This window comes from Calliopsis andreniformis, unplaced genomic scaffold (genome assembly GCF_051401765.1).
Source record: "Calliopsis andreniformis isolate RMS-2024a unplaced genomic scaffold, iyCalAndr_principal scaffold0027, whole genome shotgun sequence".
NCBI classification, from domain to species: domain Eukaryota; kingdom Metazoa; phylum Arthropoda; class Insecta; order Hymenoptera; family Andrenidae; genus Calliopsis; species Calliopsis andreniformis.
The window spans coordinates 5996936-6141114 of NW_027480436.1; positions in this window are offsets into that span (position 1 = coordinate 5996936).

Consider the following 144179-nt stretch of genomic DNA (forward strand, 5'->3'; position numbering starts at 1 on the left):
GCCCGAAGCATAAAATACAATTTAAATATAACAGTTTTTCCATCGTATAAAACGAATAATAGCAGCCTGTGTGAAAGTTATGGTCATTTTTACATTCCGAGCAACCTAGACTTCACTCTAGGGCGTTGATACACCAGATAGAATAGTTAGGGCCTTAGAAGCCTACGCCTGAAGCACAAAATACAATAAAAATACAACAGTCTTTTCATGGTATAACAGGAATAATTGCAACAAGCGTGAAAGTAATGATCATTTCGACGTTGCGGGCATCCTAGACTTAACTCTGAGGGATTGCTCCACCAGATCGAATAGTTAGGGCCTTAGAAGTAAACGCCCGAAGCATAACATACGATACAAAATACAACAGCTTTTCCATCGTATAAAACGAATAATTGGGACCAGTGTGAAAGTTAAAGTCATTTCAACGTTCCGAGCAGCCTATGTTTCACTCTAGGGCGTTGCTCCACCAGATCGAATAGCTAGGGACTTGGAATTCAACGCCAGAAGAATAAAACACAATATAAGTACAACAGTTTTTCCATTGTATAAAATGAATAATTGCAAACATTGTGAAATTAATGGTCATTTCTACGTTCCGGGCAACCTAGGCATCACTGTAGCGGGCTGTTCCACCAGATCGTACAGTTAGGGCCTAAGATCTTAACGCCAGAAGCAAAAAATGCAATATAAATATAACAGTTTTTCCATCGTATAAAACGAATAATAGCAACCAGCGTGAAAGTTATGGTCATTTCTACGTTCCGGGCAACCTAGGCTTCACCCCAGGGCGTTGTTCCACCAGATCAAATAGTTAGGGCCTAAGAAGTGAACGCCAGCAGCACAAAATACAATATAAATACAACAGTTCTTCCATCATATAAAACGAATAATTGCAACCAGTATGAAGGTTATGGTCATTTCAACGTTCCGGGCAACCTAGGCTTCACTCTATGGCGTTCTTCCACCACATCGTATAGCTACGGCCTCAGAAGTCAACGCCTGAAGCACAAAATACAATAAAAATACAACAGTCTTTCCATCCTATAACAGGAATTATTGCAACCCGTGTGAAAGTGATGGTCATTTGTACGTCCCAGGCAACCTAGGCTTCACTCTGGGGCGTTGTTCCACCAGATCGAATTGTTAGGGCCTAAGAAGTCAACGCCCGAAGCATAAAATACAATTTAAATATAACAGTTTTTCCATCGTATAAAACGAATAATAGCAGCCTGTGTGAAAGTTATGGTCATTTTTACATTCCGAGCAACCTAGACTTCACTCTAGGGCGTTGATACACCAGATAGAATAGTTAGGGCCTTAGAAGCCTACGCCTGAAGCACAAAATACAATAAAAATACAACAGTCTTTTCATGGTATAACAGGAATAATTGCAACAAGCGTGAAAGTAATGATCATTTCGACGTTGCGGGCATCCTAGACTTAACTCTGAGGTATTGCTCCACCAGATCGAATAGTTAGGGCCTTAGAAGTAAACGCCCGAAGCATAACATACGATACAAAATACAACAGCTTTTCCATCGTATAAAACGAATAATTGGGACCAGTGTGAAAGTTAAAGTCATTTCAACGTTCCGAGCAGCCTATGTTTCACTCTAGGGCGTTGCACCACCAGATCGAATAGTTAGGGGCTTAGAAGTCAACGCCCGAATCGTAAAATACAAAATAAATAGAACAGCTTTTCCATCGTATAAAATGAATAATTGCAAACAGTGTGAAAGTAATGGTCATTTCTACGTTTCGAGCACCCTAGGCGTCACTCTAGGGCGATGCTCCACCACATCTAATAGCTACGGCCTTAGAAGTCAACGCCAGATGGATAAAATACAATATAAGTACAACAGTTTCTCCATCGTATAAAATGAATAATTGCAAACATTTTGAAAGTAATGGTCATTTCTACGTTTCCGGCAACCTAGGCTTCACTCTAGGGCGTTGCTCCACCAGATCGAATAGTTAGGTCCTTAGAAGTGAACGCCAGGAGCATAAAATACGATATAAATACAACAGCTTTTCCATCGTATAAAAGTAATAATTGCAAACAGTGTGAAAGTAATGGTCATTTCTACGATCCGGGCAACCTAGGCTTCACTCTACGGCGTTGTCCCACCAGATCGAATAGTTACGGCCTAAGAAGTCAACGCCAGAAGTATAAAATACGATATAAATACAACAGCTTTTCCATCGTATAAAACAAATAATTGCAACCAGTGTGAAAGTAATGTTCATTTCTACGTTACAGTTACGCTAGGCGTCACTCTAGGGCGTTGCTCCACCACATCTAATAGCTACAGTCTTAGAAGTCAACGCCAGAGGCATAAAATACAATATAAATACAACAGCTCTTCCATCGTATAAAACGACTAATTGCAACCAGTGTGAAAGTTATGGTCATTTCTACGTTCCGGGCAACCTAGGCTTCACCCAAGGGCGTTGCTCCAACAGATTGAATAGTTCGGGCCTTAGAAGTCAATGCCCGAAGCATAAAATGCAATAAATATACAACAGTTTTTCCATCGTATAGCAGGAATAATTTGCAACCAGTGTGATAGTAGTGGTCATTTCTACGTTTCGGGCTACCTAGGTTTCTCTCCAGGGCGTTGCTCCACCAGATCGAATAGTTACAGCCTATGGAGTCAACGCCAGAAGCATAAAATACGATAAAGATGCAACAGTTTTTCCATCGTATAAAACGAATAATTGCAACCAGTGTGAAAGTTATGGTCATTTCTACATTCCGAGCAACCTAGGCTTCACTCTAGGGCGGTGCTCCACCATATCGAATAGCTACGGACTTAGAAGCCTACGCCTGAAGCACAAAATACAATAAAAATACAACAGGCTTTTCATGGTATAACAGGAATAATTACAACAAGCGTGAAAGTAATGATCATTTCGGCGTGTCGCGCATCCTAGATTTAGCTCTGCGGCATTGCTCCACCAGATCCAATAGTTAGGGCCTAAGAAGTCAACGCCAGAAGCATAAAATACAATATAAATGTAACAGTTTTTCCATCGTATAAAACGAATAATAGCAACCAGCGTGAAAGTTATGGTCATTTCTACGTTCCGGGCAACCTAGGCTTCACCCCAGGGCGTTGTTCCACCAGATCAAATAGTTAGGGCCTAAGAAGTGAACGCCAGCAGCACAAAATACAATATAAATACAACAGTTCTTCCATCATATAAAACGAATAATTGCAACCAGTATGAAGGTTATGGTCATTTCAACGTTCCGGGCAACCTAGGCTTCACTCTATGGCGTTCTTCCACCACATCGTATAGCTACGGCCTCAGAAGTCAACGCCTGAAGCACAAAATACAATAAAAATACAACAGTCTTTCCATCCTATAACAGGAATTATTGCAACCCGTGTGAAAGTGATGGTCATTTGTACGTCCCAGGCAACCTAGGCTTCACTCTGGGGCGTTGTTCCACCAGATCGAATTGTTAGGGCCTAAGAAGTCAACGCCCGAAGCATAAAATACAATTTAAATATAACAGTTTTTCCATCGTATAAAACGAATAATAGCAGCCTGTGTGAAAGTTATGGTCATTTTTACATTCCGAGCAACCTAGACTTCACTCTAGGGCGTTGATACACCAGATAGAATAGTTAGGGCCTTAGAAGCCTACGCCTGAAGCACAAAATACAATAAAAATACAACAGTCTTTTCATGGTATAACAGGAATAATTGCAACAAGCGTGAAAGTAATGATCATTTCGACGTTGCGGGCATCCTAGACTTAACTCTGAGGGATTGCTCCACCAGATCGAATAGTTAGGGCCTTAGAAGTAAACGCCCGAAGCATAACATACGATACAAAATACAACAGCTTTTCCATCGTATAAAACGAATAATTGGGACCAGTGTGAAAGTTAAAGTCATTTCAACGTTCCGAGCAGCCTATGTTTCACTCTAGGGCGTTGCTCCACCAGATCGAATAGCTAGGGACTTGGAATTCAACGCCAGAAGAATAAAACACAATATAAGTACAACAGTTTTTCCATTGTATAAAATGAATAATTGCAAACATTGTGAAATTAATGGTCATTTCTACGTTCCGGGCAACCTAGGCATCACTGTAGCGGGCTGTTCCACCAGATCGTACAGTTAGGGCCTAAGATCTTAACGCCAGAAGCAAAAAATGCAATATAAATATAACAGTTTTTCCATCGTATAAAACGAATAATAGCAACCAGCGTGAAAGTTATGGTCATTTCTACGTTCCGGGCAACCTAGGCTTCACCCCAGGGCGTTGTTCCACCAGATCAAATAGTTAGGGCCTAAGAAGTGAACGCCAGCAGCACAAAATACAATATAAATACAACAGTTCTTCCATCATATAAAACGAATAATTGCAACCAGTATGAAGGTTATGGTCATTTCAACGTTCCGGGCAACCTAGGCTTCACTCTATGGCGTTCTTCCACCACATCGTATAGCTACGGCCTCAGAAGTCAACGCCTGAAGCACAAAATACAATAAAAATACAACAGTCTTTCCATCCTATAACAGGAATTATTGCAACCCGTGTGAAAGTGATGGTCATTTGTACGTCCCAGGCAACCTAGGCTTCACTCTGGGGCGTTGTTCCACCAGATCGAATTGTTAGGGCCTAAGAAGTCAACGCCCGAAGCATAAAATACAATTTAAATATAACAGTTTTTCCATCGTATAAAACGAATAATAGCAGCCTGTGTGAAAGTTATGGTCATTTTTACATTCCGAGCAACCTAGACTTCACTCTAGGGCGTTGATACACCAGATAGAATAGTTAGGGCCTTAGAAGCCTACGCCTGAAGCACAAAATACAATAAAAATACAACAGTCTTTTCATGGTATAACAGGAATAATTGCAACAAGCGTGAAAGTAATGATCATTTCGACGTTGCGGGCATCCTAGACTTAACTCTGAGGGATTGCTCCACCAGATCGAATAGTTAGGGCCTTAGAAGTAAACGCCCGAAGCATAACATACGATACAAAATACAACAGCTTTTCCATCGTATAAAACGAATAATTGGGACCAGTGTGAAAGTTAAAGTCATTTCAACGTTCCGAGCAGCCTATGTTTCACTCTAGGGCGTTGCACCACCAGATCGAATAGTTAGGGGCTTAGAAGTCAACGCCCGAATCGTAAAATACAAAATAAATAGAACAGCTTTTCCATCGTATAAAATGAATAATTGCAAACAGTGTGAAAGTAATGGTCATTTCTACGTTTCGAGCACCCTAGGCGTCACTCTAGGGCGATGCTCCACCACATCTAATAGCTACGGCCTTAGAAGTCAACGCCAGATGGATAAAATACAATATAAGTACAACAGTTTCTCCATCGTATAAAATGAATAATTGCAAACATTTTGAAAGTAATGGTCATTTCTACGTTTCCGGCAACCTAGGCTTCACTCTAGGGCGTTGCTCCACCAGATCGAATAGTTAGGTCCTTAGAAGTGAACGCCAGGAGCATAAAATACGATATAAATACAACAGCTTTTCCATCGTATAAAAGTAATAATTGCAAACAGTGTGAAAGTAATGGTCATTTCTACGATCCGGGCAACCTAGGCTTCACTCTACGGCGTTGTCCCACCAGATCGAATAGTTACGGCCTAAGAAGTCAACGCCAGAAGTATAAAATACGATATAAATACAACAGCTTTTCCATCGTATAAAACAAATAATTGCAACCAGTGTGAAAGTAATGTTCATTTCTACGTTACAGTTACGCTAGGCGTCACTCTAGGGCGTTGCTCCACCACATCTAATAGCTACAGTCTTAGAAGTCAACGCCAGAGGCATAAAATACAATATAAATACAACAGCTCTTCCATCGTATAAAACGAATAATTGCTACCAGTGTAAAAGTTATGGTCATTTCTACGTTGCGGGCAACCTAGGCTTCACCCTAGGGCGTTGTTCCACCAGATCGAAAGTTAGGGCCTAAGAAGTGAACGCCAGAAGCATAAAATGCAATATAAATACAACAGTTTTTCCGTCGTATAAAACGAATAATTGCAACCAGTATGAAACTTATGGTCATTTCTACGTTCCGGGCTACCTAGGCTTCACTCCATGGCGTTCTTCCACCACATCGAATAGCTACAGCCTCAGAAGACGACGCCTGAAATATAAAATACCATAAAAATACAACAGTCTTTCCATCCTATAACAGGAATAATGGCAACCCGTGTGAAAGTGATGGTCATTTCTACGTTCCAGGCTACCTAGGCTTCACTCTAGGGCGTTGTTCCACCAGATCGCATAGCTAGGGACTTAGAATTCAACGCCATAAGAATAAAATACAATACAAGTACAACAGTTTCTGCATCGTATAAAATTAATAATTGGAAACATTGTGAAAGTAATGGTCACTTCTACGTTCCGATTACCCTAGGCATCACTCTAGGGCGTTGCTCCATCACATCTAAAAGCTACGGCCTTAGAAGTCAACGCCAGAGGCATAAAATACAATATAAATACAACAGCTCTTCCATCGTATAAAACGAATAATTGCTACCAGTGTAAAAGTTATGGGCATTTCTACGTTCCGGGCAACCTAGGCTTCACCCTAGGGCGTTGTTCCACCAGATCGAAAGTTAGGGCCTAAGAAGTGAACGCCAGAAGCATAAAATGCAATATAAATACAACAGTTTTTACATCGTATAAAACGATGAATTGCAACCAGTATGAAAGTTATGGTCATTTCTACGTTCCGGGCAACCTAGGCTCCACTCTAGGGCGTTGCTCCACCAGATCAAACAGTTAGGGCCTTAGAAGCCAACGCCCGAAGCACTAAATACAAGATAAATAGAACAGTTTTTCCATTGTATAAAACGAATAATGGCTACCAGTGTAAAAGTTATGGTCATTTCTACGTTCCGGGCAACCTAGGCTTCACCCTAGGCCGTTGTTCCACCAGATCGAATAGTTAGGGCCTTAGAAGTCAACGCCCGAAGCATAAAATACAAAATAAATAGAACAACCTTTCCATCCTATAAAATGAATAATTGCAAACAGTGTGAAAGTAATGGTCATTTCTACGTTCCGGGCAACCTAGGCTTCACTCTAGGGCGTTGCTCTACCAGATCGAATAGTTAGGGCCTTAGAAGTCAACGCCCGAAGCAAAAAATACAAAATAAATAGAACAGTATTTCCATAGTATAAAACGAGTAATTGCTACCAGTGTGAAAGTCATGTTCATTTCTACGTTCCTGACAACCTAGGCTTCACTGTAGGGTGTTGCTCCACCAAATCGAATAGGTAGGGCCATAGAAGTCAACGCCCGAAGCATAAAATACAATAAATATACAAGTGTTTTTCCACCGTATAACAGGAATAATTGCAACCAGTGTGAAAGGTATGGTAATTTCTACGTTCCGGGCAACATAGGTTTCACTCTAGGGCGTTGCTCCACCAGATCGCATAGCTAGGGACTTAGAATTCAACGCCATAAGAATAAAATACAATATAAGTACAACAGTTTCTGCATCGTATAAAATGAAAAATTGCAAACAGTGTGAAAGTTATGTTCATTTCTACGTTCCGGTAAACCTAGGCTTCACTGTAGGGTCTTGCTCCACCAGATCGAATAGGTAGGGCCATAGAAGTCAACGCCCGAAGCATAAAATACAATAAATATTCAACAGCTTTTCCATCGTATAACAGGAATAATTGCAACCAGTGTGAAAGTAATGGTCATTCCTACGTTCCGGGCAACCTAGGCTTCACTCTAGGGCGTTGCTCCACCAGATGGAATAGTTAGGGCCTAAGAAGTCAACGCCCGAAGCATAAAATACGATATAAATACAACAGCTTTTCCATCATATTAAATGCATAATTGCAAACAGTGTGAAAGAAGAGGTCATTTCTACGTTCCGAGCAACCTAGGCTTCACTCTAGGGCGGTGCTCCACCATATCGAATAGCTACGGACTTAGAAGCCTACGCCTGGAGCACAAAATACAATAAAAATAAAACAGTCTTTTCATGGTATAACAGGAATAATTGCAACAAGCGTGAAAGTAATGATCATTTCGTGGTTTCGGGCATCCTAGACTTAACTCTGAGGCATTGCTCCACCAGATCGAATAGTTAGGGCCTAAGAAGTCAACGCCAGAAGCATAAAATACAATATAAATATAACAGTTTTTCCATCGTATAAAACGAATAATAGGAACCAGTGTGAAAGTTATGGTCATTTCTACATTCCGGGCAACCTAGGCTTCACTCTAGGGCGTCGCTCCACCAGATCAAACAGTTAGGGCCTTAGATGTCAACGCCAGAAGCATAAAATACAATAAAGGTGCAACAGTTTTTCCATCGTATAACAGGTATAACTGCAACCAGTGTGAAAGTAATGGTCATTTGTACGTTCCGGGCAACCTAGGCTTCACTCTAGGGCGTTGCTCCACCAGATCGAATAGCTCAGGGCCTTAGAAGTCAACGCCAGAAGCATAAAATACGATATAAATACAACAGCTTTTCCATCGCATATAATGTATATTTGCAAACAGTGTGAAAGTAATGGTCATTTCTACGTACCGGGCAACCTAGGCTCCACTCTAGGGCGTTGCTCCACCAAATGGAATAGTTAGGGCCTTAGAAGTCAATGCCAGAAGCATAAAATACAATAAAGATGCAAAAGTTTTTCCATCGTATAACTGGGATAACTGCAAACAGTATGAAAGTACTGGTCGTTTCTACGTTCCGGGTAACCTAGGTTTCACTCTAGGGCGTTGCTCCACCAGATTGAATAGCTAGGGACATAGAATTCAACGCCATAAGAATAAAATACAATATAAGTACAACAGTTTTTCCATCGTATAAAATGAATAATTGCAACCAGTGTGATAGTTATGGTCATTTCTACATTTCGAGCAACCTAGGCTTCACTCTAGGGCGTTGCTTCATCTGATCGAATAGTTAGGGCCTTGGAAGTCAACGCCAGAAGCAAAATATACAATAAAGATGCAACAGTTTTTCCACCGTATAACAGGAATAACTGCAAACAGTGTGAAAGTACTGGTCATTTCTACGTTCCGGGTAACCTAGGTTTCACTCTAGGGCGTTGCTCCACCAGATCGAATAGCTAGGGACTTAGAATTCAACGCCATAAGAACAAAGTACAATATAAATATAACAGTTTTTCCATCGTATAAAACGAATATTAGAAACTAGAGTGAAAGTTATGGTCATTTAAACGTTCCGGGCCATCTAGGCTTCACACTAGGGCGTTGCTCCTCCAGATCAATCAGTTAGGGCCTTAGAAGTCAACGCCAGAGGCATAAAATACAATATAAATACAACAGCTCTTCCATCGTATAAAACGAATAATTGCTACCAGTGTAAAAGTTATGGTCATTTCTACGTTCCGGACAACCTAGGCTTCACTCTAGGGCGTTGCTCCACCAGATCGAAAGTTAGGGCCTAAGAAGTCAACGCCAGAAGCATAAAATACAATATAAATATAACAGTTTTTCCATCGTATAAAACGAATAATAGCAACCAGTGTGAAAGTTATGGTCATTTCTACATTCCGGGCAACCTAGGCTTCACTCTAGGGCGTCGCTCCACCAGATCAAACAGTTAGGGCCTTAGATGTCAACGCCAGAAGCATAAAATACAATAAAGGTGCAACAGTTTTTCCATCGTATAACAGGTATAACTGCAACCAGTGTGAAAGTAATGGTCATTTGTACGTTCCGGGCAACCTAGGTTTCACTCTAGGGCGTTGCTCCACCAGATCGAATAGCTCAGGGCCTTAGAAGTCAACGCCAGAAGCATAAAATACGATATAAATACAACAGCTTTTCCATCGCATATAATGTATATTTGCAAACAGTGTGAAAGTAATGGTCATTTCTACGTACCGGGCAACCTAGGTTTCACTCTAGGGCGTTGCTCCACCAGATTGAATAGCTAGGGACATAGAATTCAACGCCATAAGAATAAAATACAATATAAGTACAACAGTTTTTCCATCGTATAAAATGAATAATTGCAACCAGTGTGATAGTTATGGTCATTTCTACATTTCGAGCAACCTAGGCTTCACTCTAGGGCGTTGCTTCATCTGATCGAATAGTTAGGGCCTTGGAAGTCAACGCCAGAAGCAAAATATACAATAAAGATGCAACAGTTTTTCCACCGTATAACAGGAATAACTGCAAACAGTGTGAAAGTACTGGTCATTTCTACGTTCCGGGTAACCTAGGTTTCACTCTAGGGCGTTGCTCCACCAGATCGAATAGCTAGGGACTTAGAATTCAACGCCATAAGAACAAAGTACAATATAAATATAACAGTTTTTCCATCGTATAAAACGAATATTAGAAACTAGAGTGAAAGTTATGGTCATTTAAACGTTCCGGGCCATCTAGGCTTCACACTAGGGCGTTGCTCCTCCAGATCAATCAGTTAGGGCCTTAGAAGTCAACGCCAGAAGCTTAAAATGCAATATAAATATAACAGGTTTTCCATCGTATAAAACGAATAATAGCAACCAGTGTGAAAGTTATGGTTATTTCTCCGTTCCAGGCAACCTAGGCTTCACTCTAGTGCGTTGCACCACCAGATCGAATAGTTAGGGGCTTGGAAGTCAGCGCCCGAAGCATAAAATACAAAATAAATAGAACAACTTTTCCATCGTATAAAATGAATAATTGCAAACAGTGTGAAAGTAATGGTCATTTCTACGTTCCGGGCAACCTAGGCTTCACTCTAGGGCGTTGCTCTACCAGATCGAATAGTTAGGGCCTTAGAAGTCAACGCCCGAAGCAAAAAATACAAAATAAATAGAACAGTATTTCCATAGTATAAAACGAGTAATTGCTACCAGTGTGAAAGTTATGTTCATTTCTACGTTCCTGACAACCTAGGCTTCACTGTAGGGTGTTGCTCCACCAAATCGAATAGGTAGGGCCATAGAAGTCAACGCCCGAAGCATAAAATACAATAAATATACAAGTGTTTTTCCACCGTATAACAGGAATAATTGCAACCAGTGTGAAAGGTATGGTAATTTCTACGTTCCGGGCAACCTAGGTTTCACTCTAGGGCGTTGCTCCACCAGATCGCATAGCTAGGGACTTAGAATTCAACGCCATAAGAATAAAATACAATATAAGTACAACAGTTTCTGCATCGTATAAAATGAAAAATTGCAAACAGTGTGAAAGTTATGTTCATTTCTACGTTCCGGTAAACCTAGGCTTCACTGTAGGGTCTTGCTCCACCAGATCGAATAGGTAGGGCCATAGAAGTCAACGCCCGAAGCATAAAATACAATAAATATACAACAGCTTTTCCATCGTATAACAGGAATAATTGCAACCAGTGTGAAAGTAATGGTCATTTCTACGTTCCGGGCAACCTAGGCTTCACTCTAGGGCGTTGCTCCAACAGATTCAATGGTTAGGGCCTTAGAAGTCAACGCCCGAAGCATAAAATGCAATAAAAATACACCTGTGTTTCCATCATATAACAGGAATAATTGCAACCAGTTTGAAAGTGATGGCCAATTCTACGTTCCGGGCAACCTAGGCTTCACCCTAGGCCGTTGTTCCACCAGATCGAATAGTTAGTGCCTTAGAAGTCAACGCCAGAAGCATAAAATACAATATAAATACAACAGTTTTTCCATCGTATAAAACGAATAATTGCAACCAGTTTGAAAGTGATGGTCATTTCTACGTACCGGGCAACCTAGGCTTCACTCTAGGGCGTTGCTCCACCTGATCGAATAGTTAGGGCCTTAGAAGTCAACGCCCGAAGCATAAAATACAAAATAAACACAACAGCCTTTACACCGTATAAAACGAATAATTGCAACCTGTGTGAAGGTTATGGTCATATCTACGTTCCGGGCAACATAGGCTTCACTGTAGGGCGTTGCTCCACCAGATCGAATAGTTAGGTCCTTAGAAGTGAACGCCAGGAGCATAAAATACGATATAAATACAACAGCTTTTCCATCGTATAAAAGGAATAATTGCAAACAGTGTGAAAGTAATGGTCATTTCTACGATCCGGGCAACCTAGGCTTCACTCTACGGTGTTGTCCCACCAGATCGAATAGTTACGGCCTAAGAAGTCAACGCCAGAAGTATAAAATACAATATAAATACAACAGCTTTTCCATCGTATAAAACAAATAATTGCAACCAGTGTGAAAGTAATGTTCATTTCTACGTTACAGTTACCCTAGGCGTCACTCTAGGGCGTTGCTCCACCACATCTAATAGCTACGGTCTTAGAAGTCAACGCCAGAGGCATAAAATACAATATAAATACAACAGCTCTTCCATCGTATAAAACGAATAATTGCTACCAGTGTAAAAGTTATGGTCATTTCTACGTTCCGGACAACCTAGGCTTCACCCTAGGACGTTGTTCCACCAGATCGAAAGTTAGGGCCTAAGAAGTGAACGCCAGAAGCATAAAATGCAATATAAATACAACAGTGTTTCCGTCGTATAAAACGAATAATTGCAACCAGTACGAAACTTATGGTCATTTCTACGTTCCGGGCTACCTAGGCTTCACTCTATGGCGTTCTTCCACCACATCGAATAGCTACAGCCTCAGAAGACGACGCCTGAAGTATAAAATACCATAAAAATACAACAGTCTTTCCATCCTATAACAGGAATAATGGCAACCCGTGTGAAAGTGATGGTCATTTCTACGTTCCAGGCTACCTAGGCTTCACTCTAGGGCGTTGTTCCACCCGAAAGAATAGCTAGGGCCTAAGAAGTCAACGCCAGAAGCATAAAATACAATATAAATATAACAGTTTTTCCATCGTATAAAACGATCAATAGCAACCAGTGTGAAAGTTATGGTCATTTCTACGTTCCGGGCAACCTGGGCTTCACTCTAGGGCGTTGCTCCACCAGATCGAATAGTTAGGTCCTAAGAAGTCAACGCCAGAAGCATAAAATACAATATAAATATAACTGATTTTCCATAGTTTATATCGAATAATAGGAACCAGTGCGAAAGTTATGGTCATTTCTACGTTCCGGGCAACCTAAGCTTCACTGTAGGGCGTTGCTCCACCACATCAAGCAGTTAGGGCCTTAGAAACCAACGCCCGAAGCATTAAATAAAAATAAATAGAACAGTTTTTCCATCGTATAAAACGAATAATTGCAACCAGTATGAAAGTTAACGTCATTTCTACTTCCCGGGCAACCTAGGCTTCACCCTATTGCGTTGCTCCAACGGATTGAATAGTTAGGGCCTTAGAAGTCAACGCCCGAAGCATAAAAGGCAATAAAAATACAACAGTTTTTCCATCGTATAACAGGATTAATTGCAACCAGTTTGAAAGTGATGGCCAATTCTACGTTCCGGGCAACCTAGGCTTCACTCTAGGGCGTTGCTCCACCAGATCGAATAGTTAGGGCCTTAGATGTCAACGCCCGTAGCATAAAATATAAAATAAATAGAACAGTTTTTCCATCGCCTAAAACGAATAATTGCTACCAGTGTGAAAGTTAACGTCATTTCTACTTCCCGGGCAACCTACGCTTCACCCTATTGCGTTGCTCCAACAGATTGAATAGTTAGGGCCTTAGAAGTCAACGCCCGAAGCATAAAAGGCAATAAAGATACAACAGTTTTTCCATCGTATAACAGGATTAATTGCAACCAGTTTGAAAGTGATGGCCAATTCTACGTTCCGGGCAACCTAGGCTTCACTCTAGGGCGTTGCTCCACCAGATCGAATAGTTAGGGCCTTAGATGTCAACGCCCGTAGCATAAAATATAAAATAAATAGAACAGTTTTTCCATCGCCTAAAACGAATAATTGCTACCAGTGTGAAAGTTATGGTCATTTCTACTTTCCGGGCAACCTAGGCTTCACCCTAGGGCGTTGCTCCACCAGATGGAATAGTTAGGGCCTAAGAAGTCAACGCCAGAAGCATAAAATACAATAAAGATGCAAAAGTTTTTCCATCGTATAACAGGAATAACTGCAAACAGTGTGGAAGTAATGGTCATTTCCATATTCCGGTCCTCCTAGTCTTCACTCTGGGGCGTTGTTCCACGAGATCGAATAGTTAGGGACCAAGAAGTCAACGCCAGAAGAATAAAATACAATATAAGTACAAAAGTTTTTCCATCGTATAAAACGAATAATTGCAAACAGTGTGAAAGATATGGACATTTCTACGTTCCGGGCTACCTAGGCTTCACTCTCTGGCGTTCTTCCACCACATCGAATAGCAACGGCCTCAGAAGTCAACGTCAGAAGCATATACTACAATATAAATATAACAGTTTTTCCATCGTATAAAACGAATAATTGCAACCAGTGTGAATGTAATGGTCATTTCTACGTTCCGGGCAACCTAGGCTTCACTCTAGGGCGTTGCTGCACCAGATCGAATAATTAGGTAGGGCCTTAGAAATCAACGCCGGAAGCATAAAATACAATAAAGATGCAACAGTTTTTCCATCGTAAAACAGGAATAATTGCAACCAGTGTGAAGGTAACGGTCTTTTCTACGTTCCGGGCAACCTAGGTTTGACTCCAGGGCGTTGCTCCACCTCATCGAATAGTTACGGCCTAAGAAGTCAACGCCAGAAGCATAAAATACAATATAAATACAACAGATTTTCCATCGTATAAAACGAATAATTGCAACCAGTATGAAACTTATGGTCATTTCTACTATCCGAGCAACCTAGGCTTCACCCTAGGGCGTTGCTCCAGAAGGTTGAATAGTCAGGGCCTTAGAAGTCAACGCCCGAACCATCAAATGCAAAAAAAATACAACAGTGTTTCCATCATATAACAGGAATAATTGCAACCAGTTTGAAAGTGATGGCCAATTCTACGTTCCGGGCAACCTACGTTTCACTCCAGGGCGTTGCTCCACCAGACCGAATAGTTACGGCCTAAGGAGTCAACGCCAGAAGCATAAAATACGATATAAATACAACAGCATTTCCATCGTATAAAACAAGTAATTGCAACCAGTGTGAAAGTAATGGTCATTTCTACGTTCCAGGCAACCTAGGCTTCACCCTAGGGCGTTGTTCCACCAGATGGAATAGTTATGGACTAAGAAGTCAACGCCAGAAGCATAAAACACTATATAAATACAACAGTTTTTCCATCATATAAAACGAATAATTGCAACCAGGATGAAAGTTATGGTCATTTCTACTTTCCGGGCAACCTAGGCTGCACTCTAGGGCGTTGCTCCACCAGATCGAACAGTTAGGGCCTTAGAAGTCAACGCCAGAAGCATAAAATACAAAATAAATAAAACAGTTTTTCCATCGTATAAAACGAATAATTGCTACCAGTGTGAAAGTTGTGGTCATTTCTACGTTCCGCGCAACCTAGGTTTCACCCTAGGGCGTTGTTCCACCAGATGGAATAGTTAGGGCCTAAGAAGTCAACCCCAGAAGCATAAAATACGATATAAATACAACAGCTTTTCCATCGTATAAAACGAATAATTGCAACCAGCGTGGAGGTATTGGTCACTTCTACGTTCCGGGCAACCTAGGCTTCACTCTAGGGCGCTGCTCGACCAGATGGAATAGTTAGGGCCTAAGAAGTCAACGCCAGAAGCATAAAATACGATATAAATACAACAGATTTTCCATCGTATAAGACGAATAATTGCAACCAGTGTGAATGTAATGGTCATTTCTACGTTCCGGGCAACCTAGGCTTCTCTCTAGGGCGTTGCTCCACCAGATCGAATAGATAGTGCCTTAGAAGTCAACGCCAGAAGCATAAAATACAATATAAATACAACAGTTTTTCCATCGTATAAAACGAATAATTGCAACCAGTATGAAACTTATGGTCATTTCTACTTTCCGAGCAACCTAGGCTTCACCCTAAGGCGTTTGTCCAACAGATTGAATAGTTAGGGCCTTAGAAGTCAACGCCCGAACCATAAAATGCAAAAAAAATACAACAGAGTTTCCCACATATAACAGGAATAATTGCAACCAGTTTGAAAGTGATGGCCAATTCTACGTTCCGGGCAACCTAGGCTTCTCTCTAGGGCGTTGCTCCACCAGATCGAATAGATAGTGCCTTAGAAGTCAACGCTAGAAGCATAAAATACAATATAAATCAACAGTTTTTCCATCGTATAAAACGAATAATTGCAACCAGTATGAAACTTATAGTCATTTCTACTTTCCGAGCAACCTAGGCTTCACCCTAGGGCCTTGCTCCAACAGATTGAATAGTTAGGGCCTAAGAAGTCAACGCCAGAAGCATAAAATACGATATAAATACAACAGCTTTTCCATCGTATAAAACAAACAATTGCTACCAGTGTGAAAGTTATGGTCATTTCTACATTCCGGGCAACCTAGGTTTCACTCCAGGGCGTTGCTCCACCAGACCGAATAGTTACGGCCTAAGAAGTCAACGCCAGAAGCATAAAATACGATATAAATACAACAGCTTTTCCATCGTATAAAAGGATTAATTGCAACCAGTTTGAACGTGATGGCCATTTCTCCTTTCCGGGCAACCTAGGCTTCACTCTAGGGCGTTGCTCCACTAGATCGAACAGCTAGGGCCTTAGAAGTCAACGTCAGAAGCATAAAACACAATATAAATACAACAGCTTTTCCATCGTATAAAACGAATAATTGCAACCACTATGAAACTTATGGTCACTTCTACTTTCCGTGCAACATAGGCTTCACCCTAGGGCGTTGCTCCAACAGATTGAATAGTTAGGGCCTTAGAAGTCAACGCCCGAAGCATAAAATGCAATAAAAATACAACAGTGTTTCCATAATATAACAGGAATAATTGCATCCAGTTTGAAAGTGGTGGCCAATTATACGTCCCGGGCAACCTAGGCTTCACTCTAGGGCGTTGCTCCACCAGATCGAATAGTTAGTGCCTCAGAAGTCAACGCCAGAAGCATAAAATACAATATAAATACAACAGCTTTTCATCGTAAAAAACGAATAATTGCAACCAGTATGAAACTTATGGTCACTTCTACTTTCCGTGCAACATAGGCTTCACCCTAGGACGCTGCTCCAACAGATTGAATAGTTAGGGCCTTAGAAGTCAACGCCCGAAGCATAAAATGCAATAAAAATACAACAGTGTTTCCATAATATAACAGGAATAATTGCATCCAGTTTGAAAGTGGTGACCAATTATACGTCCCGGGCAACCTAGGCTTCACCCTAGTGCGTTGCTCCAGCAGATTCAATAGTTAGGACCTTAGAAGTGAACGCCCGAACCATAAAACGCAAAAAAAATACAACAGTGTTTCCATCATATAACAGGGACAAGTGCAACCAGTTTGAAAGTGATGGCCAATTCTACGTTCCGGGCAACCTAGGCTTCTCTCTAGGGCGTTGCTCCGCCATATCGAATAGATAGTGCCTTAGAAGTCAACGCCAGAAGCATAAAATACAATATAAATACAACAGTTTTTCCATCGTATAAGACGAATAATTGCAACCAGTATGAAACTTATGGTCATTTCTACTTTCCGAGCAACCTAGGCTTCACCCTAAGGCGTTTGTCCAACAGATTGAATAGTTAGGGCCTTAGAAGTCAACGCCCGAACCATAAAATGCAAAAAAAATACAACAGTGTTACCCACATATAACAGGAATAATTGCAACCAGTTTGATAGTGATGGCCAATTCTACGTTCCGGGCAACCTAGGCTTCTCTCTAGGGTGTTGCTCCACCAGATCGAATAGTTAGTGCCTTAGAAGTCAACGCCGGAAGCATAAAACACAATATAAATACAACAGTTTTTCCATCGTATGAAACAAATAATTGCGTCCTGTATGAAACTTACGGTCATTTCTACTTTCCGAGCAACCTAGGCTTCACCCTAGGGCGTTGCTCCAACGGATTGAATAGTTAGGGCCTTAGAAGTCAACGCCCGAACCATAAAATGCAAAAAAAATACAACAGTGTTTCCATCATATAACAGGAATAATTGCAACCAGTTTGAAAGTGATGGTCATTTCTCCTTTCCGGGCAACCTAGGCTTCACTCTAGGGCGTTGCTGCACCAGATCGAATAATTAGGTAGGGCCTTAGAAATCATCGCCGGAAGCATAAAATACAATAAAGATGCAACAGTTTTTCCATCGTAAAACAGGAATAATTGCAACCAGTGTGAAGGTAACGGTCCTTTCTACGTTCCGGGCAACCTAGGCTTCACTCTAGGGCGGTGCACCACCAGATCAAATAGTTAGGGCCTAAGAAGTCAACGCCAGAAGCATAAAATACAACATAAATACAACAGATTTTCCATCGTATATAATGTATATTTGCGAACAGTGTGAAAGTAATGGTCATTTCTACGTACCGGACAACCTAGGCTCCACTCTCTGGCGTTGCTACACCAAATCGAATAGCTAGGGCCTTAGAAGTCAACGCCAGAAGCATAAAATACAATAAAGATGCAAAAGTTTTTCCATCGTATAACAGGAATAACTGCAAACAGTGTGGAAGTAATGGTCATTTCCATATTCCGGTCCTCCTAGTCTTCACTCTGGGGCGTTGTTCCACCAGATCGAATAGTTAGGGACCAAGAAGTCAACGCCAGAAGAATAAAATACAATATAAGTACAAAAGTTTTTCCATCGTATAAAACGAATAATTGCAAACAGTGTGAAAGATATGGACATTTCTACGTTCCGGGCTACCTAGGCTTCACTCTCTGGCGTTCTTCCACCACATCGAATAGCAACGGCCTCAGAAGTCAACGCCAGAAGCATATACTACAATATAAATATAACAGTTTTTCCATCGTATAAAACGAATAATTGCAACCAGTGTGAATGTAATGGTCATTTCTACGTTCCGGGCAACCTAGGCTTCACTCTAGGGCGTTGCTGCACCAGATCGAATAATTAGGGCCTTAGAAATCAACGCCGGAAGCATAAAATACAATAAAGATGCAACAGTTTTTCCATCGTAAAACAGGAATAATTGCAACCAGTGTGAAGGTAACGGTCTTTTCTACGTTCCGGGCAACCTAGGCTTCACTCTAGGGCGGTGCACCACCAGATCAAATAGTTAGGGCCTAAGAAGTCAACGCCAGAAGCATAAAATACAACATAAATACAACAGATTTTCCATCGTATATAATGTATATTTGCGAACAGTGTGAAAGTAATGGTCATTTCTACGTACCGGACAACCTAGGCTCCACTCTCTGGCGTTGCTACACCAAATCGAATAGCTAGGGCCTTAGAAGTCAACGCCAGAAGCATAAAATACAATAAAGATGCAAAAGTTTTTCCATCGTATAACAGGAATAACTGCAAACAGTGTGGAAGTAATGGTCATTTCCATATTCCGGTCCTCCTAGTCTTCACTCTGGGGCTTTGTTCCACCAGATCGAATAGATAGGGACCAAGAAGTCAACGCCAGAAGAATAAAATACAATATAAGTACAAAAGTTTTTCCATCGTATAAAACGAATAATTGCAAACAGTGTGAAAGATATGGACATTTCTACGTTCCGGGCTACCTAGGCTTCACTCTATGGCGTTCTTCCACCACATCGAATAGCAACGGCCTCAGAAGTCAACGCCAGAAGCATAAACTACAATATAAATATAACAGTTTTTCCATCGTATAAAACGAATAATAGCAACCAGTGTGAAAGTTAGGTCATTTCTACGTTCCGGGCAACCTAGGCTTCACCGTAGGGCGTAGCTCCACCAGATCAAACAGTTAGGGCCTGTGAAGTCAACGCCCGAAGCATAAAACACAAAATAAATAGAACGGTTTTTCCATTGTATAAAACGAATAATTGCTACCAGTGTAAAAGTTATGGTCATTTCTACGTTCCGGGCAACCTAGGCTTCACCCTAGGGCGTTGTTCCACCATATCGAATAGTTAGGGCCTAAGAAGTGAACGCCGGAAGCATAAAATACAATATAAATACAACAGTTTTTCCATCGTATAAAACGAATAATTGCAACCAGTATGAAACTTCTGGTCATTTCTACGTTCCGGGCAGCCTAGGCTTCACTGTATGGCGTTTGTCCAACAGATTGAATAGTTAGGGCCTTAGAAGTCAACGCCCGAACCATAAAATGCAAAAAAAATACAACAGAGTTTCCCACATATAACAGGAATAATTGCAACCAGTTTGAAAGTGATGGCCAATTCTACGTTCCGGGCAACCTAGGCTTCTCTCTAGGGCGTTGCTCCACCAGATCGAATAGATAGTGCCTTAGAAGTCAACGCTAGAAGCATAAAATACAATATAAGTCAACAGTTTTTCCATCGTATAAAACGAATAATTGCAACCAGTATGAAACTTATGGTCATTTCTACATTCCGAGCAACCTAGGCTTCACCCTAAGGCGTTTGTCCAACAGATTGAATAGTTAGGGCCTTAGAAGTCAACGCCCGAACCATAAAATGCAAAAAAAATACAACAGAGTTTCCCACATATAACAGGAATAATTGCAACCAGTTTGAAAGTGATGGCCAATTCTACGTTCCGGGCAACCTAGGCTTCTCTCTAGGGCGTTGCTCCACCAGATCGAATAGATAGTGCCTTAGAAGTCAACGCTAGAAGCATAAAATACAATATAAATCAACAGTTTTTCCATCGTATGAAACGAATAATTGCAACCAGTATGAAACTTATAGTCATTTCTACTTTCCGAGCAACCTAGGCTTCACCCTAGGGCCTTGCTCCAACAGATTGAATAGTTAGGGCCTAAGAAGTCAACGCCAGAAGCATAAAATACGATATAAATACAACAGCTTTTCCATCGTATAAAACAAACAATTGCTACCAGTGTGAAAGTTATGGTCATTTCTACATTCCGGGCAACCTAGGTTTCACTCCAGGGCGTTGCTCCACCAGACCGAATAGTTACGGCCTAAGAAGTCAACGCCAGAAGCATAAAATACGATATAAATACAACAGCTTTTCCATCGTATAAAAGGATTAATTGCAACCAGTTTGAACGTGATGGCCATTTCTCCTTTCCGGGCAACCTAGGCTTCACTCTAGGGCGTTGCTCCACTAGATCGAACAGCTAGGGCCTTAGAAGTCAACGTCAGAAGCATAAAACACAATATAAATACAACAGCTTTTCCATCGTATAAAACGAATAATTGCAACCACTATGAAACTTATGGTCACTTCTACTTTCCGTGCAACATAGGCTTCACCCTAGGGCATTGCTCCAACAGATTGAATAGTTAGGGCCTTAGAAGTCAACGCCCGAAGCATAAAATGCAATGAAAATACAACAGTGTTTCCATAATATAACAGGAATAATTGCATCCAGTTTGAAAGTGGTGGCCAATTATACGTCCCGGGCAACCTAGGCTTCACTCTAGGGCGTTGCTCCACCAGATCGAATAGTTAGTGCCTCAGAAGTCAACGCCAGAAGCATAAAATACAGTATAAATACAACAGCTTTTCATCGTATAAAACGAATAAATGCAACCAGTATGAAACTTATGGCCATTTCTACTTTCCCAGCAACCTAGGCTTCACCCTAGGACGCTGCTCCAACAGATTGAATAGCTAGGGCCTTAGAAGTCAACGCCCAGAGCATAAAATGCAATAAAAATACAACAGTGTTTCCATCATATAAAACGAATAATTGAAACCAGTATGACACTTATGGTCATTTCTACTTTCCGAGCAAGCTAGGCATCACCCTAGTGCGTTGCTCCAGCAGATTCAATAGTTAGGACCTTAGAAGTGAACGCCCGAACCATAAAACGCAAAAAAATACAACAGTGTTTCCATCATATAACAGGGATAAGTGCAACCAGTTTGAAAGTGATGGCCAATTCTACGTTCCGGGCAACCTAGGCTTCTCTCTAGGGCGTTGCTCCACCAGATCGAATAGATAGTGCCTTAGAAGTCAACGCCAGAAGCATAAAATACAATATAAATACAACAGTTTTTCCATCGTATAAGACGAATAATTGCAACCAGTATGAAACTTATGGTCATTTCTACCTTCCGAGCAACCTAGGCTTCACCCTAAGGCGTTTGTCCAACAGATTGAATAGTTAGGGCCTTAGAAGTCAACGCCCGAACCATAAAATGCAAAAAAAATACAACAGTGTTACCCACATATAACAGGAATAATTGCAACCAGTTTGAAAGTGTTGGCCAATTCTACGTTCCGGGCAACCTAGGCTTCTCTCTAGGGTGTTGCTCCACCAGATCGAATAGTTAGTGCCTTAGAAGTCAACGCCGGAAGCATAAAACACAATATAAATACAACAGTTTTTCCATCGTATGAAACAAATAATTGCGTCCTGTATGAAACTTACGGTCATTTCTACTTTCCGAGCAACCTAGGCTTCACCCTAGGGCGTTGCTCCAACGGATTGAATAGTTAGGGCCTTAGAAGTCAACGCCCGAACCATAAAATGCAAAAAAAATACAACAGTGTTTCCATCATATAACAGGAATAATTGCAACCAGTTTGAAAGTGATGGTCATTTCTCCTTTCCGGGCAACCTAGGCTTCACTCTAGGGCGTTGCTCCACCAGATCGAATAGCTAGGGCCTTAGAAGTCAACGCCAGAAGCATAAAACACAATATAAATACAACAGTTTTTCCATCGTATAAAACGAATAATTGCAACCAGTATGAAACTGATGGTCATTTCTACTTTCCGAGCAACCTAGGCTTCACCCTAGGGCGTTGCTCCAACAGATTGAATAGTTAGGGCCTTAGAAGTCAACGCCCGAAGCATAAAATGCAATAAAAATACAACAGTGTTTCCATCATATAAAACGAATAATTGCAACCAGTATGAAACTTATGGTTATTTCTACTTTCCGAGCAAGCTAGGCTCCACCCTAGGGCGTTGCTCCAACAGATTCAATAGTTAGGACCTTCGAAGTGAACGCCCGAACCGTAAAATGCAAAAAAAATACAACAGTGTTTCCATCATATAACAGAAATAATTGCAACCAGTTTGAAAGTGATGGCCAGTTCTACGTTCCGGGCAACCTAGGCTTCTCTCTAGGGCGTTGCTCCACCAGAGCGAATAGATAGTGCCTTAGAAGTCAACGCCAGAAGCATAAAATACAATATAAATACAACAGTTTTTCCATCGTATAAAACGAATAATTGCAACCAGTATGAAACTTATGGTCATTTCTACTTTCCGAGCAACCTAGGCTTCACCCTAAGGCGTTTGTCCAACAGATTGAATAGTTAGGGCCTTAGAAGTCAACGCCCGAACCATAAAATGCAAAAAAAATACAACAGAGTTTCCCACATATAACAGGAATAATTGCAACCAGTTTGAAAGTGATGGCCAATTCTACGTTCCGGTCAACCTAGGCTTCTCTCTAGGGCGTTGCTCCACCAGATCGAATAGATAGTGCCTTAGAAGTCAACGCTAGAAGCATAAAATACAATATAAATCAACAGTTTTTCCATCGTATAAAACGAATAATTGCAACCAGTATGAAACTTATAGTCATTTCTACTTTCCGAGCAACCTAGGCTTCACCCTAGGGCCTTGCTCCAACAGATTGAATAGTTAGGGCCTTAGAAGTCAGCGCCCAAACCATAAAATGCAAAAAAAATACAACAGTGTTTCCATCATATATCAGGAATATTTGCAACCAGTTTGAAAGTGATGGCCAAATCTACGTTCCGGGCAGCCTAGGTTTCACTCCAGGGCATTGCTCGACCAGACCGAATAGTTACGGCCTAAGATGTCAACGCCAGAAGCATAAAACACGATATAAATACAACAGCTCTTCCATCGTATAAAACGAATAATTGCAACCAGTGTGAAAGTTATGGTCATATCTGCTTTCCGAGCAACCTAGACTTCACCCTAGGGCGTTGCTCCAACAGATTGAATAGTTAGGGCCTTAGAAGTCAACGCCCGAAGCATAAAATGCAATAAAAATACAACAGAGTTTCCATGGTATAAAACGAATAATTGCTACCAGTGTGAAAGTTATGGCCATTTCTACGTTCCGGGCAACCTAGGCTTCACCCTAGGGCGTTGCTCCACCGGATCGTATAGTTAGTACCTTAGAAGTCAACGCCAGAAGCATAAAATACAATAAAGATGCAAAAGTTTTTCCATCGTATAACAGGAATAACTGCAAACAGTGTGGAAGTAATGGTCATTTCCATATTCCGGTCCTCCTAGTCTTCACTCTGGGGCGTTGTTCCACCAGATCGAATAGTTAGGGACCAAGAAGTCAACGCCAGAAGAATAAAATACAATATAAGTACAAAAGTTTTTCCATCGTATAAAACGAATAATTGCAAACAGTGTGAAAGATATGGACATTTCTACGTTCCGGGCTACCTAGGCTTCACTCTCTGGCGTTCTTCCACCACATCGAATAGCAACGGCCTCAGAAGTCAACGCCAGAAGCATATACTACAATATAAATATAACAGTTTTTCCATCGTATAAAACGAATAATTGCAACCAGTGTGAATGTAATGGTCATTTCTACGTTCCGGGCAACCTAGGCTTCACTCTAGGGCGTTGCTGCACCAGATCGAATAATTAGGGCCTTAGAAATCAACGCCGGAAGCATAAAATACAATAAAGATGCAACAGTTTTTCCATCGTAAAACAGGAATAATTGCAACCAGTGTGAAGGTAACGGTCTTTTCTACGTTCCGGGCAACCTAGGCTTCACTCTAGGGCGGTGCACCACCAGATCAAATAGTTAGGGCCTAAGAAGTCAACGCCAGAAGCATAAAATACAACATAAATACAACAGATTTTCCATCGTATATAATGTATATTTGCGAACAGTGTGAAAGTAATGGTCATTTCTACGTACCGGACAACCTAGGCTCCACTCTCTGGCGTTGCTACACCAAATCGAATAGCTAGGGCCTTAGAAGTCAACGCCAGAAGCATAAAATACAATAAAGATGCAAAAGTTTTTCCATCGTATAACAGGAATAACTGCAAACAGTGTGGAAGTAATGGTCATTTCCATATTCCGGTCCTCCTAGTCTTCACTCTGGGGCTTTGTTCCACCAGATCGAATAGATAGGGACCAAGAAGTCAACGCCAGAAGAATAAAATACAATATAAGTACAAAAGTTTTTCCATCGTATAAAACGAATAATTGCAAACAGTGTGAAAGATATGGACATTTCTACGTTCCGGGCTACCTAGGCTTCACTCTATGGCGTTCTTCCACCACATCGAATAGCAACGGCCTCAGAAGTCAACGCCAGAAGCATAAACTACAATATAAATATAACAGTTTTTCCATCGTATAAAACGAATAATAGCAACCAGTGTGAAAGTTAGGTCATTTCTACGTTCCGGGCAACCTAGGCTTCACCGTAGGGCGTAGCTCCACCAGATCAAACAGTTAGGGCCTGTGAAGTCAACGCCCGAAGCATAAAACACAAAATAAATAGAACGGTTTTTCCATTGTATAAAACGAATAATTGCTACCAGTGTAAAAGTTATGGTCATTTCTACGTTCCGGGCAACCTAGGCTTCACCCTAGGGCGTTGTTCCACCATATCGAATAGTTAGGGCCTAAGAAGTGAACGCCGGAAGCATAAAATACAATATAAATACAACAGTTTTTCCATCGTATAAAACGAATAATTGCAACCAGTATGAAACTTCTGGTCATTTCTACGTTCCGGGCAGCCTAGGCTTCACTGTATGGCGTTTGTCCAACAGATTGAATAGTTAGGGCCTTAGAAGTCAACGCCCGAACCATAAAATGCAAAAAAAATACAACAGAGTTTCCCACATATAACAGGAATAATTGCAACCAGTTTGAAAGTGATGGCCAATTCTACGTTCCGGGCAACCTAGGCTTCTCTCTAGGGCGTTGCTCCACCAGATCGAATAGATAGTGCCTTAGAAGTCAACGCTAGAAGCATAAAATACAATATAAGTCAACAGTTTTTCCATCGTATAAAACGAATAATTGCAACCAGTATGAAACTTATGGTCATTTCTACATTCCGAGCAACCTAGGCTTCACCCTAAGGCGTTTGTCCAACAGATTGAATAGTTAGGGCCTTAGAAGTCAACGCCCGAACCATAAAATGCAAAAAAAATACAACAGAGTTTCCCACATATAACAGGAATAATTGCAACCAGTTTGAAAGTGATGGCCAATTCTACGTTCCGGGCAACCTAGGCTTCTCTCTAGGGCGTTGCTCCACCAGATCGAATAGATAGTGCCTTAGAAGTCAACGCTAGAAGCATAAAATACAATATAAATCAACAGTTTTTCCATCGTATGAAACGAATAATTGCAACCAGTATGAAACTGATGGTCATTTCTACTTTCCGAGCAACCTAGGCTTCACCCTAGGGCGTTGCTCCAACAGATTGAATAGTTAGGGCCTTAGAAGTCAACGCCCGAAGCATAAAATGCAATAAAAATACAACAGTGTTTCCATCATATAAAACGAATAATTGCAACCAGTATGAAACTTATGGTTATTTCTACTTTCCGAGCAAGCTAGGCTCCACCCTAGGGCGTTGCTCCAACAGATTCAATAGTTAGGACCTTCGAAGTGAACGCCCGAACCATAAAATGCAAAAAAAATACAACAGTGTTTCCATCATATAACAGAAATAATTGCAACCAGTTTGAAAGTGATGGCCAGTTCTACGTTCCGGGCAACCTAGGCTTCTCTCTAGGGCGTTGCTCCACCAGAGCGAATAGATAGTGCCTTAGAAGTCAACGCCAGAAGCATAAAATACAATATAAATACAACAGTTTTTCCATCGTATAAAACGAATAATTGCAACCAGTATGAAACTTATGGTCATTTCTACTTTCCGAGCAACCTAGGCTTCACCCTAAGGCGTTTGTCCAACAGATTGAATAGTTAGGGCCTTAGAAGTCAACGCCCGAACCATAAAATGCAAAAAAAATACAACAGAGTTTCCCACATATAACAGGAATAATTGCAACCAGTTTGAAAGTGATAGCCAATTCTACGTTCCGGTCAACCTAGGCTTCTCTCTAGGGCGTTGCTCCACCAGATCGAATAGATAGCGACTTAGAATTAAACGCCAGAAGCATATAATACAATAAAAATACAACAGTTTTTCCATCGTATAACAGGAATAATTGCAACCAGTGTGAATGGAATTGTCATTTCTACGTTTCGGGCAACCTAGGCTTCACTCTAGGGCGGTGCTCCACCAGATCAAATAGTTAGGGCCTAAGAAGTCAACGCCAGAAGCATAAAATACAGCATAAATACAACAGATTTTCCATCATATATAATGTATATTTGCAAACAGAGTGAAAGTAATGGTCATTTCTAAGTACCGGGCAACCTAGGCCCCACTCTCGGGCGTTGCTCCACCAAATCAAATAGCTAGGGCCTTAGAGGTCAACGCCAGAAGCATAAAATACAATAAAGATGCAAAAGTTTTTCCATCGTGTAACAGGAATAACTGCAAACAGTGCGAAAGTAATGGTCATTTCCATGTTCCGGGCAACCTAGTCTTCACTCTAGGGCGTTGTTCCACCAGATCGAATAATTAGGGTCTAAGAAGTCAACACCAGAAGAATAAAATACAATATAAGTACAAAAGCTTTTCCATCGTATAAAATGCGGAGTTGCAAACATTGTGAAAGTAATGATCATTTCTACGTTCCGGGCAACCTAGGCGTCACTCTAGGGCGTTGCTCCACCACATCTAATAGCTACGGCCTTAGAAGTCAACCCCAGATGAATAAAATACAATAAAGATGCCACAGCTTTTCCATCGTATAAAACGAATAATTGCAACCAGTGTGAAAGTTATGGTCATTTCTACGTTCCGGGCAACCTAGGCTTCACTCTAGGGCGTTGCGCCACCAGATCGAATAGTTAGGGCCTTAGATGTCAACGCCCGAAGCATGAAATACAAAATAAATAAAACAGTTTTTCCATCGTATAAAACGAATAATTGCAACCAGTATGAAAGTTAACGTCATTTCTACTTTCCGGGCAACATGGGCTTCACCCTTGGTCGTTGCACCAACAGATTGAATAGTTAGGGCCTTAGAAGTCAACGGCCGAAGCATAAAATACAAAATAAATAGAACTGTTTTTCCACCGTATAAAACGAATAATTGCAACCAGTATGAAACTTATGGTCATTTCTACTTTCCGAGCAACCTAGGCTTCACCCTAAGGCGTTTGTCCGACAGATTGAATAGTTAGGGCCTTAGAAGTCAACGACCGAACCATAAAATGCAAAAAAAATACAACAGAGTTTCCCACATATAACAGGAATAATTGCAACCAGTTTGAAAGTGATGGCCAATTCTACGTTCCGGGCAACCTAGGCTTCTCTCTAGGGCGTTGCTCCACCAGATCGAATAGATAGTGCCTTAGAAGTCAACGCTAGAAGCATAAAATACAATATAAATCAACAGTTTTTCCATCGTATAAAACGAATAATTGCAACCAGTATGAAACTTATAGTCATTTCTACTTTCCGAGCAACCTAGGCTTCACCCTAGGGCCTTGCTCCAACAGATTGAATAGTTAGGGCCTAAGAAGTCAACGCCAGGAGCATAAAATACGATATAAATACAACAGCTTTTCCATCGTATAAAACAAACAATTGCTACCAGTGTGAAAGTTATGGTCATTTCTACGTTCCGGGCAACCTAGGTTTCACTCCAGGGCGTTGCTCCACCAGAACGAATAGTTACGGCCTAAGAAGTCAACGCCAGAAGCATAAAATACGATATAAATACAGCAGCTTTTCCATCGTATAAAAGGATTAATTGCAACCAGTTTGAACGTGATGGCCATTTCTCCTTTCCGGGCAACGTAGGCTTCACTCTAGGGCGTTGCTCCACCAGATCGAATAGTTAGTGCCTCAGAAGTCAACGCCAGAAGCATAAAATACAATATAAATACAACAGCTTTTCATCGTATAAAACGAATAATTGCAACCAGTATGAAACTTATGGTCATTTCTACTTTCCCAGCAACCTAGGCTTCACCCTAGGACGCTGCTCCAACAGATTGAATAGCTAGGGCCTTAGAAGTCAACGCACAGAGCATAAAATGCAATAAAAATACAACAGTGTTTCCATCATATAAAACGAATAATTGAAACCAGTATGACACTTATGGTCATTTCTACTTTCCGAGCAAGCTAGGCATCACCCTAGTGCGTTGCTCCAGCAGATTCAATAGTTAGGACCTTAGAAGTGAACGCCCGAACCATAAAACGCAAAAAAAATACAACAGTGTTTCCATCATATAACAGGGATAAGTGCAACCAGTTTGAAAGTGATGGCCAATTCTACGTTCCGGGCAACCTAGGCTTCTCTCTAGGGCGTTGCTCCACCAGATCGAATAGATAGTGCCTTAGAAGTCAACGCCAGAAGCATAAAATACAATATAAATACAACAGTTTTTCCATCGTATAAGACGAATAATTGCAACCAGTATGAAACTTATGGTCATTTCTACCTTCCGAGCAACCTAGGCTTCACCCTAAGGCGTTTGTCCAACAGATTGAATAGTTAGGGCCTTAGAAGTCAACGCCCGAACCATAAAATGCAAAAAAAATACAACAGTGTTACCCACATATAACAGAAATAATTGCAACCAGTTTGAAAGTGATGGCCAATTCTACGTTCCGGGCAACCTAGGCTTCTCTCTAGGGTGTAGCTCCACCAGATCGAATAGTTAGTGCCTTAGAAGTCAACGCCGGAAGCATAAAACACAATATAAATACAACAGTTTTTCCATCGTATAAAACAAATAATTGCGTCCTGTATGAAACTTACGGTCATTTCTACTTTCCGAGCAACCTAGGCTTCACCCTAGGGCGTTGCTCCAACGGATTGAATAGTTAGGGCCTTAGAAGTCAACGCCCGAACCATAAAATGCAAAAAAAATACAACAGTGTTTCCATCATATAACAGGAATAATTGCAACCAGTTTGAAAGTGATGGTCATTTCTCCTTTCCGGGCAACCTAGGCTTCACTCTAGGGCGTTGCTCCACCAGATCGAATAGCTAGGGCCTTAGAAGTCAACGCCAGAAGCATAAAACACAATATAAATACAACAGTTTTTCCATCGTATAAAACGAATAATTGCAACCAGTATGAAACTGATGGTCATTTCTACTTTCCGAGCAACCTAGGCTTCACCCTAGGGCGTTGCTCCAACAGATTGAATAGTTAGGGCCTTAGAAGTCGACGCCCGAAGCATAAAATGCAATAAAAATAGAACAGTGTTTCCATCATATAAAACGAATAATTGAAACCAGTATGACACTTATGGTCATTTCTACTTTCCGAGCAAGCTAGGCATCACCCTAGTGCGTTGCTCCAGCAGATTCAATAGTTAGGACCTTAGAAGTGAACGCCCGAACCATAAAACGCAAAAAAAATACAACAGTGTTTCCCTCATATAACAGGGATAAGTGCAACCAGTTTGAAAGTGATGGCCAATTCTACGTTCCGGGCAACCTAGGCTTCTCTCTAGGGCGTTGCTCCACCAGATCGAATAGATAGTGCCTTAGAAGTCAACGCCAGAAGCATAAAATACAATATAAATACAACAGTTTTTCCATCGTATAAGACGAATAATTGCAACCAGTATGAAACTTATGGTCATTTCTACCTTCCGAGCAACCTAGGCTTCACCCTAAGGCGTTTGTCCAACAGATTGAATAGTTAGGGCCTTAGAAGTCAACGCCCGAACCATAAAATGCAAAAAAAATACAACAGTGTTACCCACATATAACAGAAATAATTGCAACCAGTTTGAAAGTGATGGCCAATTCTACGTTCCGGGCAACCTAGGCTTCTCTCTAGGGTGTTGCTCCACCAGATCGAATAGTTAGTGCCTTAGAAGTCAACGCCGGAAGCATAAAACACAATATAAATACAACAGTTTTTCCATCGTATGAAACAAATAATTGCGTCCTGTATGAAACTTACCGTCATTTCTACTTTCCGAGCAACCTAGGCTTCACCCTAGGGCGTTGCTCCAACGGATTGAATAGTTAGGGCCTTAGAAGTCAACGCCCGAACCATAAAATGCAAAAAAAATACAACAGTGTTTCCATCATATAACAGGAATAATTGCAACCAGTTTGAAAGTGATGGTCATTTCTCCTTTCCGGGCAACCTAGGCTTCACTCTAGGGCGTTGCTCCACCAGATCGAATAGCTAGGGCCTTAGAAGTCAACGCCAGAAGCATAAAACACAATATAAATACAACAGTTTTTCCATCGTATAAAACGAATAATTGCAACCAGTATGAAACTGATGGTCATTTCTACTTTCCGAGCAACCTAGGCTTCACCCTAGGGCGTTGCTCCAACAGATTGAATAGTTAGGGCCTTAGAAGTCAACGCCCGAAGCATAAAATGCAATAAAAATACAACAGTGTTTCCATCATATAAAACGAATAATTGCAACCAGTATGAAAGTTAACGTCATTTCTACTTTCCGGGCAACATGGGCTTCACCCTTGGTCGTTGCACCAACAGATTGAATAGTTAGGGCCTTAGAAGTCAACGGCCGAAGCATAAAATACAAAATAAATAGAACTGTTTTTCCACCGTATAAAACGAATAATTGCAACCAGTATGAAACTTATGGTCATTTCTACTTTCCGAGCAACCTAGGCTTCACCCTAAGGCGTTTGTCCGACAGATTGAATAGTTAGGGCCTTAGAAGTCAACGACCGAACCATAAAATGCAAAAAAAATACAACAGAGTTTCCCACATATAACAGGAATAATTGCAACCAGTTTGAAAGTGATGGCCAATTCTACGTTCCGGGCAACCTAGGCTTCTCTCTAGGGCGTTGCTCCACCAGATCGAATAGATAGTGCCTTAGAAGTCAACGCTAGAAGCATAAAATACAATATAAATCAACAGTTTTTCCATCGTATAAAACGAATAATTGCAACCAGTATGAAACTTATAGTCATTTCTACTTTCCGAGCAACCTAGGCTTCACCCTAGGGCCTTGCTCCAACAGATTGAATAGTTAGGGCCTAAGAAGTCAACGCCAGGAGCATAAAATACGATATAAATACAACAGCTTTTCCATCGTATAAAACAAACAATTGCTACCAGTGTGAAAGTTATGGTCATTTCTACGTTCCGGGCAACCTAGGTTTCACTCCAGGGCGTTGCTCCACCAGAACGAATAGTTACGGCCTAAGAAGTCAACGCCAGAAGCATAAAATACGATATAAATACAGCAGCTTTTCCATCGTATAAAAGGATTAATTGCAACCAGTTTGAACGTGATGGCCATTTCTCCTTTCCGGGCAACGTAGGCTTCACTCTAGGGCGTTGCTCCACCAGATCGAATAGTTAGTGCCTCAGAAGTCAACGCCAGAAGCATAAAATACAATATAAATACAACAGCTTTTCATCGTATAAAACGAATAATTGCAACCAGTATGAAACTTATGGTCATTTCTACTTTCCCAGCAACCTAGGCTTCACCCTAGGACGCTGCTCCAACAGATTGAATAGCTAGGGCCTTAGAAGTCAACGCACAGAGCATAAAATGCAATAAAAATACAACAGTGTTTCCATCATATAAAACGAATAATTGAAACCAGTATGACACTTATGGTCATTTCTACTTTCCGAGCAAGCTAGGCATCACCCTAGTGCGTTGCTCCAGCAGATTCAATAGTTAGGACCTTAGAAGTGAACGCCCGAACCATAAAACGCAAAAAAAATACAACAGTGTTTCCATCATATAACAGGGATAAGTGCAACCAGTTTGAAAGTGATGGCCAATTCTACGTTCCGGGCAACCTAGGCTTCTCTCTAGGGCGTTGCTCCACCAGATCGAATAGATAGTGCCTTAGAAGTCAACGCCAGAAGCATAAAATACAATATAAATACAACAGTTTTTCCATCGTATAAGACGAATAATTGCAACCAGTATGAAACTTATGGTCATTTCTACCTTCCGAGCAACCTAGGCTTCACCCTAAGGCGTTTGTCCAACAGATTGAATAGTTAGGGCCTTAGAAGTCAACGCCCGAACCATAAAATGCAAAAAAAATACAACAGTGTTACCCACATATAACAGAAATAATTGCAACCAGTTTGAAAGTGATGGCCAATTCTACGTTCCGGGCAACCTAGGCTTCTCTCTAGGGTGTAGCTCCACCAGATCGAATAGTTAGTGCCTTAGAAGTCAACGCCGGAAGCATAAAACACAATATAAATACAACAGTTTTTCCATCGTATGAAACAAATAATTGCGTCCTGTATGAAACTTACGGTCATTTCTACTTTCCGAGCAACCTAGGCTTCACCCTAGGGCGTTGCTCCAACGGATTGAATAGTTAGGGCCTTAGAAGTCAACGCCCGAACCATAAAATGCAAAAAAAATACAACAGTGTTTCCATCATATAACAGGAATAATTGCAACCAGTTTGAAAGTGATGGTCATTTCTCCTTTCCGGGCAACCTAGGCTTCACTCTAGGGCGTTGCTCCACCAGATCGAATAGCTAGGGCCTTAGAAGTCAACGCCAGAAGCATAAAACACAATATAAATACAACAGTTTTTCCAGCGTATAAAACGAATAATTGCAACCAGTATGAAACTGATGGTCATTTCTACTTTCCGAGCAACCTAGGCTTCACCCTAAGGCGTTTGTCCAACAGATTGAATAGTTAGGGCCTTAGAAGTCAACGCCCGAACCATAAAATGCAAAAAAAATACAACAGAGTTTCCAACATATAACAGGAATAATTGCAACCAGTTTGAAAGTGATGGCCAATTCAAACGTTCCGGGCAACCTAGGCTTCTCTCTAGGGCGTTGCTCCACCAGATCGAATAGATAGTGCCTTAGAAGTCAACGCTAGAAGCATAAAATACAATATAAATCAACAGTTTTTCCATCTAATAAAACGAATAATTGCAACCAGTATGAAACTTATAATCATTTCTACTTTCCGAGCAACCTAGGCTTCACCCTAGGGCCTTGCTCCAACAGATTGGATAGTTAGTGCCACAGAAGTCAACGCCAGAAGCATAAAATACAATATAAATACAACAGCTTTTCATCGTATAAAACGAATAATTGCAACCAGTATGAAACTTATGGTCATTTCTACTTTCCCAGCAACCTAGGCTTCACCCTAGGACGCTGCTCCAACAGATTGAATAGCTAGGGCCTTAGAAGTCAACGCCCAGAGCATAAAATGCAATAAAAATACAACAGTGTTTCCATCATATAAAACGAATAATTGAAACCCGTATGACACTTATGGTCATTTCTACTTTCCGAGCAAGCTAGGCATCACCCTAGTGTGTTGCTCCAGCAGATTCAATAGTTAGGACCTTAGAAGTGAACGCCCGAACCATAAAACGCAAAAAAAATACAACAGTGTTTCCATCATATAACAGGGATAAGTGCAACCAGTTTGAAAGTGATGGCCAATTCTACGTTCCGGGCAACCTAGGCTTCTCTCTAGGGCGTTGCTCCACCAGATCGAATAGATAGTGCCTTAGAAGTCAACGCCAGAAGCATAAAATACAATATAAATACAACAGTTTTTCCATCGTATAAGACGAATAATTGCAACCAGTATGAAACTTATGGTCATTTCTACCTTCCGAGCAACCTAGGCTTCACCCTAAGGCGTTTGTCCAACAGATTGAATAGTTAGGGCCTTAGAAGTCAACGCCCGAACCATAAAATGCAAAAAAAATACAACAGTGTTACCCACATATAACAGAAATAATTGCAACCAGTTTGAAAGTGATGGCCAATTCTACGTTCCGGGCAACCTAGGCTTCTCTCTAGGGTGTTGCTCCACCAGATCGAATAGTTAGTGCCTTAGAAGTCAACGCCGGAAGCATAAAACACAATATAAATACAACAGTTTTTCCATCGTATGAAACAAATAATTGCGTCCTGTATGAAACTTACGGTCATTTCTACTTTCCGAGCAACCTAGGCTTCACCCTAGGGCGTTGCTCCAACGGATTGAATAGTTAGGGCCTTAGAAGTCAACGCCCGAACCATAAAATGCAAAAAAAATACAACAGTGTTTCCATCATATAACAGGAATAATTGCAACCAGTTTGAAAGTGATGGTCATTTCTCCTTTCCGGGCAACCTAGGCTTCACTCTAGGGCGTTGCTCCACCAGATCGAATAGCTAGGGCCTTAGAAGTCAACGCCAGAAGCATAAAACACAATATAAATACAACAGTTTTTCCAGCGTATAAAACGAATAATTGCAACCAGTATGAAACTGATGGTCATTTCTACTTTCCGAGCAACCTAGGCTTCACCCTAGGGCGTTGCTCCAACCGATTGAATAGTTAGGGCCTTAGAAGTCAACGCCCGAAGCATAAAATGCAATAAAAATACAACAGTGTTTCCATCATATAAAACGAATAATTGCAACCAGTATGAAACTTATGGTTATTTCTACTTTCCGAGGAAGCTAGGCTTCACCCTAGGGCGTTGCTCCAACAGATTCAATAGTTAGGACTTTAGAAGTGAACGCCCGAACCATAAAATGCAAAAAAAATACAACAGTGTTTCCATCATATAACAGAAATAATTGCAACCAGTTTGAAAGTGATGGCCAGTTCTACGTTCCGGGCAACCTAGGCTTCTCTCTAGGGCGTTGCTCCACCAGATCGAATAGATAGTGCCTTAGAAGTCAACGCCAGAAGCATAAAATACAATATAAATACAACAGTTTTTCCATCGTATAAAACGAATAATTGCAACCAGTATGAAACTTATGGTCATTTCTACTTTCCGAGCAACCTAGGCTTCACCCTAAGGCGTTTGTCCAACAGATTGAATAGTTAGGGCCTTAGAAGTCAACGCCCGAACCATAAAATGCAAAAAAAATACAACAGAGTTTCCCACATATAACAGGAATAATTGCAACCAGTTTGAAAGTGATGGCCAATTCTACGTTCCGGGCAACCTAGGCTTCTCTCTAGGGCGTTGCTCCACCAGATCGAATAGATAGTGCCTTAGAAGTCAACGCTAGAAGCATAAAATACAATATAAATCAACAGTTTTTCCATCGTATAAAACGAATAATTGCAACCAGTATGAAACTTATAGTCATTTCTACTTTCCGAGCAACCTAGGCTTCACCCTAGGGCCTTGCTCCAACAGATTGAATACTTAGGGCCTTAGAAGTCAGCGCCCAAACCATAAAATGCAAAAAAAATACAACAGTGTTTCCATCATATATCAGGAATATTTGCAACCAGTTTGAAAGTGATGGCCAAATCTACGTTCCGGGCAACCTAGGTTTCACTCCAGGGCGTTGCTCGACCAGACCGAATAGTTACGGCCTAAGATGTCAACGCCAGAAGCATAAAACACGATATAAATACAACAGCTCTTCCATCGTATAAAACGAATAATTGCAACCAGTGTGAAAGTTATGGTCATATCTGCTTTCCGAGCAACCTAGATTTCACCCTAGGGCGTTGCTCCAACAGATTGAATAGTTAGGGCCTTAGAAGTCAACGCCCGAAGCATAAAATGCAATAAAAATACAACAGAGTTTCCATGGTATAAAACGAATAATTGCTACCAGTGTGAAAGTTATGGCCATTTCTACGTTCCGGGCAACCTAGGCTTCACCCTAGGGCGTTGCTCCACCGGATCGTATAGTTAGTACCTTAGAAGTCAACGCCAGAAGCATAAAATACAATATAAATACAACAGCTTTTCCATCGTATATAATGTATATTTGCAAACAGTGTGAAAGTAATGGTCATTTCCATGTTCCGGGCAACCTAGGCTTCACACTAGGGCGTTGTTCCACCAGATCGAATAGTTAGGGCCTAAGAAGTCAACGCCAGAAGCATACAATACGATATAAATGCAAAAGCTTTTCCATCGTATAAAACGAATAATTGCAACCAGTGTGAATGTAATGGTCGTTTCTACGTTCCGGGCAAACTAGGCTTCACTCTAGGGCGTTGGTCCATCAGTCCGAATAGTTAGGGCCTTAGAAATCAACGCCAGAAGCATAAAATACAATAAAGATGCAACAGTTTTTCCATCGTAAAACAGGAATAATTGCAACCATGGTGAAGGTAATGGTCATTTCTACGTTCCGGGCAACGTAGGTTTCACTCTAAGGCGTTGTTCCACCTGATCGAATAGTTAGGGCCTAAGAAGTCAACGCCAGAAGCATAAAATACAATATAAATGTAACAGTTTTTCCATCGTATAAAACGAATAATAGCAACCAGTGTGAAAGTTATGGTCATTTCTACGTTCCAGGCAACCTAGGTTTCACTCTAGGGCGTTGCTCTACCAGATCGAATAGCTAGGGACTTAGAATTCAACGCCAGAAGGATAAAATACAATATAAGTACAACAGTTATTCCATCGTATAAAATGAGTAGTTGCAAACATTGTGAAAGTAATGGTCATTTCTACGTTCCGGGCAACCTAGGCGTCACTCTAGGGCGTTGCTCCACCACATCTAATAGCTACGGCCTTAGAAGTCAACGCCAGATGCATACAATACAATATAAATACAACAGCTTTTCCATCGTACAAAATGAATAATAGCATTGAGTGTGAAAGTAATGGTCATTTCTACGTTCCGGTCAACCTAGGCTTCACTCTAGGTCGTTGCTCCACCAGATCAAATAGCTAGCGACTTAGAATTAAACGCCAGAAGCATATAATACAATAAAAATACAACAGTTTTTCCATCGTATAACAGGAATAATTGCAACCAGTGTGAATGGAATTGTCATTTCTACGTTTCGGGCAACCTAGGCTTCACTCTAGGGCGGTGCTCCACCGGATCAAATAGTTAGGGCCTAAGAAGTCAACGCCAGAAGCATAAAATACAGCATAAACACAACAGATTTTCCATCATATATAATGTATATTTGCAAACAGTGTGAAAGTAATGGTCATTTCTATGTACCGGGCAACCTAGGCCCCACTCTCGGGCGTTGCTCCACCAAATCAAATAGCTAGGGCCTTAGAGGTCAACGCCAGAAACATAAAATACAATAAAGATGCAAAAGTTTTTCCATCGTGTAACAGGAATAACTGCAAACAGTGCGAAAGTAATGGTCATTTCCATGTTCCGGGCAACCTAGTCTTCACTCTAGGGCGTTGTTCCACCAGATCGAATAATTAGGGTCTAAGAAGTCAACACCAGAAGAATAAAATACAATATAAGTACAAAAGCTTTTCCATCGTATAAAATGCGTAGTTGCAAACATTGTGAAAGTAATGGTCATTTCTACGTTCCGGGCAACCTAGGCGTCACTCTAGGGCGTTGCTCCACCACATCTAATAGCTACGGCCTTAGAAGTCAACCCCAGATGAATAAAATACAATAAAGATGCCACAGCTTTTCCATCGTATAAAACGAATAATTGCAACCAGTGTGAAAGTTATGGTCATTTCTACCTTCCGGGCAACCTAGGCTTCACTCTAGGGCGTTGCGCCACCAGATCGAATAGTTAGGGCCTTAGAAGTCAACGCCCGAAGCATGAAATACAAAATAAATAAAACAGTTTTTCCATCGTATAAAACGAATAATTGCAACCAGTATGAAAGTTAACGTCATTTCTACTTTCCGGGCAACATAGGCTTCACCCTTGGTCGTTGCACCAACAGATTGAATAGTTAGGGCCTTAGAAGTCAACGGCCGAAGCATAAAATACAAAATAAATAGAACTGTTTTTCCACCGTATAAAACGAATAATTGCAACCAGTATGAAACTTATGGTCATTTCTACTTTCCGAGCAACCTAGGCTTCACCCTACGGCCTTGCTCCAACAGATTGAATAGATAGGGCCTTAGAAGTCAACGCCCAAACCATAAAATGCAAAAAAAATACAACAGTGTTTCCATCATATATCAGGAATATTTGCAACCAGTTTGAAAGTGATGGCCAAATCTACGTTCCGGGCAACCTAGGTTTCACTCCAGGGCGTTGCTCGACCAGACCGAATAGTTACGGCCTAAGATGTCAACGCCAGAAGCATAAAACACGATATAAATACAACAGCTCTTCCATCGTATAAAACGAATAATTGCAACCAGTGTGAAAGTTATGGTCATATCTACTTTCCGAGCAACCTAGACTTCACCCTAGGGCGTTGCTCCAACAGATTGAATAGTTAGGGCCTTAGAAGTCAACGCCCGAACCATAAAATGCAAAAAAAATACAACAGTCTTTCCATCATATAACAGGAATAATTGCAACCAGTTTGAAAGTGATGGTCATTTCTCCTTTCCGGGCAACCTAGGCTTCACTCTAGGGCGTTGCTCCACCAGATCGAATAGCTAGGGCCTTAGAAGTCAACGCCAGAAGCATAAAACACAATATAAATACAACAGTTTTTCCAGCGTATAAAACGAATAATTGCAACCAGTATGAAACTGATGGTCATTTCTACTTTCCGAGCAACCTAGGCTTCACCCTAGGGCGTTGCTCCAACAGATTGAATAGTTAGGGCCTTAGAAGTCAACGCCCGAAGCATAAAATGCAATAAAAATACAACAGTGTTTCCATCATATAAAACGAATAATTGCAACCAGTATGAAACTTATGGTTATTTCTACTTTCCGAGGAAGCTAGGCTTCACCCTAGGGCGTTGCTCCAACAGATTCAATAGTTAGGACTTTAGAAGTGAACGCCCGAACCATAAAATGCAAAAAAAATACAACAGTGTTTCCATCATATAACAGAAATAATTGCAACCAGTTTGAAAGTGATGGCCAGTTCTACGTTCCGGGCAACCTAGGCTTCTCTCTAGGGCGTTGCTCCACCAGATCGAATAGATAGTGCCTTAGAAGTCAACGCCAGAAGCATAAAATACAATATAAATACAACAGTTTTTCCATCGTATAAAACGAATAATTGCAACCAGTATGAAACTTATGGTCATTTCTACTTTCCGAGCAACCTAGGCTTCACCCTAAGGCGTTTGTCCAACAGATTGAATAGTTAGGGCCTTAGAAGTCAACGCCCGAACCATAAAATGCAAAAAAAATACAACAGAGTTTCCCACATATAACAGGAATAATTGCAACCAGTTTGAAAGTGATGGCCAATTCTACGTTCCGGGCAACCTAGGCTTCTCTCTAGGGCGTTGCTCCACCAGATCGAATAGATAGTGCCTTAGAAGTCAACGCTAGAAGCATAAAATACAATATAAATCAACAGTTTTTCCATCGTATAAAACGAATAATTGCAACCAGTATGAAACTTATAGTCATTTCTACTTTCCGAGCAACCTAGGCTTCACCCTAGGGCCTTGCTCCAACAGATTGAATACTTAGGGCCTTAGAAGTCAGCGCCCAAACCATAAAATGCAAAAAAAATACAACAGTGTTTCCATCATATATCAGGAATATTTGCAACCAGTTTGAAAGTGATGGCCAAATCTACGTTCCGGGCAACCTAGGTTTCACTCCAGGGCGTTGCTCGACCAGACCGAATAGTTACGGCCTAAGATGTCAACGCCAGAAGCATAAAACACGATATAAATACAACAGCTCTTCCATCGTATAAAACGAATAATTGCAACCAGTGTGAAAGTTATGGTCATATCTGCTTTCCGAGCAACCTAGATTTCACCCTAGGGCGTTGCTCCAACAGATTGAATAGTTAGGGCCTTAGAAGTCAACGCCCGAAGCATAAAATGCAATAAAAATACAACAGAGTTTCCATGGTATAAAACGAATAATTGCTACCAGTGTGAAAGTTATGGCCATTTCTACGTTCCGGGCAACCTAGGCTTCACCCTAGGGCGTTGCTCCACCGGATCGTATAGTTAGTACCTTAGAAGTCAACGCCAGAAGCATAAAATACAATATAAATACAACAGCTTTTCCATCGTATATAATGTATATTTGCAAACAGTGTGAAAGTAATGGTCATTTCCATGTTCCGGGCAACCTAGGCTTCACACTAGGGCGTTGTTCCACCAGATCGAATAGTTAGGGCCTAAGAAGTCAACGCCAGAAGCATACAATACGATATAAATGCAAAAGCTTTTCCATCGTATAAAACGAATAATTGCAACCAGTGTGAATGTAATGGTCGTTTCTACGTTCCGGGCAAACTAGGCTTCACTCTAGGGCGTTGGTCCATCAGTCCGAATAGTTAGGGCCTTAGAAATCAACGCCAGAAGCATAAAATACAATAAAGATGCAACAGTTTTTCCATCGTAAAACAGGAATAATTGCAACCATGGTGAAGGTAATGGTCATTTCTACGTTCCGGGCAACGTAGGTTTCACTCTAAGGCGTTGTTCCACCTGATCGAATAGTTAGGGCCTAAGAAGTCAACGCCAGAAGCATAAAATACAATATAAATGTAACAGTTTTTCCATCGTATAAAACGAATAATAGCAACCAGTGTGAAAGTTATGGTCATTTCTACGTTCCAGGCAACCTAGGTTTCACTCTAGGGCGTTGCTCTACCAGATCGAATAGCTAGGGACTTAGAATTCAACGCCAGAAGGATAAAATACAATATAAGTACAACAGTTATTCCATCGTATAAAATGAGTAGTTGCAAACATTGTGAAAGTAATGGTCATTTCTACGTTCCGGGCAACCTAGGCGTCACTCTAGGGCGTTGCTCCACCACATCTAATAGCTACGGCCTTAGAAGTCAACGCCAGATGCATACAATACAATATAAATACAACAGCTTTTCCATCGTACAAAATGAATAATAGCATTGAGTGTGAAAGTAATGGTCATTTCTACGTTCCGGTCAACCTAGGCTTCACTCTAGGTCGTTGCTCCACCAGATCAAATAGCTAGGGCCTAAGAAGTCAACGCCAGAAGCATAAAATACAGCATAAACACAACAGATTTTCCATCATATATAATGTATATTTGCAAACAGTGTGAAAGTAATGGTCATTTCTATGTACCGGGCAACCTAGGCCCCACTCTCGGGCGTTGCTCCACCAAATCAAATAGCTAGGGCCTTAGAGGTCAACGCCAGAAACATAAAATACAATAAAGATGCAAAAGTTTTTCCATCGTGTAACAGGAATAACTGCAAACAGTGCGAAAGTAATGGTCATTTCCATGTTCCGGGCAACCTAGTCTTCACTCTAGGGCGTTGTTCCACCAGATCGAATAATTAGGGTCTAAGAAGTCAACACCAGAAGAATAAAATACAATATAAGTACAAAAGCTTTTCCATCGTATAAAATGCGTAGTTGCAAACATTGTGAAAGTAATGGTCATTTCTACGTTCCGGGCAACCTAGGCGTCACTCTAGGGCGTTGCTCCACCACATCTAATAGCTACGGCCTTAGAAGTCAACCCCAGATGAATAAAATACAATAAAGATGCCACAGCTTTTCCATCGTATAAAACGAATAATTGCAACCAGTGTGAAAGTTATGGTCATTTCTACGTTCCGGGCAACCTAGGCTTCACTCTAGGGCGTTGCGCCACCAGATCGAATAGTTAGGGCCTTAGAAGTCAACGCCCGAAGCATGAAAAACAAAATAAATAAAACAGTTTTTCCATCGTATAAAACGAATAATTGCAACCAGTATGAAAGTTAACGTCATTTCTACTTTCCGGGCAACATAGGCTTCACCCTTGGTCGTTGCACCAACAGATTGAATAGTTAGGGCCTTAGAAGTCAACGGCCGAAGCATAAAATACAAAATAAATAGAACTGTTTTTCCGTCGTATAAAACGAATAATTGCAACCAGTATGAAACTTATGGTCATTTCTACTTTCCGAGCAACCTAGGCTTCACCCTAAGGCGTTTTTCCAACAGATTGAATAGTTAGGGCCTTAGAAGTCAACGACCGAACCATAAAATGCAAAAAAAATACCACAGTATTTCCCACATATAACAGGAATAATTGCAACCAGTTTGAAAGTGATGGCCAATTCTACGTTCCGGGCAACCTAGGCTTCTCTCTAGGGCGTTGCTCCACCAGATCGAATAGATAGTACCTTAGAAGTCAACGCTAGAAGCATAAAATACAATATAAATACAACAGTTTTTCCATCGTATAAAACGAATAATTGCAACCAGTATGAAACTTATGGTCATTTCTACTTTCCGAGCAACCTAGGCTTCACCCTACGGCCTTGCTCCAACAGATTGAATAGATAGGGCCTTAGAAGTCAACGCCCAAACCATAAAATGCAAAAAAAATACAACAGTGTTTCCATCATATATCAGGAATATTTGCAACCAGTTTGAAAGTGATGGCCAAATCTACGTTCCGGGCAACCTAGGTTTCACTCCAGGGCGTTGCTCGACCAGACCGAATAGTTACGGCCTAAGATGTCAACGCCAGAAGCATAAAACACGATATAAATAGAACAGCTCTTCCATCGTATAAAACGAATAATTGCAACCAGTGTGAAAGTTATGGTCATATCTACTTTCCGAGCAACCTAGACTTCACCCTAGGGCGTTGCTCCAACAGATTGAATAGTTAGGGCCTTAGAAGTCAACGCCCGAAGCATAAAATGCAATAAAAATACAACAGAGTTTCCATGGTATAAAACGAATAATTGCTACCAGTGTGAAAGTTATGGCCATTTCTACGTTCCGGGCAACCTAGGCTTCACCCTAGGGCGTTGTTCCTCCAGATCGAATAGTTAGGGCCTAAGAAGTCAACGCCAGAAGCATAAAATACAATATAAATGTAACAGTTTTTCCATCGTATAAAACGAATAATAGCAACCAGTGTGAAAGTTATGGTCATTTCTACTTTCCGGGCAACCTAGGCTTCTCCCTAGGGCGTCGCTCCAACAGACTGAATAGTGAGGGCCTTAGAAGGTAATGCCCGAAGCATAAAATGCAATAGAAGTACAACAGTTTTTCCGTCATATAACTGGAATAATTGCAACCAGTTTGAAAGTGATGGTCATTTCTACGTTCCGGGCAACCTAGGCTTCACTCTCGGGCGTTGCTCCACCGGATCGAATAGTTAGTACCTTAGAAGTCAACGCCAGAAGCATAAAATACAATATAAATACAACAGCTTTTCCATCGTATATAATGTATATTTGCAAACAGTGTGAAAGTAATGGTCATTTCTACGTTCCGGGCAACCTAGGCGTCACTCTAGGGCGTTGCTCCACCACATCTAATAGCTACGGCCTTAGAAGTCAACCCCAGATGAATAAAATACAATAAAGATGCCACAGCTTTTCCATCGTATAAAACGAATAATTGCAACCAGTGTGAAAGTTATGGTCATTTCTACGTTCCAGGCAACCTAGGTTTCACTCTAGGGCGTTGCTCTACCAGATCGAATAGCTAGGGACTTAGAATTCAACGCCAGAAGGATAAAATACAATATAAGTACAACAGTTATTCCATCGTATAAAATGAGTAGTTGCAAACATTGTGAAAGTAATGGTCATTTCTACGTTCCGGGCAACCTAGGCGTCACTCTAGGGCGTTGCTCCACCACATCTAATAGCTACGGCCTTAGAAGTCAACGCCAGATGCATACAATACAATATAAATACAACAGCTTTTCCATCGTACAAAATGAATAATAGCATTGAGTGTGAAAGTAATGGTCATTTCTACGTTCCGGTCAACCTAGGCTTCACTCTAGGTCGTTGCTCCACCAGATCAAATAGCTAGCGACTTAGAATTAAACGCCAGAAGCATATAATACAATAAAAATACAACAGTTTTTTCATCGTATAACAGGAATAATTGCAACCAGTGTGAATGGAATTGTCATTTCTACGTTTCGGGCAACCTAGGCTTCACTCTAGGGCGGTGCTCCACCGGATCAAATAGTTAGGGCCTAAGAAGTCAACGCCAGAAGCATAAAATACAGCATAAACACAACAGATTTTCCATCATATATAATGTATATTTGCAAACAGTGTGAAAGTAATGGTCATTTCTATGTACCGGGCAACCTAGGCCCCACTCTCGGGCGTTGCTCCACCAAATCAAATAGCTAGGGCCTTAGAGGTCAACGCCAGAAACATAAAATACAATAAAGATGCAAAAGTTTTTCCATCGTGTAACAGGAATAACTGCAAACAGTGCGAAAGTAATGGTCATTTCCATGTTCCGGGCAACCTAGTCTTCACTCTAGGGCGTTGTTCCACCAGATCGAATAATTAGGGTCTAAGAAGTCAACACCAGAAGAATAAAATACAATATAAGTACAAAAGCTTTTCCATCGTATAAAATGCGTAGTTGCAAACATTGTGAAAGTAATGGTCATTTCTACGTTCCGGGCAACCTAGGCGTCACTCTAGGGCGTTGCTCCACCACATCTAATAGCTACGGCCTTAGAAGTCAACCCCAGATGAATAAAGTACAATAAAGATGCCACAGCTTTTCCATCGTATAAAACGAATAATTGCAACCAGTGTGAAAGTTATGGTCATTTCTACGTTCCGGGCAACCTAGGCTTCACTCTAGGGCGTTGCGCCACCAGATCGAATAGTTAGGGCCTTAGAAGTCAACGCCCGAAGCATGAAATACAAAATAAATAAAACAGTTTTTCCATCGTATAAAACGAATAATTGCAACCAGTATGAAAGTTAACGTCATTTCTACTTTCCGGGCAACATAGGCTTCACCCTTGGTCGTTGCACCAACAGATTGAATAGTTAGGGCCTTAGAAGTCAACGGCCGAAGCATAAAATACAAAATAAATAGAACTGTTTTTCCACCGTATAAAACGAATAATTGCAACCAGTATGAAACTTATGGTCATTTCTACTTTCCGAGCAACCTAGGCTTCACCCTAAGGCGTTTGTCCAACAGATTGAATAGTTAGGGCCTTAGAAGTCAACGACCGAACCATAAAATGCAAAAAAAATACCACAGTGTTTCCCACATATAACAGGAATAATTGCAACCAGTTTGAAAGTGATGGCCAATTCTACGTTCCGGGCAACCTAGGCTTCTCTCTAGGGCGTTGCTCCACCAGATCGAATAGATAGTACCTTAGAAGTCAACGCTAGAAGCATAAAATACAATATAAATACAACAGTTTTTCCATCGTATAAAACGAATAATTGCAACCAGTATGAAACTTATGGTCGTTTCTACTTTCCGAGCAACCTAGGCTTTACCCTACGGCCTTGCTCCAACAGATTGAATAGATAGGGCCTTAGAAGTCAACGCCCAAACCATAAAATGCAAAAAAAATACAACAGTGTTTCCATCATATATCAGGAATATTTGCAACCAGTTTGAAAGTGATGGCCAAATCTACGTTCCGGGCAACCTAGGTTTCACTCCAGGGCGTTGCTCGACCAGACCGAATAGTTACGGCCTAAGATGTCAACGCCAGAAGCATAAAACACGATATAAATACAACAGCTCTTCCATCGTATAAAACGAATAATTGCAACCAGTGTGAAAGTTATGGTCATATCTACTTTCCGAGCAACCTAGACTTCACCCTAGGGCGTTGCTCCAACAGATTGAATAGTTAGGGCCTTAGAAGTCAACGCCCGAAGCATAAAATGCAATAAAAATACAACAGAGTTTCCATGGTATAAAACGAATAATTGCTACCAGTGTGAAAGTGATGGCCATTTCTACGTTCCGGGCAACCTAGGCTTCACCCTAGGGCGTTGTTCCACCAGATCGAATAGTTAGGGCCTAAGAAGTCAACGCCAGAAGCATAAAATACAATATAAATGTAACAGTTTTTCCATCGTATAAAACGAATAATAGCAACCAGTGTGAAAGTTATGGTCATTTCTACTTTCCGGGCAACCTAGGCTTCTCCCTAGGGCGTCGCTCCAACAGACTGAATAGTGAGGGCCTTAGAAGGTAATGCCCGAAGCATAAAATGCAATAGAAGTACAACAGTTTTTCCGTCATATAACTGGAATAATTGCAACCAGTTTGAAAGTGATGGTCATTTCTACGTTCCGGGCAACCTAGGCTTCACTCTCGGGCGTTGCTCCACCGGATCGAATAGTTAGTACCTTAGAAGTCAACGCCAGAAGCATAAAATACAATATAAATACAACAGCTTTTCCATCGTATATAATGTATATTTGCAAACAGTGTGAAAGTAATGGTCATTTCCATGTTCCGGGCAACCTAGGCTTCACACTAGGGCGTTGTTCCACCAGATCGAATAGTTAGGGCCTAAGAAGTCAACGCCAGAAGCATACAATACGATATAAATGCAAAAGCTTTTCCATCGTATAAAACGAATAATTGCAACCAGTGTGAATGTAATGCTCGTTTCTACGTTCCGGGCAAACTAGGCTTCACTCTACGGCGTTGCTCCATCAGTCCGAATAGTTAGGGCCTTAGAAATCATCGCCAGAAGCATAAAATACAATAAAGATGCAACAGTCTTTCCATCGTAAAACAGGAATAATTGCAACCATGGTGAAGGTAATGGTCATTTCTACGTTCCGGGCAACGTAGGTTTCACTCTAAGGCGTTGTTCCACCTGATCGAATAGTTAGGGCCTAAGAAGTCAACGCCAGAAGCATAAAATACAATAGAAATGTAACAGTTTTTCCATCGTATAAAACGAATAATAGCAACCAGTGTGAAAGTTATGGTCATTTCTACGTTCCAGGCAACCTAGGTTTCACTCTAGGGCGTTGCTCTACCAGATCGAATAGCTAGGGACCTAGAATTCAACGCCAGAAGGATAAAATACAATATAAGTACAACAGTTATTCCATCGTATAAAATGAGTAGTTGCAAACATTGTGAAAGTAATGGTCATTTCTACGTTCCGGGCAACCTAGGCGTCACTCTAGGGCGTTGCTCCACCACATCTAATAGCTACGGCCTTAGAAGTCAACGCCAGATGCATACAATACAATATAAATACAACAGCTTGTCCATCGTACAAAATGAATAATAGCATTGAGTGTGAAAGTAATGGTCATTTCTACGTTCCGTTCAACCTAGGCTTCACTCTAGGTCGTTGCTCCACCAGATCAAATAGCTAGCGACTTAGAATTAAACGCCAGAAGCATATAATACAATAAAAATACAACAGTTTTTCCATCGTATAACAGGAATAATTGCAACCAGTGTGAATGGAATTGTCATTTCTACGTTTCGGGCAACCTAGGCTTCACTCTAGGGCGGTGCTCCACCAGATCAAATAGTTAGGGCCTAAGAAGTCAACGCCAGAAGCATAAAATACAACATAAATACAACAGATTTTCCATCGTATATAATGTATATTTGCAAACAGTGTGAAAGTAATGGTCATTTCTATGTACCGGGCAACCTAGGCCCCACTCTCGGGCGTTGCTCCACCAAATCAAATAGCTAGGGCCTTAGAGGTCAACGCCAGAAACATAAAATACAATAAAGATGCAAAAGTTTTTCCATCGTGTAACAGGAATAACTGCAAACAGTGCGAAAGTAATGGTCATTTCCATGTTCCGGGCAACCTAGTCTTCACTCTAGGGCGTTGTTCCACCAGATCGAATAATTAGGGTCTAAGAAGTCAACACCAGAAGAATAAAATACAATATAAGTACAAAAGCTTTTCCATCGTATAAAATGCGTAGTTGCAAACATTGTGAATGTAATGGTCGTTTCTACGTTCCGGGCAAACTAGGCTTCACTCTAGGGCGTTGGTCCATCAGTCCGAATAGTTAGGGCCTTAGAAATCAACGCCAGAAGCATAAAATACAATAAAGATGCAACAGTTTTTCCATCGTAAAACAGGAATAATTGCAACCATGGTGAAGGTAATGGTCATTTCTACGTTCCGGGCAACGTAGGTTTCACTCTAAGGCGTTGTTCCACCTGATCGAATAGTTAGGGCCTAAGAAGTCAACGCCAGAAGCATAAAATACAATATAAATGTAACAGTTTTTCCATCGTATAAAACGAATAATAGCAACCAGTGTGAAAGTTATGGTCATTTCTACGTTCCAGGCAACCTAGGTTTCACTCTAGGGCGTTGCTCTACCAGATCGAATAGCTAGGGACTTAGAATTCAACGCCAGAAGGATAAAATACAATATAAGTACAACAGTTATTCCATCGTATAAAATGAGTAGTTGCAAACATTGTGAAAGTAATGGTCATTTCTCCTTTCCGGGCAACCTAGGCTTCACTCTAGGGCGTTGCTCCACCAGATCGAATAGCTAGGGCCTTAGAAGTCAACGCCAGAAGCATAAAACACAATATAAATACAACAGTTTTTCCATCGTATAAAACGAATAATTGCAACCAGTATGAAACTGGTGGTCATTTCTACTTTCCGAGCAACCTAGGCTTCGCCCTAGGGCGTTGCTCCAACAGATTGAATAGTTAGGGCCTTAGAAGTCAACGCCCGATGCATAAAATGCAATAAAAATACAACAGTGTTTCCATCATATAAAACGAATAATTGCAACCAGTATGAAACTTATGGTTATTTCTACTTTCCGAGCAAGCTAGGCTTCACCCTAGGGCGTTGCTCCAACAGATTCAATAGTTAGGACCTTAGAAGTGAACGCCCGAACCATAAAATGCAAAAAAAATACAACAGTGTTTCCATCATATAACAGAAATAATTGCAACCAGTTTGAAAGTGATGGCCAGTTCTACGTTCCGGGCAACCTAGGCTTCTCTCTAGGGCGTTGCTCCACCAGATCGAATAGATAGTGCCTTAGAAGTCAACGCCAGAAGCATAAAATACAATATAAATACAACAGTTTTTCCATCGTATAAAACGAATAATTGCAACCAGTATGAAACTTATGGTCATTTCTACTTTCCGAGCAACCTAGGCTTCACCCTAAGGCGTTTGTCCAACAGATTGAATAGTTAGGGCCTTAGAAGTCAACGCCCGAACCATAAAATGCAAAAAAAAGACAACAGAGTTTCCCACATATAACAGGAATAATTGCAACCAGTTTGAAAGTGATGGCCAATTCTACGTTCCGGGCAACCTAGGCTTCTCTCTAGGGCGTTGCTCCACCAGATCGAATAGATAGTGCCTTAGAAGTCAACGCTAGAAGCATAAAATACAATATAAATACAACAGTTTTTCCATCGTATAAAACGAATAATTGCAACCAGTATCAAACTTATGGTCATTTCTACTTTCCGAGCAACCTAGGCTTCACCCTACGGCCTTGCTCCAACAGATTGAATAGATAGGGCCTTAGAAGTCAACGCCAGAAGCATAAGATACAATATAAATATAACAGTTTTTCCATCGTATAGAACGAATAATCGCAACCAGTATGAAAGTTAACGTCATTTCTACCTTCCGGGCAACATAGGCTTCACCCTTGGTCGTTGCACCAACAGATTGAATAGTTAGGGCCTAAGAAGTCAACGCCAGAAGCATAAAATACGATATAAATACAACAGCTTTTCCATCGTATAAAACAAACAATTGCTACCAGTGTGAAAGTTATGGTCATTTCTACGTTCCGGGCAACCTAGGTTTCACTCCAGGGCGTTGCTCCACCAGACCGAATAGTTACGGCCTAAGAAGTCAGCGCCAGAAGCATAAAATACGATATAAATACAACAGCTTTTCCATCGTATAAAAGGATTAATTGCAACCAGTTTGAACGTGATGGCCATTTCTCCTTTCCGGGCAACCTAGGCTTCACTCTAGGGCGTTGCTCCACTAGATCGAACAGATAGGGCCTTAGAAGTCAACGCCAGAAGCATAAAACACAATATAAATACAACAGTTTTTCCATCGTATAAAACGAATAATTGCAACCACTATGAAACTTATGGTCACTTCTACTTTCCGAGCAACATAGGCTTCACCCTAGGGCGTTGCTCCAACAGATTGAATAGTTAGGGCCTTAGAAGTCAACGCCCGAAGCATAAAATGCAATAAAAATACAACTGTGTTTCCATAATATAACAGGAATAATTGCATCCAGTTTGAAAGTGGTGGCCAATTATACGTTCCGGGCAACCTAGGCTTCTCTCTAGGGCGTTGCTCCACCAGATCGAATAGATAGTGCCTTAGAAGTCAACGCCAGATTCATAAAATACAATGAAGATGCAACAGCTTTTCCATCGTATTAAACGAATAATTTCAACCAGTGTGAATGTTATGGTCATTTCTACATTCCGAGCAACCTAGGCTTCGCTCTAGGGCGTTGATCCAACAGATTGAATAGTTAGGGCCTTAGCAGTCAACGCCCGAAGCATAAAATACAATATAAATACAACAGTTTTTCCATCGTATAAAACGAATAATTGCAACCAGTATCAAACTTATGGTCATTTCTACTTTCCGAGCAACCTAGGCTTCACCCTACGGCCTTGCTCCAACAGATTGAATAGATAGGGCCTTAGAAGTCAACGCCAGAAGCATAAGATACAATATAAATATAACAGTTTTTCCATCGTATAGAACGAATAATCGCAACCAGTGTGAAAGTTAATGTCATTTCTACTTTCCGGGCAACCTAGGCTTCACCCTAGGGCGTTGCTCCAACAGATTGAATAGTTAGGGCCTTAGAAGTCAACGCCCGATGCATAAAATACAAAATAAATAGAACAGTTTTTCCATCGTATAGAACGAATAATAGCATGCAGTGTGAAAATTATGGTCATTTCTACGCTCCGGTCAACCCAGGCTTCACCATAAGGCGTTGCTCCACCAGATCGAATAGTTAGGTCCTTAGAAGTCAACGCCAGAATCATAAAATACAATGAGGATGCAACAGCTTTTCCATCGTATTAAACGAATAATTTCAACCAGTGTGAATGTTATGGTCATTTCTACATTCCGAGCAACCTAGGCTTCGCTCTAGGGCGTTGATCCAACAGATTGAATAGTTAGGGCCTTAGCAGTCAACGCCCGAAGCATAAAATACAATAAAAATACAACAGTTTTTCCATCATATAACAGGAATAATTGCAACCAGTTTGAAAGTGATGGTCATTTCTACGTTCCGGGCAACCTAGGATTCACTCTAGGGCGGTGCTCCACCAGATCGAATAGTTAGGGCCTTACAAGTCAACGCCTGAAGCATAAAATACAATAAAAATACAACAGTTTTTCCATCGTATAAAAGGATTAATTGCAACCAGTTTGAATGTGATGGTCATTTCTACGTTCCGGGCAACCTAGGCTTCACCCCAGGTCGTTGTTCCACCAGATCGAATAGTTAGGGCCTAAGAAGTGAACGCCAGCAGCATAAAATACAATATAAATACAACAGTTCTTCCATCACATAAAACGAATAATTGCAACCAGTATGAAAGTTATGGTAATTTCTACGTTCCGGGCAATCCAGGCTTCACTCTATGGCGTTCTTCCACCACATCGAATAGCTACGGCCACAGAAGTCAACGCCCGAAGCATAAAATACAAAATAAATAGAACAGATTTTCCATCGTATAAAACGAATAATTGCTACCGGTGTGAAAGTTATGGTCTCTTCTACGTTCCGGGCAACCTAGTCTTTACCATAGGGCGTTCTTCCACCAGATGGAATAGTTAGGGCATAAGAAGTCAACGCCAGAAGCATAAAATACAGTATAAATACAACAGTGTTTCAATCGTATAAAACGAGTAATTGCAACCAGTACGAAAGTTAACGTCATTTCTACGTTCCGGACAACCTAGGCTTCACCCTAGGGCGTTGCTCCAACAGATTGAATAGTTAGGGCCTTAGAAGTCAACGCCGGAAGCATAAAATGCAAGAAAAATACATCAGTTTTTCCATCGTATAAAAGGATTAATTGCAACCAGTTTGAAAGTGATGGTCACTTCTACGTTCCGGGCAACCTAGGCTTTACTCTAGGGCGTTGCTCCACCAGATCGAATAGTTAGTGCCTTAGAAGTTAACGCCAGAAGCATAAAATACAGTATAAACACAACAGTTTTTCCATCGTATAAAACGAATAATTGCTACCAGTATGGAAGTGATGGTCATTTCTACGTTCCGGGCAACCTAGGCTTCACTCTATGGCATTCTTCCACCACATCGAATAGCTATGGCCTCAGAAGTCAACGCCTGAAGCATAAAATACAATAAAAATACAACAGTTTTTCCATCATACAAAACGAATAATTGCAACCAGTATGAAAGCTAGGGTCATTTCTACTTTACGGGCAACCTAGGCTTCACCCTAGGGCGTTGCTCCAACAGATTGAATAGTTAGGGCCTTAGAAGTCAACGCCCGGTGCATAAAATACAAAATAAATAGAACAGTTTTTCCATCGTGTAAAACGAATAATTGTTACCGGTGTGAAAATTATGGTCATTTCTACGTTCCGGTCAACCCAGGCTTCACCATAGGGCGCTACTCCACCAGATCGAATAGTTAGGGCCTAAGAAGTGAACGCCAGAAGCATAAAATACAATATAAATACAACAGTTTTTCCATCATACAAAACGAATAATTGCAACCAGTATGAAAGCTAGGGTCATTTCTACTTTACGGGCAACCTAGGCTACACCCTAGGGCGTTGCTCTTACAGATTGAATAGTTAGGGCCTTAGAAGTTAATGACCGAAGCATAAAATGCAATAAAAATACAACAGTTTCTCCATCGTATAAAAGGATTAATTGCAACCAGTTTGAAAGTGATGGTCATATCTACGTGCCGGGCAACCTAGGCTTCACTCTAGGGCGTTGCTCCACCAGATCGAATAGTTAGGGCCTTAGAAGTCAACGCCAGAAGCATAAAATACAATATAAGTACAACAGTTTTTCCATCGTATAAAATGAATAATTGCAAACATTGCGAAAGTAATGGTCATTCCACGTTCCGGGCAACCTAGGCGTCACTCTATGGCGTTCTTCCACCACATCGAATAGCTACGGCCTCAGAAGTCAACGCCTGAAGCATAAAATACAATAAAAATACAACAGTTTTTCCATCGTATAAAAGGATTAATTGCAACCAGTTTGAAAGTGATGGTCATTTCTACGTTCCGGGCAACCTAGGCTTCACCCCAGGTCGTTGTTCCACCAGATCGAATAGTTAGGGCCTAAGAAGTGAACACCAGCAGCATAAAATACAATATAAATACAACAGCTCTTCCATCATATAAAACGAATAATAACATCCAGTGTGAAAGTTATGGTCTTTTCTACGTTCCGGGCATCATAGGCTTCACTCTACGGCGTTGCTCCACCAGATCGAATAGTTAGGTCCTTAGAAGTCAACGCCAGAATCATAAAATACAATGAAGATGCAACAGCTTTTCCATCGTATTAAACGAATAATTTCAACCAGTGTGAATGTTATGGTCATTTCTACATTCCGAGCAACCTAGGCTTCGCTCTAGGGCGTTGATCCAACAGATTGAATAGTTAGGGCCTTAGCAGTCAACGCCCGAAGCATAAAATACAATAAAAATACAACAGTTTTTCCATCATATAACAGGAATAATTGCAACCAGTTTGAAAGTGATGGTCATTTCTACGTTCCGGGCAACCTAGGATTCACTCTAGGGCGGTGCTCCACCAGATCGAATAGTTAGGGCCTTACAAGTCAACGCCCGAAGCATAAAATGCAATAAAAATACAACAGTGTTTCCATCATATAACAGGAATAATTGCAACCAGGTTGAAAGTGATGTCCAATTCTCCGTTCCGCGCAACCTAGGTTTTACTCTATGGCATTCTTCCACCACATCGAATAGCTATGGCCTCAGGAGTCAACGCCTGAAGCATAAAATACAATAAAAATACAACAGTCTTTCCATCCTATAACAGGAATAATTGCAACCCGTGTGGAAGTGATGGTCATTTCTACGTTCCGGGCAACCTAGGCTACACCCTAGGGCGTTGCTCTTACAGATTGAATAGTTAGGGCCTTAGAAGTTAATGACCGAAGCATAAAATGCAATGAAAATACAACAGTTTTTTCATCGTATAAAAGGATTAATTGCAACCAGTTTGAAAGTGATGGCCATTTCTACGTGCCGGGCAACCTAGGCTTCACTCTAGGGCGTTGCTCCACCAGATCGAATAGTTAGGGCCTTAGAAGTCAACGCCAGAAGCATAAAATACAATATAAGAACAACAGTTTTTCCATCGTATAAAACGAATAATTGCTACCAGTATGGAAGTGATGGTCATTTCTACGTTCCGGGCAACCTAGGCTTCACTCTATGGCATTCTTCCACCACATCGAATAGCTATGGCCTCAGAAGTCAACGCCTGAAGCATAAAATACAATAAGAATACAACAGTCTTTCCATCCTATAACAGGAATAATTGCAACCCGTGTGGAAGTGATGGTCATTTGTACGTTCCAGGCAACCTAGGCTTCACTCTAGGGCGTTGTTCCACCAGATCGAATTGTTAGGGCCTTAGAAGTCAACGCCCGAAGCATAAAATACAATATAAATATAACAGTTTTTCCATCGTATAGAACGAATAATCGCAACCAGTGTGAAAGTTAACGTCATTTCTACTTTCCGGGCAACCTAGGCTTCACCCTAGGGCGCTGCTCCAACAGATTGAATAGTTAGGGCCTTAGAAGTCAACGCCCGGTGCATAAAATACAAAATAAATAGAACAGTTTTTCCATCGTGTAAAACGAATAATTGTTACCGGTGTGAAAATTATGGTCATTTCTACGTTCCGGTCAACCCAGGCTTCACCATAGGGCGCTACTGCACCAGATCGAATAGTTAGGGCCTAAGAAGTGAACGCCAGAAGCATAAAATACAATATAAATACAACAGCTTTTCCATCGTATAAAAGGATTAATTGCAACCAGTTTGAACGTGATGGTCATTCTCCTTTCCGGGCAACCTAGGCTTCACTCTAGGGCGTTGCTCCACTAGATCGAACAGCTAGGGCCTTAGAAGTCAACGCCAGAAGCATAAAATACAATATAAATACAACAGTTTTTCCATCGTATAAAACGAATAATTGCACCCAGTATGAAACTTATGGTCATTTCTACTTTCCGAGCAACCTAGGCTTCACCCCAGGGCGTTGCTCCAACAGATTGAATAGTTAGGGCCTTAGAAGTCAACGCCCGAAGCATAAAATGCAATAAAAATACAACAGCGTTTCCATAATATAACAGGAATAATTGCAAACCGTTTGAAAGCGATGGCCAATTCTACGTTCCGGGCAACCTAGGCTTCACTCTAGGGCGTTGCTCCAACAGATTGAATAGTTTGGGCCTTAGAAGTGAATGCCCGAAGCATAAAATGCAATAAAAATACAACAGTTTTTCCATCATATAACCGGAATAATTGCAACCAGTTTGAAAGTGATGGTCATTTGTACGTTCCAGGCAACCTAGGATTCACTCCAGGGCGTTGTCCCACCAGATCGAATTGTTAGGGCCTAAGAAGTCAACGCCAGAAGCATAAGGTACAATATAAATATAACAGTTTTTCCATCGTATAGAACGAATAATAGCAACCAGTGTGAAAGTTATGGTCATTTCTACGTTCCGGGCAACCTAGTCTTCACTCTAGGGCGTTGCTCCACCATATCAAACAGTTAGTGCCTTAGAAATCAACGCCCGAAGCATAAAATACAATGAGGATGCAACAGCTTTTCCATCGTATTAAACGAATAATTTCAACCAGTGTGAATGTTATGGTCATTTCTACATTCCGAGCAACCTAGGCTTCGCTCTAGGACGTTGATCCAACAGATTGAATAGTTAGGGCCTTAGCAGTCAACGCCCGAAGCATAAAATCCAATAAAAATACAACAGTTTTTCCATCATATAACAGGAATAATTGCAACCAGTTTGAAAGTGATGGTCATTTCTACGTTCCGGGCAACCTAGGATTCACTCTAGGGCGGTGCTCCACCAGATCGAATAGTTAGGGCCTTACAAGTCAACGCCCGAAGCATAAAATGCAATAAAAATACAACAGTGTTTCCATCATATAACAGGAATAATTGCAACCAGTTTGAAAGTGATGTCCAATTCTCCGTTCCGCGCAACCTAGGTTTTACTCCAGGGCGTTGCTCCACCAGATCGAAAAGTTACGGCCTAAGAAGTCAACGCCAGAAGCATAAAATACGATATAAATACAACAGCTTTTCCATCGTATAAAACGAATAATTGCACCCAGTGTGAAAGTTATTGTCATTTCTACTTTCCGCGCAACCTAGGTTTCACCCTAGGGCGTTGCTCCAACAGATTGAATAGTTAGGACCTTAGAAGTCAATGCCCGAAGCATAAAATGCAATAAAAATAGAACAGTTTTTCCATCATATAACAGGAATAATTGCAACCAGTTTGAAAGTGATGGTCATTTCTACGTTCCGGGCAACCTAGGCTACACCCTAGGGCGTTGCTCTTACAGATTGAATAGTTAGGGCCTTAGAAGTTAATGACCGAAGCATAAAATGCAATGAAAATACAACAGTTTTTCCATCGTATAAAAGGATTAATTGCAACCAGTTTGAAAGTGATGGCCATTTCTACGTGCCGGGCAACCTAGGCTTCACCCCAGGTCGTTGTTCCACCAGATCGAATAGTTAGGGCCTAAGAAGTCAACGCCAGCAGCATAAAATACAATATAAGAACATCAGTTCTTCCATCACATAAAACGAATAATTGCAACCAGTATGAAAGTTATGGTAATTTCTACGTTCCGGGCAAACCAGGCTTCACTCTATGGCGTTCTTCCACCACATCGAATAGCTACGGCCACAGAAGTCAACGCCCGAAGCATAAAATACAAAATAAATAGAACAGATTTTCCATCGTATAAAACGAATAATTGCTACCGGTGTGAAAGTTATGGTCACTTCTACGTTCCGGGCAACCTAGTCTTTACCATGGGGCGTTCTTCCACCAGATGGAATAGTTAGGGCATAAGAAGTCAACGCCAGAAGCATAAAATACAGTATAAATACAACAGTGTTTCAATCGTATAAAACGAGTAATTGCAACCAGTACGAAAGTTAACGTCATTTCTACGTTCCGGACAACCTAGGCTTCACCCTAGGGCGTTGCTCCAACAGATTGAATAGTTAGGGCCTTAGAAGTCAACGCCGGAAGCATAAAATGCAAGAAAAATACATCAGTTTTTCCATCGTATAAAAGGATTAATTGCAACCAGTTTGAAAGTGATGGTCACTTCTACGTTCCGGGAAACCTAGGCTTTACTCTAGGGCGTTGCTCCACCAGATCGAATAGTTAGGGCCTTAGAAGTCAACGCCAGAAGCATAAAATACAATATAAGAACAACAATTTTTCCATCGTATAAAATGAATAATTGCAAACATTGCGAAAGTAATGGTCATTCCACGTTCCGGGCAACCTCGGCGTCACTCTATGGCGTTCTTCCACCACATGGAATAGCTACGGCCTCAGAAGTCAACGCCTGAAGCATAAAATACAATAAAAATACAACAGTTTTTCCATCGTATAAAAGGATTAATTGCAACCAGTTTGAATGTGATGGTCATTTCTACGTTCCGGGCAACCTAGGCTTCACCCCAGGTCGTTGTTCCACCAGATCGAATAGTTAGGGCCTAAGAAGTGAACGCCAGCAGCATAAAATACAATATAAATACAACAGTTCTTCCATCACATAAAACGAATAATTGCAACCAGTATGAAAGTTATGGTAATTTCTACGTTCCGGGCAAACCAGGCTTCACTCTATGGCGTTCTTCCACCACATCGAATAGCTACGGCCACAGAAGTCAACGCCCGAAGCATAAAATACAAAATAAATAGAACAGATTTTCCATCGTATAAAACGAATAATTGCTACCGGTGTGAAAGTTATTGTCTCTTCTACGTTCCGGGCAACCTAGTCTTTACCATAGGGCGTTCTTCCACCAGATGGAATAGTTAGGGCATAAGAAGTCAACGCCAGAAGCATAAAATACAGTATAAATACAACAGTGTTTCAATCGTATAAAACGAATAATTTCAACCAGTGTGAATGTTATGGTCATTTCTACATTCCGAGCAACCTAGGCTTCGCTCTAGGGCGTTGATCCAACAGATTGAATAGTTAGGGCCTTAGCAGTCAACGCCCGAAGCATAAAATACAATAAAAATACAACAGTTTTTCCATCATATAACAGGAATAATTGCAACCAGTTTGAAAGTGATGGTCATTTCTACGTTCCGGGCAACCTAGGATTCACTCTAGGGCGGTGCTCCACCAGATCGAATAGTTAGGGCCTTAGAAGTCAATGCCCGAAGCATAAAATGCAATAAAAATAGAACAGTTTTTCCATCATATAACAGGAATAATTGCAACCAGTTTGAAAGTGATGGTCATTTCTACGTTCCGGGCAACCTAGGCTACACCCTAGGGCGTTGCTCTTACAGATTGAATAGTTAGGGCCTTAGAAGTTAATGACCGAAGCATAAAATGCAATGAAAATACAACAGTTTTTTCATCGTATAAAAGGATTAATTGCAACCAGTTTGAAAGTGATAGCCATTTCTACGTGCCGGGCAACCTAGGCTTCACTCTAGGGCGTTGCTCCACCAGATCGAATAGCTAGGGCCTTAGAAGTCAACGCCAGAAGCATAAAATACAATATAAGAACAACAGTTTTTCCATCGTATAAAACGAATAATTGCTACCAGTATGGAAGTGATGGTCATTTCTACGTTCCGGGCAACCTAGGGTTCACTCTATGGCATTCTTCCACCACATCGAATAGCTATGGCCTCAGAAGTCAACGCCTGAAGCATAAAATACAATAAAAATACAACAGTCTTTCCATCCTATAACAGGAATAATTGCAACCCGTGTGGAAGTGATGGTCATTTGTACGTTCCAGGCAACCTAGGCTTCACTCTAGGGCGTTGTTCCACCAGATCGAATTGTTAGGGCCTTAGAAGTCAACGCCCGAAGCATAAAATACAATATAAATATAACAGTTTTTCCATCGTATAGAACGAATAATCGCAACCAGTGTGAAAGTTAACGTCATTTCTACTTTCCGGGCAACCTAGGCTTCACCCTAGGGCGTTGCTCCAACAGATTGAATAGTTAGGGCCTTAGAAGTCAACGCCCGGTGCATAAAATACAAAATAAATAGAACAGTTTTCCATCGTGTAAAACGAATAATTGTTACCGGTGTGAAAATTATGGTCATTTCTACGTTCCGGTCAACCCAGGCTTCACCATAGGGCGCTACTCCACCAGATCGAATAGTTAGGGCCTAAGAAGTGAACGCCAGAAGCATAAAATACAATATAAATACAACAGTATTTCCATCATACAAAACGAATAATTGCAACCAGTATGAAAGCTAGGGTCATTTCTACTTTACGGGCAACCTAGGCTACACCCTAGGGCGTTGCTCTTACAGATTGAATAGTTAGGGCCTTAGAAGTTAATGACCGAAGCATAAAATGCAATAAAAATACAACAGTTTTTCCATCGTATAAAAGGATTAATTGCAACCAGTTTGAAAGTGATGGTCATTTCTACGTGCCGGGCAACCTAGGCTTCACTCTAGGGCGTTGCTCCACCAGATCGAATAGTTAGGGCCTTAGAAGTCAACGCCAGAAGCATAAAATACAATATAAGTACAACAGTTTTTCCATCGTATAAAATGAATAATTGCAAACATTGCGAAAGTAATGGTCATTCCGCGTTCCGGGCAACCTAGGCGTCACTCTATGGCGTTCTTCCACCACATCGAATAGCTACGGCCTCAGAAGTCAACGCCTGAAGCATAAAATACAATAAAAATACAACAGTTTTTCCATCGTATAAAAGGATTAATTGCAACCAGTTTGAAAGTGATGGTCATTTCTACGTTCCGGGCAACCTAGGCTTCACCCCAGGTCGTTGTTCCACCAGATCGAATAGTTAGGGCCTAAGAAGTGAACACCAGCAGCATAAAATACAATATAAATACAACAGCTCTTCCATCATATAAAACGAATAATAACATCCAGTGTGAAAGTTATGGTCTTTTCTACGTTCCGGGCATCCTAGGCTTCACTCTACGGCGTTGCTCCACCAGATCGAATAGTTAGGTCCTTAGAAGTCAACGCCAGAATCATAAAATACAATGAAGATGCAACAGCTTTTCCATCGTATTAAACGAATAATTTCAACCAGTGTGAATGTTATGGTCATTTCTACATTCCGAGCAACCTAGGCTTCGCTCTAGGGCGTTGATCCAACAGATTGAATAGTTAGGGCCTTAGCAGTCAACGCCCGAAGCATAAAATACAATAAAAATACAACAGTTTTTCCATCATATAACAGGAATAATTGCAACCAGTTTGAAAGTGATGGTCATTTCTACGTTCCGGGCAACCTAGGATTCACTCTAGGGCGGTGCTCCACCAGATCGAATAGTTAGGGCCTTAGAAGTCAATGCCCGAAGCATAAAATGCAATAAAAATAGAACAGTTTTTCCATCATATAACAGGAATAATTGCAACCAGTTTGAAAGTGATGGTCATTTCTACGTTCCGGGCAACCTAGGCTACACCCTAGGGCGTTGCTCTTACAGATTGAATAGTTAGGGCCTTAGAAGTCAACGCCCGAAGCATAAAATACAATATAAATATAACAGTTTTTCCATCGTATAGAACGAATAATCGCAACCAGTGTGAAAGTTAACGTCATTTCTACTTTCCGGGCAACCTAGGCTTCACCCTAGGGCGTTGCTCCAACAGATTGAATAGTTAGGGCCTTAGAAGTCAACGCCCGGTGCATAAAATACAAAATAAATAGAACAGTTTTTCCATCGTGTAAAACGAATAATTGTTACCGGTGTGAAAATTATGGTCATTTCTACGTTCCGGTCAACCCAGGCTTCACCATAGGGCGCTACTCCACCAGATCGAATATTTAGGGCCTAAGAAGTGAACGCCAGAAGCATAAAATACAATATAAATACAACAGTATTTCCATCATACAAAACGAATAATTGCAACCAGTATGAAAGCTAGGGTCATTTCTACTTTACGGGCAACCTAGGCTACACCCTAGGGCGTTGCTCTTACAGATTGAATAGTTAGGGCCTTAGAAGTTAATGACCGAAGCATAAAATGCAATAAAAATACAACAGTTTTTCCATCGTATAAAAGGATTAATTGCAACCAGTTTGAAAGTGATAGCCATTTCTACGTGCCGGGCAACCTAGGCTTCACTCTAGGGCGTTGCTCCACCAGATCGAATAGTTAGGGCCTTAGAAGTCAACGCCAGAAGAATAAAATACAATATAAGAACAACAGTTTTTCCATCGTATAAAACGAATAATTGCTACCAGTATGGAAGTGATGGTCATTTCTACGTTCCGGGCAACCTAGGCTTCACTCTATGGCATTCTTCCACCACATCGAATAGCTATGGCCTCAGAAGTCAACGCCTGAAGCATAAAATACAATAAAAATACAACAGTCTTTCCATCCTATAACAGGAATAATTGCAACCCGTGTGGAAGTGATGGTCATTTGTACGTTCCAGGCAACCTAGGCTTCACTCTAGGGCGTTGTTCCACCAGATCGAATTGTTAGGGCCTTAGAAGTCAACGCCCGAAGCATAAAATACAATATAAATATAACAGTTTTTCCATCGTATAGAACGAATAATCGCAACCAGTGTGAAAGTTAACGTCATTTCTACTTTCCGGGCAACCTAGGCTTCACCCTAGGGCGTTGCTCCAACAGATTGAATAGTTAGGGCCTTAGAAGTCAACGCCCGGTGCATAAAATACAAAATAAATAGAACAGTTTTTCCATCGTGTAAAACGAATAATTGTTACCGGTGTGAAAATTATGGTCATTTCTACGTTCCGGTCAACCCAGGCTTCACCATAGGGCGCTACTCCACCAGATCGAATAGTTAGGGCCTAAGAAGTGAACGCCAGAAGCATAAAATACAATATAAATACAACAGTATTTCCATCATACAAAACGAATAATTGCAACCAGTATGAAAGCTAGGGTCATTTCTACTTTACGGGCAACCTAGGCTACACCCTAGGGCGTTGCTCTTACAGATTGAATAGTTAGGGCCTTAGAAGTTAATGACCGAAGCATAAAATGCAATAAAAATACAACAGTTTTTCCATCGTATAAAAGGATTAATTGCAACCAGTTTGAAAGTGATGGTCATTTCTACGTGCCGGGCAACCTAGGCTTCACTCTAGGGCGTTGCTCCACCAGATCGAATAGTTAGGGCCTTAGAAGTCAACGCCAGAAGCATAAAATACAATATAAGTACAACAGTTTTTCCATCGTATAAAATGAATAATTGCAAACATTGCGAAAGTAATGGTCATTCCACGTTCCGGGCAACCTAGGCGTCACTCTATGGCGTTCTTCCACCACATCGAATAGCTACGGCCTCAGAAGTCAACGCCTGAAGCATAAAATACAATAAAAATACAACAGTTTTTCCATCGTATAAAAGGATTAATTGCAACCAGTTTGAAAGTGATGGTCATTTCTACGTTCCGGGCAACCTAGGATTCACCCCAGGTCGTTGTTCCACCAGATCGAATAGTTAGGGCCTGAGAAGTGAACACCAGCAGCATAAAATACAATATAAATACAACAGTTCTTCCATCATATAAAACGAATAATAACATCCAGTGTGAAAGTTATGGTCTTTTCTACGTTCCGGGCATCCTAGGCTTCACCCTACGGCGTTGCTCCACCAAATCGAATAGTTAGGTCCTTAGAAGTCAACGCCAGAATCATAAAATACAATGAAGATGCAACAGCTTTTCCATCGTATTAAACGAATAATTTCAACCAGTGTGAATGTTATGGTCATTTCTACATTCCGAGCAACCTAGGCTTCGCTCTAGGGCGTTGATCCAACAGATTGAATAGTTAGGGCCTTAGCAGTCAACGCCCGAAGCATAAAATACAATAAAAATACAACAGTTTTTCCATCATATAACAGGAATAATTGCAACCAGTTTGAAAGTGATGGTCATTTCTACGTTCCGGGCAACCTAGGATTCACTCTAGGGCGGTGCTCCACCAGATCGAATAGTTAGGGCCTTACAAGTCAACGCCCGAAGCATAAAATGCAATAAAAATACAACAGTGTTTCCATCATATAACAGGAATAATTGCAACCAGTTTGAAAGTGATGTCCAATTCTCCGTTCCGCGCAACCTAGGTTTTACTCTATGGCATTCTTCCACCACATCGAATAGCTATGGCCTCAGAAGTCAACGCCTGAAGCATAAAATACAATAAAAATACAACAGTCTTTCCATCCTATAACAGGAATAATTGCAACCCGTCTGGAAGTGATGGTCATTTCTACGTTCCGGGCAACCTAGGCGACACCCTAGGGCGTTGCTCTTACAGATTGAATAGTTAGGGCCTTAGAAGTTAATGACCGAAGCATAAAATGCAATGAAAATACAACAGTTTTTTCATCGTATAAAAGGATTAATTGCAACCAGTTTGAAAGTGATGGCCATTTCTACGTGCCGGGCAACCTAGGCTTCACTCTAGGGCGTTGCTCCACCAGATCGAATAGTTAGGGCCTTAGAAGTCAACGCCAGAAACATAAAATACAATATAAGAACAACAGTTTTTCCATCGTATAAAACGAATAATTGCTACCAGTATGGAAGTGATGGTCATTTCTACGTTCCGGGCAACCTAGGCTTCACTCTATGGCATTCTTCCACCACATCGAATAGCTATGGCCTCAGAAGTCAACGCCTGAAGCATAAAATACAATAAAAATACAACAGTCTTTCCATCCTATAACAGGAATAATTGCAACCCGTGTGGAAGTGATGGTCATTTGTACGTTCCAGGCAACCTAGGCTTCACTCTAGGGCGTTGTTCCACCAGATCGAATTGTTAGGGCCTTAGAAGTCAACGCCCGAAGCATAAAATACAATATAAATATAACAGTTTTTCCATCGTATAGAACGAATAATCGCAACCAGTGTGAAAGTTAACGTCATTTCTACTTTCCGGGCAACCTAGGGTTCACCCTAGGGCGTTGCTCCAACAGATTGAATAGTTAGGGCCTTAGAAGTCAACGCCCGGTGCATAAAATACAAAATAAATAGAACAGTTTTTCCATCGTGTAAAACGAATAATTGTTACCGGTGTGAAAATTATGGTCATTTCTACGTTCCGGTCAACCCAGGCTCCACCATAGGGCGCTACTCCACCAGATCGAATAGTTAGGGCCTAAGAAGTGAACGCCAGAAGCATAAAATTCAATATAAATACAACAGTTTTTCCATCATACAAAACGAATAATTGCAACCAGTATGAAAGCTAGGGTCATTTCTACTTTACGGGCAACCTAGGCTACACCCTAGGGCGTTGCTCTTACAGATTGAATAGTTAGGGCCTTAGAAGTTAATGACCGAAGCATAAAATGCAATAAAAATACAACAGTTTTTCCATCGTATAAAAGGATTAATTGCAACCAGTTTGAAAGTGATGGTCATTTCTACGTGCCGGGCAACCTAGGCTTCACTCTAGGGCGTTGCTCCACCAGATCGAATAGTTAGGGCCTTAGAAGTCAACGCCAGAAGCATAAAATACAATATAAGTACAACAGTTTTTCCATCGTATAAAATGAATAATTGCAAACATTGCGAAAGTAATGGTCATTCCACGTTCCGGGCAACCTAGGCGTCACTCTATGGCGTTCTTCCACCACATCGAATAGCTACGGCCTCAGAAGTCAACGCCTGAAGCATAAAATACAATAAAAATACAACAGTTTTTCCATCGTATAAAAGGATTAATTGCAACCAGTTTGAAAGTGATGGTCATTTCTACGTTCCGGGCAACCTAGGCTTCACCCCAGGTCGTTGTTCCACCAGATCGAATAGTTAGGGCCTAAGAAGTGAACACCAGCAGCATAAAATACAATATAAATACAACAGTTCTTCCATCATATAAAACGAATAATAACATCCAGTGTGAAAGTTATGGTCTTTTCTACGTTCCGGGCATCCTAGGCTTCACTCTACGGCGTTGCTCCACCAGATCGAATAGTTAGGTCCTTAGAAGTCAACGCCAGAATCATAAAATACAATGAAGATGCAACAGCTTTTCCATCGTATTAAACGAATAATTTCAACCAGTGTGAATGTTATGGTCATTTCTACATTCCGAGCCACCTAGGCATCGCTCTAGGGCGTTGATCCAACAGATTGAATAGTTAGGGCCTTAGCAGTCAACGCCCGAAGCATAAAATACATTATAAATACAACAGTTTTTCCATCATATAACAGGAATACTTGCAACCAGTTTGAAAGTGATGGTCATTTGTACGTTCCGGGCAACCTAGGATTCACTCTAGGGCAGTGCTCCACCAGATCGAATAGTTAGGGCCTTACAAGTCAACGCCCGAAGCATAAAATGCAATAAAAATAAAACAGTGTTTCCATCATATAACAGGAATAATTGCAACCAGTTTGAAAGTGATGTCCAATTCTACGTTCCGCGCAACCTAGGTTTTACTCCAGGGCGTGGCTTCACCAGATCGAAAAGTTACGGCCTAAGAAGTCAACGCCAGAAGCATAAAATACGATATAAATACAACAGCTTTTCCATCGTATAAAACGAGTAATTGCACCCAGTGTGAAAGTTATTGTCATTTCTACTTTCCGCGCAACCTAGGCTTCACCCTAGGGCGTTGCTCCAACCGATTGAATAGTTAGTACCTTAGAAGTCAATGCCCGAAGCATAAAATGAAATAAAAATAGAACAGTTTTTCCATCATATAACAGGAATAATTGCAACCAGTTTGAAAGTGATGGTCATTTCTACGTTCCAAGCAACCTAGGCTTCACTCTAGGGCGTTGTTCCACCAGATCGAATTGTTAGGGCCTAAGAAGTCAACGCCAGAAGCATAAGATACAATATAAATATAACAGTTTTTCCATCGTATAGAACGAATAATAGCAACCAGTGTGAAAGTTATGGTCACTTCTACGTTCCGGGCAGCCTAGGCTTCACTCTAGGGCGTTGCTCCACCAGATCAAACAGTTAGGGCCTTAGAAGTCAACGACCGATGCATAAAATACAAAATAAATAGAACAGTTTTTCCATCGTATAGAACGAATAATAGCATCCAGTGTGAAAATTATGGTCATTTCTACGTTCCGGTCAACCCAGGCTTCACCATAGGGCGTTACTCCACCAGATCGAATAGTTAGGTCCTTAGAAGTCAACGCCAGAATCATAAAATACAATGAGGATGCAACAGCTTTTCCATCGTATTAAACGAATAATTTCAACCAGTGTGAATGTTATGGTCATTTCGACATTCCGAGCAACCTAGGCTTCGCTCTAGGGCGTTGATCCAACAGATTGAATAGTTAGGGCCTTAGCAGTCAACGCCCGAAGCATAAAATACAATAAAAATACAACAGTTTTTCCATCACATAACAGGAATAATTGCAACCAGTTTGAAAGTGATGGTCATTTCTACGTTCCGGGCAACCTAGGATTCACTCTAGGGCGGTGCTCCACCAGATCGAATAGTTAGGGCCTTACAAGTCAACGCCCGAAGCATAAAATGCAATAAAAATACAACAGTGTTTCCATCATATAACAGGAATAATTGCAACCAGTTTGAAAGTGATGTCCAATTCTCCGTTCCGCGCAACCTAGGTTTTACTCCAGGGCGTTGCTCCACCAGATCGAAAAGTTACGGCCTAAGAAGTCAACGCCAGAAGCATAAGATACAATATAAATATAACAGTTTTTCCATCGTATAGAACGAATAATAGCAACCAGTGTGAAAGTTATGGTCACTCCTACGTTCCGGGCAACCTAGGCTTCACTCTAGGGCGTCGCTCCACCAGATCGAATAGTTAGGGCCTTAGAAGTCAACGCCAGAATCATAAAATACAATGAAGATGCAACAGCTTTTCTATCGTATTAAACGAATAATTTCAACCAGTGTGAATGTTATGGTCATTTCTACGTTCGGGCAACCTGGGCTTCACTCTAGGGCGTTGCTCCACCAGATCCAACAGCTAGGGCCTTAGAAGTCAACGCCCGAAGCATAAAATACAATATACATATAACAGTTTTTCCATCGTATAGAACGAATAATAGCAACCAGTGTGAAAGTTAACGTCACTTCTACTTTCCGGGCAACCTAGGCTTCACCCTAGGGCGTTGCTCCAACAGATTGAATTGTTAGGGCCTTAGAAGTCAACGCCCGATGCATAAAATACAAAATAAATGGAACAGTTTTTCCATCGTGTAAAACGAATAATTGCTACTGGTGTGAAAATTATGGTCATTTCTACGTTCCGGTCAACCTAGGCTTCACCATAGGGCGTTACTCCACCAGATCGAATAGTTAGGGCCTACGAAGTGAACGCCAGAAGCATAAAATACAATATAAATACAACAGTTTTTCCATCATACAAAACGAATAATTGCAACCAGTATGAAAGCTAGGGTCATTTCTACTTTACGGGCAACCTAGGCTACACCCTAGGGCGTTGCTCTTACAGATTGAATAGTTAGGGCCTTAGAAGTCAACGCCGGAAGCATAAAATGCAATAAAAATACATCAGTTTTTCCATCGTATAAAAGGATTAATTGCAACCAGTTTGAAAGTGATGGTCACTTCTACGTTCCGGGCAACCTAGGCTTTACTCTAGGGCGTTGCTCCACCAGATCGAATAGTTAGTGCCTTAGAAGTCAACGCCAGAAGCATAAAATACAATATAAACACAACAGTTTTTCCATCGTATAAAACGAATAATTGCTACCGGTGTGAAAGTTATGGACATTTCTACGTTCCGGGCAACCTAGGCTTTACCATAGGGCGTTGTTCCACCAGATCGAATAGTTAGGGCCTAAGAAGTGAACACCAGCAGCATAAAATACAATATAAATACAACAGTTCTTCCATCATATAAAACGAATAATAACATCCAGTGTGAAAGTTATGGTCTTTTCTACGTTCCGGGCATCCTAGGCTTCACTCTACGGCGTTGCTCCACCAGATCGAATAGTTAGGTCCTTAGAAGTCAACGCCAGAATCATAAAATACAATGAAGATGCAACAGCTTTTCCATCGTATTAAACGAATAATTTCAACCAGTGTGAATGTTATGGTCATTTCTACATTCCGAGCAACCTAGGCTTCGCTCTAGGGCGTTGATCCAACAGATTGAATAGTTAGGGCCTTAGCAGTCAACGCCCGAAGCATAAAATACAATAAAAATACAACAGTTTTTCCATCATATAACAGGAATAATTGCAACCAGTTTGAAAGTGATGGTCATTTCTACGTTCCGGGCAACCTAGGATTCACTCTAGGGCGGTGCTCCACCAGATCGAATAGTTAGGGCCTTACAAGTCAACGCCCGAAGCATAAAATGCAATAAAAATACAACAGTGTTTCCATCATATAACAGGAATAATTGCAACCAGTTTGAAAGTGATGTCCAATTCTCCGTTCCGCGCAACCTAGGTTTTACTCTATGGCATTCTTCCACCACATCGAATAGCTATGGCCTCAGAAGTCAACGCCTGAAGCATAAAATACAATAAAAATACAACAGTCTTTCCATCCTATAACAGGAATAATTGCAACCCGTGTGGAAGTGATGGTCATTTCTACGTTCCGGGCAACCTAGGCGACACCCTAGGGCGTTGCTCTTACAGATTGAATAGTTAGGGCCTTAGAAGTTAGTGACCGAAGCATAAAATGCAATGAAAATACAACAGTTTTTTCATCGTATAAAAGGATTAATTGCAACCAGTTTGAAAGTGATGGCCATTTCTACGTGCCGGGCAACCTAGGCTTCACTCTAGGGCGTTGCTCCACCAGATCGAATAGTTAGGGCCTTAGAAGTCAACGCCAGAAGCATAAAATACAATATAAGAACAACAGTTTTTCCATCGTATAAAACGAATAATTGCTACCAGTATGGAAGTGATGGTCATTTCTACGTTCCGGGCAACCTAGGCTTCACTCTATGGCATTCTTCCACCACATCGAATAGCTATGGCCTCAGAAGTCAACGCCTGAAGCATAAAATACAATAAAAATACAACAGTCTTTCCATCCTATAACAGGAATAATTGCAACCCGTGTGGAAGTGATGGTCATTTGTACGTTCCAGGCAACCTAGGCTTCACTCTAGGGCGTTGTTCCACCAGATCGAATTGTTAGGGCCTTAGAAGTCAACGCCCGAAGCATAAAATACAATATAAATATAACAGTTTTTCCATCGTATAGAACGAATAATCGCAACCAGTGTGAAAGTTAACGTCATTTCTACTTTCCGGGCAACCTAGGGTTCACCCTAGGGCGTTGCTCCAACAGATTGAATAGTTAGGGCCTTAGAAGTCAACGCCCGGTGCATAAAATACAAAATAAATAGAACAGTTTTTCCATCGTGTAAAACGAATAATTGTTACCGGTGTGAAAATTATGGTCATTTCTACGTTCCGGTCAACCCAGGCTTCACCATAGGGCGCTACTCCACCAGATCGAATAGTTAGGGCCTAAGAAGTGAACGCCAGAAGCATAAAATACAATGAAGATGCAACAGCTTTTCCATCGTATTAAACGAATAATTTCAACCAGTGTGAATGTTATGGTCATTTCTACATTCCGAGCCACCTAGGCATCGCTCTAGGGCGTTGATCCAACAGATTGAATAGTTAGGGCCTTAGCTGTCAACGCCCGAAGCATAAAATACATTATAAATACAACAGTTTTTCCATCATATAACAGGAATACTTGCAACCAGTTTGAAAGTGATGGTCATTTGTACGTTCCGGGCAACCTAGGATTCACTCTAGGGCAGTGCTCCACCAGATCGAATAGTTAGGGCCTTACAAGTCAACGCCCGAAGCATAAAATGCAATAAAAATAAAACAGTGTTTCCATCATATAACAGGAATAATTGCAACCAGTTTGAAAGTGATGTCCAATTCTACGTTCCGCGCAACCTAGGTTTTACTCCAGGGCGTGGCTTCACCAGATCGAAAAGTTACGGCCTAAGAAGTCAACGCCAGAAGCATAAAATACGATATAAATACAACAGCTTTTCCATCGTATAAAACGAGTAATTGCACCCAGTGTGAAAGTTATTGTCATTTCTACTTTCCGCGCAACCTAGGCTTCACCCTAGGGCGTTGCTCCAACCGATTGAATAGTTAGTACCTTAGAAGTCAATGCCCGAAGCATAAAATGAAATAAAAATAGAACAGTTTTTCCATCATATAACAGGAATAATTGCAACCAGTTTGAAAGTGATGGTCATTTCTACGTTCCAAGCAACCTAGGCTTCACTCTAGGGCGTTGTTCCACCAGATCGAATTGTTAGGGCCTAAGAAGTCAACGCCAGAAGCATAAGATACAATATAAATATAACAGTTTTTCCATCGTATAGAACGAATAATAGCAACCAGTGTGAAAGTTATGGTCACTTCTACGTTCCGGGCAGCCTAGGCTTCACTCTAGGGCGTTGCTCCACCAGATCAAACAGTTAGGGCCTTAGAAGTCAACGACCGATGCATAAAATACAAAATAAATAGAACAGTTTTTCCATCGTATAGAACGAATAATAGCATCCAGTGTGAAAATTATGGTCATTTCTACGTTCCGGTCAACCCAGGCTTCACCATAGGGCGTTGCTCCACCAGATCGAATAGTTAGGTCCTTAGAAGTCAACGCCAGAATCATAAAATACAATGAGGATGCAACAGCTTTTCCATCGTATTAAACGAATAATTTCAACCAGTGTGAATGTTATGGTCATTTCGACATTCCGAGCAACCTAGGCTTCGCTCTAGGGCGTTGATCCAACAGATTGAATAGTTAGGGCCTTAGCAGTCAACGCCCGAAGCATAAAATACAATAAAAATACAACAGTTTTTCCATCATATAACAGGAATAATTGCAACCAGTTTGAAAGTGATGGTCATTTCTACGTTCCGGGCAACCTAGGATTCACTCTAGGGCGGTGCTCCACCAGATCGAATAGTTAGGGCCTTACAAGTCAACGCCCGAAGCATAAAATGCAATAAAAATACAACAGTGTTTCCATCATATAACAGGTATAATTGCAACCAGTTTGAAAGTGATGTCCAATTCTCCGTTCCGCGCAACCTAGGTTTTACTCCAGGGCGTTGCTCCACCAGATCGAAAAGTTACGGCCTAAGAAGTCAACGCCAGAAGCATAAGATACAATATAAATATAACAGTTTTTCCATCGTATAGAACGAATAATAGCAACCAGTGTGAAAGTTATGGTCACTTCTACGTTCCGGGCAACCTAGGCTTCACTCTAGGGCGTCGCTCCACCAGATCGAATAGTTAGGGCCTTAGAAGTCAACGCCAGAATCATAAAATACAATGAAGATGCAACAGCTTTTCTATCGTATTAAACGAATAATTTCAACCAGTGTGAATGTTATGGTCATTTCTACGTTCGGGCAACCTGGGCTTCACTCTAGGGCGTTGCTCCACCAGATCCAACAGCTAGGGCCTTAGAAGTCAACGCCCGAAGCATAAAATACAATATACATATAACAGTTTTTCCATCGTATAGAACGAATAATAGCAACCAGTGTGAAAGTTAACGTCACTTCTACTTTCCGGGCAACCTAGGCTTCACCCTAGGGCGTTGCTCCAACAGATTGAATTGTTAGGGCCTTAGAAGTCAACGCCCGATGCATAAAATACAAAATAAATGGAACAGTTTTTCCATCGTGTAAAACGAATAATTGCTACTGGTGTGAAAATTATGGTCATTTCTACGTTCCGGTCAACCTAGGCTTCACCATAGGGCGTTACTCCACCAGATCGAATAGTTAGGGCCTACGAAGTGAACGCCAGAAGCATAAAATACAATATAAATACAACAGTTTTTCCATCATACAAAACGAATAATTGCAACCAGTATGAAAGCTAGGGTCATTTCTACTTTACGGGCAACCTAGGCTACACCCTAGGGCGTTGCTCTTACAGATTGAATAGTTAGGGCCTTAGAAGTCAACGCCGGAAGCATAAAATGCAATAAAAATACATCAGTTTTTCCATCGTATAAAAGGATTAATTGCAACCAGTTTGAAAGTGATGGTCACTTCTACGTTCCGGGCAACCTAGGCTTTACTCTAGGGCGTTGCTCCACCAGATCGAATAGTTAGTGCCTTAGAAGTCAACGCCAGAAGCATAAAATACAATATAAACACAACAGTTTTTCCATCGTATAAAACGAATAATTGCTACCGGTGTGAAAGTTATGGACATTTCTACGTTCCGGGCAACCTAGGCTTTACCATAGGGCGTTGTTCCACCAGAGGGAATAGTTAGGGCATAAGAAGTCAACGCCAGAAGCATAAAATACAATATAAATACAACAGTTTTTCAATCGTATAAAACGAGTAATTGCAACCAGTATGAAGGTTATGGTCATTTCTACGTTCCGGGCAACCTAGGCTTCACCCTAGGGCGTTGCTCCAACAGATTGAATTGTTAGGGCCTTAGAAGTCAACGCCCGATGCATAAAAGACAAAATAAATGGAACAGTTTTTCCATCGTGTAAAACGAATAATTGCTACTGGTGTGAAAATTATGGTCATTTCTACGTTCCGGTCAACCTATGCTTCACCATAGGGCGTTACTCCACCAGATCGAATAGTTAGGGCCTAAGAAGTGAACGCCAGAAGCATAAAATACAATATAAATACAACAGTTTTTCCATCATACAAAACGAATAATTGCAACCAGTATGAAAGCTAGGGTCATTTCTACTTTACGGGCAACCTAGGCTACACCCTAGGGCGTTGCTCTTACAGATTGAATAGTTAGGGCCTTAGAAGTTAATGCCCGAAGCATAAAATGCAATAAAAATACAACAGTTTTTCCATCGTATAAAAGGATTAATTGCAACCAGTTTGAAAGTGATGGTCATTTCTACGTTCCGGGCAACCTAGGCTTCACTCTAGGGCGTTGCTCCACCAGATCCAATAGTTAGGGCCTTAGAAGTCAACGCCAGAAGCATAAAATACAATATAAGTACAACGGTTTTTCCATCGTATAAAATGAATAATTGCAAACATTGCGAAAGTAATGGTCATTCCACGTTCCGGGCAACCTAGGCGTCACTCTAGTGCGTTGCTCCACCACATCTAATAGCTACGGCCTTAGACGTCAACGACAGAAGCATAAAATACAATAAAGATGCAACAGCTTTTCCATCGTATAAAACGAATAATTGCACCGAGTGTGAAAGTTATTGTCATTTCTACTTTCCGCGCAACCTAGGCTTCACCCTAGGGCGTTGCTCCAACAGATTGAATAGTTAGGACCTTAGAAGTCAATGCCCGAAGCATAAAATGCAATAAAAATACAACAGTTTTTCCATCATATAACAGGAATAATTGCAACCAGTTTGAAAGTGATGGTCATTTCTACGTTCCGGGCAACCTAGGCTTCACTCTAGGGCGGTGCTCCACCAGATCGAATAGTTAGGGCCTTAGAAGTCAATGCCCGAAGCATAAAATGCAATAAAAATACAACAGTGTTGCCATCATATAACAGGAATAATTGCAACCAGTTTGAAAGTGATGTCCAATTCTACGTTCAGCGCAACCTAGGCTTTACTCCAGGGCGTTGCTCCACCAGATCGAAAAGTTACGGCCTAAGAAGTCAACGCCCGAAGGATGAAATACAAAATAAATACAACAGTTTTTCCTTCGTATAAAACGAATAATTCCTACCAGTGTGAAAGTTATGGTAATTTCTACGTTCCGGGCAACCTAGGTTTCACTCTAGGGCGTTGCTCCACCAGATCGCATAGCTAGGGACTTAGAATTCAACGCCATAAGAATAAAATACAATATAAATACAACAGTTCTTCCATCATATAAAAAGAATAATTGCAACCAGTTTGAAAGTTATGGTTATTTCTACGTTCCGGGCAACCTAGGCTTCACTCTATGGCGTTCTTCCACCACATCGAATAGCTACGGCCTCAGAAGTCAACGCGTGAAGCATAAAATACAATAAAAATACAACAGTCTTTCCATCCTATAACAGGAATAATTGCAACCCGTGTGAAAGTGATGGTCATTTGTACGTTCCAGGCAACCTGAGCTTCACTCTGGGGCGTTGTTCCACCAGATCGAATTATTAGGGCCTAAGAAGTCAACGCCCGAAGCATAAAATACAAAATAAATAGAACAGTTTTTCCATTGTATAAAACGAATAATTGCTACCAGTGTAAAAGTTATGGTCATTTCTACGTTCCGGGCAACCTAGGCTTCACCCTAAAGCGTTGTTCCACCAGATCGAAAGTTAGGGTCTAAGAAGTGAACGCCAGAAGCATACAATACAATATAAATACAACAGTTTTTCCATCATATAAAACGAGTAATTGCAACCAGTATGAAAGTTGTGGTCATTTCTACTTTCCGGGCAACCTAGGCTACACGCCAGGGCGTTGTTCCACCAGATCGAATAGTTAGGGCCTAAGAAGTGAACGCCAGCAGCATAAAATGCAATATAAATGCAACAGTTCTTCCATCATATAAAGCGAATAATTGCAACCAGTTTGAAAGTTATGGTCATTTCTACGTTCCGGGAAACCTAGGCTTCACCCCAGGGCGTTGTTCCACCAGATCGAATAGTTATGGCCTAAGAAGTGAACGCCAGCAGCATAAAATACAATATAAATACAACAGTTCGTCCATCATATAAAACGAATAATTGCAACCAGTTTGAAAGTTATGGTCATTTCTACGTTCCGGGCAACCTAGGCTTCACTCTATGGCGTTCTTCCATCACATCGAATAGCTACGGCCTCAGAAGTCAACGCGTGAAGCATAAAATACAATAAAAATACAACAGTCTTTCCATCCTATAACAGGAATAATTGCAACCCGTGTGAAAGTGATGGTCATTTGTACGTTCCAGGCAACCTAGGCTTCACTCTGGGGCGTTGTTCCACCAGATCGAATTGTTAGGGCCTAAGAAGTCAACGCCAGAAGCATAAGATACAATATAGATTTAACAGATTTTCCACGGTATAGAACGAATAACAGCAACCAGTGTGAAAGTTATGGTCATTTCTACGTTCCGGGCAACCTAGGCTTCACTCTAGGGCGTTGCTCCACCAGATCAAGCACTTAGGGCCTTAGAAGTCAACGCCCGAAGCATAAAATACAAAATAAATAGAACAGTTTTTTCATTGTATAAAACGAATAATTGCTACCAGTGTAAAAGTTATGGTCATTTCTACGTTCCGGGCAACCTAGGCTTCACCCTAGGGCGTTGTTCCACCAGATCGAATAGTGGAGGTCTAAGAAGTGAACGCCAGAAGCATAAAATACAATATAAATACAACAGTTCTTCCATCATATAAAGCGAGTAATTGCAACCAGTATGAAAGTTGTGGTCATTTCTACTTTCCGGCAACCTAGGCTACACCCTAGGGCATTGCTCCAAAAGATCGAATAGTTAGGGCCTTAGAAGTCAACGGCCAAAGCATAAAATACAAAATAAATAGAACTGTTTTTCCATCGTAGAAAACGAATAATTGCTACCGGTGTGAAAGTTATTTCCATTTCTACGTTCCGGGCAACCTAGGCTTCACCCTAGGGCGTTGTTCCACCAGATGGAATAGTTATGGCATAAGAGGTCAACGCCAGAAGCATAAAATACAATATAAGTACAACAGTTTTTCCAACGTATAAAATGAATAATTGCAAACATTGCGAAAGTAATGGTCATTTCTACGATCCGGGCGACCTAGGCTTCACTCTAGGGCATTGCTCCACCATATCGAATAGCTAGGGACTTAGAATTAAACGCCAGAAGCATAAAATACAGCAAAAATAGAACATTTTTTCCATTGTATAACAGGAATAATTGCAACCAGTGTGAAAGTAATGGTTATTTCTACGTTCCGCGCATCCTAGGCTTCACCCTAGAGCGTTGCTCCAACAGATTGAATAGTTAAGACCTTGGAAGTCAATGCCCGAAGCATAAAATACAATTTAAATATAACAGTTTTTCCATCGTATAAAACGAATAATTTCAACCAGTGTGAATGTTATGGTCATTTTTACATTCCGAGCAACCTAGGCTTCACTCTAGGGCGTTGATACACCAGATAGAATAGTTAGGGCCTTAGAAGTCTACGCCAGAAGCATAAAATTCAATAAAGATGCAACAGCTTTTCCATCGTATAAAAGGATTAATTGCAACCAGTTTGAAAGTGATGGTAATTTCTTCGTTCCGGGCAACCTTGGCTTCACCCTAGGGCGTTGTTCCGCCAGATGGAATAGTTAGGGCATAAGAAGTCAACGCCAGAAGCATAAAATACGGTATAAATTCAACAGCATTTCCATCGTATAAAACGAATAATTGCTACCGGTGTGAAAGTTATGGACATTTCTACGTTCCGGGCAACCTAGGCTTTACCATAGGGCGATGTTGCACCAGATGGAATACTTAGGGCATAAGAAGTCAACGCCAGAAGCATAAAATACGATATAAATACAACAGTTTTTCAATCGTATAAAACGAGTAATTGCAACCAGTACGAAAGTTAACGTCATTTCTACGTTCCGGACAACCTAGGCTTCATCCTAGGGCGTTGCTCCAACAGATTGAATAGTTCGGGCCTTAGAAGTCAACGCCGGAAGCATAAAATGCAATAAAAATACATCAGTTTTTCCATCGTATAAAAGGATTAATTGCAACCAGTTTGAAAGTGATGGTCACTTCTACGTTCCGGGCAACCTAGGCTTTACTCTAGGGCGTTGCTCCACCAGATCGAATAGTTAGTGCCTTAGAAGTCAACGCCAGAAGCATAAAATACAATATAAACACAACAGTTTTTCCATCGTATAAAACGAATAATTGCTACCGGTGTGAAAGTTATGGACATTTCTACGTTCCGGGCAACCTAGGCTTTACCATAGGGCGTTGCTCCACCAGATGGAATAGTTAGGGCATAAGAAGTCAACGCCAGAAGCATAAAATACAATATAAATACAACAGTTTTTCAATCGTATAAAACGAGTAATTGCAACCAGTACGAAAGTTAACGTCATTTCTACGTTCCGCACAACCTAGGTTTGACTCTAGGGCGTTGCACCACCAGATCGAATAGTTAGTGCCTTAGAAGTCAACGCCAGAAGCATAAAATACAATATATATACAACAGTTTTTCCAACGTATAAGACGAATAATTGCAACCAGTATGAAGGTTATGGTCATTTCTACGTTCCGGGCAACCTAGGCTTCACTGTATGGCGTTCTTCCACCACATCGAATAGCTACGGCCTCAGAAGTCAACGCCTGAAGCATAAAATACAATAAAAATACAACAGTCTTTCCATCCTGTAACAGGAATAATTGCAACCCGTGTGAAAGTGATGGTCATTTCTACGTTCCGGGCAACCTAGGCTTCACTCTAGGGCGGTGCTCCACCAGATCGAATAGTTAGGGCCTTAGAAGTCAATGCCCGAAGCATAAAATGCAATAAAAATACAACAGTGTTGCCATCATATAACAGGAATAATTGCAACTAGTTTGAAAGTGATGTCCAATTCTACGTTCCGCGCAACCTAGGCTTTACTCCAGGGCGTTGCTCCACCAGATCGAAAAGTTACGGCCTAAGAAGTCAACGCCCGAAGGATGAAATACAAAATAAATAGAACAGTTTTTCCTTCGTATAAAACGAATAATTCCTACCAGTGTGAAAGTTATGGTAATTTCTACGTTCCGGGCAACCTAGGTTTCACTCTAGGGCGTTGCTCCACCAGATCGCATAGCTAGGGACTTAGAATTCAACGCCATAAGAATAAAATACAATATAAATACAACAGTTCTTCCATCATATAAAAAGAATAATTGCAACCAGTTTGAAAGTTATGGTTATTTCTACGTTCCGGGCAACCTAGGCTTCACTCTATGGCGTTCTTCCACCACATCGAATAGCTACGGCCTCAGAAGTCAACGCGTGAAGCATAAAATACAATAAAAATACAACAGTCTTTCCATCCTATAACAGGAATAATTGCAACCCGTGTGAAAGTGATGGTCATTTGTACGTTCCAGGCAACCTGAGCTTCACTCTGGGGCGTTGTTCCACCAGATCGAATTATTAGGGCCTAAGAAGTCAACGCCCGAAGCATAAAATACAAAATAAATAGAACAGTTTTTCCATTGTATAAAACGAATAATTGCTACCAGTGTAAAAGTTATGGTCATTTCTACGTTCCGGGCAACCTAGGCTTCACCCTAGAGCGTTGTTCCACCAGATCGAAAGTTAGGGTCTAAGAAGTGAACGCCAGAAGCATACAATACAATATAAATACAACAGTTTTTCCATCATATAAAACGAGTAATTGCAACCAGTATGAAAGTTGTGGTCATTTCTACTTTCCGGGCAACCTAGGCTACACGCCAGGGCGTTGTTCCACCAGATCGAATAGTTAGGGCCTAAGAAGTGAACGCCAGCAGCATAAAATGCAATATAAATGCAACAGTTCTTCCATCATATAAAACGAATAATTGCAACCAGTTTGAAAGTTATGGTCATTTCTACGTTCCGGGCAACCTAGGCTTCACCCCAGGGCGTTGTTCCACCTGATGGAATAGTTATGGCCTAAGAAGTGAACGCCAGCAGCATAAAATACAATATAAATACAACAGTTCGTCCATCATATAAAACGAATAATTGCAACCAGTTTGAAAGTTATGGTCATTTCTACGTTCCGGGCAACCTAGGCTTCACTCTATGGCGTTCTTCCATCACATCGAATAGCTACGGCCTCAGAAGTCAACGCGTGAAGCATAAAATACAATAAAAATACAACAGTCTTTCCATCCTATAACAGGAATAATTGCAACCCGTGTGAAAGTGATGGTCATTTGTACGTTCCAGGCAACCTAGGCTTCACTCTGGGGCGTTGTTCCACCAGATCGAATTGTTAGGGCCTAAGAAGTCAACGCCAGAAGCATAAGATACAATATAGATTTAACAGATTTTCCACGGTATAGAACGAATAACAGCAACCAGTGTGAAAGTTATGGTCATTTCTACGTTCCGGGCAACCTAGGCTTCACTCTAGGGCGTTGCTCCACCAGATCAAGCACTTAGGGCCTTAGAAGTCAACGCCCGAAGCATAAAATACAAAATAAATAGAACAGTTTTTTCATTGTATAAAACGAATAATTGCTACCAGTGTAAAAGTTATGGTCATTTCTACGTTCCGGGCAACCTAGGCTTCACCCTAGGGCGTTGTTCCACCAGATCGAATAGTTGAGGTCTAAGAAGTGAACGCCAGAAGCATAAAATACAATATAAATACAACAGTTCTTCCATCATATAAAGCGAGTAATTGCAACCAGTATGAAAGTTGTGGTCATTTCTACTTTCCGGGCAACCTAGGCTACACCCTAGGGCATTGCTCCAAAAGATCGAATAGTTAGGGCCTTAGAAGTCAACGGCCAAAGCATAAAATACAAAATAAATAGAACTGTTTTTCCATCGTAGAAAACGAATAATTGCTACCGGTGTGAAAGTTATTTCCATTTCTACGTTCCGGGCAACCTAGGCTTCACCCTAGGGCGTTGTTCCACCAGATGGAATAGTTATGGCATAAGAGGTCAACGCCAGAAGCATAAAATACAATATAAGTACAACAGTTTTTCCAACGTATAAAATGAATAATTGCAAACATTGCGAAAGTAATGGTCATTTCTACGATCCGGGCGACCTAGGCTTCACTCTAGGGCATTGCTCCACCATATCGAATAGCTAGGGACTTAGAATTAAACGCCAGAAGCATAAAATACAGCAAAAATAGAACATTTTTTCCATTGTATAACAGGAATAATTGCAACCAGTGTGAAAGTAATGGTTATTTCTACGTTCCGCGCAACCTAGGCTTCACCCTAGGGCGTTGCTCCAACAGATTGAATAGTTAGGACCTTGGAAGTCAATGCCCGAAGCATAAAATACAATTTAAATATAACAGTTTTTCCATCGTATAAAACGAATAATTTCAACCAGTGTGAATGTTATGGTCATTTTTACATTCCGAGCAACCTAGGCTTCACTCTAGGGCGTTGATACACCAGATAGAATAGTTAGGGCCTTAGAAGTCTACGCCAGAAGCATAAAATTCAATAAAGATGCAACAGCTTTTCCATCGTATAAAAGGATTAATTGCAACCAGTTTGAAAGTGATGGTAATTTCTTCGTTCCGGGCAACCTTGGCTTCACCCTAGGGCGTTGTTCCGCCAGATGGAATAGTTAGGGCATAAGAAGTCAACGCCAGAAGCATAAAATACGGTATAAATTCAACAGCATTTCCATCGTATAAAACGAATAATTGCTACCGGTGTGAAAGTTATGGACATTTCTACGTTCCGGGCAACCTAGGCTTTACCATAGGGCGTTGTTCCACCAGATGGAATAGTTAGGGCATAAGAAGTCAACGCCAGAAGCATAAAATACGATATAAATACAACAGTTTTTCAATCGTATAAAACGAGTAATTGCAACCAGTACGAAAGTTAACGTCATTTCTACGTTCCGGACAACCTAGGCTTCATCCTAGGGCGTTGCTCCAACAGATTGAATAGTTCGGGCCTTAGAAGTCAACGCCGGAAGCATAAAATGCAATAAAAATACATCAGTTTTTCCATCGTATAAAAGGATTAATTGCAACCAGTTTGAAAGTGATGGTCACTTCTACGTTCCGCACAACCTAGGTTTGACTCTAGGGCGTTGCACCACCAGATCGAATAGTTAGTGCCTTAGAAGTCAACGCCAGAAGCATAAAATACAATATATATACAACAGTTTTTCCAACGTATAAGACGAATAATTGCAACCAGTATGAAGGTTATGGTCATTTCTACGTTCCGGGCAACCTAGGCTTCACTCTATGGCGTTCTTCCACCACATCGAATAGCTACGGCCTCAGAAGTCAACGCCTGAAGCATAAAATACAATAAAAATACAACAGTCTTTCCATCCTGTAACAGGAATAATTGCAACCCGTGTGAAAGTGATGGTTATTTGTACGTTCCAGGCAACCTAGGCATCACTCTAGGGCGTTGTTCCACCAGATCGAATTGTTAGGGGCTAAGAAGTCAACGCCAGCAGCATAAGATACAATATAAATATAACAGTTTTTTCATCGTATAGAACGAATAATAGCATCCAGTGTGAAAGTTATGGTCATTTCTACGTTCCGGGCAACCTAGGCTTCACTCTAGGGCGTTGCTCCACCAGATCAAACAGATAGTTCCTTAGAAGTCAACGCCCGAAGCATAAAATACAAAATAAATAGAACAGCTTTTCCATTGTATAAAACGAATAATAGCAACCAGTGTGAAAGTTATGGTCATTTCTACGTTCGGGCAACCTGGGCTTCACTCTAGGGCGTTGCTCCACCAGATCAAACAGCTAGGGCCTTAGAAGTCAACGCCCGAAGCATAAAATACAATATACATATAACAGTTTTTCCATCGTATAGAACGAATAATAGCAACCAGTGTGAAAGTTAACGTCACTTCTACTTTCCGGGCAACCTAGGCTTCACCCTAGGTCGTTGCTCCAACAGATTGAATTGTTAGGGCCTTAGAAGTCAACGCCCGATGCATAAAATACAAAATAAATGGAACAGTTTTTCCATCGTGTAAAACGAATAATTGCTACTGGTGTGAAAATTATGGTCATTTCTACGTTCCGGTCAACCTAGGCTTCACCATAGGGCGTTACTCCACCAGATCGAATAGTTAGGGCCTTAGAAGTCAACGCCAGAAGCATAAAATACAATATAAGTACAACAGTTTTTCCATCGTATAAAATGAATAATTGCAATCATTGCGAAAGTAATGGTCATTCCACGTTCCGGGCAACCTAGGCGTCACTCTAGTGCGTTGCTCCACCACATCTAATAGCTACGGCCTTAGACGTCAACGACAGAAGCATAAAATACAAAAAAGATGCAACAGCTTTTCCATCGTATAAAACGAATAATTGCACCGAGTGTGAAAGTTATTGTCATTTCTACTTTCCGCGCAACCTAGGCTTCACCCTAGGGCGTTGCTCCAACAGATTGAATAGTTAGGACCTTAGAAGTCAATGCCCGAAGCATAAAATGCAATAAAAATACAACAGTTTTTCCATCATATAGCAGGAATAATTGCAACCAGTTTGAAAGTGATGGTCATTTCTACGTTCCGGGCGACCTAGGCTTCACTCTAGGGCGGTGCTCCACCAGATCGCATAGTTAGGGCCTTAGAAGTCAATGCCCGAAGCATAAAATGCAATATAAATACAACAGTTTTTCCATCATATAACAGGAATAGTTGCAACCAGTTTGAAAGTGATGGTCATTTATACGTTCCGGGGAACCTAGGCTTCACTCTAGGGCGTTGCTCCACCAGATCGAATAGTTACTGTCTTAGAAGTCAGCGCCAGAGGCATAAAATACAATATTAATACAACAGTTTTTCCAACGTATAAAACGAATAATTGCAACCAGTATGAAAGTTATGGTCATTTCTACGTTCCGGGCAACCTAGGCTTCACTCTATGGCGTTCTTCCACTACATCGAATAGCAACGGCCTCAGAAGTCAACGCCTGATGCATAAAATACAATAAAAATACAACAGTCTTTCCGTCCTATAACAGGAATAATTGCAACCCGTGTGAAAGTGACGGTCATTTGGACGTACCAGGCAACCTAGGCTTCACTCTAGGGCGTTGTTTCACCAGATCGAATTGTTAGGGCCTAAGAAGTCAACGCGAGAAGCATAAGATACAATATAAATATAACAGTTTTTCCATCGTATAGAACGAATAATAGCAACCAGTGTGAAAGTTATGGTCACTTCTACGTCCCGGGCAACCTAGGCTTCACTCTAGGGCGTTGCTCCACCAGATAAAACAGTTAGGGCCTTAGAAGTCAACGCCCGAAGCATAAAATACAAAATAAATATAACAGCTTTTCCATTGTATAAAACGAATAATAGCAACCAGTGTGAGAGTTATGGTCATTTCTACGTTCCGGGCAACCTAGGCTTCACCCTAGGGCGTTGCTCCAGCAGATTGAGTGGTTAGGGCCTTAGAAGTCAACGCCCGATGCATAAAATACAAAGTATATAGAACAGTTTTTCCATCGTGTAAAACGAATAATTGCAACCGGTGCGAAAATTATGGTCATTTCTACGTTCCGGTCAACCTAGGCTTCACCATAGGGCGTTACTCCACCAGATCGAATAGTTAGGGCCTAAGAAGTGAACGCCAGAAGCATCAAATACAATATAAATACAACAGTTTTTCCATCATACGAAACGAATAATTGCAACCAGTATGAAAGCTACGGTCATTTCTACTTTACGGGCAACCTAGGCTACACCCTAGGGCGTTGCTCTTACAGATTGAATAGTTAGGGCCTTATAAGTTAATGCCCGAAGCATAAAATGCAATAAAAATACAACAGTTTTTCCATCGTATAAAAGGATTAATTGCAACCAGTTTGAAAGTGACGGTCATTTCTACGTACCGGGCAACCTAGGCTTCACTCTAGGGCGTTGCTCCACCAGGTCAAATAGTTAGGGCCTTAGAAGTCAACGCCAGAAGCATAAAATACAATATAAGTACAACAGTTTTTCCATCGTATAAAATGAATAATTGCAAACATTGCGAAAGTAATGGTCATTCCACGTTCTGGGCAACCTAGGCGTCACTCTAGTGCGTTGCTCCACCACATCTAATAGCTACGGCCTTAGACGTCAACGACAGAAGCATAAAATACAATAAAGATGCAACAGCTTTTCCATCGTATAAAACGAATAATTGCACCCAGTGTGAAGGTTATTTTCATTTCTACTTTCCGCGCAACCTAGGCTTCACCCTAGGGCGTTGCTCCAACAGATTGAATAGTTAGGACCTTAGAAGTCAATGCACGAAGCATAAAATGCAATAAAAATACAACAGTGTTTCCATCATATAACAGGAATAATTGCAACCAGTTTGAAAGTGATGTCCGATTCTACGTTCCGCGCAACCAAGGCTTTACTCCAGGGCGTTGCTCCACCAGATCGAAAAGTTACGGCCTAAGAAGTCAACGCCAGAAGCATAAAATACAATATAAATATAACAGTTTTTCCATCGTGAAAAACGAATAATTGCAACCAGTATGAAAGTTATGGTCATTTCTACTTTCCGGGCAACCTCGGCTTCACCCTAGGGCGTTGTTCCAGCAGATTGAATAGTTAGGGCCGTAGAAGTCAACGCCAGAAGCATAAAATACAATATAAGTACAACAGTTTTTCCATCGTATAAAACGAATAATTGCAACCAGTGAGAAAGTTATGGTCATTTCTACGTTCCGGGCTACCTAGGCTTCACCCAAGGGCGTTGCTCCAACAGATTGAATAGTTAGGGCCTTAGAAGTCAATGCCCGTAGCATAAAATGCAATAAATATACAACAGTTTTTCCATCGTATAGCAGGAATAATTTGCAACCAGTGTGATAGTAGTGGTCATTTCTACGTTCCGGGCTACCTAGGTTTCTCTCCAGGGCGTTGCTCCACCAGATCGAATAGTTACAGCCTAAGGAGTCAACGCCAGAAGCATAAAATACGATAAAGATGCAACAGTTTTTCCATCGTATAAAACGAATAATTGCAACCAGTGTGAAAGTTATGGTCATTTCTACATTCCGAGCAACCTAGGCTTCACTCTAGGGCGGTGCTCAACCATATCGAATAGCTACGGACTTAGAAGCCTACGCCTGAAGCACAAAATACAATAAAAATACAACAGGCTTTTCATGGTATAACAGGAATAATTACAACAAGCGTGAAAGTAATGATCATTTCGGCGTTTCGGGCATCCTAGACTTAGCTCTGCGGCATTGCTCCACCAGATCCAATAGTTAGGGCCTAAAAAGTCAACGCCAGAAGCATAAAATACAATATAAATGTAACAGTTTTTCCATCGTATAAAACGAATAATAGCAAGCAGTGTGAAAGTTATGGCCATTTCTACGTCCCAGGCAACCTAGGCTTCACTCTAGGGCGTTGCTCCACCAGATCGAATAGTTAGGGCCTTAGAAGTCAACGGCCGAAGCATAAAATACAAAATAAATAGAACTGTTTTTCCATCGTATAAAACGAATAATTGCTACCGGTGTGAAAGTTATTTCCATTTCTACGTTCCGGTCAACCTAGGCTTCACCCTAGGGCGTTGTTCCACCAGATGGAATAGTTATGGCATAAGAGATCAACGCCAGAAGCATAAAATACAATATAAGTACAACAGTTTTTCCAACGTATAAAGTGAATAATTGCAAACATTGCGAAAGTAATGGTCATTTCTACGATCCGGGCAACCTAGGCTTCACTCTAGGGCATTGCTCCACCATATCGAATAGCTAGGGACTTAGAATTAAACGCCAGAAGCATAAAATACAATAAAAATACAACAGTTTTTCCATTGTATAACAGGAATAATTGCAACCAGTGTGAAAGTAATGGTTATTTCTACGTTCCGGGCAACCTAGGCTTCACCCTAGGGCGTTGCTCCAACAGATTGAATAGTTAGGACCTTAGAAGTCAATGCCCGAAGCATAAAATACAATTTAAATATAACAGTTTTTCCATCGTATAAAACGAATAATTTCAACCAGCGTGAATGTTATGGTCATTTTTACATTCCGAGCAACCTAGACTTCACTCTAGGGCGTTGATACACCAGATAGAATAGTTAGGGCCTTAGAAGCCTACGCCTGAAGCAGAAAATACAATAAAAATACAACAGTCTTTTCATGGTATAACAGGAATAATTGCAACAAGCGTGAAAGTAATGATCATTTCGGCGTTGCGGGCATCCTAGACTTAACTCTGAGGGATTGCTCCACCAGATCGAATAGTTAGGGCCTTAGAAGTAAACGCCCGAAGCATAACATACGATACAAAATACAACAGCTTTTCCATCGTATAAAACGAATAATTGGGACCAGTGTGAAAGTTAAAGTCATTTCAACGTTCCGAGCAACCTATGTTTCACTCTAGGGCGTTGTTCGACCAGATCGTATAGTTAGGGCCTAAGAAGTGAACGCCAGAAGCATAAAATACAATATAAATACAACAGTTCTTCCATCATATAAAACGAATAATTGCAATCAGTATGAAGGTTATGGTCATTTCAACGTTACGGGTAACCTAGGTTTCACTCTAGGGCGTTCCTCCACGAGATCGAAAAGCTAGGGACTTAGAATTCAACGCCAGAAGAATAAAATACAATATAAGTACAACAGTCTTTTCATCGTATAGAATGAATATTTGCAAACATTGTGAAAGTAATGGTCATTTCTACGTTCCGGGCAACCTAGGCTTCACCCTAGGGCGTTGTTCCACCAGATCGAAAGTTAGGGCCTAAGAAGTGAACGCCAGAAGCATAAAATGCAATATAAATACAACAGTTTTTCCGTCGTATAAAACGAATAATTGCAACCAGTATGAAAGATATGGTCATTTCTACGTTCCGGGCTACCTAGGCTTCACTCTATGGCGTTCTTCCACCACATCGAATAGCTACAGCCTCAGAAGACGACGCCTGAAGTATAAAATACCATAAAAATACAACAGTCTTTCCATCCCATAACAGGAATAATGGCAACCCGTGCGAAAGTTATGGTCATTTCTACGTTCCGGGCAACCTAAGCTTCACTCTAGGGCGTTGCTCCACCACATCAAACAGTTAGGGCCTTAGAAGTCAACATCCGAAGCATAAAATACAAAATAAATATAACAGTTTTTCCATCGTATAAAACGAATAATAGCAACCAGTGTGAAAGTTATGGTCACTTCTACGTTCCGGGCAAGATAGGCTTCACTCTAGGGCGTTGCTCCACCAGATCAAACAGTTAGGGTCTTAGAAGCCAACGCCCAAAGCATTAAATAAAAATAAATAGAACAGTTTTTCCATCGTATAAAACGAATAATTGCAACCAGTATGAAAGTTAACGTCATTTCTACTTCCCGGGCAACCTAGGCTTCACCCTAGGGCGTTGCTCCACCAGATGGAATAGTTAGGGCCTAAGAGGTCAACGCCAGAAGCATAAAATACGATATAAATACAACAGGTTTTCCATCGTATAAAACGAATAATTGCAACCACTTTGAAAGTGATGGTCATTTCTACGTACCGGGCAACCTAGGCTTCACTCTAGGGCGTTGCTCCACCTGATCGAATAGTTAGGGCCTTAGAAGTCAACGCCCGAAGCATAAAATACAAAATAAACACAACAGTTTTTCCATCGTATAAAACGAATAATAGCAACCAGTGTGAAAGTTATGGTCATTTCTACATTCCGGGCAACCTAGGCTTCACTCTAGGGCGTTGCTCCACCAGATCAAACAGTTAGGGCCTTAGATGTCAACGCCAGAAGCATAAAATACAATAAAGGTGCAACAGTTTTTCCATCGTATAACAGGTATAACTGCAACCAGTGTGAAAGTAATGGTCATTTGTACGTTCCGGGCAACCTAGTCTTCACTCTAGGGCGTTGCTCCACCAGATCGAATAGCTCAGGGCCTTAGAAGTCAACGCCAGAAGCATAAAATACAATAAAGATGCAAAAGTTTTTCCATCGTATAACAGGGATAACTGCAAACAGTATGAAAGTACTGGTCGTTTCTACGTTCCGGGTAACCTAGGTTTCACTCTAGGGCGTTGCTCCACCAGATTGAATAGCTAGGGACATAGAATTCAACGCCATAAGAATAAAATACAATATAAGTACAAAGTTTTTCCATCGTATAAAATGTATAATTGCAACCAGTGTGAAAGTTATGGTCATTTCTACATTTCGAGCATCCTAGGCTTCACTCTAGGGCGTTGCTTCATCTGATCGAATAGTTAGGGCCTTAGAAGTCAACGCCAGAAGCATAAAATTCATTAAAGGTGCAACAGTTTTTCCATCGTATAGCAGGAATAACTGCAAACAGTGTGAAAGTACTGGTCATTTCTACGTTCCGGGTAACCTAGGCTCCACTCTAGGGCGTTGTTCCACCAGATCGAACATCTAGGGCCTAAGAAGGCAACGCCAGAAACATAAAATACAATATAAATATATCAGTTTTTCGATCGTATATAACGAATAATAGCAACCAGTGTGAAAGTTAACGTCATTTCTACTTTGCGGGCAACCTAGGCTTCACCCTAGGGCGTTGCATCAACAGATTGAATAGTTAGGGCCTTAGAAGTCAATGCCCGAAGCATAAAATGCATTAAAAATACAACAGTTTTTCCATCATATAACAGGAATATTTGCAACCAGTTTGAACGTGATGGTAATTGCTACGTCCCGGGCAACTTAGGCTTCACTCTAGGGCGTTGCTCCACCAGATCGAATAGTTAGTGCCTTAGCAGTCAACGCCAGAAGCATAAAATACAATATAAATACAACAGTTTTTCCATCGTATAAAACGAATAATTGCAAACAGTGTGAAAGTAATGTTCATTTCTACGTTACAGTTACGCTAGGCGTCACTCTAGGGCGTTGCTCCACCACATCTAATAGCTACAGTCTTAGAAGTCAACGCCAGAGGCATAAAATACAATATAAATACAACAGCTCTTCCATCGTATAAAACGAATAATTGCTACCAGTGTAAAAGTTATGGTCATTTCTACGTTCCGGGCAACCTAGGCTTCACCCTAGGGCGTTGTTCCACCAGATCGAAAGTTAGGGCCTAAGAAGTGAACGCCAGAAGCATAAAATGCAATATAAATACAACAGTTTTTCCGTCGTATAAAACGAATAATTGCAACCAGTATGAAACTTATGGTCATTTCTACGTTCCGGGCTACCTAGGCTTCACTCTATGGCGTTCTTCCACCACATCGAATAGCTACAGCCTCAGAAGACGACGCCTGAAGTATAAAATACCATAAAAATACAACAGTCTTTCCATCCCATAACAGGAATAATGGCAACCCGTGTGAAAGTGATGGTCATTTCTACGTTCCAGGCAACCTAGGCTTCACTCTAGGGCGTTGTTCCACCATATCGAATAGTTAGGGCCTAAGAAGTCAACGCCAGAAGCATAAAATACAATATAAATATAACAGTTTTTCCATCGTATAAAACGAACAATAGCAGCCAGTGTGAAAGTTATGGTCATTTCTACGTTCCGGGCAACCTAGGCTTCACTCTAGGGCGTTGCTCCACCAGATCAAACAGTTAGGGCCTTAGAAGCCAACGCCCGAAGCACTAAATACAAGATAAATAGAACAGTTTTTCCATTGTGTAAAACGAATAATTGCTACCAGTGTAAAAAGTTATGGACATTTCTACGCTCCGGGCAACCTAGGCTTCACCCTAGGCCGTTGTTCCACCAGATCGATTAGTTAGGGCCTAGGAAGTGAACGCCAGAAGCATAAAATGCAATATAAATACAACAGTTTTTCCATCGTATAACAGGATTAATTGCAAGGAGTGTGAGAGTTCTGGTCATTTCTATGTTCCGGGCAACCTAGGCCTCACTCTAGGGCGTTGCTCTACCAGATCGAATAGTTAGGGCCTAAGAAGTCAACGCCAGAAGCATAAAATACAATATAAATATAACAGTTTTTCCATCGTATAAGACGAACAATAGCAGCCAGTGTGAAAGTTATGGTCATTTCTACGTTCCGGGCAACCTAGGCTTCACTCTAGGGCGTTGCTCCACCAGATCAAACAGTTAGGGCCTTAGAAGCCAACGACCGAAGCACTAAATACAAGATAAATAGAACAGTTTTTCCATTGTGTAAAACGAATAATTGCTACCAGTGTAAAAAGTTATGGACATTTCTACGCTCCGGGCAACCTAGGCTTCACCCTAGGCCGTTGTTCCACCAGATCGAATAGTTAGGGCCTAGGAAGTGAACGCCAGAAGCATAAAATGCAATATAAATACAACAGTTTTTCCATCGTATAACAGGATTAATTGCAACGAGTGTGAGATTTCTGGTCATTTCTATGTTCCGGGCAACCTAGGCCTCATTCTAGGGCGTTGCTCTACCAGATCGAGTAGTTAGGGCCTTAGAAGTCAACGCCCGAAGCAAAAAATACAAAATAAATAGAACAGTATTTCCATTGTATAAAACGAATAATTGCTACCAGTGTGAAAGTTATGTTCATTTCTACGTTCCTGACAACCTACGCTTCACTGTAGGGTGTTGCTCCACCAAATCGAATAGGTAGGGCCATAGAAGTCAACGCCCGAAGCATAAAATACAATAAATATACAAGAGTTTTTCCACCGTATAACAGGAATAATTGCAACCAGTTTGAAAGTGATGGCCAATTCTACGTTCCGGGCAACCTAAGCTTCACCCTAGGCCGTTGTTCCACCAGATCGAATAGTTAGTGCCTAAGAAGTGAACGCCAGAAGCATAAAATACAATATAAATACAACAGTTTATCCATCATATAAAACGAATAATTGCAACCAGTATGAACGTTATGGTCATTTCTACTTTCCGGGCAACCGAGGCTTCACTCTAGGGCGTTGCTCCACCAGATCGAATAGCTGGGTCCTAAGAAGTCAACGCCAGAAGCATAAAATACAATATAAATATAACTGATTTTCCATCGTTTATATCGAATAATAGGAACCAGTGCGAAAGTTATGGTCATTTCTACGTTCCGGGCAACCTAAGCTTCACTCTAGGGCGTTGCTCCACCACATCAAACAGTTAGGGCCTTAGAAGTCAACATCCGAAGCATAAAATACAAAATAAATATAACAGTTTTTCCATCGTATAAAACGAATAATAGCAACCAGTGTGAAAGTTATGGTCACTTCTACGTTCCGGGCAACCTAGGCTTCACTCTAGGGCGTTGCTCCACCAGATCAAACAGTTAGGGTCTTAGAAGCCAACGCCCGAAGCATTGAATAAAAATAAATAGAACAGTTTTTCCATCGTATAAAACGAATAATTGCAACCAGTATGAAAGTTAACGTCATTTCTACTTCCCGGGCAACCTAGGCTTCACCCTATTGCGTTGCTCCAACAGATTGAATAGTTAGGGCCTTAGAAGTCAACGCCCGAAGCATAAAAGGCAATAAAAATACAACAGTTTTTCCATCGTATAACAGGATTAATTGCAACCAGTTTGAAAGTGATGGCCAATTCTACGTTCCGGGCAACCTAGGCTTCACTCTAGGGCGTTGCTCCACCTGTTCGAATGGTTAGTGCCTTAGAAGTCAACGCCAGAAGCATAAAATACAATATAAATACAACAGCTTTGCCATCGCATAAAATGAAAAATTGCAAACAGTGTGAAAGTTATGTTCATTTCTACGTTCCGGTCAACCTAGGCTTCACTGTAGGGTCTTGCTCCACCAGATCGAATAGGTAGGGCCATAGAAGTCAACGCCCGAAGCATAAAATACAATAAATATACAACAGCTTTTCCATCGTATAACAGGAATAATTGCAACCAGTGTGAAAGTAATGGTCATTTCTACGTTCCGGGCAACCTAGGCTTCACTCTAGGGCGTTGCTCCAACAGATTCAATGGTTAGGGCCTTAGAAGTCAACGCCCGAAGCATAAAAAGCAATAAAAATACAACTGTGTTTCCATCATATAACAGGAATAATTGCAACCAGTTTGAAAGTGATGGCCAATTCTACGTTCCGGGCAACCTAGGCTTCACCCTAGGCCGTTGTTCCACCAGATCGAATAGTTAGTGCCTTAGAAGTCAACGCCAGAAGCATAAAATACAATATAAATACAACAGTTTTTCCATCGTATAAAACGAATAATTGCAACCAGTATGAATCTTATGGTCATTTCTACTTTCCGAGCAACCTAGGCTTCACTCTAGGGCGTTGCTCCACCAGATCGAATAGTTAGGGCCTTAGATGTCAACGCCCGTAGAATAAAATATAAAATAAATAGAACAGTTTTTCCATCGCCTAAAACGAATAATTGCTACCAGTGTGAAAGTTATGGTCATTTCTACTTTCCGGGCAACCTAGGCTTCACCCTAGGGCGTTGCTCCACCAGATGGAATAGTTAGGGCCTAAGAAGTCAACGCCAGAAGCATAAAATACGACATAAATACAACAGGTTTTCCATCGTATAAAACGAATAATTGCAACCACTTTGAAAGTGATGGTCATTTCTACGTACCGGGCAACCTAGGCTTCACTCTAGGGCGTTGCTCCACCTGATCGAATAGTTAGGGCCTTAGAAGTCAACGCCCGAAGCATAAAATACAAAATAAACACAACAGTCTTTACACCGTATAAAACGAATAATAGGCAACCTGTGTGAAGGTTATGGTCATATCTACGTTCCGGGCAACATAGGCTTCACTGTAGGGCGTTGCTCCATCAGGTCGAAATGTTAGGGCCTAAGAAGTCAACGCCCGAAGCATAAAATACGATACAAATACAACAGCTTTTCCATCATATTAAATGCATAATTGCAAACAGTGTGAAAGAAGTGGTCATTTCTACGTTCCGAGCAACCTAGGCTTCACTCTAGGGCGGTGCTCCACCATATCGAATAGCTACGTCCTTAGAAGCCTACGCCTGGAGCACAAAATACAATAAAAATACAACAGTCTTTTCATGGTATAACAGGAATAATTGCAACAAGCGTGAAAGTAATGATCATTTCGTGGTTTCGGGCATCCTAGACTTAACTCTGAGACATTGCTCCACCAGATCGAATAGTTAGGGCCTAAGAAGTCAACGCCAGAAGCATAAAATACAATATAAATATAACAGTTTTTCCATCGTATAAAACGAATAATAGCAACCAGTGTGAAAGTTATGGTCATTTCTACATTCCGGGCAACCTAGGCTTCACTCTAGGGCGTTGCTCCACCAGATCAAACAGTTAGGGCCTTAGATGTCAACGCCAGAAGCATAAAATACAATAAAGGTGCAACAGCTTTTCCATCGTATAACAGGTATAACTGCAACCAGTGTGAAAGTAATGGTCATTTGTACGTTCCGGGCAACCTAGGCTTCACTCTAGGGCGTTGCTCCACCAGATCGAATAGCTCAGGGCCTTAGAAGTCAACGCCAGAAGCATAAAATACAATAAAGATGCAAAAGTTTTTCCATCGTATAACAGGGATAACTGCAAACAGTATGAAAGTACTGGTCGTTTCTACGTTCCGGGTAACCTAGGTTTCACTCTAGGGCGTTGCTCCACCAGATTGAATAGCTAGGGACATAGAATTCAACGCCATAAGAATAAAATACAATATAAGTACAAAGTTTTTCCATCGTATAAAATGTATAATTGCAACCAGTGTGAAAGTTATGGTCATTTCTACATTTCGAGCATCCTAGGCTTCAGTCTAGGGCGTTGCTTCATCTGATCGAATAGTTAGGGCCTTAGAAGTCAACGCCAGAAGCATAAAATTCAATAAAGGTGCAACAGTTTTTCCATCGTATAGCAGGAATAACTGCAAACAGTGTGAAAGTACTGGTCATTTCTACGTTCCGGGTAACCTAGGCTCCACTCTAGGGCGTTGTTCCACCAGATCGAACATCTAGGGCCTAAGAAGGCAACGCCAGAAACATAAAATACAATATAAATATATCAGTTTTTCGATCGTATATAACGAATAATAGCAACCAGTGTGAAAGTTAACGTCATTTCTACTTTGCGGGCAACCTAGGCTTCACCCTAGGGCGTTACATCAACAGATTGAATAGTTAGGGCCTTAGAAGTCAATGCCCGAAGCATAAAATGCATTAAAAATACAACAGTTTTTCCATCATATAACAGGAATATTTGCAACCAGTTTGAACGTGATGGTAATTGCTACGTCCCGGGCAACTTAGGCTTCACTCTAGGGCGTTGCTCCACCAGATCGAATAGTTAGTGCCTTAGCAGTCAACGCCAGAAGCATAAAATACAATATAAATACAACAGTTTTTCCATCGTATAAAACGAATAATTGCAAACAGTTTGAAAGTGGTGGCCAATTCTACGTTCCGCGCAACCTAGGCTTCACTCCAGGGCGTTGCTCCACCAGATCGAATAGTTACGGCCTAAGATGTCAACGCCAGAATCATAAAGTGCGATATAAATACAACAGCTTTTCCATCGTATAAAACGAACAATTGCAACCAGTGTGAAATTTATGGTCATTTCTACGTTCCGGGCAACCTAGGCTTCACCCCAGGTCGTTGTTCCACCAGATCGAATAGTTAGGACCTAAGAAGTGAACGCCACCAGCATAAAATACAATATAAATACAACAGTTCTTCCATCATATAAAACAGATAATTGCAACCAGTATGAATGTTATGGTCATTTCTACGTTCCGGGCAACCCAGGCTTCACTCTATGGCGTTCTTCCACCACATCGAATAGCTACGGCCTCAGAAGTCAACGCCTGAAGCATAAAATACAATAAAGATGCAACAGCTTTTCCATCGTATAAAACGAACAATTTCAACCAGTGTGAATGTTATTGTAATTTTTACATTCCGAGCAACCTAGGCTTCACTCTAGGGCGTTGATCCACCAGATAGAATAGTTAGGACCTTAGAAGTCAACGCCAGAAGCATAAAATTCAATAAGGATGCAACAGCTTTTCCATCGTATAACAGGAATAACTGCAGACAGTGTGAAAGTACTGGTCATTTCTACGATCCGGGTAACCTAGGCTCCACTCTAGGGCGTTGTTCCACCAGATCGAACAGCTAGGGCCTAAGAAGGCAACGCCAGAAGCATAAAATACAATATAAATACTACAGTTCTTCCAGCATATAAAACGAATAATTGCAATCAGTATGAAAGTTATGGTCATTTCTACGTTCCGGGCAACCTAGGCTTCACTCTATGGCGTTGTTCCACCACATCGAATAGCTACGGCCTCAGAAGTCAACGCCTGGAGCACAAAATACAATACAAATACAATAGTCTTTCCATCCTATAACAGGAATAATTGCAACCAGTTTGAGTGTGATGGTCGTTTCTACGTTCCGGGCAACCTAGGCTTCACTCTAGGGCGTTGCTCCACCAGATCGAATAGTTAGTGCCTTAGAGGTCAACGCCAGAAGCATAAAATACAATCTAAACACAACAGTTTTTCCATCGTATAAGACAAATAATTGCTACCAGTATGGAAGTGATGGTCATTTCTACGTTCCGGGCAACCTAGGCCTCGCTCTAGGGCGTTGTTCCACCAGATTGAATAGTTAGGGCCTAAGAAATCAACGCCAGAAGCATAAAATACAATATAAATACTACAGTTTTTCCATCGTATAAAACGAATAATTGCTACCGGTGTGAAAGTTATGGTCATTTCTACGTTCCGGGCAACCTAGGCTTCACCATAGGGCGTTCTTCCACCAGATGGAATAGTTAGGGCATAAGAAGTCAACGCCAGAAGCATAAAATACAATATAAATACAACAGTTTTTCAATCGTATAAAACGAGTAATTGCAACCAGTATGAAAGTTAACGTCATTTCTACGTTCCGGGCAACCTAGGCTTCACCCTAGGGCGTCGCTCCAACAGATTGAATAGTTAGGGCCTTAGAAGTCAACGCCGGAAGCATAAAATGCAATAAAAATACAACAGTTTATCCATCGTATAAAAGGATTAATTGCAACCAGTTTGAAAGTGATGGTCATTTCTACGTTCCGGGCAACGTAGGCTTCACTCTAGGGCGTTGTTCCACCAGATCGAACACTTAGGGCCTAAGAAGGCACCGCCAGAAGCATAAAATACAATATAAATATAACAGTTTTTCCATCGTGTAAAACGAATAATTGCTACCGGTGTGAAAGTTATTTCCATTTCTACGTTCCGGGCAACCTAGGCTTCACCCGAGGGCGTTGTTCCACCAGACGGAATAGTTAGGGCATAAGAAGTCAACGCCAGAAGCATAAAATACGATATAAGTACAACAGTTTTTCCATCGTATAAAATGTATAATTGCAAACATTGCGAAAGTAATGGTCATTTCTACGTTACGGGCAACGTAGGCGTCACTCTAATGCGTTGCTCCACCATATCTAATAGCTACGGCCTTAGACGTCAACGACAGAAGCATAAAATACAATATAAATACAACAGTTTTTCCATCATATAACAGGAATAATTGCAACCAGTTTGAAAGTGATGGCCAATTCTACGTTCCGGGCAACCTAGGCTTCACTCTATTGCGTTGCCCCACCAGATCGAAAAGTTAGTGCCTTAGAAGTCAACGCCAGAAGCATAAAATACAATATAAATACAACAGTTTTTCCATCGTATAAAACGAATAATTGCAACCAGTATGAGACTTATGGACATTTCTACATTCCGAGAAATCTAGGTTTCACTCTAGGGCGTTGATCCAACAGATTGAATATTTGGGGCCTTAGAAGTCAACGCCAGGAGCATAAAATACAATATAAATACAACAGTTTTTCCATCGTATAAAACGAATAATTGCTACCAGTGTGAAAGTTATGGTCATTTCTACGTTCAGGGCAACCTACCCTTCACCCTAGGGCGTTGCTCCACTAGATGGAATAGTTAGGGCCTAAGAAGTCAATACCAGAAGCATAAAATACAATATAGATGCAACAGTTATTCCATTGTATAGCATGGATAGTTGCAACCAGTGTGAAAGTTATTGTCCTTTCCACGTTCCGGGCAACCTAGGTTTCACTCTAGGGCGTTGCTCCACCAGATCGCATAGCTAGGGACTTAGAGTTCAACGCCATAAGTATAAAATACAATATAAGTACAACAGTTTTTCCATCGTATAAGATGAATAATTGGAAACATTGTGAAAGTAATGGTCATTTCTACGTTCCAGGCAACCTAGGCGTCACTCTAGGGCGTTGCTCCACCACATCGAATAGCTACGGCCTTAGAAGTCAACGCCCGAAGCATAAAATACATTAAATATACAAGAGCTTTTCCATCGTATAACAGGAATAATTGCAACCAGTGTGAAAGTGACGGTCATTTCTACGTTCCGGGCAACCTAGGCTTCACTCTAGGGCGTTGTTCCAACAGATCGAATAGTTAGGGCCTAAGAAGTGAACGCCAGAAGCATAAAATACAATATAAATACTACAGCTTTGCCATCGCATAAAATGGAAAATTGCAAAAGTGTGAAAGCTATGTTCATTTCTACGTTCCGGTCAACCTAGGCTTCACTGTAGGGTCTTGCTCCACCAGATCGAATAGGTAGGGCCATAGAAGTCAACGCCCGAAGCATAAAATACAATAAAGATGCAAAAGTTTTTCCATCGTATAACAGGGATAACTGCAAACAGTATGAAAGTACTGGTCGTTTCTACGTTCCGGGTAACCTAGGTTTCACTCTAGGGCGTTGCTCCACCAGATTGAATAGCTAGGGACATAGAATTCAACGCCATAAGAATAAAATACAATATAAGTACAAAGTTTTTCCATCGTATAAAATGTATAATTGCAACCAGTGAGAAAGTTATGGTCATTTCTACATTTCGAGCATCCTAGGCTTCACTCTAGGGCGCTGCTTCATCTGATCGAATAGTTAGGGCCTTGGAAGTCAACGCCAGAAGCAAAATATACAATAAAGATGCAACAGTTTTTCCATCGTGTAACAGGAATAACTGCAAACAGTGTGAAAGTACTGGTCATTTCTACGTTCCGGGTAACCTAGGTTTCACTCTAGGGCGTTGCTCCACCAGATCGAATAGCTAGGGACTTAGAATTCAACGCCATAAGAACAAAATACAATATAAATATAACAGTTTTTCCATCGTATAAAACGAATATTAGCAACTAGAGTGAAAGTTATGGTCATTTAAACGTTCCGGGCAATCTAGGCTTCACACTAGGGCGTTGCTCCTCCAGATCAATCAGTTAGGGCCTTAGAAGTCAATGCCCGAAGCATAAAATGCAAAATAAATACAACAGTTTTTCCATTGTATAAATCGAATAAATGCTACCAGTGCAAAAGTTATGGTCATTTCTACGATCCGGGCAACCTAGGCTTCACCCTAGGGCGTTGTTCCACCAGATCGAAAAGTTAGGGCCTAAGAAGTCAACGCCAGAAGCATAAAATACAATATAAATATAACTGATTTTCCATCGTTTATATCGAATAATAGGAACCAGTGCGAAAGTTATGGTCATTTCTACGTTCCGGGCAACCTAAGCTTCACTCTAGGGCGTTGCTCCACCACATCAAACAGTTAGGGCCTTAGAAGTCAACATCCGAAGCATAAAATACAAAATAAATATAACAGTTTTTCCATCGTATAAAACGAATAATAGCAACCAGTGTGAAAGTTATGGTCACTTCTACGTTCCGGGCAACCTAGGCTTCACTCTAGGGCGTTGCTCCACTAGATGGAATAGTTAGGGCCTAAGAAGTCAATACCAGAAGCATAAAATACAATATAGATGCAACAGTTATTCCATTGTATAGGATGGATAGTTGCAACCAGTGTGAAAGTTATGGTCATTTCCACGTTCCGGGCAACCTAGGTTTCACTCTAGGGCGTTGCTCCACCAGATCGCATAGCTAGGGACTTAGAGTTCAACGCCATAAGTATAAAATACAATATAAGTACAACAGTTTTTCCATCGTATAAGATGAATAATTGGAAACATTGTGAAAGTAATGGTCATTTCTACGTTCCAGGCAACCTAGGCGACACTCTAGGGCGTTGCTCCACCACATCGAATAGCTACGGCCTTAGAAGTCAATGCCCGAAGCATAAAATACATTAAATATACAAGAGCTTTTCCATCGTATAACAGGAATAATTGCAACCAGTGTGAAAGTGACGGTCATTTCTACGTTCCGGGCAACCTAGGCTTCACTCTAGGGCGTTGCTTCACCAGATCGAATAGTTAGGGCCTTAGATGTCAACGCCCGTAGCATAAAATATAAAATAAATAGAACAGTTTTTCCATCGCCTAAAACGAATAATTGCTACCAGTGTGAAAGTTATGGTCATTTCTACTTTCCGGGCAACCTAGGCTTCACCCTAGGGCGTTGCTCCACCAGATGGAATAGTTAGGGCCTAAGAAGTCAACGCCAGAAGCATAAAATACGATATAAACACAACAGGTTTTCCATCGTATAAAACGAATAATTGCAACCAGTTTGAAAGTGATGGTCATTTCTATGTACCGGGCAACCTAGGCTTCACTCTAGGGCGTTGCTCCACCTGATCGAATAGTTAGGGCCTTAGAAGTCAACGCCCGAAGCATAAAATACAAAATAAACACAACAGCCTTTACACCGTATAAAACGAATAATAGGCAACCTGTGTGAAGGTTATGGTCATATCTACGTTCCGGGCAACATAGGCTTCACTGTAGGGCGTTGCTCCGTCAGGTCGAAATGTTAGGGCCTAAGAAGTCAACGCCCGAAGCATAAAATACGATATAAATACAACAGCTTTTCCATCATATTAAATGCATAATTGCAAACAGTGTGAAAGAAGTGGTCATTTCTACGTTCCGAGCAACCTAGGCTTCACTCTAGGGCGGTGCTCCACCATATCGAATAGCTACGTCCTTAGAAGCCTACGCCTGGAGCACAAAATACAATAAAAATACAACAGTCTTTTCATGGTATAACAGGAATAATTGCAACAAGCGTGAAAGTAATGATCATTTCGTGGTTTCGGGCATCCTAGACTTAACTCTGAGACATTGCTCCACCAGATCGAATAGTCAGGGCCTAAGAAGTCAACGCCAGAAGCATAAAATACAATATAAATATAACAGTTTTTCCATCGTATAAAACGAATAATAGCAACCAGTGTGAAAGTTATGGTCATTTCTACATTCCGGGCAACCTAGGCTTCACTCTAGGGCGTTGCTCCACCAGATCAAACAGTTAGGGCCTTAGATGTCAACGCCAGAAGCATAAAATACAATAAAGGTGCAACAGTTTTTCCATCGTATAACAGGTATAACTGCAACCAGTGTGAAAGTAATGGTCATTTGTACGTTCCGGGCAACCTCGGCTTCACTCTAGGGCGTTGCTCCACCAGATCGAATAGCTCAGGGCCTTAGAAGTCAACGCCAGAAGCATAAAATACAATAAAGATGCAAAAGTTTTTCCATCGTATAACAGGGATAACTGCAAACAGTATGAAAGTACTGGTCGTTTCTACGTTCCGGGTAACCTAGGTTTCACTCTAGGGCGTTGCTCCACCAGATTGAATAGCTAGGGACATAGAATTCAACGCCATAAGAATAAAATACAATATAAGTACAAAGTTTTTCCATCGTATAAAATGTATAATTGCAACCACTGTGAAAGTTATGGTCATTTCTACATTTCGAGCATCCTAGGCTTCACTCTAGGGCGTTGCTTCATCTGATCGAATAGTTAGGGCCTTGGAAGTCAACGCCAGAAGCAAAATATACAATAAAGATGCAACAGTTTTTCCATCGTGTAACAGGAATAACTGCAAACAGTGTGAAAGTACTGGTCATTTCTACGTTCCGGGTAACCTAGGTTTCACTCTAGGGCGTTGCTCCACCAGATCGAATAGCTAGGGACTTAGAATTCAACGCCATAAGAACAAAATACAATATAAATATAACAGTTTTTCCATCGTATAAAACGAATATTAGCAACTAGAGTGAAAGTTATGGTCATTTAAACGTTCCGGGCAATCTACGCTTCACACTAGGGCGTTGCTCCTCCAGATCAATCAGTTAGGGCCTTAGAAGTCAATGCCCGAAGCATAAAATGCAAAATAAATAGAACAGTTTTTCCATTGTATAAATCGAATAAATGCTACCAGTGCAAAAGTTATGGTCATTTCTACGTTCCGGGCAACCTAGGCTTCACCCTAGGGCGTTGTTCCACCAGATCGAAAGTTAGGGCCTAAGAAGTGAACGCCAGAAGCATAAAATGCAATATAAATACAACAGTTTTTCCATCGTATAAAACGAATAATTGCAACCAGTATGAAAGTTATGGTCATTTCTACGTTCCGGGCAACCTAGGCTCCACTCTAGGGCGTTGCTCCACCAGATCAAACAGTTAGGGCCTTAGAAGCCAACGCCCGAAGCACTAAATACAAGATAAATAGAACAGTTTTTCCATTGTATAAAACGAATAATTGCTGCCAGTGTGAAAGTTATGTTCATTTCTACATTCCGAGCAACCTAGGCGTCACTCTAGGGCGTTGCTCCAGCAGATCGAATAGTTAGGTCCTTAGAAGTCAACGCCAGAAGCATAAAATACGATATAAATACAACAGCTTTTCCATAGTATAAAAGGAATAATTGCAAACAGTGTGAAAGTAATGGTCATTTCTACGTTCCGGGCAACCTAGATTCCACTCTAGGGCGTTGCTCCACCAAATCGAATAGCTAGGGCCTTAGAAGTCAACGCCAGAAGCTTAAAATACAATAAAGATGCAAAAGTTTTTCCATCGTATAACAGGAATAACTGCAAACAGTATGAAAGTACTGGTCATTTCTACGTTCCGGGTAACCTAGGTTTCACCCTAGGGCGTTGTTCCACCAGATCGAATAGTTAGGGCCTAAGAAGTGAACGCCAGAAGCATAAAATACAAAATAAATACAACAGTTTATCCATCATATAAAACGAATAATTGCAACCAGTATGAACGTTATGGTCATTTCTACTTTCCGGGCAACCTGGACTTCACCCTAGGGCGTTAAACCAACAGATTGAATAGTTAGGGCTTTAGAAGTCAATGCCTGAAGCATAAAATGAAATAAAAATACAACAGTTTTTCCATCATATAACAGGAATAATTGCAACCAGTTTGAAAGTGATGGTCATTTCTACGTTCCAGGCAACCTAGGCTTCACTCTAGGGCGTTGTCCCACCAGATCGAATAGCTAGGGCCTAAGAAGTCAACGCCAGAAGCATAAAATACAATATAAATATAACAGTTTTTCCATCGTATAAAACCATCAATAGCAACCTGTGTGAAAGTTATGGTCATTTCTACGTTGCGGGCAACCTAGGCTTCACCCCAGGTCGTTGTTCCACCAGATCGAATAGTTAGGACCTAAGAAGTGAACGCCACCAGCATAAAATACAATATAAATACAACAGTTCTTCCATCATATAAAACAGATAATTGCAACCAGTATGAATGTTATGGTCATTTCTACGTTCCGGGCAACCCAGGCTTCACTCTATGGCGTTCTTCCACCACATCGAATAGCTACGGCCTCAGAAGTCAACGCCTGAAGCATAAAATACAATAAAGATGCAACAGCTTTTCCATCGTATAAAACGAATAATTTCTACCAGTGTGAATGTTATTGTAATTTTTACATTCCGAGCAACCTAGGCTTCACTCTAGGGCGTTGATCCACCAGATAGAATAGTTAGGACCTTAGAAGTCAACGCCAGAAGCATAAAATTCAATAAGGATGCAACAGCTTTTCCATCGTATAACAGGAATAACTGCAGACAGTGTGAAAGTACTGGTCATTTCTACGATCCGGGTAACCTAGGCTCCACTCTAGGGCGTTGTTCCACCAGATCGAACAGCTAGGGCCTAAGAAGGCAACGCCAGAAGCATAAAATACAATATAAATACTACAGTTCTTCCAGCATATAAAACGAATAATTGCAATCAGTATGAAAGTTATGGTCATTTCTACGTTCCGGGCAACCTAGGCTTCACTCTATGGCGTTGTTCCACCACATCGAATAGCTACGGCCTCAGAAGTCAACGCCTGGAGCACAAAATACAATACAAATACAATAGTCTTTCCATCCTATAACAGGAATAATTGCAACCAGTTTGAGTGTGATGGTCGTTTCTACGTTCCGGGCCACCTAGGCTTCACTCTAGGGCGTTGCTCCACCAGATCGAATAGTTAGTGCCTTAGAGGTCAACGCCAGAAGCATAAAATACAATATAAACACAACAGTTTTTCCATCGTATAAGACAAATAATTGCTACCAGTATGGAAGTGATGGTCATTTCTGCGTTCCGGGCAACCTAGGCCTCGCTCTAGGGCGTTGTTCCACCAGATTGAATAGTTAGGGCCTAAGAAATCAACGCCAGAAGCATAAAATACAATATAAATACTACAGTTTTTCCATCTTATAAAACGAATAATTGCTACCGGTGTGAAAGTGACGGTCATTTCTACGTTCCGGGCAACCTAGGCTTCACTCTAGGGCGTTGTTCCAACAGATCGAATAGTTAGTGCCTAAGAAGTGAACGCCTGAAGCATAAAATACAATATAAATACAACAGTTTATCCATCATATAAAACGAATAATTGCAACCAGTATGAACGTTATGGTCATTTCTACTTTCCGGGCAACCTGGGCTTCACCCTAGGGCGTTAAACCAACAGATTGAATAGTTAGGGCCTTAGAAGTCAATGCCCAAAGCATAAAATGAAATAAAAATACAACAGTTTTTCCATCATATAACAGGAATAATTGCAACCAGTTTGAAAGTGATGGTCATTTCTACGTTCCGGGCAACCTAAGCTTCACTCTAGGGCGTTGCTCCACCACATCAAACAGTTAGGGCCTTAGAAGTCAACATCCGAAGCATAAAATACAAAATAAATATAACAGTTTTTCCATCGTATAAAACGAATAATGGCAACCAGTGTGAAAGTTATGGTCACTTCTACGTTCCGGGCAACCTAGGCTTCACTCTAGGGCGTTGCTCCACCAGATCAAACAGTTAGGGTCTTAGAAGCCAACGCCCGAAGCATTAAATAAAAATAAATAGAACAGTTTTTCCATCGTATAAAACGAATAATTGCAACCAGTATGAAAGTTAACGTCATTTCTACTTCCCGGGCAACCTAGGCTTCACCCTATTGCGTTGCTCCAACAGATTGAATAGTTAGGGCCTTAGAAGTCAACGCCCGAAGCATAAAAGGCAATAAAAATACAACAGTTTTTCATCGTATAACAGGATTAATTGCAACCAGTTTGAAAGTGATGGCCAATTCTACGTTCCGGGCAACCTAGGCTTCACTCTAGGGCGTTGCTCCACCAGATCGAATGGTTAGTGCCTTAGAAGTCAACGCCAGAAGCATAAAATACAATATAAATACAACAGCTTTGCCATCGCATAAAATGAAAAATTGCAAAAGTGTGAAAGTTATGTTCATTTCTACGTTCCGGTCAACCTAGGCTTCACTGTAGGGTCTTGCTCCACCAGATTCAATGGTTAGGGCCTTAGAAGTCAACGCCCGAAGCATAAAATGCAATAAAAATACAACAGTGTTTCCATCATATAACAGGAATAATTGCAACCAGTTTGAAAGTGATGGCCAATTCGACGTTCCGGGCAACCTAGGCTTCACCCTAGGCCGTTGTTCCACCAGATCGAATAGTTAGTGCCTTTGAAGTCAACGCCAGAAGCATAAAATACAATATAAATACAACAGTTTTTCCATCGTATAAAACGAATAATTGAAACCAGTATGAAACTTATGGTCATTTCTACTTTCCGAGCAACCTAGGCTTCACTCTAGGGCGTTGCTCCACCAGATCGAATAGTTAGGGCCTTAGATGTCAACGCCCGTAGCATAAAATATAAAATAAATAGAACAGTTTTTCCATCGCCTAAAACGAATAATTGCTACCAGTGTGAAAGTTATGGTCATTTCTACTTTCCGGGCAACCTAGGCTTCACCCTAGGGCGTTGCTCCACCAGATGGAATAGTTAGGGCCTAAGAAGTCAACGCCAGAAGCATAAAATACGATATAAACACAACAGGTTTTCCATCGTATAAAACGAATAATTGCAACCAGTTTGAAAGTGATGGTCATTTCTACGTACCGGGCAACCTAGGCTTCACTCTAGGGCGTTGCTCCACCTGATCGAATAGTTAGGGCCTTAGAAGTCAACGCCCGAAGCATAAAATACAAAATAAACACAACAGCCTTTACACCGTATGAAACGAATAATAGGCAACCTGTGTGAAGGTTATGGTCATATCTACGTTCCGGGCAACATAGGCTTCACTGTAGGGCGTTGCTCCATCAGGTCGAAATGTTAGGGCCTAAGAAGTCAACGCCCGAAGCATAAAATACGATATAAATACAACAGCTTTTCCATCATATTAAATGCATAATTGCAAACAGTGTGAAAGAAGTGGTCATTTCTACGTTCCGAGCAACCTAGGCTTCACTCTAGGGCGGTGCTCCACCATATCGAATAGCTACGTCCTTAGAAGCCTACGCCTGGAGCACAAAATACAATAAAAATACAACAGTCTTTTCATGGTATAACAGGAATAATTGCAACAAGCGTGAAAGTAATGATCATTTCGTGGTTTCGGGCATCCTAGACTTAACTCTGAGACATTGCTCCACCAGATCGAATAGTTAGGGCCTAAGAAGTCAACGCCAGAAGCATAAAATACAATATAAATATAACAGTTTTTCCATCGTATAAAACGAATAATAGCAACCAGTGTGAAAGTTATGGTCATTTCTACATTCCGGGCAACCTAGGCTTCACTCTAGGGCGTTGCTCCACCAGATCAAACAGTTAGGGCCTTAGATGTCAACGCCAGAAGCATAAAATACAATAAAGGTGCAACAGTTTTTCCATCGTATAACAGGTATAACTGCAACCAGTGTGAAAGTAATGGTCATTTGTACGTTCCGGGCAACCTAGGCTTCACTCTAGGGCGTTGCTCCACCAGATCGAATAGCTCAGGGCCTTAGAAGTCAACGCCAGAAGCATAAAATACAATAAAGATGCAAAAGTTTTTCCATCGTATAACAGGGATAACTGCAAACAGTATGAAAGTACTGGTCGTTTCTACGTTCCGGGTAACCTAGGTTTCACTCTAGGGCGTTGCTCCACCAGATCGAATAGTTAGGGCCTAAGAAGTGAACGCCAGAAGCATAAAATACAATATAAATACAACAGTTTATCCATCATATAAAACGAATAATTGCAACCAGTATGAACGTTATGGTCATTTCTACTTTCCGGGCAACCTGGGCTTCACCCTAGGGCGTTAAACCAACAGATTGAATAGTTAGGGCCTTAGAAGTCAATGCCCAAAGCATAAAATGAAATAAAAATACAACAGTTTTTCCATCATATAACAGGAATAATTGCAACCAGTTTGAAAGTGATGGTCATTTCTACGTTCCGGGCCACCTAAGCTTCACTCTAGGGCGTTGCTCCACCACATCAAACAGTTAGGGCCTTAGACGTCAACATCCGAAGCGTAAAATACAAAATAAATATAACAGTTTTTCCATCGTATAAGACAATTAATTGCTACCAGTATGGAAGTGATGGTCATTTCTACGTTCCGGGCAACCTAGGCCTCGCTCTAGGGCGTTGTTCCACCAGATTGAATAGTTAGGGCCTAAGAAATCAACGCCAGAAGCATAAAATACAATATAAATACTACAGTTTTTCCATCTTATAAAACGAATAATTGCTACCGGTGTGAAAGTGACGGTCATTTCTACGTTCCGGGCAACCTAGGCTTCACTCTAGGGCGTTGTTCCAACAGATCGAATAGTTAGGGCCTAAGAAGTGAACGCCAGAAGCATAAAATACAATATAAATACAACAGTTTATCCATCATATAAAACGAATAATTGCAACCAGTATGAACGTTATGGTCATTTCTACTTTCCGGGCAACCTGGGCTTCACCCTAGGGCGTTAAACCAACAGATTGAATAGTTAGGGCCTTAGAAGTCAATGCCCAAAGCATAAAATGAAATAAAAATACAACAGTTTTTCCATCATATAACAGGAATAATTGCAACCAGTTTGAAAGTGATGGTCATTTCTACGTTCCGGGCAACCTAAGCTTCACTCTAGGGCGTTGCTCCACCACATCAAACAGTTAGGGCCTTAGAAGTCAACATCCGAAGCATAAAATACAAAATAAATATAACAGTTTTTCCATCGTATAAAACGAATAATGGCAACCAGTGTGAAAGTTATGGTCACTTCTACGTTCCGGGCAACCTAGGCTTCACTCTAGGGCGTTGCTCCACCAGATCAAACAGTTAGGGTCTTAGAAGCCAACGCCCGAAGCATTAAATAAAAATAAATAGAACAGTTTTTCCATCGTATAAAACGAATAATTGCAACCAGTATGAAAGTTAACGTCATTTCTACTTCCCGGGCAACCTAGGCTTCACCCTATTGCGTTGCTCCAACAGATTGAATAGTTAGGGCCTTAGAAGTCAACGCCCGAAGCATAAAAGGCAATAAAAATACAACAGTTTTTCATCGTATAACAGGATTAATTGCAACCAGTTTGAAAGTGATGGCCAATTCTACGTTCCGGGCAACCTAGGCTTCACTCTAGGGCGTTGCTCCACCAGATCGAATGGTTAGTGCCTTAGAAGTCAACGCCAGAAGCATAAAATACAATATAAATACAACAGCTTTGCCATCGCATAAAATGAAAAATTGCAAAAGTGTGAAAGTTATGTTCATTTCTACGTTCCGGTCAACCTAGGCTTCACTGTAGGGTCTTGCTCCACCAGATTCAATGGTTAGGGCCTTAGAAGTCAACGCCCGAAGCATAAAATGCAATAAAAATACAACAGTGTTTCCATCATATAACAGGAATAATTGCAACCAGTTTGAAAGTGATGGCCAATTCTACGTTCCGGGCAACCTAGGCTTCACCCTAGGCCGTTGTTCCACCAGATCGACTAGTTAGTGCCTTTGAAGTCAACGCCAGAAGCATAAAATACAATATAAATACAACAGTTTTTCCATCGTATAAAACGAATAATTGAAACCAGTATGAAACTTATGGTCATTTCTACTTTCCGAGCAACCTAGGCTTCACTCTAGGGCGTTGCTCCACCAGATCGAATAGTTAGGGCCTTAGATGTCAACGCCCGTAGCATAAAATATAAAATAAATAGAACAGTTTTTCCATCGCCTAAAACGAATAATTGCTACCAGTGTGAAAGTTATGGTCATTTCTACTTTCCGGGCAACCTAGGCTTCACCCTAGGGCGTTGCTCCACCAGATGGAATAGTTAGGGCCTAAGAAGTCAACGCCAGAAGCATAAAATACGATATAAACACAACAGGTTTTCCATCGTATAAAACGAATAATTGCAACCAGTTTGAAAGTGATGGTCATTTCTACGTACCGGGCAACCTAGGCTTCACTCTAGGGCGTTGCTCCACCTGATCGAATAGTTAGGGCCTTATAAGTCTACGCCCGAAGCATAAAATACAAAATAAACACAACAGCCTTTACACCGTATAAAACGAATAATAGCAACCAGTGTGAAAGTTATGGTCATTTCTACATTCCGGGCAACCTAGGCTTCACTCTAGGGCGTTGCTCCACCAGATCAAACAGTTAGGGCCTTAGATGTCAACGCCAGAAGCATAAAAAACAATAAAGGTGCAACAGTTTTTCCATCGTATAACAGGTATAACTGCAACCAGTGTGAAAGTAATGGTCATTTGTACGTTCCGGGCAACCTAGGCTTCACTCTAGGGCGTTGCTCCACCAGATCGAATAGCTCAGGGCCTTAGAAGTCAACGCCAGAAGCATAAAATACAATAAAGATGCAAAAGTTTTTCCATCGTATAACAGGGATAACTGCAAACAGTATGAAAGTACTGGTCGTTTCTACGTTCCGGGTAACCTAGGTTTCACTCTAGGGCGTTGCTCCACCAGATTGAATAGCTAGGGACATAGAATTCAACGCCATAAGAATAAAATACAATATAAGTACAAAGTTTTTCCATCGTATAAAATGTATAATTGCAACCAGTGTGAAAGTTATGGTCATTTCTACATTTCGAGCATCCTAGGCTTCACTCTAGGGCGTTGCTTCATCTGATCGAATAGTTAGGGCCTTGGAAGTCAACGCCAGAAGCAAAATATACAATAAAGATGCAACAGTTTTTCCATCGTGTAACAGGAATAACTGCAAACAGTGTGAAAGTACTGGTCATTTCTACGTTCCGGGTAACCTAGGTTTCACTCTAGGGCGTTGCTCCACCAGATCGAATAGCTAGGGACTTAGAATTCAACGCCATAAGAACAAAATACAATATAAATATAACAGTTTTTCCATCGTATAAAACGAATATTAGCAACTAGAGTGAAAGTTATGGTCATTTAAACGTTCCGGGCAATCTAGGCTTCACACTAGGGCGTTGCTCCTCCAGATCAATCAGTTAGGGCCTTAGAAGTCAATGCCCGAAGCATAAAATGCAAAATAAATAGAACAGTTTTTCCATTGTATAAATCGAATAAATGCTACCAGTGCAAAAGTTATGGTCATTTCTACGTTCCGGGCAACCTAGGCTTCACCCTAGGGCGTTGTTCTACCAGATCGAAAGTTAGGGCCCAAGAAGTGAACGCCAGAAGCATAAAATGCAATATAAATACAACAGTTTTTCCATCGTATAAAACGAATAATTGCAACCAGTATGAAAGTTATGGTCATTTCTACGTTCCGGGCAACCTAGGCTCCACTCTAGGGCGTTGCTCCACCAGATCAAACAGTTAGGGCCTTAGAAGCCAACGCCCGAAGCACTAAATACAAGATAAATAGAACAGTTTTTCCATTGTATAAAACGAATAATTGCTGCCAGTGTGAAAGTTATGTTCATTTCTACATTCCGAGCAACCTAGGCGTCACTCTAGGGCGTTGCTCCAGCAGATCGAATAGTTAGGTCCTTAGAAGTCAACGCCAGAAGCATAAAATACGATATAAATACAACAGCTTTTCCATAGTATAAAAGGAATAATTGCAAACAGTGTGAAAGTAATGGTCATTTCTACGTTCCGGGCAACCTAGATTCCACTCTAGGGCGTTGCTCCACCAAATCGAATAGCTAGGGCCTTAGAAGTCAACGCCAGAAGCTTAAAATACAATAAAGATGCAAAAGTTTTTCCATCGTATAACAGGAATAACTGCAAACAGTATGAAAGTACTGGTCATTTCTACGTTCCGGGTAACCTAGGTTTCACCCTAGGGCGTTGTTCCACCAGATCGAATAGTTAGGGCCTAAGAAGTGAACGCCAGAAGCATAAAATACAAAATAAATACAACAGTTTATCCATCATATAAAACGAATAATTGCAACCAGTATGAACGTTATGGTCATTTCTACTTTCCGGGCAACCTGGACTTCACCCTAGGGCGTTAAACCAACAGATTGAATAGTTAGGGCCTTAGAAGTCAATGCCTGAAGCATAAAATGAAATAAAAATACAACAGTTTTTCCATCATATAACAGGAATAATTGCAACCAGTTTGAAAGTGATGGTCATTTCTACGTTCCAGGCAACCTAGGCTTCACTCTAGGGCGTTGTTCCACCAGATCGAATAGCTAGGGCCTAAGAAGTCAACGCCAGAAGCATAAAATACAATATAAATATAACAGTTTTTCCATCGTATAAAACCATCAATAGCAACCTGTGTGAAAGTTATGGTCATTTCTACGTTCCGGGCAACCTAGGCTTCACCCCAGGTCGTTGTTCCACCAGATCGAATAGTTAGGACCTAAGAAGTGAACGCCACCAGCATAAAATACAATATAAATACAACAGTTCTTCCATCATATAAAACATATAATTGCAACCAGTATGAATGTTATGGTCATTTCTACGTTCCGGGCAACCCAGGCTTCACTCTATGGCGTTCTTCCACCACATCGAATAGCTACGGCCTCAGAAGTCAACGCCTGAAGCATAAAATACAATAAAGATGCAACAGCTTTTCCATCGTATAAAACGAATAATTTCAACCAGTGTGAATGTTATTGTAATTTTTACATTCCGAGCAACCTAGGCTTCACTCTAGGGCGTTGATCCACCAGATAGAATAGTTAGGACCTTAGAAGTCAACGCCAGAAGCATAAAATTCAATAAGGATGCAACAGCTTTTCCATCGTATAACAGGAATAACTGCAGACAGTGTGAAAGTACTGGTCATTTCTACGTTCCGGGCAACCTAGGCTTCACCCGAGGGCGTTGTTCCACCAGATGGAATAGTTAGGGCATAAGAAGTCAACGCCAGAAGCATAAAATACGATATAAGTACAACAGTTTTTCCATCGTATAAAATGTATAATTGCAAACATTGCGAAAGTAATGGTCATTTCTACGTTACGGGCAACGTAGGCGTCACTCTAATGCGTTGCTCCACCATATCTAATAGCTACGGCCTTAGACGTCAACGACAGAAGCATAAAATACAATATAAATACAACAGTTTTTCCATCATATAACAGGAATAATTGCAACCAGTTTGAAAGTGATGGCCAATTCTACGTTCCGGGCAACCTAGGCTTCACTCTATTGCGTTGCCCCACCAGATCGAAAAGTTAGTGCCTTAGAAGTCAACGCCAGAAGCATAAAATACAATATAAATACAACAGTTTTTCCATCGTATAAAACGAATAATTGCAACCAGTATGAGACTTATGGACATTTCTACAATCCGAGAAATCTAGGTTTCACTCTAGGGCGTTGATCCAACAGATTGAATATTTGGGGCCTTAGAAGTCAACGCCAGGAGCATAAAATACAATATAAATACAACAGTTTTTCCATCGTATAAAACGAATAATCGCAACCACTATGAAAGTTATGGTCATTTCTACTTTCCGGGCAACCTAGGCTTCACCCTAGGGCGTTGCTCCAACAGATGGAATAGTGAGGGCCTTAGAAGTCAACGGCCGAAGCGTAAAATAAAAAATAAATAGAACTGTTTTTCCATCGTATAAACCGAATAATTGCTACCGGTGTGAAAGTTATTTCCATTTCTGCGTTCCGGGCAACCTAGGCTTCTCCCCAGGGCGTTGTTCCACCAGATGGAATAGTTAGGGCATAAGAAGTCAACGCCAGAAGCATTAAATACAATATAAGTGCAACTGTTTTTCCATCGTATAAAATGAATAATTGCAAACATTGCGAAAGTAATGGTTATTTCTACGTTCCGGGCAACCTAGGCGTCACTCTAGTGCGTTGCTCCACCACATATAATAGCTACGGCCTTAGGCGTCAACGATAGAAGTATAAAATGCAATAAAGATGCAACAGCTTTTCCATCGTATAAAACGAATAATTGCAACCAGTGTGAAAGTTATTGTCATTTCTACTTTCCGGGCAACCTAGGCTTCACCCTAGGGCGTTGCTCCAACAGATTGAATAGTTAGGACCTTAGAAGTCAATACCCGAAGCAAAAAATGCAATAAAAATAAAACAGTTTTTCCATCATATAACAGGAATAATTGCAACCAGTTTGAAAGTGATGGTCATTTGTACGTTCCGGGCAACCTAGGCTTCAATCTAGGGCGTTGCTCCACCAGATCGAATAGTTAGTGCCTTAGAAGTCAACGCCAGAAGCATAAAAAACAATATAAATACAACAGTTTTTCCATCGTATAAAACGAATAATTGCAACCAGTATGAAAGTTAACGTCATTTCTACTTTCCGGGCAACCTAGGCTTCACCCTAGGGCGTTGCTCCAACAGATTGAATTGTTAGGGCCTTAGAAGTCAACGCCGGAAGCATAAAATGCAATAAAAATGCAACAGTTTTTCCATCGTATAAAAGGACTAATTGCAACCAGTTTGAAAGTGATGGTCATTTCTACTTTCCGGGCAACCTAGGCTACACACAAGGGCGTTGCTCCAACAGATTCAATAGTTAGGGCCTAAGAAGTGAACGCCAGAAGCATAAAATACAATATAAATACAACAGTTTTTCCATCATATAAAACGAGTAATTGCAACCAGTATGAAAGTTGTGGTCATTTCTACTTAACCGGGCAACCTAGGCTACACCCTAGGGCGTTGCTCCAACAGATTGAATAGTAAGGGCCTTAGAAGTCAATGCCTGAAGCATAAAGTGCAATAAAAATACTACAGTTTTTCCATCATATAAACGGAATAATTGCAACCAGTTTGAAAGTGATGGTCATTTCCACGTTCCGGGCAACATCGGCTTCACGCTAGGGCGTTGCTCCATCAGATCGAATAGTTAGTGCCTTTGAAGTCAACGCCAGAAGCATAAAATACACCATAAATACAACAGTTTTTCCATCGTATAAAACGAATAATTGCAACCAGTATGAAACTTATGGTCATTTCTACTTTTCGAGCAAGCTAGGCTTCACCCTAGGGCGTTGCTCCAACAGATTGAATAGTTAGGGCCTTAGAAGTCAACGCCGGAAGCATATAGTGCAAAAAAATACAACAGTTTTTCCATCGTATAAAAGGATTAATTGCAACCAGTTTGAAAGTGATGGTCATTTCAACGTTCCGGGCAACCTAGGCTTCACTCTAGGGCGTTGCTCCACCAGATCGAATAGTTAGGGCCTTAGAAGTCAACGCCAGAAGCATAAAATACAATAAAGATGCAACAGCTTTTCCATCGTATAAAACGAATAATTTCAACCAGTGTGAATGTTATGGTAATTTTCACATTCTGAGCAACCTAGGCTTCACTCTAGGGCGTTGATCCACCAGATAGAAGAGTTAGGACTTTAGAAGTCAACGCCAGAAGCATAAAATGCAATAAAGATGCAACAGCTTTTCCATCGTATAACAGGAATAACTGCAAACAGTGTGAAAGTACTGGTCATTTCTACGTTCCGGGTAACCTAGGCTCCACTCTAGGGCGTTGTTCCACCAGATCGAACAGCTAGGCCCTAAGAAGGCAACGCCAGAAGCATAAAATACAATATAAATGCAACAGTTTTTCGATCGTATAGAGCGAATAACAGCAACCAGTGTGAAAGTTAACGTCATTTCTACTTTCCGGGCAACCTAGGCTTCACCCTAGGGCGTTGGATCAACAGATTGAATAGTTAGGGCCTTAGAAGTCAATGCCCGAAGCATAAAATGCAATAAAAGTACAACAGTTTTTCCATCATGTAACAGGAATATTTGCAACCAGTTTGAAAGTGATGGTAATTGCTACGTCCCGGGCAACTTAGGCTTCACTCTAGGGCGTTGCTCCACCAGATCGAATAGTTAGTGCCTTAGAAGTCAACGCCAGAACCATAAAATACAATATAAATACAACAGTTTTTCCATCGTATAAAACGAATAATTGCAACCAGTATGAAAGTTAACGTCATTTCAACTTTCCGGGCAACCTAGGCTTCACCCTAGGGCGTTTCTCCAACAGATTGAATAGTTAGGGCCTTAGAAGTCAACGCCGGAAGCATAAAATGCAATAAAAATACAACAGTTTTTCCATCGTATAAAAGGATTAATTGCAACCAGTTTGAAAGTGATGGTCATTTCAACGTTCCGAGCAACCTAGGCTTCACTCTAGGGCGTTGCTCCACCAGATCGAATAGTTAGGGCCTTAGAAGTCAACGCCAGAAGCATAAAATACAATAAAGATGCAACAGCTTTTCCATCGTATAAAACGAATAATTTCAACCAGTGTGAATGGTATGGTAATTTTTACATTCCGAGCAACCTAGGCTTCACTCTAGGGCGTTGATCCACCAGATAGAATAGTTAGGACCTTAGAAGTCAATGCCAGAAGCATAAAATTCAATAAAGATGCAACAGCTTTTCCATCGTATAACAGGAATAACTGCAAACAGTGTGAAAGTAATGGTCATTTCTACGTTCCGGGTAACCTAGGCTCCACTCTAGGGCGTTGTTCCACCAGATCGAACAGCTAGGACCTAAGAAGGCAACGCCAGAAGCATAAAATACAATATAAATATAACAGTTTTTCGATCGTATAGAACGAATAATAGCAACCAGTGTGAAAGTTACAGTCATTTCTACTTTCCGGGCAACCTAGGCTTCACCATAGGGTGTTGTTACAACAGATTGAATAGTTAGGGCCTTAGAAGTCAACGCCCGAAGCATGAAATACAAAATAAATAGAACAGTTGTTTCATCGTATAAAACGAATAATTCCTACCAGTGTGAAAGTTCTGGTCATTTCTACGTTCCGGGCAACCTAGGCTTCACCCTAGGGCGCTGCTCCACCAGATCGAATAGTTAGTGCCCTAGAAGTCAGTGCCAGAAGCATAAAATACAATATAAATACAACAGTTTTTCCATCTTATAAAACGAATAATTGCAACCAGAATGAAAGTTACAGTCATTTCTACTTTCCGGGCAACCTAGGCTTCACCATAGGGTGTTGTTACAACAGATTGAATAGTTAGGGCCTTAGAAGTCAACGCCCGAAGCATGAAATACAAAATAAATAGAACAGTTGTTCCATCGTATAAAACGACTAATTCCTACCAGTGTGAAAGTTATGGTAATTTCTACGTTCCGGGCAACCTAGGTTTCACTCTAGGGCGTTGCTCCACCACATTGCATAGCTAGGGAGTTAGAATTCAACGCCATAAGAATAAAATACAATATAAGTACAACAGTTTTTCCATCGTATAAAATGAATAATTGGAAACATTGTGAATGTAATGGTCATTTCTACGTTCCAGGCAACGTAGGCGTCACTCTAGGGCGTTACTCCACCACATCTAATAGCTACGGCCTTAGCAGTCAACGCTAGAAGCATAAAATACAATATAAATACAACACCTCTTCCATCGTATAAAATGAATAATAGCAAACAGTGTGAAAGTAATGGTCATTTCTACGTTTCTGACAACCTAGGCTTCACTGTAGGGTGTTGCTCCACCAAATCGAATAGGTAGGGCCATAGAAGTCAACGCCAGAAGCATAAAATACAATATGAATATAACAGTTTTTCTATCGTATAAAACGAATAATAGCAACCAGTGTGAAAGTTCTGGTCATTTCTACGTTCCGGGCAACCTAGGCTTAACTCTAGGGCGTTGCTCCACCAGACCGAATAGTTACGGCCTAAGAAGTCAACGCCAGAAGCATAAAATACGATATAAATACAACAGCTCTTCCATCGTATAAAACGAATAATTGCAACCAGTGTGAAAGTAATGGTCATTTCTACGTTCCGGGCAACCTAGGCTTCTCTCTAGGGCGTTGCTATACCAGATCGAATAGATAGTGCCTTAGAAGTCAACGCCAGAAGCATAAAATACAATATAAATGCAACAGTTTTCCCATCGTATAAAACGAATAATTGCAACCGGTGCGAAAGTAACGATCATTTCGACGTTTCGGGCATCCTAGACTTAACTCTGAGACGTTGCTCCACCAGGTCGAAGAGTTAGGGTCTAAGAAGTCAACACCGGAAGCATAAAATACAATTTAAATGCAACAGCTTTTCCATCGTAGAAAACGAATAATAGCAACCAGTGTGAAAGTTATGGTCATTTCTAAGTACCGGGTAACCTAGGCTTCACCCTAGGGCGTTGCTCCAACAGATTGAATAGTTAGGGCCTTACAAGTCAACGCCCGAAGCATAAAATGCAATATAAATACAACAGTTTTTCCATCGTATAAAACGAATAATTGCTATCGGTGTGAAAGTTATGGTCATTTCTACGCTCCGGGCAACCTAGGCATCACCCTTGGGTGTTGTTCCACCAGATGGAATAGTTAGGGCATAGGAAGTCAACGCCAGAAGCATAAAATACGGTATAAATGCAACAGCTTTTCCATCGTATAAAACGAATAATTGCAACCAGTGTGAAAGTTATGGTCATTTCTACTTTCCGGGCAACCTAGGCTTCACTCTAGAGCGTTGCTCCACCAGATCGAATAGTTAGGGCCTTAGAAGTCAACGCCGGAAGCATAAAATACAATAAAGATGCAACAGTTTTTCCATCGTATATCAGGAATTATTGCAACCAGTGTGAAAGTAATGGCATATCATTGTTCCGGGCAACCTAGGTTTCACTCTAGGGCGTTGCTCCACCAGGTGGAATAGTTAGGGCCTTAGAAGTCAACGCCCGAAGCATAAAATACAATAAAGATGCAACAGTTTTTCCATCGCATAGAACGAATAATTGAAACCAGTGTAAAAGTAATGGTCATTTCTACGTTCCCGGCAACCTAGGCTTCACCCCAGGGAGCTGCTCCACCAGATCGAATAGTTAGTGCCCTAGAAGTCAGCGCCAGAAGCATAAAATACAATATAAATACAACAGTTTTTCCATCGTGTAAAACGAATAATTGCAACCAGTATGAAAGTTACAGTCATTTCTACATTCCGGGCAACCTAGGCTTCACCATAGGGCGTTGTTACAACAGATTGAATAGTTAGGGCCTTAGAAGTCAACGCCCGAAGCATGAAATACAAAATAAGTAGAACAGTTGTTCCATCGTATAAAACGAATAATTCCTACCAGTGTGAAAGTTATGGTAATTTCTACGTTCCGGGCAACCTAGGTTTCACTCTAGGGCGTTGCTCCACCAGATCGCATAGCTAGGGACTTAGAATTCAACGCCATAAGAATAAAATACAATATAAGTACAACAGTTTTTCCATCGTATAAAATGGATAATTGGAAACATTGTGAAAGTAATGGTCATTTCTACGTTCCAGGCAACGTAGGCTTCACTCTAGGGCGTTGCTCCACCACATCGAAAAGCTACGGCCTTAGAAGTCAACGCCAGAAGCATAAAATACAGTATAAATACAACAATTTTTCCATTGTATAGCATGACTAATTGCAGCCGGTGCGAAAGTAACGATCATTTCGACGTTTCGGGCATCCTAGACTTAACTCTGTGACGTTGCTCCACCAGGTCGAAGAGTTAGGGTCTAAGAAGTCAACACCGGAAGCATAAAATACAATTTAAATACAACAGCTTTTCCATCGTAGAAAACGAATAATAGCAACCAGTGCGAAAGTTATGGTCATTTCTAAGTACCGGGCAACCTAGGCTTCACCCTAGGGCGTTGCTCCAACAGATTGAATAGTTAGGGCCTTAGAAGTCAGCGCCCGAAGCATAAAATGCAATATAAATACAACAGTTTTTCCATCGTATAAAACGAATAATTGCTATCGGTGTGAAAGTTATGGTCATTTCTACGCTCCGGGCAACCTAGGCATCACCCTTGGGTGTTGTTCCACCAGATGGAATAGTTAGGGCATAGGAAGTCAACGCCAGAAGCATAAAACACGGTATAAATGCAACAGCTTTTCCATCGTATAAAACGAATAATTGCAACCAGTGTGAAATTTATGGTCATTTCTACTTTCCGGGCAACCTAGGCTTCACTCTAGGGCGTTGCTCCACCAGATCGAATAGTTAGGGCCTTAGAAGTCAACGCCCGAAGCATAAAATACAAAATAAATAGAACAGTTTTTCCATTGTATAAAACGAATAATTGCTACCAGTGTGAAAGTTATGTTCATTTCTACGTTCTGACAGCCTAGGCTTCACTGTAGGGTGTTGCTCCACCAAATCGAATAGGTAGGGCCATAGAAGTCAACGCCAGAAGCATAAAATACAATATAAATATAACAGTTTCTCCATCGTATAAAGCGAATAATAGCAACCAGTGTGAAAGTTCTGGTCATTTCTACGTTGCGGGCAACCTAGGCTTCACTCTAGGGCGTTGCTCCACCAGATCGAATAGTTAGGGCCTTAGAAGTCAACGCCCGAAGCATAAAACACAAAATAAATAGAACAGTTTTTCCAATGTATAAAACGAATAATTGCTACCAGTGTGAAGGTTATGTTCATTTCTACGTTTCTGACAACCTAGGCTTCACTGTAGGGTGTTGCTCCACCAAATCGAATAGGTAGGGCCATGGAAGTCAACGTCCGAAGCATAAAATACAATAAATATACAACAGTTTTTCCATCGTATAAAATGAATAATTGGAAACATTGTGAAAGTAATGGTCATTTCTACGTTCCAGGCAACGTAGGCGTCACTCTAGGGCGTTACTCCACCACATCTAATAGCTAGGGCCTTAGCAGTCAACGCTAGAAGCATAAAATACAATATAAATACAACACCTTTTCCATCGTATAAAATGAATAGTAGCAAACAGTGTGAAAGAAATGGTCATTTCTACGTTTCTGACAACCTAGGCTTCACTGTAGGGTGTTGCTCCACCAAATCGAATAGGTAGGGCCATAGAAGTCAACGCCAGAAGCATAAAATACAATATGAATATAACAGTTTTTCCATCGTATAAAACGAATAATAGCAACCAGTGTGAAAGTTCTGGTCATTTCTACGTTCTGGGCAACCTAGGCTTCACTCTAGGGCTTCGTTCCGACAGATCGAATAGTTAGGGCCTAAGAAGTCAACGCCCGAAGCATAAAATACAATATAAATATAACAGTTTTTCCATCGTATAAAACGAATAATTGCAACAAGTATGAAAGTTGTGGTTCTGTCTACTTTCCGGGCAACCTAGGCTTCACCCTAGGGCGTTGCTCCAACAGATTGAATAGTTAGGGCCTTAGAAGTCAACGCCCGAAGCATAACATACAAAATAAATAGAACAGTTTTTCCATCGTATAAAACGAATAATTGCTACCGGTGTGAAAGTTATGGTCATTTCTACGTTCCGGGAAACACAGGCTTCACCCTAGGGCGTTGTTCCACCAGATGGAATAGTTAGGGCATAAGAAGTCAACGCCAGAAGCATAAAATACGGTATAAATGCAACAGCTTTTCCGTCGTATAAAACAAATAATTGCAACCAGTATGAAAGGTATGGTCATTTCTACTTTCCGGGCAACCTAGGCTTCACCCTAGGGCGTTGCTCGACCAGACCGAATAGTTAGGGCCTTAGAAGTCAACGCCAGAAGCATAAAATACAATATGAATATAACAGTTTTTCCATCGTATAAAACGAATTATAGCAACCAGTGTGAAAGTTCTGGTCATTTCTACGTTCCGGGCAACCTAGGCTTCGCACTAGGGCGTTGCTCCACCAAATCGAATAGGTAGGGCCATAGAAGTCAACGCCAGAGGCATAAAATACAATATAAATATAACAGTTTCTCCATCGTATAAAACGAATAATAGCAACCAGTGTGAAAGTTCTGGTCATTTCTACGTTCCCGGCAACCTAGGCTTCACCATAGGGCGCTGCTCCACCAGATCGAATAGTTAGTGCCCTAGAAGTCAGCGCCAGAAGCATAAAATACAATATAAATACAACAGTTTTTCCATCGTATAAAACGAATAATTGCAACCAGTATGAAAGTTACAGTCATTTCTACGTTCCGGGCAACCTAGGCTTCACTCTAGGGCGTTGCTCGACCAGACCGAATAGTTAGGGCCTTAGAAGTCAACGCCCGAAGCATAAAATACAAAATAAATAGAACAGTTTCCCCATCGTATAAAACGAATAATTGCTACCAGTGTGAAAGTTATGTTCATTTCCACGTTTCTGACAACCTAGGCTTCACTGTAGGGTGTTGCTCCACCACACCGAACAGGTAGGGCCATGGAAGTCAACGCTCGAAGCATAAAATACAATAAATATACAAGAGTTTTTCCATCGTATAACAGGAATAATTGCAACCAGTGTGAAAGTGATGGTCATTTCTACGTTCCGGGCAACCTAGGCTTCACTCTAGGGTGTCGCTTCACCAGATCGAATAGTTAGGGCCTAAGAAGTCAACGCCAGAAGCATAAAATACAATATAAATATAACAGTTTTTCCATCGTATAAAACGAATAATTGCAACCAGTATGAAAGTTACAGTCATTTCTACTTTCCGGGCAACCTAGGCTTCACCATAGGGCGTCGTTACAACAGATTGAATAGTTAGGGCCTTAGATGTCAACGCCCGAAGCATGAAATACAAAATAAATAGAACAGTTGTTCCATCGTATAAAACGAATAATTCCTACCAGTGTGAAAGTTATGGTAATTTCTACGTTCCGGGCAACCTAGGTTTCACTCTAGGGCGTTGCTCCACCAGATCGCATAGCTAGGGACTTAGAATTCAACGCCATAAGAATAAAATACAATATAAGTACAACAGTTTTTCCATCGTATAAAATGAATAATTGGAAACATTGTGAAAGTAATGGTCATTTCTACGTCCCAGGCAACGTAGGCGTCACTCTAGGGCGTTACTCCACCACATCTAATAGCTACGGCCTTAGCAGTCAACGCTAGAAGCATAAAATACAATATAAATACAACACCTTTTCCATCGTATAAAATCAATAATAGCAAACAGTGTGAAAGTAATGGTCATTTCTACGTTTCTGACAACCTAGGCTTCACTGTAGTGTGTTGCTCCACCAAATCGAATAGGTAGGGCCATGGAAGTCAACGCCCGAAGCATAAAATACAATAAATATACAAGAGTTTTTCCATCGTATAACAGGAATAATTGCAACCAGTGTGAAAGTGATGGTCATTTCTACGTTCTGGGCAACCTAGGCTTCTCTCTAGGGCTTCGTTCCGCCATATCGGATAGTTAGGGCCTAAGAAGTCAACGCCCGAAGCATAAAATACAATATAAATATAACAGTTTTTCCATCGTATAAAACGAATAATAGCAACAAGTATGAAAGTTGTGGTTATTTCTACTTTCCGGGCAACCTAGGCTTCACCCTAGGGCGTTGCTCCAACAGATTGAATAGTTAGGGCCTTAGAAGTCAACGCCCGAAGCATAACATACAAAATAAATAGAACAGTTTTTCCATCGTATAAAACGAATAATTGCTACCGGTGTGAAAGTTATGGTCATTTCTACGTTCCGGGAAACACAGGCTTCACCCTAGGGCGTTGTTCCACCAGATGGAATAGTTAGGGCATAAGAAGTCAACGCCAGAAGCATAAAGTACAATATAAATGTAACAGTTTTTCCATCGTATAAAACGCATAATTGCAACCAGTATGAAACTTATGGTCATTTCTACTTTTCGAGCAAGCTAGGCTTCACCCTAGGGCGTTGCTCCAACAGATTGAATAGTTAGGGCCTTAGAAGTCAACGCCGGAAGCATATAGTGCAAAAAAATACAACAGTTTTTCCATCGTATAAAAGGATTAATTGCAACCAGTTTGAAAGTGATGGTCATTTCAACGTTCCGGGCAACCTAGGCTTCACTCTAGGGCGTTGCTCCACCAGATCGAATAGTTAGGGCCTTAGAAGTCAACGCCAGAAGCATAAAATACAATAAAGATGCAACAGCTTTTCCATCGTATAAAACGAATAATTTCAACCAGTGTGAATGTTATGGTAATTTTCACATTCTGAGCAACCTAGGCTTCACTCTAGGGCGTTGATCCACCAGATAGAAGAGTTAGGACTTTAGAAGTCAACGCCAGAAGCATAAAATGCAATAAAGATGCAACAGCTTTTCCATCGTATAACAGGAATAACTGCAAACAGTGTGAAAGTACTGGTCATTTCTACGTTCCGGGTAACCTAGGCTCCACTCTAGGGCGTTGTTCCACCAGATCGAACAGCTAGGCCCTAAGAAGGCAACGCCAGAAGCATAAAATACAATATAAATGCAACAGTTTTTCGATCGTATAGAGCGAATAACAGCAACCAGTGTGAAAGTTAACGTCATTTCTACTTTCCGGGCAACCTAGGCTTCACCCTAGGGCGTTGGATCAACAGATTGAATAGTTAGGGCCTTAGAAGTCAATGCCCGAAGCATAAAATGCAATAAAAGTACAACAGTTTTTCCATCATGTAACAGGAATATTTGCAACCAGTTTGAAAGTGATGGTAATTGCTACGTCCCGGGCAACTTAGGCTTCACTCTAGGGCGTTGCTCCACCAGATCGAATAGTTAGTGCCTTAGAAGTCAACGCCAGAACCATAAAATACAATATAAATACAACAGTTTTTCCATCGTATAAAACGAATAATTGCAACCAGTATGAAAGTTAACGTCATTTCAACTTTCCGGGCAACCTAGGCTTCACCCTAGGGCGTTTCTCCAACAGATTGAATAGTTAGGGCCTTAGAAGTCAACGCCGGAAGCATAAAATGCAATAAAAATACAACAGTTTTTCCATCGTATAAAAGGATTAATTGCAACCAGTTTGAAAGTGATGGTCATTTCAACGTTCCGAGCAACCTAGGCTTCACTCTAGGGCGTTGCTCCACCAGATCGAATAGTTAGGGCCTTAGAAGTCAACGCCAGAAGCATAAAATACAATAAAGATGCAACAGCTTTTCCATCGTATAAAACGAATAATTTCAACCAGTGTGAATGGTATGGTAATTTTTACATTCCGAGCAACCTAGGCTTCACTCTAGGGCGTTGATCCACCAGATAGAATAGTTAGGACCTTAGAAGTCAATGCCAGAAGCATAAAATTCAATAAAGATGCAACAGCTTTTCCATCGTATAACAGGAATAACTGCAAACAGTGTGAAAGTAATGGTCATTTCTACGTTCCGGGTAACCTAGGCTCCACTCTAGGGCGTTGTTCCACCAGATCGAACAGCTAGGACCTAAGAAGGCAACGCCAGAAGCATAAAATACAATATAAATATAACAGTTTTTCGATCGTATAGAACGAATAATAGCAACCAGTGTGAAAGTTACAGTCATTTCTACTTTCCGGGCAACCTAGGCTTCACCATAGGGTGTTGTTACAACAGATTGAATAGTTAGGGCCTTAGAAGTCAACGCCCGAAGCATGAAATACAAAATAAATAGAACAGTTGTTTCATCGTATAAAACGAATAATTCCTACCAGTGTGAAAGTTCTGGTCATTTCTACGTTCCGGGCAACCTAGGCTTCACCCTAGGGCGCTGCTCCACCAGATCGAATAGTTAGTGCCCTAGAAGTCAGTGCCAGAAGCATAAAATACAATATAAATACAACAGTTTTTCCATCTTATAAAACGAATAATTGCAACCAGAATGAAAGTTACAGTCATTTCTACTTTCCGGGCAACCTAGGCTTCACCATAGGGTGTTGTTACAACAGATTGAATAGTTAGGGCCTTAGAAGTCAACGCCCGAAGCATGAAATACAAAATAAATAGAACAGTTGTTCCATCGTATAAAACGACTAATTCCTACCAGTGTGAAAGTTATGGTAATTTCTACGTTCCGGGCAACCTAGGTTTCACTCTAGGGCGTTGCTCCACCACATTGCATAGCTAGGGAGTTAGAATTCAACGCCATAAGAATAAAATACAATATAAGTACAACAGTTTTTCCATCGTATAAAATGAATAATTGGAAACATTGTGAATGTAATGGTCATTTCTACGTTCCAGGCAACGTAGGCGTCACTCTAGGGCGTTACTCCACCACATCTAATAGCTACGGCCTTAGCAGTCAACGCTAGAAGCATAAAATACAATATAAATACAACACCTCTTCCATCGTATAAAATGAATAATAGCAAACAGTGTGAAAGTAATGGTCATTTCTACGTTTCTGACAACCTAGGCTTCACTGTAGGGTGTTGCTCCACCAAATCGAATAGGTAGGGCCATAGAAGTCAACGCCAGAAGCATAAAATACAATATGAATATAACAGTTTTTCTATCGTATAAAACGAATAATAGCAACCAGTGTGAAAGTTCTGGTCATTTCTACGTTCCGGGCAACCTAGGCTTAACTCTAGGGCGTTGCTCCACCAGACCGAATAGTTACGGCCTAAGAAGTCAACGCCAGAAGCATAAAATACGATATAAATACAACAGCTCTTCCATCGTATAAAACGAATAATTGCAACCAGTGTGAAAGTAATGGTCATTTCTACGTTCCGGGCAACCTAGGCTTCTCTCTAGGGCGTTGCTATACCAGATCGAATAGATAGTGCCTTAGAAGTCAACGCCAGAAGCATAAAATACAATATAAATGCAACAGTTTTCCCATCGTATAAAACGAATAATTGCAACCGGTGCGAAAGTAACGATCATTTCGACGTTTCGGGCATCCTAGACTTAACTCTGAGACGTTGCTCCACCAGGTCGAAGAGTTAGGGTCTAAGAAGTCAACACCGGAAGCATAAAATACAATTTAAATGCAACAGCTTTTCCATCGTAGAAAACGAATAATAGCAACCAGTGTGAAAGTTATGGTCATTTCTAAGTACCGGGTAACCTAGGCTTCACCCTAGGGCGTTGCTCCAACAGATTGAATAGTTAGGGCCTTACAAGTCAACGCCCGAAGCATAAAATGCAATATAAATACAACAGTTTTTCCATCGTATAAAACGAATAATTGCTATCGGTGTGAAAGTTATGGTCATTTCTACGCTCCGGGCAACCTAGGCATCACCCTTGGGTGTTGTTCCACCAGATGGAATAGTTAGGGCATAGGAAGTCAACGCCAGAAGCATAAAATACGGTATAAATGCAACAGCTTTTCCATCGTATAAAACGAATAATTGCAACCAGTGTGAAAGTTATGGTCATTTCTACTTTCCGGGCAACCTAGGCTTCACTCTAGAGCGTTGCTCCACCAGATCGAATAGTTAGGGCCTTAGAAGTCAACGCCGGAAGCATAAAATACAATAAAGATGCAACAGTTTTTCCATCGTATATCAGGAATTATTGCAACCAGTGTGAAAGTAATGGCATATCATTGTTCCGGGCAACCTAGGTTTCACTCTAGGGCGTTGCTCCACCAGGTGGAATAGTTAGGGCCTTAGAAGTCAACGCCCGAAGCATAAAATACAATAAAGATGCAACAGTTTTTCCATCGCATAGAACGAATAATTGAAACCAGTGTAAAAGTAATGGTCATTTCTACGTTCCCGGCAACCTAGGCTTCACCCCAGGGAGCTGCTCCACCAGATCGAATAGTTAGTGCCCTAGAAGTCAGCGCCAGAAGCATAAAATACAATATAAATACAACAGTTTTTCCATCGTGTAAAACGAATAATTGCAACCAGTATGAAAGTTACAGTCATTTCTACATTCCGGGCAACCTAGGCTTCACCATAGGGCGTTGTTACAACAGATTGAATAGTTAGGGCCTTAGAAGTCAACGCCCGAAGCATGAAATACAAAATAAGTAGAACAGTTGTTCCATCGTATAAAACGAATAATTCCTACCAGTGTGAAAGTTATGGTAATTTCTACGTTCCGGGCAACCTAGGTTTCACTCTAGGGCGTTGCTCCACCAGATCGCATAGCTAGGGACTTAGAATTCAACGCCATAAGAATAAAATACAATATAAGTACAACAGTTTTTCCATCGTATAAAATGGATAATTGGAAACATTGTGAAAGTAATGGTCATTTCTACGTTCCAGGCAACGTAGGCTTCACTCTAGGGCGTTGCTCCACCACATCGAAAAGCTACGGCCTTAGAAGTCAACGCCAGAAGCATAAAATACAGTATAAATACAACAATTTTTCCATTGTATAGCATGACTAATTGCAGCCGGTGCGAAAGTAACGATCATTTCGACGTTTCGGGCATCCTAGACTTAACTCTGTGACGTTGCTCCACCAGGTCGAAGAGTTAGGGTCTAAGAAGTCAACACCGGAAGCATAAAATACAATTTAAATACAACAGCTTTTCCATCGTAGAAAACGAATAATAGCAACCAGTGCGAAAGTTATGGTCATTTCTAAGTACCGGGCAACCTAGGCTTCACCCTAGGGCGTTGCTCCAACAGATTGAATAGTTAGGGCCTTAGAAGTCAGCGCCCGAAGCATAAAATGCAATATAAATACAACAGTTTTTCCATCGTATAAAACGAATAATTGCTATCGGTGTGAAAGTTATGGTCATTTCTACGCTCCGGGCAACCTAGGCATCACCCTTGGGTGTTGTTCCACCAGATGGAATAGTTAGGGCATAGGAAGTCAACGCCAGAAGCATAAAACACGGTATAAATGCAACAGCTTTTCCATCGTATAAAACGAATAATTGCAACCAGTGTGAAATTTATGGTCATTTCTACTTTCCGGGCAACCTAGGCTTCACTCTAGGGCGTTGCTCCACCAGATCGAATAGTTAGGGCCTTAGAAGTCAACGCCCGAAGCATAAAATACAAAATAAATAGAACAGTTTTTCCATTGTATAAAACGAATAATTGCTACCAGTGTGAAAGTTATGTTCATTTCTACGTTCTGACAGCCTAGGCTTCACTGTAGGGTGTTGCTCCACCAAATCGAATAGGTAGGGCCATAGAAGTCAACGCCAGAAGCATAAAATACAATATAAATATAACAGTTTCTCCATCGTATAAAGCGAATAATAGCAACCAGTGTGAAAGTTCTGGTCATTTCTACGTTGCGGGCAACCTAGGCTTCACTCTAGGGCGTTGCTCCACCAGATCGAATAGTTAGGGCCTTAGAAGTCAACGCCCGAAGCATAAAACACAAAATAAATAGAACAGTTTTTCCAATGTATAAAACGAATAATTGCTACCAGTGTGAAGGTTATGTTCATTTCTACGTTTCTGACAACCTAGGCTTCACTGTAGGGTGTTGCTCCACCAAATCGAATAGGTAGGGCCATGGAAGTCAACGTCCGAAGCATAAAATACAATAAATATACAACAGTTTTTCCATCGTATAAAATGAATAATTGGAAACATTGTGAAAGTAATGGTCATTTCTACGTTCCAGGCAACGTAGGCGTCACTCTAGGGCGTTACTCCACCACATCTAATAGCTAGGGCCTTAGCAGTCAACGCTAGAAGCATAAAATACAATATAAATACAACACCTTTTCCATCGTATAAAATGAATAGTAGCAAACAGTGTGAAAGAAATGGTCATTTCTACGTTTCTGACAACCTAGGCTTCACTGTAGGGTGTTGCTCCACCAAATCGAATAGGTAGGGCCATAGAAGTCAACGCCAGAAGCATAAAATACAATATGAATATAACAGTTTTTCCATCGTATAAAACGAATAATAGCAACCAGTGTGAAAGTTCTGGTCATTTCTACGTTCTGGGCAACCTAGGCTTCACTCTAGGGCTTCGTTCCGACAGATCGAATAGTTAGGGCCTAAGAAGTCAACGCCCGAAGCATAAAATACAATATAAATATAACAGTTTTTCCATCGTATAAAACGAATAATTGCAACAAGTATGAAAGTTGTGGTTCTGTCTACTTTCCGGGCAACCTAGGCTTCACCCTAGGGCGTTGCTCCAACAGATTGAATAGTTAGGGCCTTAGAAGTCAACGCCCGAAGCATAACATACAAAATAAATAGAACAGTTTTTCCATCGTATAAAACGAATAATTGCTACCGGTGTGAAAGTTATGGTCATTTCTACGTTCCGGGAAACACAGGCTTCACCCTAGGGCGTTGTTCCACCAGATGGAATAGTTAGGGCATAAGAAGTCAACGCCAGAAGCATAAAATACGGTATAAATGCAACAGCTTTTCCGTCGTATAAAACAAATAATTGCAACCAGTATGAAAGGTATGGTCATTTCTACTTTCCGGGCAACCTAGGCTTCACCCTAGGGCGTTGCTCGACCAGACCGAATAGTTAGGGCCTTAGAAGTCAACGCCAGAAGCATAAAATACAATATGAATATAACAGTTTTTCCATCGTATAAAACGAATTATAGCAACCAGTGTGAAAGTTCTGGTCATTTCTACGTTCCGGGCAACCTAGGCTTCGCACTAGGGCGTTGCTCCACCAAATCGAATAGGTAGGGCCATAGAAGTCAACGCCAGAGGCATAAAATACAATATAAATATAACAGTTTCTCCATCGTATAAAACGAATAATAGCAACCAGTGTGAAAGTTCTGGTCATTTCTACGTTCCCGGCAACCTAGGCTTCACCATAGGGCGCTGCTCCACCAGATCGAATAGTTAGTGCCCTAGAAGTCAGCGCCAGAAGCATAAAATACAATATAAATACAACAGTTTTTCCATCGTATAAAACGAATAATTGCAACCAGTATGAAAGTTACAGTCATTTCTACGTTCCGGGCAACCTAGGCTTCACTCTAGGGCGTTGCTCGACCAGACCGAATAGTTAGGGCCTTAGAAGTCAACGCCCGAAGCATAAAATACAAAATAAATAGAACAGTTTCCCCATCGTATAAAACGAATAATTGCTACCAGTGTGAAAGTTATGTTCATTTCCACGTTTCTGACAACCTAGGCTTCACTGTAGGGTGTTGCTCCACCACACCGAACAGGTAGGGCCATGGAAGTCAACGCTCGAAGCATAAAATACAATAAATATACAAGAGTTTTTCCATCGTATAACAGGAATAATTGCAACCAGTGTGAAAGTGATGGTCATTTCTACGTTCCGGGCAACCTAGGCTTCACTCTAGGGTGTCGCTTCACCAGATCGAATAGTTAGGGCCTAAGAAGTCAACGCCAGAAGCATAAAATACAATATAAATATAACAGTTTTTCCATCGTATAAAACGAATAATTGCAACCAGTATGAAAGTTACAGTCATTTCTACTTTCCGGGCAACCTAGGCTTCACCATAGGGCGTCGTTACAACAGATTGAATAGTTAGGGCCTTAGATGTCAACGCCCGAAGCATGAAATACAAAATAAATAGAACAGTTGTTCCATCGTATAAAACGAATAATTCCTACCAGTGTGAAAGTTATGGTAATTTCTACGTTCCGGGCAACCTAGGTTTCACTCTAGGGCGTTGCTCCACCAGATCGCATAGCTAGGGACTTAGAATTCAACGCCATAAGAATAAAATACAATATAAGTACAACAGTTTTTCCATCGTATAAAATGAATAATTGGAAACATTGTGAAAGTAATGGTCATTTCTACGTCCCAGGCAACGTAGGCGTCACTCTAGGGCGTTACTCCACCACATCTAATAGCTACGGCCTTAGCAGTCAACGCTAGAAGCATAAAATACAATATAAATACAACACCTTTTCCATCGTATAAAATCAATAATAGCAAACAGTGTGAAAGTAATGGTCATTTCTACGTTTCTGACAACCTAGGCTTCACTGTAGTGTGTTGCTCCACCAAATCGAATAGGTAGGGCCATGGAAGTCAACGCCCGAAGCATAAAATACAATAAATATACAAGAGTTTTTCCATCGTATAACAGGAATAATTGCAACCAGTGTGAAAGTGATGGTCATTTCTACGTTCTGGGCAACCTAGGCTTCTCTCTAGGGCTTCGTTCCGCCATATCGGATAGTTAGGGCCTAAGAAGTCAACGCCCGAAGCATAAAATACAATATAAATATAACAGTTTTTCCATCGTATAAAACGAATAATAGCAACAAGTATGAAAGTTGTGGTTATTTCTACTTTCCGGGCAACCTAGGCTTCACCCTAGGGCGTTGCTCCAACAGATTGAATAGTTAGGGCCTTAGAAGTCAACGCCCGAAGCATAACATACAAAATAAATAGAACAGTTTTTCCATCGTATAAAACGAATAATTGCTACCGGTGTGAAAGTTATGGTCATTTCTACGTTCCGGGAAACACAGGCTTCACCCTAGGGCGTTGTTCCACCAGATGGAATAGTTAGGGCATAAGAAGTCAACGCCAGAAGCATAAAGTACAATATAAATGTAACAGTTTTTCCATCGTATAAAACGCATAATAGCAACCAGTGTGAAAGTTCTGGTCATTTCTACTTTCCGGGCAACCTAGGCTTCACCATAGGGCGTTGTTACAACAGATTGAATAGCTAGGGCCTTAGAAGTCAACGCCCGAAGCATGAAATACAAAATAAATAGAACAGTTATTCCATCGTATAAAACGAATAATTCCTACCAGTGTGAAAGTTATGGTAATTTCTACGTTCCGGGCAACCTAGGTTTCACTCTAGGGCGTTGCTCCACCAGATCGCATAGCTAGGGACTTAGAATTCAACGCCATAAGAATAAAATACAATATAAGTACAACAGTTTTTCCATCGTATAAAATGAATAATTGGAAACATTGTGAAAGTAATGGTCATTTCTACGTTCCAGGCAACGTAGGCGTCACTCTAGGGCGTTACTCCACCACATCTAATAGCTACGGCCTTAGCAGTCAACGCTAGAAGCATAAAATACAATATAAATACAACACCTTTTCCATCGTATAAAATCAATAATAGCAAACAGTGTGAAAGTAATGGTCATTTCTGCGTTTCTGACAACCTAGGCTTCACTCTAGGGCGTTGCTCCACCAGATCGAATAGTTAGGGCCTTAGAAGTCAACGCCCGAAGCATAAAATACAAAATAAATAGAACAGTTTTTCCATCGTATAAAATCAATAATAGCAAACAGTGTGAAAGTAATGGTCATTTCTACGTTTCTGACAACCTAGGCTTCACTGTAGGGTGTTGCTCCACCAGATCGAATAGTTAGGGCCTTAGAAGTCAACGCCCGAAGCATAAAATACAAAATAAATTTGGTCAGTTTTTCCATTGTATAAAACGAATAATTGCTACCAGTGTGAAAGTTATGTTCATTTCTACGTTTCTGACAGCCTAGGCTTCACTGTAGGGTGTTGCTCCACCAAATCGAATAGGTAGGGCCATAGAAGTCAACGCCAGAAGAATAAAATACAATATAAATATAACAGTTTCTCCATCGTATAAAACGAATAATAGCAACCAGTGTGAAAGTTCTGGTCATTTCTACGTTGCGGGCAACCTAGGCTTCACTCTAGGGCGTTGCTCCACCAGATCGAATAGTTAGGGCCTTAGAAGTCAACGCCCGAAGCATAAAATACAAAATAAATAGAACAGTTTTTCCATTGTATAAAACGAATAATTGCTACCAGTGTGAAAGTTATGTTCATTTCTACGTTTCTGACAACCTAGGCTTCACTGTAGGGTGTTGCTCCACCAAATCGAATAGGTAGGGCCATGGAAGTCAACGCCCGAAGCATAAAATACAATAAATATACAAGAGTTTTTCCATCGTATAACAGGAATAATTGCAACCAGTGTGAAAGTGATGGTCATTTCTACGTTCTGGGCAACCTAGGCTTCACTCTAGGGCGTCGCTCCACCAGATCGAATAGTTAGGGCCGAAGAAGTCATCGCCAGAAGCATAAAATACAATATAAATATAACAGCTTTTCCATCGTATAAAACGAATAATTGCAACAAGTATGAAAGTTGTGGTTATTTCTACTTTCCGGGCAACCTAGGCTTCACTCTAGGGCGTTGCTCCACCAGATCGAATAGTTAGGGCCTTAGAAGTCAACGCCCGAAGCATAAAATACAAAATAAATAGAACAGTTTTTCCATTGTATAAAACGAATAATTGCTACCAGTGTGAAAGTTATGTTCATTTCTACGTTTCTGACAGCCTAGGCTTCACTGTAGGGTGTTGGTCCACCAAATCGAATAGGTAGGGCCATAGAAGTCAACGCCAGAAGCATAAAATACAATATAAATATAACAGTTTCTCCATCGTATAAAACGAATAATAGCAACCAGTGTGAAAGTTCTGGTCATTTCCACGTTGCGGGCAACCTAGGCTTCACTCTAGGGCGTTGCTCCACCAGATCGAATAGTTAGGACCTTAGAAGTCAACGCCCGAAGCATAAAATACAAAATAAATAGAACAGTTTTTCCATTCTATAAAACGAGTAATTGCTACCAGTGTGAAAGTTATGTTCATTTCTACGTTTCTGACAACCTAGGCTTCACTGTAGTGTGTTGCTCCACCAAATCGAATAGGTAGGGCCATGGAAGTCAACGCCCGAAGCATAAAATACAATAAATATACAAGAGTTTTTCCATCGTATAACAGGAATAATTGCAACCAGTTTGAAAGTGATGGCCATTTCTACGTTCCGGGCAACCTAGGCTTCACTCTAGGGCGTTGATCCACCAGATCGAATAGTTAGTGCCTTAGAAGTCAACGGCAGAAGCATAAAATACAATATAAATACAACAGTTTTTCCATCGTATAAAACGAATAATTGCTACCAGTATGGAAGTGATGGTCATTTCTACGTTCCGGGCAACCTAGGCCTCACTCTAGGTCGTTGTTCCACCAGATCGAATTGTTAGGGCCTAAGAAGTCAACGCCAGAAGCATAAAATACAATATAAATATAACAGCTTTTCCATCGTATAAAACGAATAATTGCAACAAGTATGAAAGTTGTGGTTATTTCTACTTTCCGGGCAACCTAGGCTTCACTCTAGGGCGTTGCTCCACCAGATCGAATAGTTAGGGCCTTAGAAGTCAACGCCCGAAGCATAAAATACAAAATAAATAGAACAGTTTTTCCATTGTATAAAACGAATAATTGCTACCAGTGTGAAAGTTATTTTCATTTCTACGTTTCTGACAGCCTAGGCTTCACTGTTGGGTGTTGCTCCACCAAATCGAATAGGTAGGGCCACAGAAGTCAACGCCAGAAGCATAAAATACAATATAAATATAACAGTTTCTCCATCGTATAAAACGAATAATAGCAACCAGTGTGAAAGTTCTGGTCATTTCTACGTTGCGGGCAACCTAGGCTTCACTCTAGGGCGTTGCTCCACCAGATCGAATAGTTAGGGCCTTAGAAGTCAACGCCCGAATCATAAAATACAAAATAAATAGAACAGTTTTTCCATTGTATAAAACGAGTAATTGCTACCAGTGTGAAATTTATGTTCATTTCTACGTTTCTGACAGCCTAGGCTTCACTGTAGGGTGTTGCTCCACCAAATCGAATAGGTAGGGCCATAGAAGTCACGCCCGAAGCATAAAATACATTAAATATACAAGAGCTTTTCCATCGTAGAACAGGAATAATTGCAACCAGTGTGAAAGTGATGGTCATTTCTACGTTCCGCGCAACCTAGGCTTCACTGTAGGGTGTTGCTCCACCAGATCGAATGGGTAGGGCCATAGAAGTCTACGCCCGAAGCATAAAATGCAATATAAATACAACAGTTTTTCCATCGTATAAAAGGATTAATTGCAACCAGTCTGAAAGTGATGATCATTTCTACGTTCCGGGCAAACTAGGCTTCACTCTAGGGCGTTGCTCCACCAGATCGAATAGTTAGGGCCTTAGAAGTCGACGCCCGAAGCATAAAATACAAAATAAATAGAACAGTTTTTCCATTGTATAAAACGAATAATTGCTACCAGTGTGAAAGTTATGTTCATTTCTACGTTTCTGACAACCTAGGCTTCACTGTAGGGTGTTGCGCCACCAAATCGAATAGGTAGGGCCATGGAAGTCAACGCCCGAAGCATAAAATACAATAAATATACAAGAGTTTTTCCATCGTATAACAGGAATAATTGCAACCAGTGTGAAAGTGATGGTCATTTCTACGTTCTGGGCAACCTAGGCTTCACTCTAGGGCGTTGTACCACCAGATGGAATAGTTAGGGCCTAAGAAGTCAACGCCAGAAGCATAAAATACAATATAAATATAACAGTTTTTCCATCGTATAAAACGAATAATTGCAACAAGTATGAAAGTTGTGGTTATTTCTACTTTCCGGGCAACCTAAGCTTCACCCTAGGGCGTTGCTCCAACAGATTGAATAGTTAGGGCCTTAGAAGTCAACGCCCGAAGCATAAAATACAAAACAAATAGAACAGTTTTTCCATCGTATAAAACGAATAATTCCTACCAGTGTGATAGTTATGGTCATTTCTACTTTCCGGGCAACCTAGGCTTCACCCTAGGGCGTTGCTCCAACAGATTGAATAGTTAGGGCCTTAGAAGTCAACACCGGAAGCATAAAATACAATATAAATACATCAGCTTTTCCATCGTATAAAATGAATAATTGGGAACATTGTGAAAGTAATGGTCATTTCTACGTTCCAGGCAACTTAGGCGTCACTCTAGGGCGTTACTCCACCACATCTAATAGCTACGACCTTAGGAGTCAACGCTAGAAGCATAAAATACAATCTAAATACAACACCTTTTCCATCGTATAAAATGAATAATAGCAAACAGTGTGAAAGTAATGGTCATTCCTACGTTCCGGACAACCTAGGCTTCACTCTAGGGCGTTGCTCCACCACATCGAATAGCTACGGCCTTTGAAGTCAACGCTAGAAGCATAAATTACAATAAAAATGCAACAGTTTTTCCAACGTATAGCATGTATAATTGCAACCTGTGTGAATGTTATGGTCATTTCTACGTTCCGGGCAACCTAGGCTTGACCGTAGGGTGTTGCACCACCAGATCAAATAGGTAGGGCCGTAGAAGTCAACGCCCGAAGCATAAAATCCATTAAATATACAAGAGCTTTTCCATCGTATAACAGGAATAATTGCAACCAGTGTGAAAGTGATGGTCATTTCTACGTTCCGGGTAACCTAGGCTTCACTCTAGGGCGTTGTTCCACCAGATCGAAAAGTTAGGGCCTAAGAAGTCAACGCCAGAAGCATAAAATACAATATAAATATAACAGTTTTTCCATCGTATAAAACGAATAATAGCAACCAGTGTGAAGGTTCTGGTCATTTCTACGTTCCGGGCAACCTAGGCTTCACTCTAGGGCGTTGCTCCACCAGATCGAATAGTTAGGGCCTTAGAAGTCAACGCCCGAAGCATAAAATACAATAAAGATACAACAGTCATTCCATCCTATAACAGGAACAATTGCAATCCGTGTGAATGTGATGGTCATTTGTACGTTCCAGGCAACCTAGGCTTCACTCTAGAGCGTTGTTCCACCAGATCGAATTGTTAGGGCCTAAGAAGTCAACGCCAGAAGCATAGGATACAATATAAATATAACAGTTTTTCCATCGTATAGATCGAATAATAGCAATCAGTGTGAAAGTTATGGTCATTTCTACGTTCCGGGCAACCTAAGCTTCACTCTAGGGCGTTGCTCCACCAGATCCGACAGTTAGGGCCTTAGAAGACAACGCCAGAAGCATAAAATACAGTATAAATACAACAATTTTTCCATTGTATAGCATGACTAATTGCAACCAGTGCGAAAGTAACGATCATTTCGACGTTTCGGGCATCCTAGACTTAACTCTGAGGCGTTGCTCCACCAGAGCGAAGAGTTAGGGTCTATGAAGTCAACACCGGAATCATAAAATACAATTTAAATACAACAGCTTTTCCATCGTAGAAAACGAATAATTGCAACCTGTGTGAATGTTATGGTCATATCTACGTTCCGGGCAACCTATGCTTCACTGTAGGGTGTTGCTCCACCAGATCGAATAGGTAGGGCCATAGAAGTCGACGCCAGAAGCATAAAATACAATATAAATATAACAGCTTTTTCATCGTATAAAACGAATAATTGCAACAAGTATGAAAGTTGTGGTTATTTCTACTTTCCGGGCAACCTAGGCTTCACCCTAGGCCGTTGCTCCAACAGATTGAATAGTTAGGGCCTTACAAGTCAACGCACGAAGCATAAAATGCAATATAAATACAACAGTTTTTCCATCGTATAAAACGAATAATTGCTACAGGTGTGAAAGTTATGGTCATTTCTACGTTCCAGGCAACCTAGGCATCACCCTAGGGTGTTGCTCCACCAGATGGAATAGTTAGGGCATAAGAAGTCAACGCCAGAAGCATAAAATACGGTATAAATACAACAGCTTTTCCATCGTATAAAACGAATAATTGCAACCAGTGCGAAAGTTATAGTCATTTCTACTTTCCGGGCAACCTAGGCTTCACTCTAGGGCGTTGCTCCTCCAGACCGAATAGTTAGTGCCCAAGAAGTCAACGCCAGAAGCATAAAATACAATATATATATAACAGTTTTTCCATCGTATAAAACGAATAATTACAACAAGTATGAAAGTTGTGGTTATTTCTACTTTCCGTGCAACCTAGGCTTCACCCTAGGGCGTTGCTCCAGCAGATTGAATAGTTAGGGCCTTAGAAGTCAACGCCCGAAGCATAAAATACAAAATAAATAGAACAGCTTTTCCATCGTATAAAACGTATAATTGCTACCGGTGTGAAAGTTATGGTCAAATTCTACGTTCCGGGTAACCCAGGCTTCACCCTAGGGCGTTGTTCCACTAGATGGAATAGTTAGGGCATAAGAAGTCAACGCCAGAAGCATAAAATACGGTATAAATACAACAGCTTTTCCATCGTATAAAACAAATAATTGCAACCAGTATGAAAGGTATGGTCATTTCTACTTTCCGGGCAACCTAGGCTTCACCCTAGGGCGTTGCTCCAACAGATTGAATAGTTAGGTCCTTAGAAGTCAACGCCCGAAGCATAAAATACAAAATAAATAGAACAGCTTTTCCATCGTATAAAACGAATAATAGCAACCAGTGTGAAAGTTCTGGTCATTTCTACGTTCCGGGCAACCTAGGCTTCACTCTAGGGCGTTGCTCCACCAGATCGAATAGTTAGGGCCTTAGAAGGCGACGCCCGAAGCATAAAATACAAAATAAATAGAACAGTTTTTCCACTGTATAAAACGAATAATTGCTACCAGTGTGAAAGTTATGTTCATTTCTACGTTTCTGACAACCTAGGCTTCACTGTAGGGTGTTGCGCCACCAAATCGAATAGGTAGGGCCATGGAAGTCAACGCCCGAAGCATAAAATACAATAAATATACAAGAGTTTTTCCATCGTATAACAGGAATAATTGCAACCAGTGTGAAAGTGATGGTCATTTCTACGTTCTGGGCAACCTAGGCTTCACTCTAGGGCGTTGTACCACCAGATGGAATAGTTAGGGCCTAAGAAGTCAACGCCAGAAGCATAAAATACAATATAAATATAACAGCTTTTCCATCGTATAAAATGAATAATTGGGAACATTGTGAAAGTAATGGTCATTTCTACGTTCCAGGCAACTTAGGCGTCACTCTAGGGCGTTACTCCACCACATCTAATAGCTACGACCTTAGGAGTCAACGCTAGAAGCATAAAATACAATCTAAATACAACACCTTTTCCATCGTATAAAATGAATAATAGCAAACAGTGTGAAAGTAATGGTCATTCCTACGTTCCGGACAACCTAGGCTTCACTCTAGGGCGTTGCTCCACCACATCGAATAGCTACGGCCTTTGAAGTCAACGCTAGAAGCATAAATTACAATAAAAATGCAACAGTTTTTCCAACGTATAGCATGAATAATTGCAACCTGTGTGAATGTTATGGTCATTTCTACGTTCCGGGCAACCTAGGCTTGACCGTAGGGTGTTGCACCACCAGATCAAATAGGTAGGGCCGTAGAAGTCAACGCCCGAAGCATAAAATACATTAAATATACAAGAGCTTTTCCATCGTATAACAGGAATAATTGCAACCAGTGTGAAAGTGATGGTCATTTCTACGTTCCGGGTAACCTAGGCTTCACTCTAGGGCGTTGTTCCACCAGATCGAAAAGTTAGGGCCTAAGAAGTCAACGCCAGAAGCATAAAATACAATATAAATATAACAGTTTTTCCATCGTATAAAACGAATAATAGCAACCAGTGTGAAGGTTCTGGTCATTTCTACGTTCCGGGCAACCTAGGCTTCACTCTAGGGCGTTGCTCCACCAGATCGAATAGTTAGGGCCTTAGAAGTCAACGCCCGAAGCATAAAATACAATAAAGATACAACAGTCATTCCATCCTATAACAGGAACAATTGCAATCCGTGTGAATGTGATGGTCATTTGTACGTTCCAGGCAACCTAGGCTTCACTCTAGAGCGTTGTTCCACCAGATCGAATTGTTAGGGCCTAAGAAGTCAACGCCAGAAGCATAGGATACAATATAAATATAACAGTTTTTCCATCGTATAGATCGAATAATAGCAATCAGTGTGAAAGTTATGGTCATTTCTACGTTCCGGGCAACCTAAGCTTCACTCTAGGGCGTTGCTCCACCAGATCCAACAGTTAGGGCCTTAGAAGACAACGCCAGAAGCATAAAATACAGTATAAATACAACAATTTTTCCATTGTATAGAATGACTAATTGCAACCAGTGCGAAAGTAACGATCATTTCGACGTTTCGGGCATCCTAGACTTAACTCTGAGGCGTTGCTCCACCAGAGCGAAGAGTTAGGGTCTAAGAAGTCAACACCGGAATCATAAAATACAATTTAAATACATCAGCTTTTCCATCGTAGAAAACGAATAATTGCTACCAGTGTGAAAGTTATGTTCATTTCTACGTTTCTGACAGCCTAGGCTTCACTGTAGGGTGTTGCTCCACCAAATCGAATAGGTAGGGCCATAGAAGTCACGCCCGAAGCATAAAATACATTAAATATACAAGAGCTTTTCCATCGTAGAACAGGAATAATTGCAACCAGTGTGAAAGTGATGGTCATTTCTACGTTCCGCGCAACCTAGGCTTCACTGTAGGGTGTTGCTCCACCAGATCGAATGGGTAGGGCCATAGAAGTCTACGCCCGAAGCATAAAATGCAATATAAATACAACAGTTTTTCCATCGTATAAAAGGATTAATTGCAACCAGTTTGAAAGTGATGATCATTTCTACGTTCCGGGCAAACTAGGCTTCACTCTAGGGCGTTGCTCCACCTGATCGAATAGTTAGGGCCTTAGAAGTCAACGCCAGAAGCATAAAATACAATATAAATACAACTGTGTTTCCACCATATAAAACGAATAATTGCAACCAGTATGAAAGTTATGGTCATTTCTACGTTCCGGGCAACCTAGGCTTCACCATAGGCCGTTGCTCCTCCAGATCGAATAGTTAGGACCTAAGATGTCAAAGCCCGAAGCATAAAATACGATGTAAATACAACAGCTTTTCCATCGTATAAAAGGAATAGTTGCAAACAGTGTGAAAGTAATGGTCATTTCTTCGTTCCGGGCAACCTAGGCTTCACTCTAGGGCGTTGTTCCACCAGATCGAATAGTTAGGGCCTATGAAGTGAACGCCAGAAGCATAAAATACAATATAAATATAACAGTCTTTCCATCGTATAAAACGAAAGATAGCAACCAGTGTGAATTTATGGTCATTTCTACGTTCCGGGCAACCTCAGCTTCACTCTAGGGCGTTGCTCCACTAGATCGAACAGCTAGGGCCATAGAAGACAACGCCAGAAGAATAAAATACAATATAAATACAACAGTTTTTCCATCGTATAAAACGAATGATTGCAACCAGGATGAAACTTATGCTCATTTCTACTTTCCGAGCAACCTAGGCTTCACTCTAGGGCGTGGCTCCAACAGATTGAATAGTTAGGGCCTTAGAAGTCAGCGCCAGAAGCATAAAATACAATATAAATACAACAGCATTTCCATCGTATAAAACGAATAATTGCAACCAGTATGAAACTTATGGTCATTTCTACTTTCCGAGAAACCTAGGCTTCACTCTGGGTCGCTGCTCCACCAGATCGAATAGCTAGCGACTTAGAATTAAACGCCAGAAGCATAGAATGCAATAAGAATACAACAGTTTTTCCATCGTATAACCGGAATAATTGCAACCAGTGTGAATGTAATGGTCATTTCTACGTTGCGGGCAACCTAGGCTTCACTCTGGGTCGTTGCTCCACCAGATCGAACTGCTAGGGACTTAGAATTAAACGCCAGAAGCATAAAATACAATAAAGATGCAACAGTTTTTCCATCGTGTAACAGGAATAACTGCAACCAGTATGAATGTAATAGTCATTTCTACGTTCCGGGCAACCTAGATTTCACTCTAGGCCGTTGCTCCACCAGCTCGAATTGTTAGGGCCTAAGAAGTCAAAGCCACAAGCATAAAATACGATATAAATACAACAGCCTTTCCAACGTATAAAACGAATAATTGCTACCAGTGTGAAAGTTATGGTCATTTCTACGTTCCGGGATACCTAGGCTTCACTCTAGGACGTCGCTCCATCAGATCGAATAGTTAGAGCCTTAGAAGTCGACGCCAGAAGCATAAAATACAGTAAAGACGCAACTGTTTTTCCATCGTATGACAGGAATAATTGCAACAAGCGTGAAGGTAATGGTCATTTCTACGTTCCGGGCATCCTAGGCTTCGCCCTACGGCGTTGTTCCACCAGATCGAATAGTCAGGGCCTAAGAAGTGAACGCCAGAAGCATAAAATACGATATAAATACAACAGTTTTTTCATCGTATAAAACGAATAATTGCAACCAGTATGAAAGTTATTGTCATTTCTACTTTACGGGCAACCTAGGCTTCACCCTAGGGAGTTGCACCACCAGGTTGAATTGTTAGGGCCTTAAAAGTCAATGCCCGAAGCATAAAATGCAATAAAAATACAACAGTTTTTCCATCGTATAACAGGAATAATTGCAACCAGTGTGAAAGGAATGGTCATTTCTACGTTCCGGGCAACGTAGGTTTCACTCCAGGGCGTTGCTCCACCAGTTCGCATAGTTAGGTCATAAGAAGTCAACGCCAGAAGCATAAAATACGATATAAATACAACAGCTTTTCCATCGTATAAAATGAATAATTGCTAACATTGTGAAGGTACTGGTCATTTCTACGTTCCGGCAACCTAGGCTTCACTCTAGGGCGTTGCTCCACCAGATCGACTAGTTGGGGCCTTAGAAGTCAACGCCAGAAGCATAAAATACAATAAAGATGCAACGGCTTTTCCATCGTATAACAGGAATAATTGCAACCAGGGTGAAGGTAATGGTATGTTCTACTTTCCGGGCAACCTAGGCTTCACTCTAGGGCGGTGCTCCACCAGATCAAACAGTTAGGGCCTAAGAAGTCAACGCCAGAAGCATAAAATAAAATATGAATACAACAGCTTTTCCATCGTATATAATGTATATTGGCAAACAGTGTGAAAGTAATGATCATTTCTGCGTCCCGTGCAACCTAGGATTCACTCTAGGGCGTTCTTCCACCTGATCGAATAGTTAGGGCCTATGAAGTCAACGCCAGAAGAATAAAATACAATATAAGAACATCAGCTTTTCCATTGTATAAAATGGATAATTGCAAACATTGTGAAAGTAATGGTCATTTCTACGTTCAGGGCCACCTAGGCGTCACTCTAGGGCGTTGCTCCAACACATCTAACAGTTACGGCCTTAGAAGTCGACGCCAGAGGCATAAAATACAATATAAATACAACAGCTTTACCATCGTACAAAATGAATAATTGCAAACAGTGTGAAAGTAATGGCCATGTCTACGTTCCGGGCAACCTAGGCTTTACTCTGGGTCGTTGCTCCACCAGATCGAATAGCTAGAGACTTAGAATTAAACGCTAGAAGCATAAAATACAATAAAGATGCAACAGTTTTTCCATCGTGTAATAGGAATAACTGCAACCAGTATGAATGTAATGGTCATTTCTACGTTCCGGGCAACCTAGATTTCACTCTAGGGCGTTTCTCCACCAGCTCGAATTGTTAGGGCCTAAGAAGTCAAAGCCAGAAGCATAAAATACGATATAAATACAACAGCTTTTCCATCGTATAAAACGAATAATTGCAACCAGTGTGAAAGTTATGGTCATTTCTACGTTCCGGGATACCTAGGCTTCACTCTAGGGCGTCGCTCCATCAGATCGAATAGTTAGAGCCTTAGAAGTCGACGCCAGAAGCATAAAATACAATAAAGATGCAACTGTTTTTCCATCGTATTACAGGAATAATTGCAACAAGCGTGAAGGTAATGGTCATTTCTACATTCCGAGCAACCTAGGCTTCACTCTAGGGCGTTTCTCCACCAGACCGAATAGTTAGGTCCTTAGAAGTCAACGCCAGAAGCATAAAATACGATATAAATACAACAGCTTTTCCATCGTATAAAAGGAATAATTGCAACCATTGTGAAAGTTATGGTCATTTCTACATTTCGAGCAACCTAGGCTTCACTCTAGGGCGTTGCTCCACCTGATCGAATAGTTAGGGCCTTAGAAGTCGACGCCAGAAGCATAAAATACAATATAAATACAACTGTGTTTCCACCATATAAAACGAATAATTGCAACCAGTATGAAAGTTATGGTCATTTCTACGTTCCGGGCAACCTAGGCTTCACCATAGGCCGTTGCTCCTCCAGATCGAATAGTTAGGACCTAAGATGTCAAAGCCCGAAGCATAAAATACGATGTAAACACAACAGCTTTTCCATCGTATAAAACGAATAATTGCAAACAGTGTGAAAGTAATGGTCATTTCTTCGTTCCGGGCAACCTAGGCTTCACTCTAGGGCGTTGTTCCACCAGATCGAATAGTTAGGGCCTAACAAGTCAACGCCAGAAGCATAAAATACAATATAAATACAACAGCTTTTCCATCGAATAAAACAAATAATTGCAACCAGTGTGAATGTTATGGTCATTTCTACGTTCCGGGCAACCTAGGCTTCACAGTATGGCGTTCTTCCACCACATCGGATAGCTACGGCCTCAGAAGTCAACGCCTGAAGTATAAAATACAATATAAATATAACAGTATTTCCATCGTATAAAACGAATAATTGCTACCAGTGTAAAAGTTATGGTCATTTCTACGTTCCGGGCAACCTAGGCTTCACCCTAGGCCGTTGTTTCACCAGATCGAATAGTTAGGGCCTAAGAAGTGAACGCCAGAAGCATAAAATACAATATAAATACAACAGTCTTTCCATCATATAAAACGAATGATAGCAACCAGTGTGAAAGTTATGGCCATTTCTACGTTCCGGGCAACCTAGGCTTCACTCTAGGGCGTTT